We start from the raw sequence: 143,799 nt of genomic DNA, 5'->3' as shown, positions 1-143,799 counted from the left end.
TGATGATAGTTGACGTAACTTGTGAGCTAATAATTTACTGGCTTTATCTCCTTGTTCATAGTAAGTGCTCCTAGACTTGACAAGCATTTCAGTAACCTGGTCTGTTAATAGTGTGTCAAATTCTGCTTGCAGAGTTAAACGTTCCTTATAAATATCCGGGGATGGTGAAACGGCATAAATGTCATCTAATTGGGCAATACAGCGTGTTAACATAGATAACCTATTCCTTTTCAATTTGTTCTCATGTGCGGTGTAGGAGATAATTTCACCTCTGATATAAGCTTTCAAAGTTTCCCAGAGAGTAGACGCAGAGATGTTTGGGGTTCTATTTGTAATCATGAAAAAAGTCGATTTGACTCAAAACAAAATTGACAAAGTGTTCATTACTGAGCAGTTGAGTTTTTAGTCGCCAAGGCGGTCGCTGATTGTCTACATTTTGAAAAGCTACTTCCATAGTAACAGGGGCGTGGTCAGATACAACAATTGGGTTATATGAACATGAAGATATGGAGTGGAGGAGCCGGTCATCAACAAGGAAGTAGTCTATGCGCGTAAAAGTGTGGTGAACCGATGAGAAAAAAGAGTATGCTTTCCCAGCTGGATTAGCCATTCTCCAAGGATCTGAGATTGCGAATTCAGACATAAAGGTTCGAACAACTCTAGCTGAGGTTGATAAGGTGGTAGGTTTAGTGGAGGATCGATCCAATTGTGGGTCTAACCAACAGTTAAAGTCACCTCCTAAAATCAACATATGGGTGGACATATCTGGGAGTGTAGAGAAAACCGATTTGAAAAAATCACCATTGTCCCAGTTAGGAGCATAGATATTAACAAGAAGAACCTTTGTATTGAGCAGCCTACCACTGACAATTATATATCTACCATGGGGATCTGCGATCACCTTAGAACATGTAAAAGGTACCGATCTGTGAAGTAAAATAGCCACCCCTCTCGCCTTACTCTGAAATGAGGAATGGAACACCTGACCCACCCATCTGCACCTAAGACTTGAGTGTTGTGATACCTTCAGATGAGTTTCTTGAAGAAAGATGATGTGAGCTTTCAAATGATGAAGATGGTGTAGCACCTTACTACGTTTAACTGGGTTATTTATGCCCCTGCAGTTCCAAGTAAGAAAATTAAAGCCATTCCCTCCAGCAGTATGGGCTACACTAGGCTGAGTCATATCTTAAAGAGAGAGAGGATGTGTAAAGGACAAGGTACAATGTAAACTGAAGATCTTAGTTGAACCTAAAAGCGCAAATGTAAAAAAACAAAAACAAGCGAAGAGGCACAAAAAACATATACAAACTATATACAAATAGAGAGTGAACAAACCCTTCCCTCACACCCGCCCTTGCCGAAGCATCTCCCCAAATGAGATGCAAGCAAAACCCTAAATACAAAGAAAGTTTAGAGCTAAGCATGATAACTCTAACTCTGTGCTACCTAAGATTAGTGACCATTTAACTAGAGTAAGCCAAACATGGATAGAATGGTCCCCAACAGAGTTTAAGGAAAATTATCCTCGATTAAGAGAGGTTTAACCTCGACGCAGATGGTAAATTAACAAACTGAAACAGCCATGCAGACCCCCAGATATTGGCATTAGAGGCGGCAAACCTGGGCTGGAAATAAAGAGTTAAAAAAGAGAATGACATTCATATGTCGATGAACCCAGCAAAGATGGCTTCGTTAGTCACCCATTCGGCCTGCTAACTAGCCTGCTAGGAAGACCAGCCAGCCAACCATTTGTTACACACCATGCGGTACAACAGCCGCTTTCACGTTCTTGTTGATGAAATCTGCCGCTATAGCCGGGTCCTCGAATCTGTGCATGGAGCCGTCCGGTAAAGTCAGTCTCAAAACCGCAGGGTAGATGAGGCCGAACTTCACGCCCGGGCAGGCGTGTAGTTGGCGTTTCACAGCTCCAAAGCTAGCCCGCCTCTTAGCCACAGCTGTTGTGTAGTCCGCAAATATCGAGACTCTTTTACCCTTATGTAGAAGAGGGGATGCTTCTCCCGATCTTCTCAGTATGTCGTTGCGGACGTGAAAGAAATGCACCCTGATGACAAATGGTCGTGGGGGTTCTCCATCCCTGGGTCGGCTACGCAGAGTGCGGTGAGCCCGGTCTAGCAATGGCTTCTCCTCTAGCCCGAGTAGCTCCTGAAGTAGCTGGGCCATGTACTCCGTGGGCCTTGGGCCCTCCACTCCCTCCGGTATTCCCAGTAGACGAATGTTGTTCCTCCGCATTCTACTTTCCATATCTTCGCATCTATTATCGAGGAATGCCACCCTAGTTGTCAATGAGCCGACGTTAGCCTCTAGCTCGCTAATGCGAGTGCTGTGGTCTGTAGCACCTCGCTCCAAATCCGATAAAGTCACCCCATGTGCGTCGAGCTTATTCTGTATACTCTCGATAGATTTTTTAAGCTCGTCTTTGATCGTTGATATCTCTGACCTGAGATTGGTAGAGAGACAGTCAATTTTTCCGAAAATGTCGGTTTTGAGGGTGCCTATCACGGATTGCAGCATCTCCACAGTCAGTGTTTCCGTGGGGCCGGCATTGGCAGCGTTCGGTGGCGGGGGTGAGTCGGGAGAAGTTGCAGGCTTGTTGCGGCCTGCTCTTGCAGACTCTGTTTTTGGCCGGGTTGATGTCATTACGAATTTGAATTTATTAAACTTGAACTGAGTTGTTTATGGGTCTCTTCAGACGCCTGGGCAAACAGAAATGTATGCAATTTTGCAAAGTTAAATATATAAATTTGGTCACTAACTCAGGAGCGATAGGGAGACGCGTGCTACATCCTTGGCTTCCAACAGCGCCCGTATTTGACTATTATTATGATCAAACACTGTGATATGTGATATTTAGCCTTGTACCTTATACCGATATGCTGTATCTGTGACAGGAAGAAAGTTGAACATTGGGTTCACAACCAGTGCTAAATTTAACAGATTACTCGACGAGGGTGACATCACACCACAGCAGGTGGATTCATTCCATGAAGCTGTGTTGTGTTTCCTGACAAGTGCTGTGGACTATGCACTTAAGAAGCTGCCACTAGAAGAGCCACTGATCAGGCACGTACAATTTGTAGATGTATGACATCGAAGATGTCCTGTACTTTGTTGAAAGGTTAGTTTTTTTCTCTAATTATTGTCTATCATCTTAGCTAAAATACCCTGTGTTTTATGATGAGGTGTGTTCACTCCTAAACTGCACATGAGATATTCTTATGTGGCTTCTCCTCAAAGATGTGTATGAACTGCTGCTGGTTGATGACTATATACAGTGAGGGAAAAAAGTATTTTCCCCTGCTGATTTTGTTTGTTTGCCCACTGACAAAGAAAAGATCAGTCTATAATTTTAATGGTAGGTTTATTTGAACAGTGAGAGACAGAATAACAACAAAAAAATCCAGAAAAATGCATGTCAGAAATGTTACAAATTGATTTGCATTTTAATGAGGGAAATAAGTATTTGACCCCCTCTCAATCAGAAAGATTTCTGGCTCCCAGGTGTCTTTTATACAGGTAACGAGCTGAGATTAGGAGCACACTCTTAAAGGGAGTGGTCATAATCTCAGTTTGTTACCTGTATAAAAGACACCTGTCCACAGAAGCAATCAATCAATCAGATTCCAAACTCTCGACCATGGCCAAGACCAAAGAGCTCTCCAAGGATGTCAGGGACAAGATTGTAGACCTACACAAGGCTGGAATGGGCTACAAGACCATCGCCAAGCAGCTTGGTGAGAAGGTGACAACAGTTGGTGCAATTATTCGCAAATGGAAGAAACAAAATAACTGTCAATCTCCCTCGGTCTGGGGCTCCATGCAAGATCTCACCTTGTGGAGTTGCAATGACATTGAGAACGGTGAGGAATCAGCCCAGAACTACACGGGAGGATCTTGGCAATGATCTCAAGGCAGTTGGGACCATAGTCACCAAGAAAACAATTGGTTACACTCTACGCCGTGAAGGACTGAAATCCTGCAGCGCCCGCAAGGTCCCCCTGCTCAAGAAAGCACATATACAGGCCCGTCTGAAGTTTGCCAATAAACATCTGAATGATTCAGAGGAGAACTGGGTGAAAGTGTTGTGGTCAGATGAGACCAAAATCGAGCTCTTTGGTATCAACTCAACTCGCCGTGTTTGGAGGAGGAGGAATGCTGCCTAAGACCCCAAGAACACCATCCCCACCGTCAAACATGGAGGTGGAAACTATGTTATGCTTTGGGGGTGTTTTCCTGCTAAGGGGACAGGACAACTTCACCTTATCAAAGGGATGATGGACGGGGCCATGTACCGTCAAATCTTGGGTGAGAATCTCCTTCCCTCAGCCAGGGCATTGAAAATGGGTTGTGGATGGGTATTCCAGCATGATAATGACCCAAAACACATGGCCAAGGCAACAAAGGAGTGGCTCAATAAGAAGCACATTAAGGTCCTGGAGTGGCCTAGCCAGTCTCCAGACCTTAATCCCATAGAAACTCTGTGGAGTGAGCTGAAGGTTCGAGTTGCCAAACGTCAGCCTCGAAACCTTAATGACTTGGAGAAGATCTGCAAAGAGGAGTGGAACAAAATCCCTCCTGAGATGTGTGGAAACCTGGTGGCCAACTACAAGAAACATCTGACCTCTGTGATTGCCAACAAGGGTTTTGCCACCAAGTACTAAGTAATGTTTTGCAGAGGGGTCAAATACTTATTTCCCTCATTAAAATGCAAATCAATTGATAAAATGTTTACATGCGTTTTTCTGGATTATTTTGTTGCTATTCTGTCTCTCACTGTTCAAATAAACATACCATAAAAAGTATAGACTGATCATGTCTTTGTCAGTGGGCAAACGTACAAAATCAGCAGGGGATCAAATACTTTTTTCCCTCACTGTACCTAAAACGTAACAACTTGTAACTCTACTTTCATAAATACGTTTCCCCATCTCCTCCCATACCATGGGCCAGAGGAGCATGACCTTCTGGGTGAGGAGTTTCTAAATGATCAGACCATGCCAATGATATCCCTGCAGGACGAAACTGAAATGGAAAGCTTCTGGGCTGAAATGGCAACCCGGAAGCATAAGGTAAACATGTTTTCATTTTTTGTCTTTCCTTTTGGCAGGTGTGGCTTGGCTACATCTGTTGCTTAAAATTGTTGCATGCATATATGTGTCATGCATGTTGCAAATTATGCATGTTTTTATCTGAACTTTGTTAATGGATCAACCTACAGTATACTTACAGTGTCAAAAGGGTGATGTGTACGCGGCAGTGAAGTCAGGCGCAGGACACAGAGAATCAGGATGACTACTTTACTTAATGCAAAAACGCAAAAACAAAAGTCTCCACAACACTGGAGGAGAAAAACACTCTGTGCGTAAAGAGGCGAAATAGCTATGCCGAACATCAACGAGACAAATATACAATAACACACAAAGGCCAAACGTAAAACAAGGGAACTTATATGTTACACAATCAACACAAATAATATAGCAACAGGTGTAATAAACTAGACAACACAAGACAAACACCGAAAACATCGATCCGCAGTAGCTAGTACTCCGGGGACGACGAACGCCGAAGCCTGCCCGAGCAAGGAGGAGGAGCAGCCTCGGCAGAATCCGTGACAGTACCCCCCTTGATGCCTCGGGGACGGCCAGGAGGACGCGGAGCAGGGCGAGTGGGATGACTCCGGTGGAACTCCGTCAGGAGGGAGGGATCTAAGATGTCCCTCCTAGGCACCCAGCACCGTTCCTCCGGACCGTACCCCTCCCACTCCACGAGATACTGCAGACCCCCCATCCGACGTCTCGAATCCACGATGGACCGGACTGAGTACGCCGGAGCCCCCTCGATGTCCAGGGGGGGCGGGGGAGCCTCTCGTATCTCATTGTCCTGGAGTGGACCAGCTACCACTGGCCTGAGGAGAGACACATGGAACGAGGGGTTAATGCGATAATCATTTGGCAGTTGTAACCTGTAACATACCTCGTTCAATCTCCTCAGGACTTTAAATGGCCCCACAAACCGCCGACCCAGCTTCCGGCAGGGCAGGCGAAGGGGCAGGTTTCGAGTCGAGAGCCAGACTCGATCGCCAGGCGCATACGCTGGACCCTCACTGCGGTGGTGATCGGCGTTCGCCTTATGCCTACGGATAGCCCGCTGCAGATGGACATAAGCAGCGTTCCATGTTTCCTCCGAGCGCCGAAACCATTCATCCACTGCAGGAGCCTCGATCTGGCTCTGATGCCAGGGTGCCAGAACCGGCTGATACCCCAACACACACTGAAAAGGAGTCAGATTCGTAGAGGAGTGGCGAAGGGAGTTCTGGGCAATCTCTGCCCAGGGGATATACCCCGACCACTCCTCCTGCCGGTCCTGGCAATAGGACCTCAGAAACCTACCCACATCCTGGTTTACTCTCTCCACCTGCCCATTATTCTCAAGGTGGAAACCCGAGGTAAGGCTAACCGAGACCCCCAAGCGTTCCATAAACGCCCTCCAGACTCTAGAGGTGAACTGGGGACCCCGATCAGACACTATATCCTCAGGTACCCCGTAGTGCCGGAAGACGTGAGTAAACAGGGCCTCAGCAGTTTGTAGGGCAGTAGGGAGACCCGGCATTGGAATGAGACGACAGGCCTTAGAAAACCGATCCACAACGACCAAAATAGTGGTATTCCCCTGGGAGGGGGGAAGGTCCGTGACAAAGTCTACCGATAGGTGAGACCACGGCCGTTGTGGAACGGGTAGGGGTTGTAACTTCCCCCTGGGCAGGTGTCTAGGCGCCTTACACTGAGCGCACACCGAGCAGGAGGAGACATAAACCCTCACGTCCTTTGCCAAAGTTGGCCACCAGTACTTTTCACTAAGGCAGTGCACTGTCTGGCCAATACCAGGATGACCAGAGGAGGGTGACGTGTGAGCCCAATAAATTAGTCGATCACGAATCTCGAGCGGCACGTACTTCCGCCCCTCCGGACACTCTGGAGGAGTAGGGTCGGTACGTAACGCCCGCTCGATCTCCGCATCGACCTCCCACACCACCGGTGCCACCAGACAAGACTCCGGAAGTATGGGAGTGGGCTCAATGGACCTCTCCTCTGTGTCATATCGCCGGGACAGGGCGTCTGCCTTAACGTTCTGTGACCCTGGTATATAGGTGAGCTTAAAGACAAACCGGGCCAGAAACATGGCCCACCTAGCCTGACGAGGGTTCAGTCTCCTAGCTGCCCGGATGTACTCCAGGTTATGATGGTCAGTCAGAATGAGAAAAGGGTGTTGAGCCCCCTCAAGCCAATGCCTCCACACCTTTAGGGCTTGGACCACAGCTAGGAGCTCCCTGTCCCCCACGTCGTAATTACGTTCCGCCGGGCTGAGCTTCTTAGAGTAAAAAGCACAGGGCCGGAGTTTAGGAGGCGTGCCCGAGCGTTGAGACAGTACAGCCCCAATACCTGCCTCTGATGCGTCCACCTCCACTTGGAACGCCAAAGAGGGGTCCGGATGTGCCAGCACCGGAACCGAGGTGAACAGGTCCTTCAGTTGTCTAAACGCCCTGTCCGCCTCAGCCGACCACTGCAAACGCACCGGGCCCCCCTTTAGCAGGGAGGTGATGGGAGCTGCTACCTGTCCAAAACCCCGGATAAACCTCCGGTAGTAATTGGCAAAACCCAAAAACCGCTGCACCTCCTTAACCGTGGTAGGAGTCTGCCAATTACGCACGGCTGAAACGCGGTCAATCTCCATCTCCACCCCTGACGCGGACAACCGATGGCCCAGGAAGGAGATGGACTCCTGGAAAAACAGGCATTTCTCAGCCTTCACATACAAGTCATGCTCCAACAGCCTACCCAACACTCGACGCACCAGGGCCACATGCTCGGCTCGTGTAGCAGAGTATACTAGAATGTCGTCAATATACACCACTACAACCTGCCCATGCAAATCCCGGAAAATCTCGTCCACAAATGATTGGAAGACTGAAGGAGCATTCATTAACCCGTATGGCATGACGAGATACTCATAGTGACCCGAGGTGGTACTAAATGCTGTTTTCCATTCATCTCCCTCCCTAATGCGCACCAGGTTGTAGGAGCTCCTGAGATCCAATTTTGTGAAGAAGCGCGCTCCGTGTAATGACTCCGTCATACTCGCAATCAGAGGGAGAGGATAACTGTATTTAACAGTGATCTGATTGAGACTACGGTAATCAATACACGGGCGCAAACCTCCATCCTTCTTCTTCACAAAAAAGAAACTCGAGGACGCAGGAGAAGTGGAGGGCCATATGTATCCCTGTCCCAGAGACTCGGTGATGTATGTCTCCATAGCCGCCGTCTCCTCTTGAGACAAAGGATACACAAGACTACGCGGAAGTGCAGCACCTGCCTGGAGGTCTATCGCACAATCCCCCTGTCTATGAGGTGGTAATTGTGTCGCCCTCTTCTTACTGAAAACGAGTGCCAAATCATCATACTCAGGAGGAATGTGTAGTGCGGGCATTTGGTTCGGACTTTCCACCGTGGTCGCCCCTACGGAAACACCTATACACCGCCCGACACACTGATCAGACCACTCCCTGAGAGCCCTCTGTTGCCACGAAATGGTGGGGTCATGAGATATTAACCAAGGAAGCCCCAGCACCACGGGAAACGCAGGAGAGTCGATCAGATACAACTGTATGATTTCCTCATGACCCCCCTGCGTCTTCATCTTTAGTGGCGCCGTGACCTCCCTAATTAATCCTGACCCCAAAGGACGGCTGTCTAGGGCATGGATAGGGAAAGGCACATCTACTGGTAGGAGGGGAATCCCTAACTTAACACAGAAATTACGATCAATAAAATTCCCAGCTGCGCCTGAATCGACTAGCGCCTTATGCTGGGAATGAGATGAAACCTGGGGAAATTCAACTTGAATACACAAGTGGACAACAGAGAGCTCTGGGTGAGTTGGGTGCCTACTCACCTGAAATGACTCATGACCTGTTGCCTCGATCCCCAGGAGACCCTCCCCAGCACCGAGCCGCAGTGTGTCCTCTACGGCCACAGTTGGTGCAGGGGACGGCCTCTCTCCGGGTCTCTCTCCTCCTCTCTCTAGCACCAGCACCCCCGAGCTCCATCGGGCTCGGCTCGGAGGTGCTGGGGGATGGAATGGACGGCCCCAACTCCGAACGTCCGCGGGTAGCCAGCAGGGTATCCAGACGGATCGACATGTCCACCAACTGATCAAAGCTTAGGTTGGTGTCCCTGCAGGCCAACTCTCGGCGAACGTCCCCTCGTAGGCTGCACCGATAGTGGTCGATGAGGGCCCTCTCATTCCACCCCGCATTGGCCGCCAGAGTCCGGAAATCCAGGGCGAACTCTTGCGCGCTCCTCTTCCCCTGTCGGAGGTGGAACAGACGCTCCCCCGCCGCTTTCCCCTCTGGGGGATGATCGAAAACCGCCCTGAAGCGGCGGGAGAACTCAGCATAGCTGATGGTGGCGGCGTCTATTCCCCTCCATTCGGCATTGGCCCACTCCAATGCCTTGCCGGATAGACAGGAGATGAGGGCGGAAACGCTCTCGTATCCCGAGGGCGCCGGGTGAATGGTTGCCAGGTAGAGTTCTACTTGAAGTAGGAAACCCTGACACCCGGCTGCTGTGCCATCATATGCCCTCGGGAGCGAGAGCCGAATCCCACTGGACTCCGGAGATGGAACGATGGGTCTGGCCGATGGTGGTGGTATTGTAGGAGGAGGTGTGGGCAAGCCTCCTCTTTCCCATCGGCTCAGAGTGTCCATCACATCCTGCATGGCGGTGCTGAGTCTACGGATCATGGCGTCCTGGCTGCTGACACGATCCTCCAAAGACTCCGTTACCACCGCTGGTCCTGCTGACTCCATGGTGGTGTGTTATTCTGTCAAAAGGGTGATGTGTACGCGGCAGTGAAGTCAGGCGCAGGACACAGAGAATCAGGATGACTACTTTACTTAATGCAAAAACGCACAAACAAAAGTCTCCACAACACTGGAGGAGAAAAACACTCTGTGCGTAAAGAGGCGAAATAGCTATGCCGAACATCAACGAGACAAATATACAATAACACACAAAGGTCAAACATGAAACAAGGGAACTTATATGTTACACAATCAACACAAATAAGCAACAGGTGTAATAAACTAGACAACACAAGACAAACACCGAAAACATCGATCGGCAGTAGCTAGTACTCCGGGGACGACAAACGCCGAAGCCTGCCCGAGCAAGGAGGAGGAGCAGCCTTGGCAGAATCCGTGACATACAGTATTAATCAATCAAAAATCAAGGTATGTTTTTCCATTGTGCTTTGGTGCATTTTCCAAAGGTGACAGGAGCCAAAGAATTCGAGAGGCTTGCTGCCGTCGCCAAGCTTGTCCTGGTGTTGCCCCATGCAAACGCAGATGCTGAGAGGGTGTTTTCAGTTGTGGGACTGAACAAAACCAAGAGAAGAAACAGCCTAGCATTGGATGGCACCCTGTCCTCAATAATGACCATAAAGATGGCCAATCTGGAGCCCTGCTTCAAATGGGAGCCCCCCTCCGATATCATCAAGGCCTCCAAGAAGGCCACAGGCCAGTATAAACATGCCGACAGATCATAGACAAGAGGCTCATTTGAGATGAGCCAGGTCTGCGCAGAATCGATCACCGGCGATCACCGCCCAATGCATGCTGGTTAGATTTTTTGTCCGACTTGATCCCGATTTTCTCTGACGTCATGCACATGTGGGCAACGATAACCTCATGAGATCAAGGTGGCCGCAGTTCTGAGACGCAGGCAGTGCAATTGCTTTTCACAGACTGCAGGACCCAGGCGGACCCAGGACAAAATCTCACTCCAAGGTTTTTTGAAAAGTTGGCAGGTATGAATATGTTACTATTGCAATGATAACAAGAGCATTGAAATGATTGTGAATTTGTTTATTCTTGTAGGCAAATACTTTATACACAAACAAAAATTCCAGAATTCTATACCAAATGTACAAATATTTTTGATTTCATTTAATCATCTTGTTAAGACATTATCCACAGTGAATAACAAAAAAAATCTTCCTGAATCATTATAATCAGTGGCGGCTGGCCGATAGAGGGCGCTAGGGCGCCGCCCCCTTAAATACAATTATTTAAAAAAATAAAATAAAAAATAAATAAAAATAATAATAATAATAATAAAAACATCAGTATGTCAATATTTGTGTGTTTGAAATATGGAATGCACACAGTAATATGTGTAAGATATGATAGAAAATCATATTCGCAACCTTTCCTCTGCCTGTCAAACGCCTCGTCAGCTCTGGGCGATACAGAAAGTGCCCCGAGGAGGCGGGTCTACGTAGCAGTTAAGCCAATTGCTAATTTAAGATATGAATGTATGACATAAAATGTAGCTAATCAGCGATTTTAATTCGAATCCAAGGAGGGCGATTATTTTATCGCCCCAAGCTCGCCCCTGATAAAATAAGGACCGGGCTCCAGTGGCGCCATTTTTACTAGACGACAATGGCGAGCGCAAGCGTTACTCCTCCAAGACCCAACCCTAACTTCGGTGAAATCTCTCCTCCAAGATCCGTTTGAGAGGAGAACTTTGTCAGAGAAAGTTCGGGTGAAAGAGCTGGGCCCAGATCAACCTGACCTCTCAATCAGACAGCAGGCTAGCGAGAAAGGGAAGCAGTATATGCGCGGCTTCTCCCGTAGCTGGTACACCAGGAAGGCTTGGCTAGCTGGGTGCACTGATGCTAATGCTTTATTTTGCTTTCCGTGCTTGCTTTTAAAACGACGGGGTCAGATTCAGCATGGACAGGTACCGGAGTGAGGGATATGAAGCACCTGTCAGAGAAGGTAAAGAAACATGAGAACACCAGGGCACACATGGACAACTCTGTAAAGCTAGCTGTATTAGGAAGGGTGAACATTGCTACGCAGCTGGATGACGGCCACAGGATTGCGGTGAGGAAACACAATGAGGAGGTGGATAAAAACAGGCACATTCTATCCAAAATTATCGATTGTGTGAAGTTCTGTGGGGCTTTTGAGTTGGCCTTGCGTGGGCACGAGGAGACTGACTCCTCGGACAACCCCGGCATTTTCCGGGGCTTAGTGGATTTTGTTGCCTCCCTCGACAGTGTGCTGGAGGAGCACCTGAAGACAGCTACCGTTTTTAAGGGCACGTCAAAGACGATACAGAACGAGCTGTTGGACTGTATGCTGTCAGTGCTTAAGGATTACATCCTGGAGGAAGTAAAGAGTGCTGATTTTATCGCCATTCAAGCTGACGAGACGACTGACGTTTCCACCCACTGCCAGTTGGTGCTTGTGATACGCTACATCGATGCTAAAAGTAACGTCCAAGAGCGTTTTTGAGTTCATTTTGATCGAGAACGCAACCGCCGACACCATCGCTACAGCGCTGCTGGAGAGGCTCAGCACCATACTCTCACATGGACAAAAGGCCAAACTTATTGCCCAGGCTTACGACGGAGCAAGTGTGATGAGGGGAGCCACCGGCGGAGTGCAGCGTAAAATAGTGGATGTGTACGAAAATGCGCACTACGTCCACTGCTATGCACATCAGCTGAACCTCATCATGCAGCAGGCTACTTCACGCATCCCCAGGATCGGCACTTTCTTTTCCGACCTTGCAGGATTTTCTGCTTTCTTCTCCAGGTCTCCCAAGCGAACCACCGTGCTTGACGAAGTGGTTGCGCATAGACTCCCCAGAGCCTCTACAACACGGTGGAACTTCCACAGTCGCGCTGTAAACACTGTGTACGAGTACAGGGATGACCTCCTAACGTGTTTCCAGACCATCAGAGACTCTGGGAACTTTGATGCCCCGACTGTCAGAGAGGCGGGGGGCTTTGTGAGGATGCTCGAAGACGAGGCTTTCTGTTTTTTCCTGGCACTGTTCCACAAGATCATGCCAAATGTGGACATGCTTTTCAGCCAGCTGCAAAAGAGGAACATCGACCCTGTCTTCATTAAAGCACTTGTCCAGAGGTTCACAGACAGCATGCTAACAATCAGGTAAATAACTATATTTACTATTGGCTGATAAAGATGTTGTTAGAAAGATGAATAGTTCACTTACAACAGTTTAAAAGCCTAAATGTGTCTGGTCATCAAAGTGAGTGATTATCATAGAGCCGTCACAATTATATTTGTTTTAGTATTTTAAAAGGAAAGAGAAGACACAATCAGACGTTGATAATAATGCAGGAAAGTACTACACAGTTTGTAATAATTATTCAGGTGTCCACCAGGTCAATTTCTAGAAGAGGCCTAGTTGTTATTGAAGATTAACTTTATTGCTAAGTGCACAGCAGAACAAAATGATGTTGCATCCCTCTCACAAATGTAATAGAAAAAGGCTTTAAAACGTAATAACATCAGTTAATTATGTACATCACAGGTTAAAAGCAGTTACTAGACATAGTTTGTGTGTATATACACACTATCTGTCTGTCTGTCTGTCTGTCTGTCTGTCTATATATATATATATATAAAAGTCACTGGTTGTGTGTTGAGGGGGAATTACAGTGAGTTAAGAAGTCTGATTGCAAGTTATCAAATTAAACTTTATTTTTTGGACCCAGGGCCTCAATTCCCTCTTTGTGTGGGGACAGCGCATCTGACGAGCAGCAACAGCCCATCAAGCGACGGAGGATGCTGGGACCAGGAGAACAACAGAGGTTGGCTATAGAGGTAAGTTGTGATGTAATTGTCAGTGTTTCCCCCTATAACTTTTTTCAGGCCTGGTAGTATGTAGCCAAAACCCTGAACAATCAGCACCTTGGTAATCATATACTTGAGTTGGACATAGGCATGTGTCAGTCAGGATCACTTGCATCAAAATAGCTTAATTGCAAATTAAAGCTGATGATGTATCTTTTACAGGTATGTGATACCATCCTGAGTCATGCCAAAGAGAGGTTCTCCTTCACCCAGCACCTCATCAGCGCAACACTATTGCACGGAGAGTTGTTCCCACAACACAGTGTGAAGTTCCCGATACAGCGCTTGAAACAACCGTGGAGGCGTACCCCATGTTGAACAAGGCCAAGCTCAAAACCGAACTGTCCCTCATCTATGAGAACAGTGAGTTCAAGGCTTGTAGTGGTGCAGTGCCCCTGTACCAGTTCTTCATGGAGAACAACCTTCAGAGCACTTTCACAGAGACTGCCAGCCTCCTCAAGATCCTTATCACCACACCCATGACAACTGTTGAGTCAGAAAGGTGCTTCTCTACACTGAAAAGGATCAAGACCTTCCTGAGAAACAGCATGACACAGGATCGCCTGAACGCTCTGGCCATGCTCTCCATGGAGAAGAAACTTGTCAGGGACATTCCTGACTTTAATCAAAGGGTCATTGAGAGGTTTGCCACTCAGAAGGACAGACGGGCAAAATTCCTGTACAAATAAGATGACAGACACACACACACAGAGCAGCTCTGGCCGCATGTTTCTTTGTATATAGTTGACCTTAGCATAAAAAATCCAGTTATATATGGTACTCTAGAAAGTCTTAATAGTGTCTTTGCTAATATTACTGTATATATGTTGTTTTGTATCAATTAATTGTTGCAGTTCTGGAGCACATTAACAATTAGTCACATTTAGTATGATCATAAAATACTGTATGCTATTCTTCCAGTCAAAGGTTTGAGTTCATCCACTTGATATCCATTTCTATATTATACATCCTTTTATACAGTGTAAGATTTCCTATAAACTTTATAATAATTTCATGTTATTGTCCACTTTCCACTCTGTTCTGACAGCATGCCTGTTGCGTTGCCTGTTTACTACCAATGGTGAAAAGTTCATTTTAAATGCAAATGAAAGGCTTGGGTTTGTGTAATATGTTTTTGTGTAAGAATGCCTCAACTTTTTAATATTGGCATTAAATAATTACTGAATGTTTCACTGAGCACTGCTGTCCTGCAGTTTGTGTTAAAATATATCGCGATGGTTACAGGAAAAAAAAAGTATGGCACAGCCCCACCGAGAATATTTTTCACCAGCCGCCACTGATTATAATTAGATTTTTTTTCTGAGTGAATACAATTGCACTTACATTTTTTCATATTTAGTTTGTTTTAAAAAAAATACAGTATATTGTTTATACCTGTGTTTTGTTTTGTTAGACATGTTTGATGTAGGGATGTAAGTTGTTGATTGCTGATAATTTTGTATAATAATGAAAAATATATATATATATGTAAACAATTATATATAAATATATATATATTTTTAAATAAACAGTAGGAATACGTGGATAATGTCAGCACTATCACTGTGGAAAACAAAAAAATGTATGGCTTATTTGCTACGTGAGGGTTATTTGATTGAATAGAAGTTTCATAATGCTTAAGTTAGGAGTGTACTGACATAAGTAGGTCACGTGACATCCTGGCATCTTTGAGAGTTGTCTCGAGACGTATGACTGTTGTCGATGTGTGCAGAGGGTCCCTGGTTCAAGCCCAGGTAGGGGTGAGGAGAGGGACGGAAGCAACACTGTTACATATGCATATTCATGAATTGAGCCTAGTAGCATAGCATCTCTCTCCATTGAATAAATGCGGTTGACGTCAACAACCCTCATCGAATATTCAAAACAGTATTACAATAATGAGATATATCCACCAAATCAAAGAAAGGAAAGGCGGGAAATGTTTTAATAATTCACCTTGGTGATCGAACATGATCATAAAAAATTAAATAAAAATAGGCCTTTTAAAAATAAAATTGTTTGTCCGTTCTGCGATCGTAATTTACCTAGGCTTTCTAGGGCTTTTGGCACAGCTAGGTCAAACATTTTTTTAGAACTAACCCAAGATAGACCACAGCCCGTCCTTTACAACGGGATCAAATTAGTCATAGTAGGCAGAACAAGCAAGAAGGGGGGCAGAGGCAAGCACGAGCTAGCGAGATTATATATTATATATTTATATATTATATCCTATTGGCGCGGTCTAGCATGTATTTGCATATTTCCGTTAGGGAACGCCTACTCTGTGAAGTACGTGTGTGCAATAACTCAATTCGCCTTTGCACTCCTAAACAATGCCATTTTTTTTTACTTTGGCACAGGGTAAAATCTACAAAACATAGTCCACTCTGTTCATAAGCGATTCTAGTTTTGGGAACAGAAAACTTTGAGCTCAAATGATTCCTGTCGCTAAGACATTTTGCATAATGTCGGCCAAAATCCATCTCGCTCCGTCTTCTCCCACTGCCAGCCACTTGATTCCTCTCATCACCATATTTGGTAGTGAGTGGAAACGCCAAATGGATGCTTCACACTTATACATCCGGTAAAATATCTGGCTCATTGTTCTGTGGCTAAGATGTTCCGACCGGACCCTGGTGGCCTGGAAGACATCACGTAACTATAAAGCTCCACTCCACTTTTTTTTTACTATAAAAATTGTTTTTTGGCAGGACAAGGATTGTCCTGACTTTCAAGAATGCCTGAATTGCTTTGCCTTGCTTTTCTGGTTGGGTGAATGCAAGTTTCAACATCCAATTATTTCAGATCTACATGAGCGCAAGTTTCACCATGGAGATACATTGGCACATTAATTATTAGAATATGGCAAATTAGTAAATAAAATTGCATTCTATCCATGCTGGCTGTTGGAGACATGAAACAGATAGGTGGGAGGGAATACAGGCTGTCGCCAAATAATGTGCAATTTGCCCAAATGGGTACTGGAAACACTTCAACCACTTAATTTTTATTCAACACCGTGGTGTGACGTCATTACGTTCAGCAGTTTTTTAATCGACACAAGATACTTAAATTGAAATGCACCGTAGCAGGCAATAGTTGCATCCATTTTCTTTGTGAACTTTCTTAAATGTCGACCCCCCCCCAAAAAAAAAAATGAATATCTCTGGACAAGTTCATGGCAATATAGCTAATGTGATCTTGCAGACATTGATTCAGCTTTTATCTAACTTTATTAAACCAGGACAATTCGCTAGAGTAGCCTGTTCTCTAGGAGTAGAGCAGAGACTGTGCGTAAAGTAGAGAATACCGCACATGCGCAGAAGCCTTGGGATCTTTAGATGTTGGGAACAGGGGTCCAAAAAAGTTGTCTCCGCAGCCACTTACTTCAATACTCTGAATGTACATGTTTATTCATTATTCACATAACGTAGAAAACATGGTAAAATACACAAAAAAAGGTATTTATCGGTGAACTTTGTTCAGATCTTTGTTGAAATCAACATCACAGTAAACAGATTCATTTCAGTCCAGGTAATTGTATTTATCAGCAAGAGTAGTGCAGTGGTATAGGCCTAATGGCAGGCAGCAACCGTTACTGCCTGCAGCCAGACAGATGACAGTACATAATCATCATCATCTGAAAGCTTTGAGGCACTTGTTTAACTTATTCATTGTGAAGAGAAGTGAGATGGCGGTGCTACTTGGGTGGGAAACTTGAGTCGACATCGGTGTTATCCGACCTGGAATCTTCACTGTTGGTGTCATCAGTGTGTTGTTTCTTCTGAGAAAGACGGGACGGGAACATGGTGAGAATACAGTGTGATAATAGCTGCGTTTACACAGGCAGCCCAATTCTGATATTTTGCCTGTCTCTCTGTGTGTGTGTATTTACCACAGTGGTAGAGTTCGTTAAGGCGTGTTATGTCCAGGGAGCTCAGGTCAGTTCTGTCCTATATGGACTCCACCCTTCTTGGGGACAATGGTGTGGTTCCGGTCTGCTGAGAAGAAATACCTGCCAGGAGAGACGCAACAAGGGAGGGTTAGAGGACTTGCTACTTTAACACACGGCATGCGTCTCAAATGGCACCCTATATTCCCAATATAGCTCACCAAGTTTGACCAGAGCCCCATTGGCACTGGTCAAAATTAGTGCACTAAATAGGGAAGTCATTTAGGACACAAATGGAAATGTTACTGGAACTGCATACTGTACACACAGGCCCAGGAAAACTCATCTTTACTTACTGCTGGCAGTTTATAAAAACAAGGTGAGTAAAATGAGGACTTTAGTGGGAATAAGGAGAGGAATATAGGAGTGTGACTGACGGTCCGTATTGAATGATGGTATTGTAGTCATAGGGCAGGTTCTGAGTGTCTCCTTTTTTCACCTTGAAGTTCATCTCTTTTCCTGGAAGACAAAGCAAGAGTAACAGGAGGCAGATCTCAATAGTCTCCTATACGGTCTTCAATCTAGACAACAAAAAGCTGAATCAGGTGTGTTAGTTCCGGGCTGGTACAAAAGCCCACACACTGCAACGCTCCATGGGTATGCAGAAGCTCATGGCACAGGTTCCCCACCTTACAGGTGCTACCGAAGTACACAGGCTGGACCCCGCCCTGAAAACCTACATACGACGCAAAGCTAGAGGGGTAAGCAAAGGAAGACAAAAAGTTAGAAGGGGAAATTAGAGGGGAAGTAGAGAAATGAAAAGGAGGAAGGGGATAGAAGGACGGGAAGAGTGAAAAAAAGAAAGGATTTGAACACAGAGGAAAAGATCGGGGGAAGTTGTGGGTTAATTGTAAACTGCTGGGATGTAGAGAATTTGTTAACGATCCCATTTTGTTTCGTATCAGTCTTCTGGACTCATCCTCTCCCAGAGAGGATCTGTATGTAGTTCATCTCGTTGGTGTATTCGTGGATGCGGATACACGTCCGGTCTGAGATCATCTTGAATGCTGCTTGGATAGTTCTTTCTGCCTACTGTGTGGCTCACAGACAATCTACCATTAAACGGTGCATATCTTTCCCACTGTATTATGCAAATGTATTTTTATTTTTTTTACGGCGTTCATCTCTCCTACTGTATTAGACACTCAACCCAGACTGTCGCAGATCTCGTATAGGATAGAGATGATGCCATCCATCTTCGGCCAGTGTGACTGCACAGCTAATCTGTCTTCCTGTAAGACAAATCAACATCTCATCTTAAATCCAGCTGTCACTAGAGAATAGGCTTCAGAGACGCATTCAATTGTTATTCTACTCTATTTAATTCTATGATAGTCCTTCTCAGCTATGCTCATCATACAGCCTGAGGTGAGATCAGAGATGTAGTAGGGCAAGAGATAGCAGGAGAGACGACTTCAATTAATGGTGATTTATACCTTTAACTTGGCCAAACAGCTAGGCAGCAGAGAGCAGAGGCATCAAATTCTATGGTATTTCAAAACAAAGACGCAGTAGCACAGGACCTAGACAGCACGGATCATAGACTCACCAAAATCAGAATGTCTCCCTCCTGGATAGTCACAAAACTTGGCAATCCCTTCAATTGTGTAGGCAATGCCACGCACATTGCATAGAAAAAAAAAACGAACCTTCCCTCATCTGTCACAAATGTTGAATAAAATTATATTTGAATTTACTCTGCCAATTTTCTGTGCCATTGGTCCTTCAGCTGGTTGAAATTTGAGAAAATATCCACAGGAAAGTATCATTAAACAGACTTCAAAACATGGGTCTGTGTGTGTGGCAATCAAGATGTTTGCTCATGACCGAAGGCACATGCACGCATACCAACAGGGTAGAGTAAGTTCAAATGTAATTTCATTCAACATTCTGGCTTGTAAGGAAAATGTCCACAATTTTGCAGTGTTTTGTTTGAGACTGTATACCAAGAATTGGTATCAGTCTGATTTATTAGGTAACCTCTTGGACAGCATGGTCAAAATTCCTCTAACAGGAAGAGTAGGTCTATAACAACCAGACACTACGATGCGCACAGGCCAGTTTTTCTAAACTTTTGGGGATCATCATGATCCAATTTCTGTAATCCTCTTTTGCTATCCAGGATCAGCTCAATCTGGCTGTTTGAGCTGTTTTTTCAGAAAATAAATCAGATAGGATCATTCTGATCTAGTTACCGCAATGTCAAGATCACATAATCCAGATTTTGATGCTTTGGAAAGGTCTCTATTGCCATCTACTGGGTGAGTTATATTACAACATTTTGTTTAGCAAATAAGACAGCCTGGTTTTTCAAAACTTGATATCTGAAGCCGGATTCTGTAATCCTATTTTTTTGCCTTTTCCAGGATCAGATCAACCTGGCTGTTTTTGAGCTGTTTTTTCAGAAAATAATCGGGTAGGATCATTCTGATCCAGATACCACAATATCAAGATCACAATCGAGTTTCAGTGTATTGAACAGGCCTCCAACTTGCCATCTACTGGACAGGTTGTGGTACTACTTCTACAATGTCAGATTAACGGATAAATTACATTAATAAAAAGGTACCTTGGTTAAAAATAGAGACTGCATATCACCAATAAGCAGTGGCATCAGTTCAGCTAAACCTATGCATGCAATCCTTTATTATAAAGGTGAAATTTATGGTTATAAAAAAAGTGCTTCCACAAAACATGAAACTCACACCCTGCCTATGGATGTCGGGACTCCGGTGACTCAGACAGGTGAGTGTCTGTCATCATGACATGAGCCACTTTGGGGTGGACACCCACCTGTCTCAATGAGAGAAGGTTTGAAATAGACAAGATGGCGCCATTCACATTGTTGGATTACTTTATGGAGCAAAACATGTATTTAATTTAATAAAGGCGCATTTTATGAATTCAAACGAATTCCCTGTAACTAGACATTGGTTGTCTTCCAATTAGGTTTTGAGTTAGTATCGACAAGTTAAGGTTGGTCGAAAATTCCCTGTGTTATGTCAAACAGAACATATTTAACAACGCCCATCAGCCAGCTGGAACAGAGTAATGTCTGACTAGGCAATCTTTTTTTATAGCTAATTACAGGCCTACCTGTGGCAGAGAGTAGCGTTTGTCGAATTGTTGGGGTTTGTAGAATTGTCCACTGAAATACAGAAATAAATGTACAGTACAATAACATGGTTTTGCAGTGGGGTTGGCCACAAATTGGAAAACTGATAATAGACCTACCTATCACATAACGAAATGACTGGTCCCCAAAGGAGGCCTACCTGTGGCAGGGAAAGTATTTGTGGAATAGTCGATGGGAACACCACCCACTGAAATACAGAAGGGAAACACTACATAAAAAGGGACTGCACAATAACATGGTGAACCAGTGGGCGTTTGCAGGGCTGGCCTACATCAAATGGAAAACAGTCAAAAGAGAGAATGTAACAAATGAATCTGGTCCTACTTTGGACAATCCAGATACAAATCAGACGCCAAAGCATGGTGCAACAACGATTGCACACCAGGATTTGGGAGAAAAGAACCAAAGCAACTGAACAAACAAATTCGTGCACTTGCTCTACTTCCCGTCAAAGAGTGGGCGGGGCAGCAATCACGAAAGAATAGGTGCAGGTGTGATCACTTGCTATTATAAGTTCTCAACCTCAACAACAGATGGCGCTAAGCGTCTCTCGAGTTATTTTCCTGTCATTTCCACCCAAGGAAGAAGAAGAAGAATGTGGCTTCCGATTAAACAGTAAACACATGTCGCAGCGATAGCTTTGCGCTTTAGGTGAGTGTATAAGAGAGAAATATATTATGATCACATTATTTAACTGAATTAATCAGTTTCTGAATTTCTGCGAATATATTTCGCTACAGATTTTGTTCATAACTCCGCTAAAAAGGACTCTTAGAGCAATGCTAACCACTGTCAACTAGCCATGCTAGCAACTATTCACGTTATCTAGCTAGCAAATGTATTTGTAGCCTCAATCCTATCCAATATTTTTATAGCTGAGCAGTTAATGTGTATACATGAAACTGAAGTTAAAGGTATTAGATACATATTTATATTTACCAATCTGTATTTTGAGATGAATGACCACTGCTTTTGTTAGATCAGTCTAGGGGCAATTTCACCATACTCCCGAGTCCCTAATGGTTCTTTATCTCCTTCCATCTCTCTCATCTATCTCCCTCATATCTCTCAATATGTGTACCCCAGGTGTTCCAGCAATGACGCGATGGGCCAGAGCCAACAACATTCACAAACACAAACCTGCTGAGGCAACACCCTGGAGCCAGCTTAGAACAGGAGGGGGCAGAGGACGAGGGGGAGGTGGAGGAAGAGATGGAGGAGCAGGCAGAGGGAGTGGTCGTCCAGGCTCTTTTGGAGGTTCAGGAGGTGCTAGCCATGGTCCTGGGGGTTGGGGGAGAGGGAGGGGAGGAGGGGGAGACCCTCTGAGGCGAACGCAGCTTGGCGATGCTGGGATTAAGAAGCCCTGTCGGAAGAAGAAAGACTACGACAATGAGGATGTGAACGGCTTCATGGAGTACCTTCAGAGTGGCGGGGCGGGAACGTCCAGGCGAGGTGGCGGAGCAGGGATGGGGGGAGGAATGGAGGGACTCAGGGAAGAGGTAGAGACAGCCCTGAAGAAAGACAGAAGGAGAGAGGACAGGAGGATAAAGAGACAGGATGACAAGAAGAGCAACATGGTGAGTAAGATGGACAGAGATCAAGGGTAGAGTGACTAAGTTTCCAATGTTGCTAATAATAGTGACACTCAACCTTGTGATGTTGTCTTACTCTCATATCTCTTCCTTCTTTCCTATCCCTCTCTCTCCCCCTGTCTCTCCCCCTCACCAGGTGTGTTTTAACTGTAGGAAGCCTGGCCACGGGTTGGCTGACTGTCCGGAGGCGGACAGAGACGAGGAGATGGGGAGGGATATTTGCTACCGCTGTGGATCCACAGAACACGAGATCCAACGCTGCCGCGCTAAAATCGATCCTGCTCTAGGTGTGTGTGTGTGTGTTGTCTGGTGTCCTGACTCCTGGTTGTGTTCTCTAATTCGATTTAGATTCGTTCCGATTGTTTTTATTTCTGTACTGAACAAAAATATAAATGCAACATGGAACAATTTCAACGATTTTACTGAGTTTCAGTTCATATAAGGAAACCAGTCAATTGAAATGAATTAATTAGGCCCTAATCTATGGATTTCACATGACTGGGCAGGGGTGCTGCCATGGGTGGCCCTTGGAGGGCATAGGCCCACCCACTGGGGAGCCTGGCCCAGCAATCAGAATGAGATTTTCCTCACAAAATGGCTTTATCCGGGTGGCTGGTCTCAGACGATCCCGCAGGTGAAGAAGCCGGATGTGGAGGTCCTGGGCTGTGTGGTTACACGTGGTCTGGTGTTGTCAGGCCGGTTGGACGTATATTTGCCAAATTCTCTAAAACAACATTGGAAGAGAAATGAACATTCAATTCTCTGGCAACAGCTCTGGTGGACATTCCTGCAGTCAGCATGACAATTGTGCACTACCCCTCAACTTGAGACATCTGTGGCATTGGGTTGTGGGACAAAACTGCACATTTTAGTGGCCTTTTATTGTCCCCAGCACAAGGTGCAACTGTGTAATGATCATGCTGTTTAATCAGCTTCTTGATATGCCACACCGGTCAGGTATCCAGGCAAATGAGAAACGCTCACTAACAGGGATATAAACAAATTTGTGCACGAAATTTGAGATAAATAATATTTTTATACATATGGAACATTTCTGGGATCTTTTATTTCATCTCATGAAACATGGGACCAACACTTTACATGTTGCATTTATATTTTTGTTCAGTGTGTGTGTGTGTATATATATATATATTGATTATTTGTGTACCTGTTTGACATTATACTGCATTGTTAGGAGCTAGTAACATAAGCATTTCGCTGCACCCGCTATAACATCTGCTAAACTGTGTACACGACCAATACATTTTGATTTGATGTGTGTTTTTTTTCTCTCTCTCTCTCAGGTGAATACCCGTATGCAAAGTGTTTCATCTGTAGTAAGACTGGTCACCTGTCCAGGTCCTGCCCTGACAACCCCAAAGGACTGTACGCCGCAGGTACAACACACACATGCACGCTCACAATACTGAACTCTGCTAATAAATCAAACTGAGAATCCATAACATTGTCTCCTCCCTTTCTGTCTGTAGGAGGTTGTTGTCGTGTGTGTGGTTCAGTAGAACACTTCCAGAAGGATTGTCCTGAGCACCAGGCTGCATGTGAGTAACCAGGATCCATCTCTCGATTCTACATCAGGATTGTCTGTTCAACAGACCCATTTCCCTGCCGCGTCATGAAAAGTTGCGCACGCATTACAGATTCAGAAAAAGCTTTGTTTACCTAACAGTGGATTCGATCACATGCAACTTCAAATGCAGCTCATGCAAGTTAACAAATAAGTTAACAAATCAGATGATTTATTAACTAGCAAGCCAGTGAGGCATGGTAAAATATCACAAATAGAGCTAGATAAATACAGAAGAACAATAAACTTGAACATAGCTATAGCCATCAGTTTTATGTGTTTTCACGGTCATCATTCACTCACTGTTAAGTTTGTCAAGTTCCTGACTTTAGCGTTAGCTATCCTGCTACAGAGCTTTTTGGCCTGCATCACTCGAACGTGACGTCTGTTTGTAAACCAAAAATTGTTCAATACACTACATTTCTGTATGAACATCCCTCTTGTCATTTCCATTCAATATATTTATATCTGAACATCCTTGTATGTTCTATTTCTATCTGAACGCTCTGTACAGTTAGTCTTTTATGCGGTCCAAGATATTATGTGACTGACGTGTGTTTGTCCAATTCCCCCTGTAGCTAACCAAGTGACCTTGGGCTGGCTGTCCAATAACATGAGTGCTGACCACGAGGAAGTGCATGTGCCTGTGAAGAAAGCCCCGCCCAAACAGGCCAAGGTAGTGGTCTTCTGACCTGCCAATCCACTCAGAGGACTCACCAGATTGCTCTTTGGTTGTCAGTATTGTCCAAACTACACATCCCAAGACTTATATCCATGAAGGGCTTTCAATCTGTCATTGTTTTCTCTCAGAGCTATGAAAAACAACATCCATAGTCAGGGAAAATGGAGAGCTTCTCTTGACTGCCATATTGGAAAGCGCTCTCTGTGGTCTCACACCATGGACTCTGTGTATAGGACTGGAAATTATTCGTATGGATGGGACTAGAATGGACTGGAGCCTAAAGATGTGTGTTTATATCTCGGTAGCCCTGTATCCTGTGTGTTTAGTGGTGTACTCTATCCATCCAGCCATCCATCCTCAGGTGTCAAAGAGAAACAAAGGTAAAAAATATAGGTTTATTTGCTATTTACAGAATACGTTTTGTCATTGGGTATCGCTATTACTGCACATTCACTCACATCAACATCTGAAATATTTATAGCAACATTTAATAAATAAGACCTACATTACATACATGAGCTACATTTTGTTGTTACATAAACATCAGACATTTTGGGTTATTCGGTAACACCGTTGTAAATTTAACACCTGTATTAGCAGCCACTAGAGACATGTTTTGTCTCGTTAGAATCATGAGTCTCCAGACAGTATCAATTCATCCATCATAGGCTCAGGGTTAGTGTGTGTCAGAAGACGCTAGTGATGAGGTCTCTCTCAAGGAAGGTGGTACATGCACTAGCTGTCTCCTCCATAGACTTAGACCAGCCTGCCAGGTTACCTGCTACATACGGCAACACACCTGACGTCACCTGGTTGTAGTAACACACCTGGAACACATGTACACATGGTTAACACATTTTATATGAATTGTGAGGGCTAATGAAGACAATGAAAGCTAAAAAGTTATACTGTGCGTATTAATGGCCTCTGCAGTGTTTGTGTGTAAGCCTCACCCTGCAGCTGTTGAGTCCCAGGCTGTGGATAAGGAACCCGGCACACTTGGCCTCGCTACGTAGGAAACCCTCCACAGGGGGAACTGTTTTCACGGTTACAGACCTCAGGGCCACCACATAGGGGTCCCTGTAGAAGACAAAACACACACATATGGTTAACAGAAATCAGAAAGATCACAGAAATCTCCACTATAGAACAGGAACACACACATTCTTCTAAAGCAGTCGTGTCGAACTCATTCCACGGAGGGCCGAATGTCTGTGGGTCTTTGGTTTTTCCTTTCAATTAAGACCTAGAAAACCAGTTCCTTACTAATTAGTGACCTTAATTCATCGATCAAGTACAAGGGTGGAGTGAAAACCCACAGACACTTCGCCCTCCGTGGAATGAGTTTGACGTGTGTTCTGAAGGAAACCTTACCCATCTTTGCAGGGTTGTCTCTTTGACAATAGGAACACAAAGTCTCGGCTCTTGCCTCCATTGATGGGGGGGCATTTAATGTGGTACACTGTCTCCTCCTCATCGGCCCTCTCTACCTCCTCGCAGCTCCTACAGGGAGAAGGGGGTGTGAAAGGTTAAGTTAGTTTAATGAACATAAAGCTCTGTCACACATACATAATGTGGCTGGTGGCACCTTAATTGGGGAGGACGGGCTCATAGTAATGGCTGGAATGGAATGGTATTGAATTTACAGGTGACTTACAGGTAGTGTGTGTCCCAAAGAGGTCGCAGTGTGAGGTCAGCCAATAGGGTGAAGGCATGTAGGGCAGAGGTCATGACCTGCATCTGAACTTGGACACAAAGCAGCTCCTCCTCATGGACATACACACAGATCTGGGGACACCAACACAAAACAGGGTAAGGAAACTAAAAGCAAAAAAAGACAGAATGTCCTTTACAAAATTGCCATATAATGTCTCCATTCATGCATTAGTGTGTTTCTCACCCTGTCACAGATGCTGCTGGCTTCCCAGTCCTGTTTCCCAGCCAGTACAGTCAGAGCTGCTACATTGTTATAGCCCAGATACACCTGCAGGGGACGATAGGAGACAGACAGTAGTGATGTGTGGGTTGACTCATAACCCACAGTCCCTGTGGTTCTATCCGTGGGGCGGGTGGGTTTAGGGTCATGAAATATTGTGTGGATGAAGGGCGGGCGGGGTTGTATAAAGAGAAAACAATGAATATTAAAATCCATAGTTCTTGTGTTTTTCATATCTATAGGCTATATTGAGTTTTTTCTTCTAATTTTTTTAAAATCTGCCCATTAGCGCATAAGTCTAAGCTTTACGGCCTACTTTGGGCCAAATAGGCCTACACACCAATCACCAAATGCTTTTGGGAACTTGGCCAGAAAACATTAACGTCGATTCACCTAGGCAAAAAGGACAATGTCGGAGTTTAATTCAATAAGAGAAAAGCCGCAAAATAGAGAGTTGAAAATAAAGATAAAGGAGGGCCAGAAAAGCAATGTTTCAGAAAGATGTGGTGAACTGGTAAAAGAGGATGATAGCTGTGTGATGATTGTGAGGCGCTATACAAATTTGTCTGTCAGGAGACGGGGACTTCAAATATGGCAAGTCATAAAAGGGAACTGTACAGCACATTTTCTATATTTGCTGGTTAGGGTAGGGTGCGGGCCTCAGATTTTCACTTCAACACATATAGTCGGGCGGTTGCAGATGGGTTATTAGCAATAGCGAGTGGCTGCGGCTGAACAAATAGCTGACCCGCGCATCACTAGCAGACAGTCAGTGGGGAAATAATAACGATGAACTAAAAGTGTATCTCATCTTTAGCCAACTTGTCATCTGGCAAGGCAGCAATGTGGTTGAATGCAAAAACAGTCAGGTACAAGGCTAGCTTAGCTAGAATGATGAGTGCTCATAGTGTCATGTCCATTACATGGTTGTAGTACCTGGTTGCTTTTATCCCAGAGGACAGAGATAGGAGCCTCCTCCTTACAGGACAGGATGTGCTTTCCAGCCATACGTATTCTCTTCCTTACGATGGCAGACATGTATCTCCTCTCCCCGTCCTGGCTGGTGTATGTGACTTGGGGGAAGGCAGGTGCGTCTCCAGGTGTGTTAGCCAGCTGGTAGATGAGGAAGGCACTGTTGATGTGACGCGGTTTGTTCGCGGTCCACTCCTCACAGTTGTAGGCCTCCACTCGGACACCTACCTCGATACTACACACACAGGCACACACACATTTTAAATACTGTGCTAATAACATTTCCATAGGATTCCATTATCTGAAAGGGAATTCATATGACTAGACATGTTACCTGTTGTTAAATGTGTTGTTGACCACAGCCTTAAAGACCAGTCTGTCTCCTACAGAGGAGGGACCTCTGAAGCGGAACATGTCTACAGACCTCAGAGAGGGGAAGCAGCCACACAGACGACTGAAGAGAGAGACAGAGAGAGGGTTAGTAGGGTGTGTGTACCTACACTCTTAGAAAAAAGGGTTCCAAAAGGGTTCTTCGGCTGTCCCCATAGGACAGGGGTGGTCCTGGAGTGCCGCAGTGTTTTTGATTTAACCAACCTGGAAGACCAGGTGTGTTGAATTTAGGCAATCACTGAACTGATCAATTAGCTCAGTTGGTCAGGTGTGGTGCCTAGTTGGAACAAAATCCTGCAGTACCTGCGGCACTCCAGGAACAGGGTTGCCTCCCCCTACCATAGAATAACCCTTTTTGTTTCCAGGTAGCCTGGCGGGTAGGAGCGTTGGGCCAGTAACCAAAAGGTTGTTGATCGAATCCCCGAGCTGACAAGGTAAAGATCTGTCGTTCTGCCTCTGAGCAAGGCGCCAATGATGTCGATTAAGGCAGCCCCCCGCACCTCTCTGATTCAGAGGGGTTGGGTTAAATGCAGAAGGCACATTTCAGTTGAATGCATTTCCCTAGAACCCTTTTGGGTTTCATGTAGCACCCTCTGTAGAAAGGGGGACAGCCATAGGACCCTTTTAGGTTCTAGATAGAGGGTACCTGGCTGCCACTGTGGCTGCATTCTCCATCCAAGCCATGATCTGTCCTCCAAAGGTGTTGCCATGGTGATTAGCATGTGGAGGCAGGACCAGCTCGATGCTCTCTGCACGCGTTAACTCTGTGGACACGGCAGACAACTGGTCTCTCCTGCTACACACACCTGGGGCAGAACCGTTTCCTGGGGAGGAACAGGTACAGACATGGGGATTCAAAAAATATGCAATTACACATCTAGTACATCTAATCACCAACTCAGCTATAGCCCTCAGACAGAGATGTAAGTTGCCTCATCATGTGCATCTGACAAAGAGCATTACACGCCAGAGACCTGTACCAAACAGACTCTCTCGATCTCTCCTCTATATCAGCAAAAAATGTATTTATTTGTTTATAATTTCCCCTTGAACATGAGTCTCAATATGACAAAGATCCTTTCAGGACAAGATAAATCAAGTAAAGCTACAGATTAGGACACATAATCCTAGGCTGACACACACACACACACACACACACACACACACACACACACACACACACACACACACAAGATGAGAGTGAGAATGAGATAAGAGAGAGAGGGTTAGAGAGACAGAGAGACTGACCGTTGGCTAGTGCGTGGTAGTCTTGTAGCAGGGTACTGAACGTCTGTTCGTTGTAGAGGCGGAGTCTTCGTCTCTCTGTGGCCAGAGAATGCTGCAGCTGCTCCTCTGCAGAACACAGATTTTCCACTGGCTGCAACACCACCTTCTGTGGTCCCGCTGGCTTTCCAACAAAGGTGGAGTAGGCCACACATACCAACCTCTCCACACGTTCCCTCACATCCTGCACCGACACACGGATTCCCACCTACATACACACAAACACAATTTTTATATTGTACCTAAAAATGTAAAATAAACATTGTGTACAGGCATGCATGTGTAAATGCGTATGTGTAGTCTTACCTCCATGCTAGTGGTGAACGCTCTATTGACTTTGGACTTGATGGTGATCACCTGACCAACCCTGCAAACAACATTCTAAATATTTAAAACATTATATATGAATTTGATTGATTTATGTATTGATTGATTGATTGATGCGTACCTGCCAGTCTCCTCAAACTGGATGTCGTCCATGGAGAGTGTCACACACGCCATCCCAGCATGACGTTCAGCTAAGGGACAAACACATACACACTGTTTATCTATATATTTATCTATATTTAATCTCTCCAACTGGGGCAGTACCACGATTACAGCGACATGACAATCATTAACATCCTCCATGGGGGATAACACAAATCTCTTATTATGTGTTATTGTGCATAGACATACACACACACACCTCTAGGAGAATGCTAGTAGGTGAGGGGTCAGTGCACTGCTGTTACCCTGTCTGTCCAGTGATGGCCACTTAAGGTCAGCTCTGTCACACACACACCTTTGTGTAATGGAGTCGGTGTGTGTGTGTGAGGTGGCAGACACTACCCCTGACGTCTTTTCCGCTTCTATTCCTGTATGTTTGTCCTCTAACACTGTTCCCGGGCTCTGTCTTCTTACACATTCACATTTACTCAGCATTTACACCAGAGAAAAAACTCTCCACCAGATACATGTATTTAGCTAAAGATGGGAATAGCAGACCAAAAACTGTCTGAAACTTCAGACTCTCCATGCACTTTAGGTCTACTCGTCTATCTTTTTTGCAAGGCACCACAGACACACACACACACACACACACACACACACACACACACACACTGACCAGCGAGGCATGCGATGGTGTCCATCCATTTGAGTAGCTGCCCAGCACTCAGGTCTCCTTGGTGATCGGCATGGCATGGCTGGATAGACTGGCACATCTGGACGTCTATAGGAGCAGGGGTCTGCCCACGACATGAGCCCAGGAGAGAAGCACCCTGAGCAGGTACGGTGCCAGACCAATGCCTCTGGATCTCTTGGTCCTTATGGGGCTCCACAGGGCCTGACCCCCGGCGTACACCCAGGATCTGAGCACCCTGAGCAGGCAGAGGGACAAATAGAGGCCCCTTCAGATCCTGGAGGTAGTGGTTCTCCAGACTGAAGCCATTCTGGAGGCTTTGGGTCATCATTACCCTGTTGCTTCTGTGTGCAGAGAAAATGAGTAGCCTATGTACAAGCCTAATTGAGTCCCTGAGTGTGAGCAAGTGAGTGAAAGGGCAGTGACAATCACATACACTTTAAGTAAAAGTAACCCCACCTTGTCCCTCCCTCCCTCCTCCTCTCTATCTGTAAACCTTATCTGTGGCTTAGAGCCCTATAATGATGTAACACACACACTGGTTCACAGTGTGGCAATGAGTTCTGATAATAACCTCTGTCTGTTTGATGACACACACCCCGGCATTGCGGGGTCTGGCAAGGGGGATGGAAAACTGGACAGGACACTGTCAACAAACAATGGCAAACTCAGTCATATGATATGACACACAATCCTCTACATTCCTGACACTTGGCTGGTACACACACACACATACTGCAGGTGGACTCTGACTGGCCAGTGTGATGATAGTACTCGCGACCCCAGAATAGACCAATAATATCTATCTGCAGACTGCAGTAACTACAAGAGATTATTAAACAGTATCAAAGCGTTTTTGGAGTGATAGATAAAATGTTATCATAAAATGTTATCATACAGCTTCACAATTTTTTTAAATTTACATACAACTTTTGAAAGATAGCTAGCAAACAAATCTCCTTGAAGATAGGAGGATTTTGTAATAGGTTTGGAAAAAAAATGGAATCTGACTATCTGGTTTGTGAGTGGTGTTTTTCTGCATTCATATACTTTTTTTTATTAAGCCTAACCCAGCTACGGACAGAAGTGACTTTACATAGGAGGTTACTTAGGAGAACTAACGCAGCAGGTTAGGAGAATTATCATAGCAGGTTAAAAGAATGAGGTGAAGGTTAGGATCCAGGGTTAGGGTTATGCTTAGCTAAAATGCTACAGTTGTCAACTGTTATCACCCAATGCGACAACTAGATGGACATATACCGGTAGCCACAACCGTACAAACCATCAGTATAACCACTGAGGTATAATAAGAATTGTTTGAGCCCTGAATGCGTCTTTGCGTCGTGCCTAAGAACAGCCCTTATAGCATATACCACACCTCCTCGGGCCTTATTGCTTCATTATAAACCAGGTAGTTTGGCTCCTGGATGCTGATTGGCTGAAAGCCGTGGTATATTAGACATTATAAACTGGATGGTTCGAGTCCTGAATGCTGACTGGCTGAAAGCCATGGTATATCAGACCGTATACCACAGTATGACAAAACATTTATTTTTACTGCTCTAATTACGTTGGTAACTAGTTTATAATAGAAATAAGGCACCTCAGGGGTTTGTGGTATATAGCGTTGCATCGCGCTTAAGAACAGCTCTTACCCGTGGTATATTTGCCATATACCACACCCCCTCGGGCCTTATTGCTTAACTAGAGACTGCCTCCAAGATGGCCAACCTTTGTTTTCAACGTAATCTACTCACGTTCGCACACGCCATTTCTTACTGGGCTTGCTCCGGATGCGCTCAGTGCGCACTAGACACAGCCATATCGTGCAAACATGCTCCGGGAACTCTGTCAGAGCACGTGGACAGCTAAACAAGCCAACCCGCACTTCCCCTGGCTGGCTGGGGTCATGACCTCAGAGCATTAATATAAAAATGTTATATCTTCAGCTGTGAGTGATGAAAAAAACAAAAATCAGCCTCGGCGACAATAATTTCAATAATTCAATGGATGTTTTGTGGACAAAGGTGATGACTAAAGTGTCTTATTAGGAATTTTCACATTTGACTTCTCTATGGGGCCATCAAAAGGAATTGTCTTTCTCAGCCATTAATCAGTTAAACTGCAGTACCGAAGCAATACTGTAGGTGTAGTCAAAAGCGTGCTTCCAAACCGGAACCCTGTCCGGATGAAGGCGAAAGAACAGCGACCGAGAGCCCGAATAGTTGTCGGATTTGGAGATGGAGACAGAGGAACCAACAGAGATCGGTAAGAAGGTGGGCAGGGAAAAAAGGAAGAAAGGGGAACATATTAAGAGTAAATATGGAGTGCTGCAGAAGGAAAATTAACATGACGAGAGTGCGGATGAATTAACTGCGGTGGCAGGTGCGGTGAAGACAGCCGAGTTTGAGCCTCATCCCGATGGTGATAAATATGATTTTGGCCCAGTGGGAGAGGTTTTTGGAGAGAATGGATCCTTGCCTTCTGGCTAATCCATATGGGGTGTCAGTTTGGGTGGAGAGGAGGAGGTTGGGGAATATTAGGTTGGTGAAATTGACTCAAAGTGGAATCGTGTAGATTATTTTCGTTTCTGCCGTCCAGAGGGAGAGTGCGCTCCGCACGCACCACGTGACTGGAGATAAGAACTGTGACTTGCTTTCCTCTCCGGAACAGGGTGCCGTTGAAAGGAGTGATTACTGGAGTGGCATTAAGAGCCGTGAGAGATTTAGTCCCGAATCCATTACGGTGTCAAGCTTATGGTATTGTGGCAGCATTGTGTAGGGGGGAGATTCCTAGATGTGAAAAGTGTGCAGGAGGACATTAGACAAAGGAATGTGTAGTATCAGTGGGGAAATGTGTGTGTAAACTGTAGGGCACAGGAGGTTGATGGCACCTTAATTGGGGAGGACACGTTTGTGGTAATGGCTGGAGCGGAATTAGTGGAATGGTATCAAATACATCAAACACATTTTACATTTTTACATTTTAGTCATTTAGTAGACACTCTTATCCAGAGTGACTTACAGTTAGTGGGTGCATACATTTTCATACTGGCCCCCTGTGGGAAACGAACCCACAACCCTGGCGTTGCAAGCGCCATGATCTACCAACTGAGCTACAGGTGACTACATGGTTTCATGCCATTCCATTTGCTCCATTCCAGCCATTATTATGAGCCGTCCTCCCCTCAGCAGCCTCCACTGCTGTAGCTGTACCCATGGTGTTGGAGATCAGAGGTGTCCTGTGAGAGAAAAGCAGGTTGAGGTTGCCAGGATCAGAGTAGTGCAGAAGGTGTCATATGCTGAGGCAGTGAAGAGAGTAGTAGAGGAAGATGGGTCCAGGGTGAGGGATCCTAAGAGGATCCCTGCGAGTAAGCCGAGACCAATAGAGAGTGATAGGAATAACAGGAAGGTTGTTTTTTTGGGCGTTCATGGCCATGGTTGTCAATTGTACTGCAGGAATGGAACATAAATCACAAAGGATAGATGCTGTTGTGGCAGCTGCAGAAAAGTACTTGGGTGTACGAGATTTTACTGCAGAAGCGTTACAAGATGTTTTGAATGATAGTGTCCCTGGAGTAGGATCAGATAGGACCAAAGTAGTGGAATAGTGGTGAGGTTTTGGTAGCAGGGTTGGTTGGTCACAAAGTGTAACGAATTAATACTACAGAATAGTAGGCTGATACACAGCCAATGCAGTAGGTGGCAGCATGCACCAATAACATTTACTTGTGAACCGCCATAATACAGAACAAAAAGCAGAAGAAGAAGAAACCCTAGCCCCTTGAGTATAACACCAGCACCATATCAAGATGGTATAAAACGAACACAGCTGAACTGGAATCACAGCAAACTACGTGTGACATAATAATCATCAATTTTCATATAAATGAAATTATCCAGACAAATAAATACAATCAAGAATTCTATTAATTCACTTGAAACCACCTGTGAGGAACATACAATAACTCAATGGTAAGGGATATGTCGCAATGGTAAAGGATCGTGGAATTCCGTCAGTGTAGCAGAAGGGGTGGTTTATAAGCGCCAAATCTGATTGGCTCTTTCCTCATTCTCCCTCCGCAAACGAGATCCCGGAAGTTGCCCCGGTAAGAAACGTGTTTTGTTTTCAGAGTGCGCTTTTAGCTTGTTATACATTTCCTCGGGAACATTAAACATTGAAAACCTTGAACAGTATGGGCCTATTGTATTAATCGATAGCCACCAGATTATCGACCGCTGATCTCTCGTTTAATGCATCAATATGCACCAAAATCACCCACACATCTGATGTCAATTGCAACCATTGGCCATACTGCACCCTAAAGCTGATGTTAACTCTTAGTCCTGCTTTCAGCCAAAATCAAGGTGATAAAACATACTTGCAACGAAAAAAATACAAAATAAACCAGCAGATCCCTTGATCTCATGTTGTTACCGTGTCAAACGAGGCTATTACGTGACAGCTTTCATGTACAAATATCGCCATCTCACTTCCAGGAATGTTGATCAAACATTCGAAAGTTAAATGTTTAAAACTAGCTAGCTATCTACATCACTGTAGAACTGCAACATTGCGACCTGAATACGCAGACGTGTGTTAGTTAGCTAGTTTCAGTCAGCTACCAGCCAGTATATCTTTGTTCATTCAAACGACCTTGGTGCATTTAGACTGACTTATTTTCATGAATCTGGCTTAACATATGATGCTCTCTTGTCGTCTTCCTCATCTCCTCCTGTTCCCCATTTCCTTAATATCTCCTCCTCCAGAGATGAGTAGCTGTTTTCTGGATGAGGAGACTTTCACTCAGTGCAGTCAGCTGTTCCTCCAACACTCCCACTCCCTCTGTGATGGCTGGAGCTGGGAACAAGTGAAGGTATGGGGTGGAGGAGGGAGAGGGGCTGGTTTGGGTTACACAGAATTAGGGTTAAGGAAAGGTTAGAGGCCTTTTTTGAGGCTGCTTGACTACCCCAGCCACCTGAAGAAGCTCAGTGCTGAATGTTTGGCTGTCTGATTAGAATCGGATGTGTGTGAATCTGTAGAGCAGGGGTATGCAACTAGATTAAGTCATGGGGTGATTTTTGTCGGAGTGGATGTTCAGGGGGCCGGAACATAATCATTTACACTGTAAATTCACCAGAACTAACCCCAAAAGAGATTGTATTTGAACATAAAAATAATTTCATACCTTAGTTACATTGAGACACAAGCACATCTCTTTTTTTAAATTATTTGTGGGAATACTTGGGAACAGATTTGAGCTGAATTCCTGGTGAGTCGTTTTTGACCAAAAACTAAAATCCCAAAATCTTTAGGTGGGCAAAAAAAAGGATGGGCCACCACTAAGCCGGCTTCCTCTCTAGGTTTCTTCCTTCTGGCCACTGTGCTTTCACTTCTGCTTTATTTGCTCTTTGGGGTCAAGGCCGGGTAAATGTAAAGCACTTTGACTGCTAATATGAAAAGGTCTTTATAAAATGCGATTGATTGATAATGTTTCCATTCCAGGGTTCTGAAGAGGGCTACCTGAGGAAGACTGCACTGGGGACCGGCAGAACCAGATGTAACCGGGACCAGCAAGGCACCAGTTCAGACCAGCACCAGGAGAGGACCTCCTCCCTCTCTCTCCATAATGATGAAGAAGATGATGAAGGAGCAGTGTGTTGTAAACAGGAGGAGGGCAGTAGTAGTAGTAGTGTGGTTCAGTATGAATACCACATCCTCTACTCCTGCAGCTACCAGACTCCTGTCCTCTACTTCAGAGCCTCAACCCTGGGTATGTAGCCAGACAGTACTGGCTGAATGGTTATTTGAAGTAATATATTGCAAATACAGGACTCGCATCGTCTTCAGCAATCCACTTCATTATACACTTACTGGTCTCTCTCTTCCTCTCACTTGTTCTTTCTTTCTCTGTCAGAGGGTAGGAGTCTGTGTCTAGAGGAGGTATGGGACAGTGTTCATCCTAACTACAGACAGAGACTACAACACAGACCCTGGGACACCATCACACAACAGGTTGGTACCACTCCTCTCTCTCTTCCCTCTGTCACTCTCTTTATCTTTTCCCTTTAAGATTGTATCCCTCTCTTAATCTATTTTTCCTCCATAAATCTCCCACTTCCACTCTCCTACTCAACAGCACACTCAATCTTCTGTCCATATTTCTCTCTCTCTCTAGGAACACCCGTTGCTAGGCCAGTCGTTCTTTGTGCTCCACCCCTGCAGGACAGAGGAGTTTATGAGGCCTGTTCTAAAAGCTGCCCTGGAAGAACACAGGTGAGTTTGAGACTCAACACGTGTATTCTATCTGAAAGTATTACACCTGTGTTGTGTTTGTGTTCTCCTGTGTAACCTTTGCCCTCTGACCGCTGTGCAGACAGGTGAACTACATAGTGACCTGGCTCAGTGTGGTGGGTCCTGTTGTGGGACTGGATGTTCCTCTCAGCTACTGTACACAGGTACCTGAACCCTCCAGCTCTCCACAGCCCCCAGCCCTAGGGACAAAGCCAGGCTGAATGGATCTCACAGACAAGCATCACATCTAGCGTGGACAACACGTATTGCCAAAGCGAATTTGACATCAGCTTGAGATGTGTTGATGAGGTCTGTCCAGTGGGCATGAGATGGAGGAGAGGGCAGCTGTTTTTCACAGCAAGTCTGTAGAGAGAACTGGAACATGAAGCACTGCTGGCACCTAGTGGTGAAAAATACATTACTGCAACTTTACAGGCCTGTCAGAACTGCTAGGTTGAATCAGCCCAGGTGATGGATCTAAGAAGTGGGAGTGGGGTGACAAATAGATGTGGGACAGGGCCCACTATGAGTGCTGATATCTGTGAAAAGGAAACACACTTCTCCTTTTGTCAGAACAGACCTGGTCTTAGGAGACTAGACAACCATGGAGCAACCAGAGATATCTATTAATTTCTATGGGAGCAACTCTATCCTTGTCAAAGTTGTTTTGGAATAAGACCATGAAAGTCTATTTTATCCCTGGATGGGGGACTGAAGATGAAGTCAGACGTAACTGTTATGTTTCCCATGACCTCAAACTTTTAACTTGAAATACTCCTCTCATTATCACCTAACATGTCCAACAATCATGTTGTAACTTTTTGATTTCTTGGGCATAAAGTTGATGACAAACACACTGTTTTCGGCCTGCATTGTGAAGATGTTTAAACAGAAACTCCATGTGTTTTTCAGTTTCAGGTTTCGTAAGATTCCTGTTTATATCTCTAACAGACTGTTCATATCTGAAGGGGCCTCTTCTGTGTGAATGTCATTGTGATCCATGATAGTTTGTACTTTGGCCAGACTCTTGTCTGTTGGCAGAAGAATACTTAATTTATTGGTCAACTGGGAGAAAAGTTTGTGTGTCTATTCTTGCAGTAGAATAGATTAACTTTCCTAATTTGTCTAACATCTTGTCTCCATTGACTGAGAGCCTGTGAGAGTTTCATACCTCCTCCTCATAGGATTTAACATGGTCGATTTGCTTTAAATTAGAAACTGTTGCATGTTGAATGTATCGTAGGTTGTAACACCAATGTTGGCTGTTAATAATGGCAACTCTCCCACCTCAGTCCTGATATAACACAACACATGTATATGATTGTATCTATATTTAAGTTACATGCCAGTGAACACAGATACAGTATGACCATTATAGCTAATGTAAAGATGGTTAGGGGAAACACACAATTCTAGTGTATGATTAAGAAGGAGCAGAAGAAAGTAATCAGTTAAATACACATTGTATACATCAGCCACTCTTATGGTAATGACTACGGGGACCATACACACACACAATCTGTTCACACAAGCAACCCTAACACAGAAATACTGATATAAATGTCCCAAGGGAGTGCTGACAATGTCAGATTAAAGTGTGTGTAATCCGTTATCCCTGTTTTAAAAGAAAGCATTGTTAGCTGAAGTTGCTCAATGCCAACCCTGGATAAACAACAATTGGAAACACATGGCTGTTTGACACACAAACACACGCTGAATATGAACTTAGCGAGAGGCCCCCCCCCTCCTCAGTTGACCTTTAGGAAATAGCAAATAATCACACTCCTCAGTTTCCTGGTTCCACTCCAACCTCTACTGTGGGAAATAAACTACTGGGGCTGATAACACTGCTGCTGCTGCTCGCACACCGAGATACAGACTACACAGTGAGATCAGGTGTGTGTGTGTGTTACTCCCCTGGAGAGCCAGAAAATAGTCCCACGTAACTGATTATGTCAGAGCTTTTATACAGGACACTCACTGCCAGTGGAAGTCTCTCCATCTTTCTCTCCGCCTCTCTCTTTCGGTCCCTATTTTTCTTTCGATCCCCCTATTTCTTTGTCTTTCTCTCTTGGTCACAACATACACACAGTGGTTTACAGGAGGTTGGGAGTCATGCTGGTCGTGTTAACATGCCCCCCTCTGATCTAGACCCCAGCACCCCTGAAGAGACCGATCTGGAGAAAGTTACTGACACACATGCAAACACTGCTGGACTGACCACGTTATCCATGGATGGTACTTTCACAAGTTTATTGCACTTCATTCCACATGGCCATTGCCAAATCATCATCTCTCCCTTCCTTTGTCTCTCTCGTTCTCTGAGTCTCTCAGAAACACCAATGGCTTTGTACTAGAAGATAGATTTACTACAAACACAACAGATATATCATGCCAGACTGCACTGGGAGCGGGCTGGATGTCAGAGAGAGACGGATGGTATCTCAGTGTTTGTGAATGTCAAGCCAGAATGGTTTACCTGATGTAGCCATTCATACAGCTCTGCTTCCAGGCAACATTTCACTGTTTCACAAGGTCCAATATAGGATTCAGTCAGTGTGTGAGTGACCTAGTGGGTATTACAATTGAAAACCGAATTGACCCTCAACTCTGGAATACAGTAATGGCTTCAGATGACTTAAATAAGCAGTAAAGAGGTGTGAGCTGTTTAGTGTTGGCCAAATGACATCTTACCTCCCCCAGCAGCTGGCAGAATCACCCTTTGTGGGGAAAAGTGATTGGTGAAATCAAAGGCCAGGCAACCTGAGAATTCTTCAGACCCCTCAGTTTCAATTGTGCGTTTCTGTGTGTGCGTAAATACAAGAGACAGCTTAAAGCTCTTTTCCATTCCCATCTCTCTATCTGGTAGTCATTTTCTCCATCATCAAACAAACTATTGGTTCAGAGTCAAGATGGAGTCCTGGAGTGCACTCTCAATATGCACCACTGTTGAGTTTCATCAGGCCTGGAGCCAAGCCAGAGGTCCCTGCCAGCACAAATCTCTGATGTTGATTACGCAACTCACCCAAATGTTTTATCCAGGGGGTGGTGGGGTTGTTGGGGAGGGTCCAGAGGGGGTGAGGAGTTTGGGGGTGGGGGGCTCATAACAAAAGCACAGAGAGTCCATTCACTGAGGAAGAGGCCTTGTCAGGTCTCCTGGTTCCAATTTAAGAGAAGCTGCAGTACCCCCAGATGTCTCCCCAAAGCCATTGTCTTTCCCTCCTCTCAATCTCTCTTTCTTTCCCTCCATCCATCTCGCTGATTTATCTTTATCATGGTGAAAACGTACTAGATGTTTTTTTATTCCTAGAAACGAGGCCAGTCTTGACGAACTCCACCGCTTCAGTATATAGACTCTGGTTTAACTAGTTTCCCCCTGAGAGAGAGAAGACTTGCGAGTTTATGATGGAGATGATCATCTGCTGAGTAGGCCAAACTTCACAGCTTAGTCACCTTGACCCAGATTCCTCCTATAACATCAGCAGACTTTAGGGAAGCGTTAGGGGAGCATTAGCTAGCATTGTGTTTGTGTTTCAAGTTGTATTAGTCGTATGTACGGGATACACGGTATACAACAGGGGTATTCAACTCTTACACTACGAGGTCTGGAAACTGCTGGTTTTCTGTAATAATTAATTAATTATAACCACTTGGTGTCCCAGGTCTAAATCAGTTCCTGATTAGAGGGGAACAATAAATAAAAAAACACAGTGGAACTGGCTTCGAGGTCCAGAGTTGAGTTTGAAGGGTTTACACCATCCAACCAAATGCTTACTTGTAGGTTCCTTCTCGACAATGCAACAACAATAAGAAATAATAAAAGATAAGAATACAAACGTAAAGTAAATGGCTCAGTAGAATAAAATAAACATTTCAGCATAAGTATAATGCAGGAAGGCACAGTTGTGATGTGTGTGTTTGTGTGTGTGTGTGTGGATAGAAACAGTCTCTGAGCCCGACGGTAAGGGAGTGAAGAGCTCGTGGATGGGGTCTTTGATGCTGCTACAGGCCTTCCTCAGGCACCGTTTCTAGTAGATGTCCTGGTTGGGTGGGAGCACGGTCCCAGTGATGTACTGGGCTGTCTTCACCACCCACTGGAGGGCCTTGGGGTCGTGGACAGAGAAATCCCCGTACCAGGCCATGATACAACCGGTCAGGATGCTCTCAATGGTGCAGCGGTAGTATTTGGAGAGGACTCGGGGTGGCATGCCAAATTTCTTCAGCCGCCTTAGGAAGTAGAGACGATATTGCTCCCTCTTGACAAGAGTGGTGGTGTTGTTGGTCCATGTCAAGTCCTTAGTGATGTGGACACCGAGGAACTTAAAACTGCTGACTCTCTCTACTGCAGTCTTGTTGATGTGGATAGGGGCATGTTCCCTCCTCTGCTTCCTGAATTCAACAATCAACTCCTTTATTTTACTGACGTTGAGGGAGAGGTTGTTGTCCTGTCATCACAATGCCAGTTCACTTACCTCCTCCCTATAGGCTGACTCATCGTTGTTGGTTATCAGACCTACAACCGTGGTGTCGTCAGCAATCTTGATGATGGAGGAGTTAATGTCGTGCAAAGCCACGTAGTCGTGGGTGAACAGGGGAGTACAGCAGAGGGCTGAGGACACACCCCTGGGGGGTCCCTGTTTTAAAGGTCAGTGTACAGAAGGTGTTGTTGCCAATCCTCACAGCCTGTGGTCTGCCCGTCAGGAAGTCCAGGATTCAGTTGCAGAGGGTGGTGTCCAGACCCAGGGCTCTGAGCTTGGTGTCAAGCTTGGAGGGAACAATAGTGTTGAATGCTGAACTGTAGTCAATGAACACAATTCTCACATAGATGTTCTTCTTGTCCAGATGTGTTTAGGCCGTGTGAATAGCGATGGAAATGGCATCTTCCGTGGATCTGTGGAGCGGTAGGCAAATTACTGTTGGTCCAGTGTGCCTGGTATACTGGCCTTGATGTGGGCCATGACCAGTCTCTTGAAGTACTTCATGATGACCGGGGTGAGGGAGACAGGGAGATAGTCATTTGGGCATGTCACCTTGTTGTTCTTGGGCACTGTGAGGATGGTGGTCTCCTTAAAGCAGGTGGGGACTACAGCCTGGAACAGGGACATGTTGAAGATGTCAGAGAAGACGCCCGCCAGCTGGTCAGCACACACTCGGAGGACGCGGCAAGGGATGCCATCTAGGCCAGCGGGTTTGTGAGTATTCACTCTTTTGATAGTTTTCCTCACGTCAGCCTAGGAAAGCGAAAGCACCTGGTCGTCCGGAGCAGACAGTCTTCCTGGATGGCTCGGTATTGTCTGCCTCGAAGCAAGCATAGAATGTGTTAAGCTCGTCTGGGAGGGAGGCTTCGGTGGGCACGACACAGCTGGATTTTCCTTTGTAGTCCGTGCTAGTCTGTAGTCCTTGCCACGTGTCTGAGTTATCGAACATCAATTGAAGTTTGAGTATGTATTGTCTTTTTGCGTTGCTAATGGATTCGCGGAGCTTGTACCTGCTTGTCTTGTACACATCGCACGCCACCACGTCATCAGGGTTCGTTCTGCTGACATTGAATGCTGCAGTACGGGCTCTCAGCATGGTACGGATATATCCGTTCATCCAGGGTTTTTGGTTGGGGTATGTCCGGATTGTTATTGTGGGTACAACATCATCAACATAATGAAGCCTTTGACTGACAACGTATATTCCTCAATGTTGATGGATGAATCCTGGGTGGACGATTTTTGAACATATTCCAATCAGTACTCTCAAAATAATCCTGCAGCATTGAGTGAATTTTACAACAACTTAATATGTTATCACTGTGCTTCATCTAATCGCACAACGAAATTACCTGGATTGTGGTTAAGATTACATTAAAAGTACAGTGCTTTCAGAAAGTATTCACACCCCTAGACTTTTTCCACATTTTGTTGTGTTACAGCCTGAATTTAAAATTGATTAAATTGAGTTTTTTTTTGTCACTGGCCGACAGACAATACCCCATAACGTCAAAGTGGAATTATGTTGTTAGAAAGTTTTACAAATTAATTAAAAATAATAAGCTGAAATGTCTTGAGTCAATAAGTATTCAACCCCTTTGTTATGGCAAGCCTAAATAAGTTCAGGAGTAAAAAAATAAAATAAAGGTGCTTACTCAAGTCACATAATACGTTGCATGGACTCACTCTGTGTGCAATAATAGTGTTTAACATGATTTTTGAATGACTACCTCATCTCTGTACCCCACACATACAGATAATTGTAAGGTCCATCAGTCGAGCAGTGAATTTCAAACACAGATTCAACCACAAAGACCAGGGAGGCTTTCCAATGTCTCGCAAAGAAGGGAACCTATTGGTAGATGGGGGGGAAAAAGCTGACATTGAGTAACCCTTTGAGCATGGTGAAGTTATTAATTACACTTTGGATGATGTAGCAATACCCCCAGTCACTACAAAGACACAGGCATCCTTTCTAACTCATTTGCCAGAGAGGAAGGAATCCACTCAGGGATTTCACCATGAGGCCAATGGGGACTTTAAAACTGTGATAGGAGAAAACTGAGGAAGGATCAACAACATTGTAGTTACTCCACAATACTAACCTAATTGACAGATTGAAAAGAAGGAAGCCTGTACAGAATACAAATATTCCAAAACATGCATCCTGTCTGCAACAAGGCACTAAAGTAATACTGCAAAATAATTTGGCAAACCAATTAACTTTTTGTCCTGAATGTAAAGTGTTATGTTTGGGGTAAATCCAATACAACACATTACATTTACATCATTTAGCAGACGCTCTTATACATTACTGACTACCACTCCATATTTTCAAGCATAGTGGTGGCTGCATCATGTTATGGGTGTGCTTGCAATCATTAAGGACTGGGGAGTTTTTCAGGATAAAAAAGAAATGGAATGGAGCTAAGCACAGGCATAATCTTAGAGGAAAACCTGGTTCAGCCTGCTTTCTACCAGACACTGGGAGATGAATTCACCTTTCAGCAGGACAAAAACATCTAACAAGGCCAAGAAGACAGTGCATGTTCCTGAGTGGCCGAGTTACAGTTTTGACTTAAATCTACTTGAAAATCAAGACCTGAAAATGTCTAGCAATGAACAACAACCAATTTGACAGAGCTTGAAGAATTTTGAAAATAATAATGGGCAAATGTTGTAGAATCCAGGTGTGGAAAGCTCTTAGAGACTTACCCAGAAAGACGCACAGCTGTAATCACTGCCAAAGGTGCTTACATTTTAGTCATTTAGCAGACGCTCTTATTCAGAGCGACTTACAGTTAGAGAGTGCATACATTTTCATACTGGCCCCCCGTGGGAAACGAACCCACAACCCTGGCGTTGCAAGCGCCATGCTCTACCAACTGAGCTACAGGGACCTACAAAGTATTGACTCAGGGGTGTGAATACTTATGTAAATGAGATTTCATTTTCAATACATTTGGGGAAAAATATCTAAAAACACCTTTTCACTTTGTCATTATGGGGTATTCTGTGTAGATGGGTGAGAGAAAAACATCTATTAAATAAATTTTTAATTCAGGCTGTAACACAACAAAATGTGGAATAAGTCAATGGGTAGGAGTACTTTATGAAGGCACTGTATACAGTCGTGGTCAAAAGTTTTGAGAATGACACAAGTATTGGTCTTCACAAAGTTTGCTGCTTTAGTGTTTTTAGATATTTTTGTCAGATGTTACTATGGTATACTGAAGTATAATTACAAGCATTCCATAAGTGTCAAAGGCTTTTATTCACAATTACATTAAGTTTATGCAAAGAGTCAATATTTGCAGTGTTGACCCTTCTTTTTCAAGACCTCTGCAATCCACCCTGGCATGCTGTCAATTAACTTCTGGGCCACATCCTGACTGATGGCAGCCCATTCTTGCATAATCAATGCTTGGAGTTTGGAGAATTTGTGGGTTTTTGTTTGTCCACCCGCCTCTTGAGCAACCCCACACATGAATGGTCTCAGGATGCTTTACTGTTGGCATGACACAGGACTGATGGTAGCGCTCACCTTGTCTTCTCCGGACAAGCTTTTTTCCGGATGCCCCAAACAATCGGAAAGGGGATTCATCAGAGAAAATGACTTTACCCCAGTCCTCAGCAGTCCAATCCCTGTACCTTTTGCAGAATATCAGTCTGTCACTGATGTTTTTCCTGGAGAGAAGTGGCTTCCTCGCTGCCCTTCTTGACACTAGGCCATCCTCCAAAAGTCTTCGCCTAACTGTGCGTGCAGATGCACTCACACCTGCCTGCTGCCATTCCTGAGCAAGCTCTGCACTGATGGTGCCCCGATCCCGCAGCTGAATCAACTTTAGGAGATGGTCCTGGCGCTTGCTGGACTTTCTTGGGTGCCCTGAAGCCTTCTTCACAACAATTGAACCTCTCTCCTTGAAGTTCTTGATGATCCGATAAATGGTTGATTTAGGTGCAATCTTACTAGCAGCAATATCCTTGCCTGTGAAGCCCTTTTTGTGCAAAGCAATGATGACGGCACGTGTTTCCTTGCAGGTAACCATGGTTAACAGAGGAAGAACAATGATTTCAAGCACCACCCTCCTTTTAAAGCTTCCAGTCTGTTATTCTAACGCAATCAGCATGACAGAGTGATCTCCAGCCTTGTTATCGTTATCTGGATGGGAGACCAAATCAATAGTTGTAAACTGTCCAGACATTTTTTTTCTGATAGTGGACGTTACAGATGGGAGACCATTGATTTGGTCTCCCATCCAGGGTTTTAACCAAGCCCAGCCCTGCTTGGCTTTTATATTTGTCACTGAAGGTCTGACGTTGTTGAAGGTTGAAGGTCTGACGTTGTTTTAAAGGTACAAATTCAACATATTTTATACAAGGTTTGTCTATGTTGAAAATTGGTTATAATTATGACATAATCCTGTGGATAATAATTCATACGGAAAATGGAAAAGCAGTCTGGTTGTACACTAGAGTCGAGTGTAACGTCCGTAAGCCATGTCTCTGTAAAAACAAAGACACAGCATTCCCTGAAGTCCCTCTGTGATTGAAGCCTTGCTCTGAGTTCAAGGTTTATTTTCCAGGGATTGGACATGGATAGTAGGAACAGGCTGTGTAGCCTAGTTTGGAGTCCCGCTTTCCATCCTCTTCTTCGTCGCCGGCGTTGCCTTTGGTCATTATGGTCAGCAGCAACAGGCAATCCCGCTGTGCGGAGGAGTGGATGTAGTGGATGTAGTATTCCAGATCTGGGAGGCTGAGAGAGATACAGGAAGTGTGTAGCTTCTGTTTTACATTTGTCATTTAGCATACGCTCTTATCCAGAGCAACTTATTTGTCATACGTAGGAAATTATTGTGGCAAAATTCGGAGCAAACAAAGTAATAACGCAAAAATAGCCATAACAAAAAGCAAAGTCGAGCAGGAACCGGCAAGACGCACACCCTCCTCAGCGCTGCCATCCTCTACTGTGTGTGTGTGTGTGTGTTAGCCAGCAGAGACCACTGGGGCTGGGGCAGAGAAGGCCTCTGGGGCTCCATCCCAGGCCTGTCTATGTGTTAAAGCAGGATTAATAAGGAAGTGGACAGAGACCCGCTTAGAGAAACTCACTGGGCAGATAAAACCCAGTGACTGGCTTCTCATAAAGGAAGGTTTTTATAGCGTTCCATAGAGTCTCTGTGAAACCTTTAGTAGCAGTCTGTTAGAGACTAGAGGGGGGACAGAGCCAGAGGTGCTAGGTCAGCTTCATTCCTCCCAGCTGTTTAGCTAGCTGCCTAAAACCCTGCCTGGCCTGGTGTTCGGAGGATATATTGGCATGGGTGTTGTTTGGCCCGAGATGAAGTCGAGGACCGGCAAACCGTGCCAATATATCCTCCAAACACCTGCTTCGAGGGCATTATCACTTTTATACAACAGGTTACCAACATATTCAAATAATGATTGACATATTTTCATTAAAAACATTATTTGGATGTATTTATTCATCCCATTTCATCCTTCCACAAGATATAGTCCCGACACAGATGATCTAGGGTTGCTTGCTACCCAAGCCGGCTGGTCGTTCGTTCTATTGGTTCGGTTGCCAGAGACGCGACCCAGTCGTTCAGTCTTTCTGTTCTGTATCTATGGACGCGACCCATTTGTTACAGTGAGGGAAAAAAGTATTTGAACCCCTGCTGATTTTGTACGTTTGCCCACTAACAAAGAAATGATCAGTCTATAATTTTATGGTAGGTTTATTTAAACAATGAGAGACAGAATAACAACCAAAAAAAACAGAAAAACGCATGTCAAATATCTTATAAATTGATTTGCATTTTAATGAGGGAAATAAGTATTTGACCCCCTCTCAATCAGAAAGATTTCTGGCTCCCAGGTGTCTTTTATACAGGTAACGAGCTGAGATTAGGAGCACACTCTTAAAGGGAGTGCTTCTAATCTCATTTTGTTACCTGTATAAAAGACACCTGTCCACAGAAGCAATCAATCAGATTCCAAACTCTCCACCATGGCCAAGACCAAAGAGCTCTCAAAGGATGTCAGGAACAAGATTGTAGACCTAAAAAAGGCTGGAATGGGCTACAAGACCATCGGCAAGCAGCTTGGTGAAAAGGTGACAACAGTTGGTGCGATTATTCGCAAATGGAAGAAACACAAAATAACTGTCAATCTCCCTCGGCCTGGGGCTCCGTGCAAGATCTCACCTCATGGAGTTGCAATGATCATGAGAACGATGAGGAATCAGCCCAGAACTACACGGGACGATCTTGTCAATGATCTCAAGGCAGCTGGGACCATAGTCACCAAGAAAACAATTGGTAACACACTACGCCGTGAAGGACTGAAATCCTGCAGCGCCCGCAAGGTCCCCCTGCTCAAGAAAGCACATATACAGGCCCGTCTGAAGTTTGCCAATGAACATCTGAATGATTCAGAGGAGAACTGGGTGAAAGTGTTGTGGTCAGATGAGACCAAAATGGAGCTCTTTGGCATCAACTCAACTCGCCGTGTTTGGAGGAGGAGGAATGCTGCCTATGACCCCAAGAACACCATCCCCACCGTCAAACATGGAGGTGGAAACATTATGCTTTGGGGGTGTTTTTCTGCTAAGGGGACAGGACAACTTCACCGCATCAAAGGGACGATGGACGGGGCCATGTACCGTCAAATCTTGGGTGAGAACCTCCTTCCCTCAGCCAGGGCATTGAAAATGGGTCGTGGATGGGTATTCCAGCATGACAATGACCCAAAACACACGGCCAAGGCAACAAAGGAGTGGCTCAAGAAGAAGCACATTAAGGTCCTGGAGTGGCCTAGCCAGTCTCCAGACCTTAATCCCATAGAAAATCTGTGGAGGGAGCTGAAGGTTCGAGTTGCCAAACGTCAGCCTCGAAACCTTAATGACTTGGAGAAGATCTGCAAAGAGGAGTGGAACAAAATCCCTCCTGAGATGTGTGCAAACCTGGTGGCCAACTACAAGAAACGTCTGACCTCTGTGATTGCCAACAAGGGTTTTGCCACCAAGTACTAAGTCATGTTTTGCAGAGGGGTCAAATACTTATTTCCCTCATAAAAATTATAGACTGATCATGTCTTTGTCAGTCGGCAAACGTACAAAATCAGCAGGGGATCAAATACTTTTTTCCCCTCACTGTAGTTCTAAGTGTTCCATTGCCATACTGGCTGGCAATGTTCTTATCCCTTGCTTGCTAGCTAGCCAACTAGGCTAGCTTACAGTCACGTCTAACAGTGCAGACAGAATAACAACAGTAGCTGCATTTGCATAAGCTGTTTTCTAGTGACATTTATTTGGATACACGTAATCCAAATACACGACACGTTCATTACTATGGGACAGCTGGAGATCGATTTTGAATACTGAAACAATGTTGCAAATGTCGGAGAGACAGACAGCAAGGTTTATACAAATCTCCGCTGTTGAAAACGAAATGTTAGTCTAAAAGAAATTTGAGGTAATGTCTAAATGCTTTTGATAGTGGAGATCAATTTGATAAATTGCCTGGCTGGGCTGATGAGACAGTGGATTGCGCAGTCAGATGGAACAGAGTAAATAGGCATTTTAACGTCATAGATTTAGCCGGTTGTAACTTGTGGAATAGACACCAGTTGGAATGCGGTTTTAACCAATCAGCATTCAGGATTAGAACCACCCGTTGTATAATTTTGACTAGAGCCCTATGGGCCTGGTCAAAAGTAGTGCACTACATAGGGAATAAGATGCCATTTGGGACGGAGCCCCATTTCTCTTTACAGATCCCTCTATGTGGTGTCTGAGGGCTTGAGATACCAGATCTGCTGAGCCAAGGGCTCAGTCTGACTCCAGTTCTGTCACCATAAGAGACCATCACTAACCCTTAACAGTAGGAACACACACACAAACACAGAGCTGACTCTAGTGCTGTTTGTGCCCATCACTCTACCCCCACACAGCACAGTAGGGCTAACGACACTGGACAAACAAGGCCGTTAATGCCAGCAGAATGTATCCTCACAGCGTAGCGGTAGCCATGGTGGTGTGTCGTGTTCTGGCCCACTAATGCTGTCCTGTTGTTTTTGATCACAGTAACAAGTAGCTGTGTTCTAACTCTAGCTCCAGAAATGGTCCTGTTTCACCACAGGGAACTCTTAAATAAACTTAAACCAGTATAGCCAAAACAGAAACATTAGACCTGGCCCCTGGAATTAACAATGTGGAAAAGTACATTATAAGTCAGTCCTATTCACCATCAGTGTAAATAGTCATGGAAGTGTATGTTTCCTCTGAGTCAAAGGAATAAAGGACCAGTGTGCCACCAGGTGGACCAGAACCAGCGAGTCAGTTCTAATAAAAGGGTTGGCAATGCATCAAAAAGTAGGCCACTGTACAGAATTATCGCTGCTGCTGCTTCTAACCACAAATGCAATTACATTGAGAACAGATAGCTCTTACCACACTTGTTTATCAGCTCTGATGATATGGCCCGTTTGGCCATGTTTATGCTTTCTAGAATGGCTTGATAGTGACTGTCCATTCCAGCTAGTCATAGTGAAAACTACAGGAGGGACCAGTTGCCTGGGCAGACGTCTGGAAGTCCTCATTACCTCCAGCTCGACCTGGAAGCCATTAGGACCAGTCAGGGTTTAGGTCCTGGGTGACTCAGTGCGGTGTATCCAGTGGTGATTTTAGCATGAAAATCTTGGTCGGGCAAACCAAAAAAAACAATTGGGGAATGCATGCCAGCAAAGCCACTACACAACACAACACTAAACAATACATGAATTGCACTATAACGGTGACAAACAGTGCCCACAAACGGTTAGGGCCTACATAAAGCTGTCCCAACAGCAGAGTCCCAACAGCAGTCCCAACACCTTACCACTGCTACACCTGGCTATCAGCAGAGCTTTGTCTGCCAGCGAAACAGTTCATTCAGCCTCATTTACTGCATAAAAAAAAAAACATACACTACCGGTCCAAAGTTTTAGAACACTTACTCATTCAAGGGGTTTTCTTTATTTTTACTATTTTCTCCATTGTAGAATAATAGTGAAGACATCAAAACTATGAAATAACACATATGGAATCATGTAGTAACCAAGAAAGTGTTAAACAAATCAAAATATATTTTATATTTGAGATTCTTCAAATAGCCACCCTTTGCCTTGATGACAGCTTTGCACAATCTTGGCATTCTCTCAACCAGCTTCATTAAGGTAGTCATGAAGAATCTAAAAAAAATAACATATTTAGATTTGTTTAAAAAAGTGTTGGTTACTACATGATTACATATGTGTTATTTCATAGTTTTGACGTTTTCACTATTATTCTACAATGGAGAAAATAGTAAAAATAAAGAAAAACCCTTGAATGAGTAGGTGTTCTAAAACCTTTGACCGGTAGTGTAGCTGATATGGCTGACTTCCTTAAACAAATGTGGTGTCAACTGACAATTGAGATGTACAAACTATGGCATAGGGGGACGACAAGCGGATAAGAGGCAATCCGTAATTTCGATTAAGACATTAATGAGTGAGCTAGGACGGACGTAGTCCATATAACTATTTGTTCAGCACTTTTGAAATGTACAGCAACAGAATTCAGAACATGGGCCGTTCTTACAGTATTCTCCCTGTACATCAAATCAAAACCGTAGGATAAATAAAGAGGGCATATAAGCAGACAATGAAAGCTCTTACAATATTCGATGATTACATTTCTCTAAAACGGGTTATAGGCTACATGTGCACCACCAAGTCAGAACAGTAGGTGAAATTAAGAGGGGAAAATAGACCAAATTATTAGGGTGAGGCACATGGGCTACTAACAGCTTACTACACAAAATACACTTAGTATTACTTTCTTAGCTACAGTATACATACAGTGAGGGAAAAAAGTATTTGATCCCCTGCTGATTTTGTACATTTGCCCACTGACAAAGAAATTATCAGTCTATCACTTTAATGGTAGGTTTATTTGAACATTGAGAGACAGAATAACAACAAAAAAATCCAGAAAAACGCATGTCAAAAATGTTATAAATTGATTTGCACTTTAATGAGGGAAATAAGTATTTGACCCCCTCTCAATCAGAAAGATTTCTGGCTCCCAGGTGTCTTTTATACAGGTAACGAGTTGAGATTAGGAGCACACTCTTAAAGGGAGTGCTTCTAATCTCAGTTTGTTACCTGTATAAAAGACACCTGTCCACAGAAGCAATCAATCAATCAGATTCCAAACTCTCCACCATGGCCAAGACCAAAGAGCTCTCCAAGGATGTCAAGGACAAGATTGTAGACCTACACAAGGCTGGAATGGGCTACAAGACCATCGCCAAGCAGATTGGTGAGAAGGTGAGAACAGTTGGTGCGATTATTCGCAAATGGAAGAAACACAAAAGAACTGTCTTGCAGGAGGAGAAAATGTCCTCCTTGAAGAAGATTTTTTACCTCCCCATCTCTCCCTCCTCTCTCTCGCTCTCTCTGCTGTTGGGCCAGGCATCAATGGGAGTCCAATCTATAACCTGCCAATTTCAAAGATCCAGACCTTGGCTGGAGAGAGTTCATTTGTTGACCCACTCCAACGCAACACAGTCTAGTGCCAATCCCTCCACACCAGTCTCCCTGACACCAATTCCTCTTACACCAGTCTCCCTGACACCAATTCCTCTTACACCAGTCTCCCTGACACCAATTCCTCTTACACCAGTCTCCCTGACACCAATTCCTCTTACACCAGTCTCCCTGACACCAATTCCTCTTACACCAGTCCCTCTAATGCCAATCCCCCCTCAGCCTTCCCCAGGTAGAAAAAACCCCTCAAGATCTGTAAATACAACCATTATTCTAGGCTACCGGGCTTTGGATAAGGGTGGGGCTCCAGTGTGTGTGTGTGTGTGGCCATTATGTAGTAATGGGGATTTGGCCTGATCTCCTAACACAATCTCTGTGTTAGGAGATTTCCCGACTGCTGTACGTACAGCCAACAAGTCAAACAGTAAGAGAATCCCTCAGGAGATGAGAACAGTTGTCTTCACTTCAGATTTAATGACAGTTTGGCTGCAGTGGTGTCATTAGAGATAATGGGCGTTTCAAGTCGCACTGATTGCAGTCACGTTGCACAGATCATCAGATCTCTCATATCACGACTGCAATAAAGACAACCTGTAACGCAACCACAGGGTCGTGTTTCACCAAGCAGGATCAATCAGCTAGCTAGCTAACACTAATCAAATACTTATTTTCTGAATGAGAAAGAGAACATTAGTTGAATACGGGGTTAATATTTCAATAATATTTTGGAAGGTTAGCTGGCTAGGCTAACTCATTAATCCTGCTTTGTGACATACACCCTGTGAACAATGATAAAAAAACAGACTCCTGTGCTACAGAAAGGCACAAGTGGGACCGTCAACAGCGGTTCAACAGTCTCATCCATGGGGTCTTTTATGTACAGAAAAACACAAAACACTCAACTATCAAACACTACTCTCCAACCTCTGTCCATCTACCACATGGCCCTCATTACAGATCAGAGTGGAGGGAAAGACATGGGGCGATCCCTACGGGATAATATCACATAGGACACGACAACAGCAGAAAATATAAACAACAACTGTCTGTTTACAGAGGTCCAGGAGGCCATTTTAACAACTGATTGAGGCTGAATTGTGAAATGGCCACCCGGAGAAGAGAACGATAAAAGGAGAGATGGAAGGAGGGATGGAGAAGGAGGGATGGAAGAGGGAGGCTTGTGTTGTTCTCCAGAGAGGGTCCCTATGTGTTACTACTGTCCGTTATCTGCACCCCACACGACACCCTACCAAAGACAAACTGGTGGAAACAGCTGTGTCCCATACAGGCCTCCTCTGTGATCGTGGTCTCATACTGCTGGATGACTCCATCTTCTTTAGACCTCCACTAGAAATCCCACAGTGCTTAGTGTGCGGGGCAGGGCAGGCTGTTAGTCGGAGAAGAGGATGGAGAGGGCCATGATGACACAACAAACCGCCACGTATGGGCTCTTCCTCTCACCTGGGGGGGAGGGGATGATGGGAGACTTCAGAAGTTAACATGGAAATACTCAATGCTTTCACCACACTAAACCAACACTGACTACTAAAAGAGCAAGCACCTTATACATGGGCATCATCACAAGTCTTCGGTGTTCTAGATGATAAAACTATTGATTATATAACAAACACCAAACAGCGTACCTATTCTGGCACATTTCCAGAAGATACCCAAGAACCTGAAAAGAGGGGATAGATATGTTAATTAGCTACATACTGTTTTAAGTACTGTTTTTACATAACCATCAATGTTTTAAAGAAGCAATCATCAGTTTAAACAATAACGTGTTTTAGCCGCCCGTTTCGGTAAAAAGCTGAGGAATGGGGCTGGAGAAATGTAACCACTCAAATTCATAGAGGTATGGATGCAAGGACTGACCATCCATTATATCAAAAGTATAGTTTTAACCATGTTTTGACGCTAAACAATGTTTGTTTAGATTTGCTTTGGGGTTCTGATGGGGTGCGACAGTTGAACTAAGCTGATGAGATGGGGCGGCAGGTAGCTTAGTGGTTAAGAGCGTTGTGCCAGTAACCGAAAGGTCGCTGGTTCAATTCCCCGAGCCGACTAGGTGAAAAATCTGTCGATGTGTCCTTGAGCAAGGCACTTAACCCCAATTGCTCCTGTAAGTCGCTGTGGATAAGAGTGCCTGCTAAATGACTAAAAAAAAGAATCAATGGGTACATATAATTAATTTATATGTCCAAAAATGTATGTAGCAACTGCAGATTGCCCCTTTAATGAGCAAACTTGCAAAGAGTAGCTCAAGAGAGAGAGATTGAGAGGCACAGATCTACACAGTGTACAAAACATTAAGAACATCTTCTCTTTCTATGACAGACTGACCAGGTAAATACAGGTGAAAGCCATGATCCCTTATTGATGTCACTTGTTAAAGGAAAGGTCGACCCATTTTGAATGTTATATTGTTTTTGTGCATCTCTGAGTGATGTTCTATCGATTCCCTGGGTCAGTTCATGTTTTCATGTGTATTTGAGTTATTAGAGTTCAAGCAGGCAGAAATCCGGCCGGTATTACGTAGCACCATGAGAAAGTCGCTCTCACTACACTGGAAGTTAATAGGAATACGACTTTTAGATCACAAAAATGTCTATCATACATGTCAGATTTCAATACTGGCCGATGTCATAACTCGGGATGATGTCTTCTTATTTTTGTGATGTTCCTACCTCGAGAAATGTGTAATTTAACAGAGGGTCTTGCACATTTTTCCTATTTGTCTGCCTCTTTAGTCCAGGGTGCATTGCATGGTGCAGTTGCCAGAGATATTATAGAAATGAGATAGGAATCCAATGAATAAAGGAACGTGTAACGCCCCACCCAGCAGACTGTCGACCAATCGCGTTCACGTTATGCTGCGTCACGCGGTTGCTAAGCTAATCGTCATGCGGTTGCTAAACTAATCGTCACGCGATCCCTTCTCAAAGTCAGTGTAGATGTCGAGAAACATGCTTATTTTCCTTGAAAGTACGTAATGTCCAAATTCCAAAACTATACGATACTACAGACGGCAAGTTAATTATCTCACATCTCAGAAAATATTTGTAATGTTGTACTTCTTGTTCACGAAATTCATGCTAATGTTTGGTTTTTGAGCTAGCGCCCAATAGACTCCCAATTAGGGCTGGGCAATGTATCAAATTCATTTGATGAATTCAAATGTATGTTTTTGCAAGATATTCCAAATGCCTGTATCGCAAGAATCAAGGTTTCGTTATTTTTCGTTTTTATGAGCATTTATGACCGCTTGTTCTCATGTTGTATTTTTGGTCTCGTCTCCTTCGCTCCTCTGTGCACCTTCCCATTTACACCAAAGATCTGTATATAATGACAAGATGCACGTCTCCGCCCTAACAATGGGAGTCTTTGTCCCAAAGGCGGGAAGGACCAAAATAAGCCCATAGAAACGCATTGGCCTTATTTTTGACAGATTTTAGCGGGAGTGAAACCTTCCTCTATGGTTTACACACACACACACACACACACACACACACACACACACCAAGCCCCACCCCCTGCCTCTCTCGCCAACAAAGTTGAGAGAGATCACATCTTTCTCTCTGACAAGCGGTTTCAACTCGCTATTTGCATTTAAGGTTTGGTTCAACAGAATCGCTCATATGGACACCAAAACACATTGAGACATTATTTTACTATAGAGGAGAAGTTAACTTTTCTAACGATACCATTTTTATGTCAGACCAGACACTACTAAAACGAGAGTATCAATGAACATTGATTCTGGACAATGAATGCTCAGTTTGTCGCGCGCGGGATTGGGGTACTGCTAGCAGCATGTTATACTCGCTGTCTAGTCTGTTTTATAAATGTCCAATAAGCATAACACAATTATATAAGGAATTGGCAACTCAATCTCATTCTGAGAAATAAGGTAGGCCACTTGACAAAGCGGACAGGCTAACATGCTTTTCAAACAGTTGGAGACAAGACAGTGGCGTGTATTCATGGATGCCAAGGGAAGCCAGGCTTCCCCAGAAAAAAATATGAGACAAATGATCTTTCGTCTCTGTGCATTTCATAATTTTCCTTCAATTCGCGTAGAGGCTGAATGAACAGTATCTCACCGGAGAAAGCATCCGAGCAAGCGAAACAGCGCCCCTCTGTCTCTGTATGCCATCTATCTGATGCTGTCTGGTCCAAAAGAGTATGACATTGTTGTCGCTTGTAGCATTGAATGCAAGGGAAACCAGCAAGCATTTGGCCTCCCTTGATAAAAAAAAGTATAAAATAATGGCCAATCAACATTGAGCTAAACTGAGTGAGCTCAACTGTGAATGGTCCTGGCACACCAAAATAAAAGTGTCAAGGGAAGCCAGTTTGGATTTGGCATCACGCCTATCTAATCGCATTGAGAGCATAAGTTATTGACAGAAACAACTTCAATTGTTGCATCTTGTTGCGTTGTTGTCCTCCGGTGGCTAGCTAGCTAAAATCGGCCCTTTCCTAAATTACCCATGGATGGAGATAGGGATTTGGACTTGTGGTTTTATTTAATTCTCGGTCCTGGCCAATGATTATAATGGCGATTCTGATCCAACCATTATTTCTTACATTTTCGTGCCCCTGGCCTGAGAGGATGGAAGTTCAATATATAGCTAGATGTAGGTTTTCATCAAGGATCTCTCTGTACTTTGCTCCATTCATCTTTCCCTCGATTCTGACTAGTCTCCCAGTCCCTGCCGCTGAAAAACATCCCCACAGCATGATGTTGCCACCACCATTCTTCACCGTAGGGATGGTGCCAGGTTTCCTCCAGACATGACGCTTGGCATTCAGGCCAAAGAGTTCAATCTTGGTTTCATCAGACCAGAGAATCTTGTTTCTTATGGTCTGAGAGTCCATTAGGTGCCTTTTGGCAAACTCCAAGCGGGCTGTCATGTGCCTTTTACTGAGGAGTGGTTTCCGTCTGGCCACTCTACCATAAAGGCCTGATTGGTGGAGTGCTGCAGAGATGGTTGTCCTTCTGGAAGGTTCTCCCATCTCCACAGAAGAACTCTGAAGCGCTGTCAGAGTGACCATCAGGTTCTTGGTCACCTCTCTGATCAAGGCCCTTCTCCCCCAATTGCTCAGTTTGGCCGAGCGGCCAGCTCTAGGAAGAGTCTTGGTGGTTCCAAACTTCTTCCTTTTAAGAATGATGGAGGCCACTGTGTTCTTGGGGACCTTCAATGATGCAGAAATGTTTTGGTACCCTTCCCCAGATCTGTGCCTCGACACAATCCTGTCTCGGAGCTCTACGGACAATTCCTTCGACCTCATGGCTTGGTTTTTGCTCTGACATACACTGTCAACTGTGGGACCTTATATAGACAGGTATGTGCCTTTCCAAATCATGTCCAATCAATTGAATTTAACACAGGTGGACTCCAATCAAGTTGTAGACACATCTCAAGGATGATCAATGGAAACAGGATGCGTCTGAGCTCAATTTTGAGTCTCATAGCAAAGGGTCTGAATACATTTACATAATTAAGGTATTTCTGTTTATTTGTAATACATTTGCTAAAATTTCAAAAAACCTGTTTTCGCTTTGTCATTATGGGGTATTGTGTGTTGATTGATGAGGAAAATGTTTTATTGAATCCATTTTAGAATAAGGCTGTAACATAACAAAATGTGGGAAAGTCAAGGGGCCTGAATACTTTCCGAATACACTGTATAATCGTGAATCATTGTCGTAGCATGGGCAACTTTTCCATCTCCTCAAAAGTATATCTGCCGATGCGAAAGTTAGACTCCACTCTGTGAGGCACATCGATCTGCAGGTTGAACATGGTGAGATTGTAGACACCTAAATTGATAGTGCAGTTTGTTTAGGCAATCTTTTTCAGCTAACTAACTACGTTACATGCTGATATTGTTTTTGGTATTATTGTGTGTAGCTACTTTTGCTAGCCAGCCAGCCCATAGAGAGAGCATTGCATTGGGGATTTTGTAGTCGACTTGAACTGCAACAGATTTCCACAATGATTTTCCATGTTGCTACCAACCTTATTATAACACCAAAATGAAACACATGTTCACAAAAAATATTGTTCTCATATATTAGTGTTATTTAACATGGACTCCCGAGTGGCGCAGTGGTCTAAGGCTGTGCCACTAGAGATCCTGGTTCGAATCCAGGCTCTGTCGTAGCCGGCCACAACCGGTAGACCCATGGGGCGGCGCACAATTGGCCCAGTGTCGTCCAGGGTAGGGGAGGGAATGGCCGGCAGGGATGTAGCTCAGTTGGTAGAGCATGGCGTTTGCAACGCCAGGGTTGTGGGTTCGATTCCCACGGGGAGTATGAAAAAATAATAAAAATAATGTATGCACTAACTTTAAGTCGCTCTGGATAAGAGCGTCTGCTAAATGACTAAAATGTAAATGTAAAATGTAAATTACAGGAATGAGTGGTTTTGGGTGGATTTTTCCTTTAAATCCACTTCAATCAGTGTAGATGAAGAGGAGACAGGTTAAAGGATTTAAGCCTTTTTACAATTGAGACATGGATTGTGTATGTGTGCCATTCATAGGGTGAATGGGCAAGACAAAAGATTTAAGTGCCTTTGAACGGAGTATGGTAGTAGGTGCCAGGCGCACCTGTTTGTGTCAAGAACTGCAACGCTGCTTGGTTTTTCATGCTCAACAGTTTCTCGTGTGTATCAAGAATGGTCCACCACCCAAAAGACATCCAGCCAACTTGACACAACTGTGGGAAGCAATGGAGTCAACATGGGCCAGCATCCCTGTGGAACACTTTCGACACCTTGTAGAGTCCATGTCCCGACGAATTGAAGCTGTTCTGAGGGCACTGTACACAGTGTATAGGTCCATATACTGTAAGGAAGGGGACAGTCAGTGAACTGACATATAATGGGGTCCTGAGTTTATTACACACACACGTGGCCTGAGTGAGTGAGAGGTGCAGTAAGGTGATGCTAGAGGCTCCTAATTACCCACTAGCCCTCAACTGAACCGGCAGAAGGAAATTGGGTTTGTATGTGTGTGTGTGTGTGTGTGCGCGTGTCCATATCTTGATGGGGATGATTAGGGGGATCAGACAGTTGAATTCACTTCCTTCCCCCTCAGTACCAGCCACAGAGGAGGAGGGAGAAGGGGGAGTCAGAGTTAACTATTGGTCGTAGAAGACAGAGCGCCAACCAAGTCTCAAGTGGCCCTGACAGGCTTGATGGCTCCTCCAGACTACGCACCCACTGTCTCCAAGGTCAAGCCCCAACCACCTCAAACAGCTTCCTTTCTTTTCTTGTCTCATTTCCTTCTTAACATCTGATCTAAAAGCAGTTGATATGTGAAAGCAGGGCAGTTTAATAAATCCATCCAGGCAGTCCCACGTATCTATGAGGGAGAGGAGATGATAACAGGAAGCCATGTAAAAGAATTAGGACAGAGCCCCCACTCTGTGAATGAGACAACACAGAGAGGTCAGGGGTTAGAGCAGGGTTTCCCAAACTTGGTCCTGGGACCCCGGGTGCACATTTTGTTTTTTTGCCCTAGCACTACACAGCTGATTCAAATAACCAACTAATCACCAAGCTTTGATTATTTGAAATCAGCTGTGCAGTGTTAGGGCAAAAACCAAAACGTGCACCCAGGGGCATCCCCATGACCGAGTTTGGGAAACCCTGGGTGAGAAGTCAGAGTGTAGACGGCATGTAAGCGCTCCTCATGGAGTCTGTCTGCACTGGAGAGGCTTAAACCCACAACAAACACACTATCCCTCTCTATTTATCCCTCATCGCTGTCTGTCTGTCTGTCTGTCGAAAGGGTTTAGCTTCCGCAGAACAGCTACTGGAGACAGAGCGTCACAATGGTTCAGCCAGCACTCATCCCCCCGATCCTTTCTTCCCTTCTCTTCCTTTAGCCAACAGAGGATCACTGGCTTGTCTAAACACACACTCAGCACCAGATCACTGCTGATACCAGTCCCCGTGGAAAATAGGTATTCATTAAAAAAAACGATATCCAACGTTTGGGTTAGTAGAACACATTTAGAAAGCGGGACAGATTGGCTTTTTGTCTTTGACATAATGACGGATAGCATATCATGGTGCTTTTCCCTAGGTTTCAAAGTACTTACATTCCATGGGGGCATTCCATCCACCACCAGTGTATAACAACATCCAATTTCCCAACATGAGAAATGAGACCAATGGGAAATGAATAATTACCGCTAGTGGCCACAAACAATTCCTGTCGTCTTTATTGGAAAACATAACACACAAAGTTCCATTCTCCTTCCCAGAGCATTACATGAATGAAGTGGAATACAGTCAACAAAGCCAGAGGATCTGAGTAGAGAGCTACAAATCTGAAGAGTAGTCTCTTGAGGTAGTTAGCTGGCTACCTAGTGTGAGATTTGGTTATGGGTTCCGAGAATAGCGAGAGTGCTTGGACAGGCATGATGGGTTGAGCAATGATGTTAGTGTATCAGAGTTGGATTGCTGCTGGGGTTGAAGTTGTCAGTTGGGGTAACATCGCTTTCCTTGAATGTTGTCTTTCAGAGCTAACAAATCTAGGCTATAGCTCAGTGGATGAACAACACTGTCTGTGTAGGGGTTTTAGTGTGTGATACAGCCAGTGTACCCAGTTTTTTCTTCTCTAGCAGGCTAAGAGTCCAGAGCCCTATGCTGCAAATCAGGTTTGAGGAGTTACCGAGGTAACTTTGGTCAACTCGGGATAACCAGTACCGCAAAAGTGGCTCACCTTTTAGCCAGGTACATTTCTATGGCAACGAATCCTTCAGATCTAACCTGCTCCGGGGCAGGCTAACTTGGGGCTAACTCCATTTATCCTGAATGAAGTGTCTGAGCCACAAGTTGAGGACCATCATCCCCTTAATTTGAGGAAAACGACTGATTAAATATTTTATTAATCAAAGTTGTTTTGCGTGTTAAAAATAGTAATGTTCTGATGACGGCCTTGAGGCCAATACGTAAAGCTTAATAAAGAGCAGTGATACTAGCAAGAGCAGTGTGCGGGTTTCTTATTTTTTTCTCAAAAATAGTCATGTTAAAATACCTGTCACATTACACATTCTGTAATGACACAATACATTTGACACTTCATGCACAGTAAAACGTTTGTATGACTTAATACAATTATTTTATTGATAGGAGTGGGGGGAAAATGCTTGTGCATTTATTTCGGCACATGAAAATGTGGCACTGACTCGCTCATGGATTGATGTTTCAGCATTGTCTGAATGAAGAGTTCAGCTTTCGACTAGCCATGTGCAACATGCACGCGCGGTTACAAGCCTGCTAGAGTTAGCGGCAGGCGGACAAGCAGTGTCCACCGTCTCGGTACGGATGAAGCCTGAGTTGGAATGTGAAGCTAACTGAAGCTGGCTAGCTTTAGAAAACCCTGAGTAGATCTAGCTTCCTTCGCAGTATACCCCTCTGGGCTGTGGAAGGGTAGCTACCAACTAGGACCTTAACTCTGTGGGATAATCCTGTCAGTCATATTCTTCTCTGGCAGGCTAGGGGCCAGCTAAGGTTCTGAGGTAAGACCTAGAGCTTTAGCTCAGTGTGATAACACTGTCAGTACATACCCGGTCTTGTTCTTGTCCAGGAGACTGGGGGCCATGGCTCTGAGGTAGGCACAGGTACATATGAGCAGTAGGATCACTGTTAACAGGCTCTGGAAGTTAAATATGGCAGACTAGAGAGGGAATGACAGAGGTTATTACTGGTTCAACATCCATCGTCTCTCTAGGATGCATCTATGACTCCACATAACCAGGGTAGCTAAATCATACTGTATGTAATGTAATAGCTATTGCAAAGTCATCAAATACGTTTCAATCACAGCTAAATACAAATAGGCTTCTTCACGACTGTTAGTTGAAGGCTTTTTAGATTGTCAACACAAGTTTCCAGGTTTATTAGGCTCTATATCTTTCAGTTGGACATGTTCCTGACTGAATTTGAGGGAAACCTTGTCTTATCAAGACCTGTAAAAGACAACAGAATGAACTATTCTGGATGAATCAAGCTAGCTAGCTCTGCTGGCTACAACTAACTTTGCTATCTACAGTAGCTTGCAATAAAAACGTCTAAAACAGGGATACCACTTCCATTTTAGACACAAAACATGCATTTATTTGGAGGGTGAAGTTAGTTAACCTACTTCTTCTTCGATGAGGTTTGATGGCGGTTGGCATCCAATAAATGTTGCATCACCGCCACCAAGTTATTTAATCAAATGTTATGTTTAAGACTTGAATAAACAACTTACCATGTCGGAGCTAGGTCTGCTAGCTAACTAGCTGCTACCGTGCCACCTCACACTTCTGTAGCGTCGCAGACAGATGACGTATGTGGAACAAGGAAGAGACTGAACCGCGGGGTCTGGCGATTTAAACTAGATTTAACACAGGTTGTAGGTTTAAATATCAGATGTCGACCATCGGATATTAAAAGACATACCCAACTATCTAACGACGAAGGCTGGTGCAGTTTGAGGTAGGTCGGACTCTGACGTACTTGATACATGTTGATATGGCCACACGTGTGCTGTGCTACATTGCTCGAGCTTTGTTTACAAACAAGCCTGATGCATGCAAACACAACACTCTAACAATCAACTGAGAACTGGGGTGTAATCATTCATCTAAACAACGTTTTGCCACTAAAACGAGAGTTTCTATTGAACAAATGCAGGTATACCCCCCCACCCCCCCTTCCATTAAGAAAAGTTTAGCAACAGAATGAATATACCCATGGCATTCAGCAATAATGGCAAATGAAGTAGGCTACTATGATAATCTCATGTCAGTGGATCTTTGTCATGCATTCTGCTCGCACCATGTAACATTGCCCAGTCCCAAATCAACCCCTACCTCACCTCAGACATTTACTGTAGGCTACATGCTGGTGTCAATGCCTGTCTGTCAAAACAAAATAGAACCTAATAGACAAGATAATTCCTGAAGCCAAGATCGGTGCATCTACATTCTCCATCTCTATTTTAATGGTGTTGTTTTAGTGACTGAATCCATGACTAAGAAGAGAGGAATTGAGGAAATTCTGAGAACGAGGTTTCAGCACCAGTGTGGACAGGAAAGAGAAGTGACAGATGAGTGTGAGTGTGGAGTTTTCAGTTTGTGGCACTCAGTGGTGAGATTTTGTTACTTAACTAGGGGGGTAGGAGAACTACATGGGTGTGCTGGGTATATCCAGTTATTACATAGAGTTTTACATAGCTGTGGTGTGTGTTGTGGCTGGAATGAAAGCACCCGTGTTTAGTGTTTTCACCATCTTTCTGGTGGAATTTCTCCTGTTCTTTTGAAGTTCCTGTGCTCTCCCTGAGTCTGACCTTGTGTCTATCATTACTCTAAGGTTGTGCACACAGGTGAGTGTGAGTGAGTGTGTCCGTGTGTGTCATTACGGATCTTCTCTATGTGTGTGTGTGTCATTGCTGGCCAGCTGGTGTGTAGGTGCAGATGGTACAGGTGTTACTAGGGGTTAATGAATGACTATCCAACAGGGTGTCAGATGGGTGGGTTAAGCTCCATGGTTCTCCTCATTTAGAGTGCTGCACATCTGAACTCGCATCACGGTCACTGAGCTCTAATGTGTGCAACTTCTTGGTGTTACTGACTGTCACTGTGTATGAGTATAGTGAGAGTCTGAGTGGAACCGTTAATTACATAAGTCTATGTCATAAGTGGAACAGGTGTGAAAAGGATGTTGTGAAGGCAAGGCATTCCACTCTGACTATAGTCATTAGTTTAACTGAGGTAGGCCTAAATAGCGGATAGGTAGAATTTTCTCTCTTCTCAACTTTGTAGTTCGGAAGGAAACATAGGGCCTGTTACAGTTCCTAAAGCTGTGATGACAAGTCCTGTGGGGGTTGGCTGGTTCCCCATTCTTCCAAACCCAGTGGGACAGCCATCACTGCCTGATGCTTTACAGACCCAAACCCACTCGATTCCCCCGCAACACCCCATTACAGGACTGCACTGTCATTTTTACATCCACCCACTGTGGCAGGTAGCCTAGCGGTTAAGAGCGTTGGGCCAGTAACCGAAAGGTCACTGGTTCGAATCCCGAGCCGACTAGGTGAAGAATAAAAAAATCTGTCTGTGCCCTTGAGCAAGGCACTTAACCCTATTTGCTCCTGTAAGTCGCTCTGGATAAGAGCGTCTGCTAAATGTAAATGTAAACAATGATCACAATTGTCACAAATATCCCAACTTTGTTTTATTTCCAATACATCGTTTAGATACAAACAGAATTACGGACGGAAAGACCTCACGTGCGTGTGCAGGTGTGAGATGCATGTGACGGTGCGTGAGGTCCGTATCTCCTCGGAGTCAGAGACTTCCTACTTCCTGCGAGTGGAGTGGAGGGGGCGGGACTTAGGCTCTGGCTTCCTGTTACTGCTGACTGACGGACTGAACGCATGGAGAGGAGAAGGTAAACACACACACACCTGACGAACACGCACACACAAACATGACCACACACCTGTCTAAACTCTCACCTGAATCTTCCCTCCTTTCCCTCCCTGTAGTATCAGAGGATGGAGTGAGGGAGGAGGCTGAGGAGTTGGAGATGCAGACAGATCGTTACATCCAGGATCTCCAGCAGGCCCTGACTGGGACTGAACCCTCCTCTACTGACTACAGCTTCACCTTGACCTATAACCCCGGCCCAGTGACCAATATGACCCTGGCCTACGAGAAGGTGCAGAGGGACATCTCGGTGAGTGGCGTGGCGTGTCATAACATAGGCTGTGTTTTTTGGCCCCAACAAGTTTAACGACTATCCCTAACCTTTACCATAGCCCTAACCCTATCAAATATTTTACTTGTAGTGTTTATTTGAGTAAGTTAGCCATCCATCATGTGATATCTGATCTGTGTACAGTGTCACATACACTTTGAGGTTCATGTGAGGACGTCATTAGAATTAACAATGATGATGTTTGTATATGATGTCATCCTTAAGAGTTCATGGAAGTGAGAGTGAACTGTGTCTCCAACAGTGGCGGCTCCTGAAAAAATTCTCAGGAGGGGCAATTTTTCTGATGATTTAGGTGACCTACACACATTTAAAAAAAGATATGTCCAGCAACAACATGAAGACAGGGGCAGCATATAAGTCAATACCAGAAGCATTTATTGACTGATCTCAAAAGTGTTGGCTTACCAGGGTTGGTGGAGCCCTCAGTTTCATCTTTGCCTCGCAAAGCTAACTCAAACACTCCGCAAAAACTTCACACACTGGATTAGCCGGCTGAGGATGTGGCGGTTCTTGCTAATGTCGTAGTAAATATATTTGTTATAGTGAATATGGAATATGATATGTTGAGTAAAATGTTGTGCTAAGATCTATTTAGGTCAGGAGCTGGTTATAAGTTATGTTCCTATCCAATAACAATGGACAAAAGGGTCCTATCTTGTCAGCCTTGTCAGCAGGTGGCCAAGGACAACACCCACGCCATAGGCCTCTCAGTTCTTCCAACTCACGAGTTCTTGCTCTGAGGACACACACACACACAAACACACACACATCATCACTGTTAAACACACACACACACACACATCATCACTGTTAAACACACACACACACACACACAAAAATCCCCTCTCTTAGGCTGAACATTTGAAGACAGAGAACCCGACTCAGAGCCAATGCAACAGTGACAGTAGCCTGGAGGGGACCTCGCCCAACTCATCAGGACCAATCAGAAGATCAGAACTACTAGATTGAACCTACTTCATTTATTGCATAAAATGTCTGCACACAATGTTTCGGGGCTCTCTTCAGATAATAATAATAATAATATGCCATTTAGCAGACGCTTTTATCCAAAGCGACTTACAGTCATGCGTGCATACATTTTTGTGTATGGGTGGTCCCGGGGATCGAACCCACTACCTTGGCGTTACAAGCACCATGCTCTACCAGCTGAGCTACAGAAAGTGGATACTCATGGATGCGCATTGCAATTGTAAAATGTCAACACAATTGGAGACACCACGTCATTTTTGGAGACATGTTATTGACAGTAAACTATTGTAGATGCGACTGCTAACTAAATAAAACATTTTAGCTGGCTAGCTAATCATCTTAGCTAAATGTGGGGCAAACAATTCAGTTATTTACCGTTAATTTGAGGGATTGGGGTGAAAGAAATCGAGTTACATAGTGATACTTTACGATATACTGTATTGACAATATCGCAATATTTTAGCGCTAGTTGGCTGTACCTGCACCAAAAACACCATTATTGTTCCTTCATAGCTTGTTCTCAATCTTTTCACATTGGGAGCCAATTTGTTTTCAGCACTTTTATTTCCATGACTGATCAAAACTCGTTCTCATGGCTTTCTGATCCCTCTGCAACAGACATATGGTGCGCAATAAAATCACAGTATCGAATCGCAATACGTATAGAATCATGAGACTCGCAATGCTGATGCATATATCTTATCGTGAGGTTCCTGGCAATTCCCAGCCCAAGTTCATTTGCCACAACAAATCTCTTCGCTAGCAAACGCAATGTGTCTCCAGCAATGTTTACTTTTTTGACGTTCTATGGCATCTCCACTTTCCAAGCATATATGACCACATGTAATATTTTGGTAAGTGATGCAAATAGTGAACTATGTAGGGCCAGGATGTAAAATATATGTAGCTGCAGCAATTTCTCTTATCTGATATGGTAAGTAATGGGGCTTGATTTATAGCTCCCTAAGAGTTTGACGAACGGGTCCGTGAACGCGATTGCAGATATCTTTACCTCTGAATAAACTGCCTTATATTATACAATTATCCACCTTGTCCAAAAGTCTCTACTTTTTCTCCGTTCTCCAGTAAACTTGTTTTATCAACAATAGTAAGGTTCAATGACACAGAAAGCAGTTCAATGTCGGGGTACAGTCGCTCTCTTACCAGGATCGCGGTCCGCTCTGACCAGGGTGAAGGTGGCGGCTCCACCTCTCTGCCAGCAGCGTTTTCATTATTTAGTCCGTTCGTAGCGGGTATGTACACGATCAACAAGATCAGTCCAAAACCGAAGATCAGTCCAAAGCAGAATGTTTGCAGAATGTTTGTAAACTAAGTCTACAAATTAAAAACATAAAATAACGCCACACTGCAGGTCGCAACATAGACGCTGATAGCCGCCATTGTCTTAGTTACGTTCAACGTTACGTCACGTATGACGAAAGCGCGTAAGTGCATGCACACAGACACCCATAGAGAATGTATTGAAAGCTTTGAAATGTGAAAAAAATAGATTTTACATGACAGGCTATGAGAGACTTCTGGGCGATTTTCAACCTGACTGAAATCGCCCAAAAAACGGGCGGGGCCATTTGAAGCACTACTTTAGCCTGATTTGACATTTAGTGGCTGGCAGATCAGACGTGAACACTGATAACTGCTGTTGCCGTGATATAATTTTTTATAAATTTATAAAAAAAAAAATATATATATATTTTTTTTTTTTTTTTTTTTTATTGATTAGAAAAAAAATCCCTTCCTTTTCCCGTTTGGCAGTGCGTCGCCCATATCGCCCTATTGAACAAGCCGTCCCTGGTCTCCAATAACCTCATGTCGTATCTCATATCATATCTCATGTCCCCATTTCCTCTCAGGACCCTCTCACTAGCACTAATTGAGCTAATGAACCCAGGAAGACATTAATGTAGTGAAGCGCCGCTCTAGGAGGTTACCATGCCTTAGAAGTGTTGTTGTTATGTTAGTAACTGTAATCTTCTCTTCCCATAGCTGTTATAGGCTAGTAGTATTAAGCCCTCTATAGGATTAGTGTCATATAACTGTAAAAACAAACAAAATGGAGGCCAGTGGTGTGATGAAATACAGGTAGTTATTATTATCCCAACAGTGGGATATTCGTCTTTCAGCTTCACAGTATATTAAAACACACAAGTCAGTCAGGCAGTCATATCAACAGCAGGGTTATATTGGATAGTTCAGGAGTGCGTTGTTGTTTCCCAGTGGTAACGTCATCCTAATATTAGCTGTGTTCGAATACTCATACTAACCTTACTATTTGTGACGTAAATTGATTATGTAGTATGCTTATTGGTCATAGTATGGATATAGTTAGTATGCCAAAAGTTCCCAGATGTCTACTAAATTCGTATACAAGCAGTGGACACTATTTCCGTGCTATTAGGGCCCATAATGCAATTCTTCAGAAAATGGGCGTGGCTTCACAACGTTTTCAGATTTGAAGAAAATTGTGGAAATATGCAGCAGAAGAGCAGATACAAATTCGTTGCTTTAACTAATTATGACAAATGTTAAGAAAATGTCGAGCAATGTAATAAAGTAATTACTTTTCAAATAAGTTACCTTACACGTTATGTTGGCTGACAATTTGTTAGCTACACTATCCTTACGAACCGCATAGCATTACAGTATGTACCAGTATGTTAGCTAGTTACCATCCTAAAGTTAGTTGGCTACTAATACATCGAACTTGCCAGGCAGTATATTAACTATATGCTATCTAACTAACTACCCAACGTTTATTTATTTGATTATTCAAGTCATTCTTAGCTAAGTGGTATAGTCGTTGAGAGTTCTCAATGGACATTGTTAATTCTGGCTATCTACTCCGACTTCAGAGCACTCTCGTCTGAGTGTGCCAGAGCGCAGAATAACTGATGGATTTACTAACGCTCAACACCCGTTGAATATGGCCGGTGTCAGTAAACGTCGGCAAAAACAAGCGTAATTCAATTGTTGCCAGCAGCACAGTTACAGTCACCAACTCTCTGGATAACATGAAAACAGCCTAACCAGCTCTGCTAGGGCGAGTAAAATGGTCAGAGTGAGGTGTTCTCTCATTTGTTTTCTGGAAGTAGCTAGCAAGCTAGCCAACGTTAGCCAGTTAGCTTGGGTGCTTGACTGCCGTTGTGAGGTCCAGTGTACGCTCCGAGAGCGAAACGCTTTGAATTTACGAACGGACAATCTGACAACGCTCTGGATTTGCGCACTCTGGCACTCCAGATTGAATTTACGAACACACCCGAAATCGTAAAACATCTAGCTAGTCATTTGTTATGCTAACAAGCTAGCAAGAGGTTGCATAGCAACAGCATCAACTTCCGGTAGACAGGCTAGTACGCTCAACTGAAAAGATACTGTTCGTTTACAGTACACTAAAATGAACTAATAGTATGTAGTATATACTCATTAAGTATGTAGTATACATTATGTTAATATGGGTATTCGAAAACAACTATTGTCTTCCTCCGACTCCCTGCTTTGACAGGAAAATTATCCTCATGTTGTACTGTAGAATACTATCACTATGGAGTTTAAACACACACATAGCCAGCTTAGTGACAGTCAGTGTGCACAGAGGTCAACCACACACACACAAGTCTACTTTGTGCTTTGTTGCCATAGTAATAGGGTAATGACAGAATGGAAATCATAGTGCATGTGTTTCAGGAGAAAAGGGAAATGAATAGAATTGACTTCTTCAGAAACGAGAGTTTTGGACCAGGCCGTTTACAGAAGTTTCTGTGGTGCATCATCCAAGAGGAAGAAGTGCCTAGCATTTTCTGTTGCTCAACAGTTTATAAAAATATGAAATTATTCATCATAGAAATATGACTCATTATCAAATGATCCAAGTCTGATGTCTGGTCATGCAACAGCAGTGTGTGTATGCATGTGTGTGTGTTTGTGCATGTCTGTTGTGTAATTTCTGCCGAGAGTGAGGTTTTATTGACACCAGCTGTAAGGAAAGGAAGAACCTTACAATAACCTTGTAGAACCGTATACTGTAGAACCATATAGAACTCTGTAAAACAGACCTGGACAGGGAGAATTAGGAACACCTGGGTGGATGTTGTTTGGTAAATGTAAAGATGGGAATGAGATCTTCCTGTTTTTACTGCACGTCACTGGCCCATAGCATCAGCCCCAGGAAGGCTCCCACATAGCTGCGAGGGTATTATCACCATTACCATACCAGCAGTGATCAGTGTATCATCAAACAGCAACATGTATTTGACAATAAACAGTCATAGTATGGCCCACGGGGCAGCCATTTTCCACTAGTCAGTGGGTTTCCTCAGATCAGTGATATTGTGCAACTTTACATTTGATTTTAATTTGGGAGAACCATTCCAGTATTTTTATAGTATGTGAATAACTGAGTATTGTTGACTTGTCATCCTTTCCCTCTCTGATTTAGCTTTTCCTCTGTCGTTCTTCTCTCTTCTTTATCCTCTTTTTTTCATGGTGTTGATTTTATGCAGTCTAATGTCTCTCAGATCTTGTTGAGTAGCTTTGTGTGTGTGAGGATGTGTGGTCTCTATTCTCTTACTGTGTGCAGGTGGGTGTGTGTGTGTGTAGAGTCACAGGTCTAAACTACCCCCTGAACCCACTGATCATTCCCTCTGAGACCTGCTTTGAAAACCAACTCCAGAACCAGCATGTGGATCCATTTACACCAGGACTGTGTGTGAATGTGTGTGTGGCTGGGCTATGTGTGTGTAAATGTGCGGAGGTTAATGGTTTTCATCACTAGTAGATGGACCAGTGTAAAGAGAGTCCCTGTATGGCCAACGTGGGGCACAAACCAAGGTTCACAACAACACCATTATCTGGTTGCCGGTGAACTCACCACCAATACACTACCACTGAATCCCTCACAGCAGAAGCAGCAGTAGTTGTGGTTACTTTAGGAGCGATCCAGTACTTTAGGAGTGATCCAGACACCACAGTGATGTAGTAGCGACAGTTTCTACCCAAATAGATTCTAATTCTCTCCATTAGTTAATAATTGAGTCTGAGTCACAGGGAGAGAGAGGCAAATCCAGAGAGAGTCTGAAACAGTAACGTTTCTATGACGACTAATGGAAGCTCTGCCCGAGTCAACATTTCATAGCCAACCTGGTGGCGATCGATCATGATACCGGCCAATAGTGTTCGGGGCCAAATCATTATTGACCAATCGTTTTACTGCCCGTGTCTTTACCGGCCAATCAAGTAACTGTCCAACTCGTTAAGGTGGGCACAAGTATATGTGTGTTACAGGTGCATAGATGAACTCTCTCCCTTCCCTAATCCCACCCCTGTCTCTCCCCTCCAGTTCCGCCTGGGTTCTGTGTTGCTGTGTAAGATTCCAGAGCCAGTGGAGGAGGTCAGAGCATTACTGACTCACGGTCTAGAACGTGGAACCGCACTGCAGAACCACAACCACTTACTAAAGGAGGAGAACCACCGACTCAAACAGGAGCTACAACACATCAATGCAGAGTAAGACTTTGTGTCTGTGTGTGGGTGTGTGGCTGCTGAGAATGGAAAATAGTGCTGAAAGGGGGCCTTAATGACGCACAGACCTGAGAACTCAACACAGAGGCCAAGATCAAACACACACACACAAAGGATGAGGGAATCCCTCGCAAGTGAGTTTTGAGGGCAGCTCCCATCACCTAGACTGAATCCATGTGTTTCTGATCATCTCATTGCTGTAGTTTCTCTGATTCTGAAATAGAATATAGAGGTATTATGTTGCGGAGGGGGGGGGGGGGGATGTGTCAATGTTCCCTGGCAACCAACACCAGACACAACAAACCTAAACACTGACTGGATTCAGAGGGAAAGGCTGTGTCAGGGCTGGAGAATTAGACTGTCCCCTTAAGTTATCTTATGACATAAATAAATGGCACAGTCCCATTTCTATCCATACCAAGGGAGGGATTGTTGGTGTAAATGCATTTTCTTCCATCCCCTTGTAACTAACTCTAACCCTGATTTCCTGCTCTGTTTCGGATAAATCCGAGCAGTATGTTGGGGGTTTGGAGAATCTCGAGATTCTCTAAACTCTAACACGACCTGTGTGTGTGTGTACGCGTACGCATCTGTGTGTGTGTAGGTTGCAGCGGTATGTCAGTGGCAAGGAGACACTTGAGTCAGAGCTGTACTCTCGCTTCATCCTGGTGCTGAATGAGAAGAAGGCCAAGATACGCAGTCTACAGGAGAACCTCACACACCTGCAGGAGACCAGGTACATAGTACACACACATCCCCCATCGTTGACCTAACCTAACGTTACCCCACAGGGGGATGTCTGACCATGAGGAACCCCCTCAAGGTCACAGGATATCACTCATATTATTTCCACACCCCTCTGTAATGAAGGGATATGATCTGATTGACCAAGAGGGTTTGACTTATCAAGGTAACTTCCTGTGATATGTTCATCATCTATGTGGTAACCCCTTGTGATATATCCTGATGGTTTGGTGTTGGTGATTTGGCCATCTGGTGGCACATGCCAGTATGTAAGTGATGAAAGGTGTTATTAAGGTGATGAGGAAATATACAACCTGCCGGTACCACATTTAATCCCATACTGTTCAATATAAACAAATTACCAGGCAAATATACAGGTAACTGCCAAAATAAAGGAAACACCAACATAAAGCGTCTTAATAGGGCGTTGGGCCACAACGAGCCAGAACAGCTTCAATGTACCTTGGCATAGATTCTACAAGTGTCTGGAACTTTATTGGAGGGTTGCGACACCATTCTTCCACGAGAAATTCCATAATTTGGTGTTTTGTTGACTGTGGTGGAAAACGCTAACTCAGGCGCTGCTCCAGAATCTCCCATAAGTGTTCATCTGGGTTGAGATCTGGTGACTGAGGCGGCCGTGGCATGTGGTCCTCTGTAGCTCAGCTGGTAGAGCACGGCGCTTGTAACGCCAAGGTAGTGGGTTCGATCCCCGGGACCACCCATACACAAAAATTTATGCACGCATGACTGTAAGTCGCTTTGGATAAAAGCGTCTGCTAAATGGCATATTATTATTATTATTATTATTATTATATGGTTTACATCGTTTTCATGCTCCTCAAACCATTCAGTGACCACTTGTGCCCTGTGGATGGGGGCATAGCCATGGTAGCCAGAATAATGGCCAAAATAATGGCCTGCACAGCATTTTTATACATACATGAACATTAGCATAATGGGGTGTTAATTGCTTAATTAACTCAGGAACCACACCTGTGTGGAAGCACCTGCTTTCAATATACTCTGTATCCCTCATTTACTCAAGGGTTTCCATTATTTTGGCAGTTACATGTGCGCACAGTATACAAAACCTCCCCAAGTTTTGATCTTTAACACGTGCACGTGTGTGTGTGTGTTTCAAGCGTCTGTATATCTCTGGTCTCTCTAACAGGGAAGAGGGAGAGAGCAGCAGTCCAGGGAAGAGAACGAAAAAGACGACAGGACAGACCAGAGAGGAGGAAGATGAATATGAAGCGAGCACTGATGAAGACCAGTCCCAGCCTGCCTCTTTAGAACCCACCCAGGGTAGGGTATACAGATGTAAACTCATATAAAGAAGAAGCACACGTTCAAGTGTCCTTAAAGCTTGTTAAAAGTAATCTTGTCACTGGCAGTGTGTTTGCGTAGTGGTCTCGTAGTGATGACAGAGCATGTGTGATCTCCATCCTGGAGAGAGTGTTTAGAGCAGATTTACTCTGGGTTACATTAGAGCTGTGTGTGTGTGCATGTGTGCGTGTGTGTGTGAGGGATAGAGAAAATAGTGTGTGAGAGCTGTGTGTGTGTTTGTGGTCCCCCTGATTGTAGTCTCTAAGCACTGTCACAGAGGAGGTGGCTCTGAGGGAAGAGTTGGAGGGTGTAAGGGGTGGTTGACTAGGAATGATAATAGCCCCCGCTACACTACAATCATGGAGCTCAGAAGATCCCCCCCCCTGTTTGTGTCCAGTCCAGTATATGAAAGCATTTATCCTGTACAGTCTCATCATGAACCCTAACCCATAAATGTGAACTTAACCTACTGCAGTTTGTCTATCTAAATTCAAAATGTGAGGTGAAGCCCCCAAATAATTATAATAGCCCCCCCAGGTACCATCATGGAGCTCAGAAGATCCCCCTGTGTATGTCCAGTGTATGAAAGCATTTATCCTGTACAGACTCATTATTAACCCTAAATTAACCCACTACACTCTGTCTCTGTCTAAATGTAAGGTAACACGGGACTTAATGTAGCATAAGTTTACATTATCTTACCTTATGGTTAAGCTGTTTATTATCTATGCATAGTCACTTTACCCCTACCTACATGTACATATTACCTAAATTACCTCAACTAGCCTGTACCACAGCATATTGACTCGGCACCGGTACCCCCTGTACTGTATATAGCCTTGTTATTGTTATTTCTATTGTGTTACTTATTTTTTTACATTAGTTTATTTAGCAAATATTTTCTTAACTTTTATTTTCTTAAAACTGTATTGTTGTTTAAGGGCTTGTCAGTAAGTTTTTCACGGTAAGGTCTACACCTGTTGTATTCAGCGCATGTGACAAATACAATTTAATTTGATTTGAAGTGTGTGCTCAAAGAGGGAAAAACCAGCCGTATTCCAAGAATCATGTAAGCGTACATTACACATAGCATGACGGGCAGTCATGGTAGCGCGATGTGTGGTGTGTGTGCACTCGTGCCTGTGTGTGTGTACGGAATCTGTCTGATTCTGTCTATATGACTGGTGTTATTCCAGCCCAGCCAGGCACCAGCGACGACGTTAGTGAGTGATGATTGCATAACCCTCTGTGAGTGATTAGTGCAGCGGGCCTCTCTGACCTGCCTGGAGCACCTACCGGGTCAGACACCACTTATAGAGTAGACTGTGCTGGTATAGTGGGTATGGGGCCCTTTGGGGAGGTGGGTATAGGGCCCCTAGGCCCCCTTTCTCTCCCAGCTGTGTGTTGTGATTGAGGTGGTAAATAAGGGTTATTGTTGGGGTAAATGGTAGGTATAAAGGTTTATTTACTTTACGTACAGTACTAGTCAAAAGTTTGGACACCAACTCATTCCAGGGTTTTTCTTTATTTTTACTATTTTCTACATTGTAGAATAATAGTGAAGATGTCTATGAAATAACACATGGAATCATGTAGTAACCCCAAAAAGTGTTAAACAAAATATATTTTATATTTGAGATACTTCAAAGTAGCCACCCTTTGCCTTGATGACAGCTTTGCACACTCTTGGCATTCTCTCAACCAGCTTCAGGAGTTAGTCACCTGGAATGCATTTCAATTAACAGGTGTGCCTTGTTAAAAGTTTTTTTTTTTTGTTGAGCCAATCAGTTGTGTTGTGACAATTTAGGGGTGGTATACTGAAAATAGCCCTTTTTGGTAAAATACCAAGTCCATATTATGGCAAGAACAGCTCAAATAAGCAAAGAGAAACGACATTACATCATTACATCAAGACATGAAGGTCAGTCAATCCGGAAATGTCAAGAACTTTGAAAGTTTCTTCAAGTGCAGTCGCAAAAACCATCAAGCGCTATGATGAACTGGCTCTCATGAGGACCGCCACAGGAAAATAAGACCCAGAGTTACCTCTGCTGCAGAGGATAAGTTCATTAGAGTTAACTGCACCTCAGATTGCAGCCCAAATAAATGCTTCACAGAGTTCAAGTAACAGACACATCTCAACATCAACTGTTCAGAGGAGACTGTGTGAATCAGGCCTCCACTACTAAAGGACACCAATAATAAGAAGAGACTTGTTTGGGCCAAGAAACACGAGCAATGGACATTAGACCGGTGGAAATCTGTCCTTTGGTCTGATGAGTCCAAATTTGAGATTTTTGTAGGTGAATGGATGATCTCCGCATGTGTGGTTCCCACCGTGAAGCATGGAGGAGGTGGTGTGAAGGTGTGGGGGTGCTTTGCTGGTGACACTGTCTGTGATTTATTTAGAATTCAAGGCACACTTAACCAGCATGGCTACCACAGCATTCTGCAGAGATACGCCATCCCATCTGGTTTGCGCTTAGTGGGACTATCATTGGTTTTTCAACAGGACAATGACCCAACACACCTCCAGACTGTGTAAGGGCTATTTGACCAAGAAGGAGAGTGATGGAGTGCTGCATCAGATGACCTGGCATCCACAATCACCTGACCTCAACCCAATTGAGATGGTTTGGGATGAGTTGGACCGTAGATAGTAAAAATAAAGACAAACCCTTGAATATGTGTAGGTGTGTCCAAACTTTTGACTGGTACTGTGAATGGGAGGTAGGTAAGATCCCTAGAAGTCTCTCCGTATCTCCCAGATGTGTGCTGTATTGAGATGGTGGATTAGGGTTATAGCAGGGGTATTTGGTAGGTAGGTAATGGTTGTGTCCCTCCCTCTAACAGCTGTATTTTGTAAACTGATGGGCAAATATTCACAGGTTCCTGTGTTGCTTTGGTTGCCATGACAATGAATCCGTTTATTAGTGTGTTGCCAGGAAGGGCAGAGAAAATGGGGAAGGGGCAAAGTGGTTATGTTTTCAGTAATGAGTTTGAGATAAACTGTGTGTGTGTGTGTGTGTTATAACACACTTGACAAGTTTATTTTCTCTCTGCCAGTCTGGTCTTGGCTAGCCCCATACCAAGCTGTGTGGCTTGTAGCCTATATGTCGTTAAATGTGTGTGTGTGCGTGTGTGTGTGTGTGTGTGTGTGTGGCTGTGTCGTTAACTGTGTGACGGCGGTTTATAACGACCCAGGTGTCACATTATGGCTACAGGCACCATGGATTGACCCCCATTTACCCAATGTCTCACCCACTCCAGTTGCTTTTTATTGTATTTTATTTACCGGCCTGCCTGCCTGCCTAATGTGATGAATGAGGCTATTCATTTTAACACAGTGTTTTTACAGACTGCCAGCCTGAGTGACCAGAGACTCATGTTACTGTTACACACTGAATAGAACTCTATTAGTCTATGAGTAATAATGCTGAAGCAAGAATATGACCTCCCCTGTACTTGGTTTAATGGAATAATAAGCAAGCAGTTTTGATGCTGGTGATGCTGATGTATCCCCCATCCATGTGTCTATTTCCTCCTCCCTCCTCCACTTGTCTACTCTGGGCACGTTTCTCTGTCCTCCCATCAGTCAAATGGGCTGATCTGTGGAAGGAAGGGGACACCTGTGAGAGGGGGAGAAAGGGGGAACCGGGAAAGGAGGGAGAGAGGGAGGGAGGGAAGGAGAAGCACACAACTCATTCCTTCCTGGACAGACCAGATGTGGGTGGCTGCAGACCCAAACTCTGCTTGTGTTCACTGTGTTTCAGAAGCTGAGAAACATGTAGCTATGTAGCTAGCAATGTAGTAGATGTTTCTAACATCTTTCATTGTAGAGTCAACTAAATTCAGTTTACGACCAAATCTTACAATTGGACTCCGTATTGACTCTGCGTGACTCAGTAGCACAAAGGTTAAATTAATATACCTTCAGAAAGTAGGCTGTTGTGTAACAGCCTAAATTCAAAATTGATTAAATCGTTTTTTTTCACACCCATCTACAAACAATAGTGAAACAATAGTGAAAACATGTTTTTAGAAATGTTTGCAAATGTATTGAAAATATCTAATTTACTTAAGTATTCACACCCCTTTGGCAGTGATTTGAGTCATCTGTATCAGCTTTGCACACCTGGATTGGGAATTTTCTCCCATTCTTCCTTGCAAATTTTCTTAAGCTCTGTTAAGTTAGATGGGGAGCGGCGGTGTACAGCAATCTTCAAGTCTTTCCAAAGATTTTGTCTGGGTTTTGGCTGGGCCACTCAAGGACTTTCACATTATTGTTCTGAAGCCATTCCAGCGTTGCTTAGGCTGTATACTTTCTGAAGGCACTGTATTTTGACTCTGTACTGACTCTTGTGTGTTCGCTCCTCAGGGACGTCACGTAGCCGCAGCCCATTGGACGACAGTCTGAATGACATCACAGATGTGGCACCCTGCCGTAAACGCCGCTTCCGCCACCTGCAACCTCCTGACACCGTTGCTAAGAGACCGACCCTGGAGCCAGCGCAGAAACAGAGGTACGGATACAACACACACCACACACACTCCACATTTCCTTCTCAGATGTCTCTACTGCCAGACTCTAAATCATTAGGTAATCCTCATATATGTGTCTGTGACGCCTCTGACCGAAACTAGCAGCTTTACACACTCACACACAAATAGTGGCAAAGGTGGCTGAGAAACACACAGGGCTATGACGTGATGATGAGTTTCCCAACATGGTCTCCTGTGTAGATATGTGTTGTAGATCTGTTGTCCTGACTCCTGAGTGCTGGTTTCTGTCTGCCAAACACACGTCCACTGAGCTTTGGTCTTTCTCTGTATTTCTCTTCTCTGAAATGGGAATGTCACTTCGTTCTTCCCCCCAGCTCTCTCCATCTCTCTTTCTTGCCGTCTCTCTTTCTTCCTCGCTCCCTCCCTCCCTCCCTCCCACCCCAGCCACTCTCACGATGTCTGAGACTTTGTCATAGATATGTAAAAGGCACTTGCCTTTCCACTGATAGTCTGTCTCTGTCTGTGTTTATGAATGGGAAAATAACTTCATGTTATGTAGCGCTGCTACAGCTTTACACTCCTAGCAACAGGTGAGCTCTCAAACAAGACTGGATCACAACATAGGGAAATACTGTAGCTTTGAAAACCAAAGTATTTTAGCCAAATTACGTACGTGATTGTGCGATTTACATGGAAGCTGTCATAAACTGGTCCACTCTGGCCACCTCACAATGGTGACAACATGTCTATTAACACGTGACACCATCTCTCAGAGCGTGTGTATGTGTTCTTGCATGCGCACTTGCGCGTATGTGCGACTGCGTGTATGAACATGTGACAGAGCCTCTCTCCCTGCTCTAGTCCATGAGTCACACATGACAGGCATAGAAAACATTTAATCACTAGACCAACAGTGGACCGACCAGAGAGGGTTGGAAGAGCCTGGGCTTTTAAAATTCCCTTGAGTAATCCCTATAAATAAAATAATCACCCTAAAATACAGATAGTAGCTTGGCGTGGTTAAACGAACCTGGTGTTTGAAGAGGGGAGGAAAGGAGGATAGATGTGAGGAGGAGACAGGAAATGAAATGAGTGGAGGGGAGAGAGGAAAGCAGGAGACAGGAGAGAAGGAGATGGGGACAAAAAGAGGATCATGATGTTAAAGAAGCTAGCTCGTAAGGACACTTAACTGTGTGACATTGTTCCTGGTGTCATGGATCTGCTTGTGGCTGCCATGCAGTGACAGAGGAAGACATAATGACACTACCTCCTAGTCCTGAGGAGAGGAAAGGAGAGGAGAGGAGAGGAGAGGAGAGGAGAGGAGAGGAGAGGAGAGGAGAGGAGAGGAGAGGAGAGGAGAGGAGAGGAGAGGAGAGGAGAAACGGGTCGGTCCGCCTCGAGGAAGAGGGGTCATTCCACCTCAAAAAGCACAAGAAAGAGGATTGACGTCCACCATCTCAGATTGTTCTGATATTGTTTCTGTTGTTAGAAACAGATAAGATTAGCATTCCTGCAACATTATTTTGTTGAAATATAATTTGATCTCTGAGAAATTAAGCTAATTGATTGCACCAAAATTGGCAATTTTAATTATTCAATAAATATAGTACCTAACGTCCAATTTGGACCAAACTTTTTTTCTAACAGTAACCAGGTTTCCATCCAACCTTGTTTTGCGAGTAAAGTCCATAACAATAATCTCATTTAGGCTATATGTGTGCTCTCGCTAATAGCGCTGTTGGCTAGAGCGCACAAGCCAGTTTGCACACTCGCTATATAACACCATTTTGTTGGTGAGAAAACCATCAGTAGGGTTAAAAATGCTATGGAAACCCATTTGACTTGTATTTTTTATTCGGTACAAGGGAATTTAACCGCAAAAGGTATTTTATGTGCACTACGTCATCACGCACAGCCTTTTAACTGCAACAGGTACATTTGATGGAAACACATATCTGGTGGGAAAATTGACTTTTTTTTAAAATGCAGATTTGAGAATATTCACATGAAAATCTGTCGCCAATTGGATGGAAACCTAGCTATTGAGTTAGACATGAGGAATCCAAAGGAATTGTCAAAAAGTTAGCATTTGAAACAGTGGCCAGGTAAACAAAACCAAAGCATGGGTTGCTGTCATACCTGGTCCATAGACTGCATACAGGGTAAGAAAAGCAGTATGTACTTTTATAATTTGGGTGAACTATCCCATTAACAATGGGATTCTTTAAAAAAGTATCACCTAATAGCAGGAACAGCACCATCTAGTGGTCAGAACCTGGTAATATCAGGATGCAGGATGGGACATAAACCCAACAACTTAAATTACTAATTTCTGTGAACAGGGGGAAAAAACATGGGTGTCATGGCTTGCTGAAATGACATGGAACAACCAGGAGAGGACAAGAGAAGGGAGGAGAAAGAGAGGAGATTCAACAGAACGGAACAGTGTATTTGGTGGCCCATAGTGTCTCGATGTTGTAGCTGCCCACTCGGACGTTCCTGAACTTACCCAACCAGCTGACCTCACACTTTCCACTCCTGCGGTGTGCTAGAGGACAACCTGTGGAAAACACCACAGCTGGCCACCCGAAGGCCCTATCACGTCTACACTGAAGCTCACTTTATTGGTGTTAAAATGCCACTGCTCTCCTGCAGTCTCTCTGGCTTTATGGTGCTGCTGATTGTGTTTTAGACTACAACGCACACACATACTGGCACATACTGGCACACACACACAACAGGTTGCTGCAGGCGGTCCAGCTGGTCATGGGAAGATTGGTACTGTTACTGTACATCAGCCGCAGGAGAAATAACTCTTGACACGATAAGACCCGAAGACATGTTTTAGCTGCTGCTCTTTGTTCTGAAAGCTGTTGTTTATTTCTCAGCGTTCTTGTTGGATGTTGATATAAAAGCACAGTGTGGTCTAAATATCCGATCATATGTCTGTTGATTAATAATGTCTTGTGGGGACATTGGATATTAAGAGAGGATTCTGGGTAAAGCTAAGGAGATCAGGCACAGACTGACAGTCCAGTAGGGGATCTGATTAGAGAAAGTCTTATACTGAACAAAAATATAAACGCAACATGAGCTGAAATAAAAGATCCCAGAAATCTTCCATATGCACAAAAAGCATATTTCTCTACATTTTTTTGCACAAATTGGTTTACATCCCTGTTAGTGAGCATTTCTCCTTTGCCAAGATAACCCATCTACCTGACAGGTGTGGCATATCAAGAAGCTGATTAAACAGTATGATTATTACACAGGTGCACCTTGTGCTAAGGACAATAAAAGGCCACTCTAAAATGTGCAGTTTTGTCCCACAACACAATGCCACAGATGTCTCAAGTTTTGAAGAAACATGCAATTGGCATGCTGACTGCAGGAATGTCCACCAGAGGTGTTGCCAGAGAATTGAATGTTAATTTCTCTACCATAAGCCGCCTCCAACATCGTTTTAGAGAATTTGGCTGTACGTCCAACCGGCCTCACAACCGCAGACCACGTGTAACCACGCCAGCCCAGGACCACCACATCCGGCTTCTTCACCTGCCTGAGACGAGCCACCCGGTGAGCTGATGAAACTGTGGGTTTGAACAACCAAAGAATTTCTGCACAAACTGTCAGAAACCGTCTCAGGGAAGCTCATCTGCGTGCTCGTTGTCCTCACCAGGTTCTTGACCTGACTGCAGTTTCAACTGTACTGGGCAGATGGCAGACAGTGTGTGTGGTGTCATGTGGGCAAGCGGTTTGCTGATGTCAACATTGTGGACAGAGTGCCCCATGGTGTCGGTGGCGTTTAGTTATGGGCAGGCATAAGCTACAGACAACGGAACACAATTGCATTTTATCGATGGCAATTTGAATGCACAGAGATATCGTGACGAGATCCTGAGGCCCATTGTCGTGCCATTCATCCACCGCCATCACCTCATGTTTTAGCATGATAATGCACAGCCCCATGTCGCAAGGATCTATACACAATTCCTGGAAGCTGAAAATGGCCCAGTTCTTCCATGGCCTGCATTCTCACCAGACATGTCACCCATTAAGCATGTTTGGGATGTTCTGGATCGACGTGTACGAGAGTGTGTTCCAGTTCCCGCCAAAACCCAGCAACTTCGCACAGCTATATAAGAGGAGTGGGACAACATTTCGCAGGCCACAGTCAACAGCCTGATCAACTCTATGTGAAGGAGATGCATGAGTCAAATGGTGGTCACACCAGATACTGACTGGTTTTCTGATCCACGCCACCTACCTTTTTTTTAAGGTATCTGTGAACAACAGATGCGTATCTGTATTCCCAGTCATGGGAAATCCATAGATTAAATGCTTTATTTATTTATTTCAATTGACTGATTTCCTTAAATGAACTGTACCTCAGTACAATCTTTGAAATTGTTGCATGTTGTGTCATTTCTTTATGTAAAAGGCATTATACTCAGTGGGACTTGAGTTGTAGAGATTGTAGATCTGTCCGTTTACTGTTCTGCTGTGCATCGGCTGATTTTCCCAAATGGACCCTTTCTGATCTAGATCATACTGCAGTTCACACACACACACACACATACACAAACGCATACAAGACAAGGTATTGACACAGCGCTGTATGTGTACTTGTGTGTGTGTACTCGTGTGTTTCCGCATGTATGTGTGGTTGCATGGTGCTGGTTTGCGTAGGTTTATAAACAATACTTGGCACAAACTATTAAAGACTGGCACATCCATACTCCCACACACACTAACCTTCTCCATCTGAGGCTCAGAAACAGGGATCTGTGTTTACATCAGTCAGCTCTACCTTCTGCTTCATACAGAAACATTACCCTTGGGGGGTTGCTGGTATGTCACAGGACCACATGTGTGTGCGTGCGAGTGTGTGCGCTTCCAGGAGTGTAACTGTTTTCTCATATTGGTGATAACGATTGAAAACAAGTTGGATGGCTTTGCTCTCTACATACACCACACCACACACACACACACCACACTGTGGCCTGTCAGTCAGAGGCCAAAGGTCAGAGGTGAGCCTTGTTAATGAGATGATTTACTTGGAGCAAGTGGGTGAGGTCAAATAGAGCTCCTCAAAACGAATACACCTGAGGAAAGAGAGCTAACCACCCACCTACTTTATTCTTTCTCTTCCTCTCCATTTCTCAACTTTCTCTCTCTGTTTTACCGGATAATTTGTGACTTCAGTTTTCCGTCTGCATAGCGAAGTACTGACAACGCAGTAACCATGGTCATATTTCCCTCCTTCCTTCTGTACTTTCAGTAGGGAAGAAATCAAGAGTGCTGATTTCATCTACACACACACATTTACGACATTGCCAGTTCTGTCTAGATTGTTAGCCCTCATTAATATTGCGGCTGTGTTTAACGAGGGGACTGCTGGATGGTGGAAGGACGTGAGGAGTTGATTGTGTTAAAGGGATACTTCGAGATTTTGGCAATTAAGCCCTTTATCTACTTCCCCAGAGTCAGATGAAACCGTGGATACCATTTTTATGTCTGCGTGTGCGGTTTGAAGGCAATTGCTAACTAGTGTTAACGCAATGACTGGAAGTCTATGCTTATCTGCTAGTATGCTAGCAGATTCCCATAGACTTCCAGCATGGTAGCAGATTCCCATAGACTTCCAGTCGTTGCGCTAATGCTAGTTAGCATTGGCTCGCAAAACTACCTCTAACTTCCTTCGTACTGGACACAGAGACATAGAAATGGTATCCACAAGTTCATCTGAATCCTCATTGTCAAATGTATCCCTTTAATGTGTTTCAAGGTTCTTCTGTCAGTTCAGTATATGACTAATAGCTCTGTTAAAGTGGTGTGTATCAAACCTGTTTACTCATTAGCAGTTACTGTAGTATGTTACAGTGGAGTATCTCAGCTCAAAGATGCACACATACACACACACACACACACACACACACACAGTGCCACAAACCTGCTCCCAACTATTGACACACTGTTTCCACAAAGGAGAGAGCTTGGAGTGTGTGTGAATGGTTTATATGTGTTGTTTGAACTTTTTGGGGGGAGTGGTAATGGGGGGTGGGGGGGTGGTGGGGGGGGTTGTGCACTTTATAATGGAGTCCATATCTCCCTGTGTGTGTTGCCTCTAGGTAGGGTTGCAACTTGCAAAACTACCGATTAATATATCAAAGTTACCGGAACTTTCGGTAGTTTTGGTAATAACAGGTAATCTATGGCAATCTATGGTAACTTTGGTAATTTATACTTAAATAACTTTAGAAAAATGTATTAATATACAGTATATAGTATAAATGTTTTATATCTGTCCATATTGTCCATTTGTTTATAGTAGAAAGACCATATGGTTCAAGAGAAAACAGCCAAATTATTGATAAAAGTATATAATCAATAATGGCATTATTTTCAATTAACTCTGCAACTCTTCCAACTATAGATTTTTTTCACAGCTGCCACCATTTTGACGCCGAAACAACATTTACAACAAAAACATATTGACATAGTAAAATCAATAAGTGTGTCAAAAAATATACAGTATATTTCATGTTAAAAGCGTCATAATAAACACCAATGGTATTCACTAAGTTGATGGTTTATATTTAGGATAATGTTTTACAGCTTTGCCAATCTATTTTTTTATTTTAATATCGTTTTATGATTATTTTATATATTTTACATGTGATAAGGCCACACAGATTGCCCATGGGGGGCAAGTATATAAAAAATTAAATACATGTATGCACTCATTAACTGTAAGTCGCTCTGGATAAGAGCGTCTGCTAAATGACTAAAATGTAAAAGAAATTGCCAGAGATAATTAGACAGCTGTGATCATCTGAAATACCCCAAAAGGCCACTAGATGTCATGTGATAAAATTCCAAAAGATAACTAGGAAGTTACCTAAATGCTGATAGTTTACTGGTAAACTTTTTACAAATGTCCAGTAATATACCCTCCCTTTGCAACCCTACTTCCAGGTTTGTTATGAGGAGTGTTTGAGAATGAAAGCAACACTATGCTGGAAACTGTCAACCCTAATCAGGATAATAGGTAATTTATTGATTTGTAGAAACTACAGTACTTTGGATTGAATAAAGAAACACACCTTTTTAAACGTAGTGAAAACCTGATATAAATGTGTAAAAACATATAAACGTTTTAACCCTTTAACAAACCAACCTGCAGTGTCAGGCTGATTGTAGTCAATCACTCTTCTGTTTGCTGTAGGTCATTCAGCAGGTGAGTGGAGCAGACCTAGGCAGAAAATAGTTGTTTTTTTGTAGTTTATTTGAAAATACGAATTCAAATACTCAAGGTAGTTGAATATAGTTTACTGTAATCCATAGAAGGGTTTTGGAACCTCTAACCTTGGCAATTGGACTGTTAAACTCATGTACACTAGCAATGGCTACCAGTCTTGACTTGAGTGGGAACTGCCATCTATGGATTATATGTCTATGGTTGGTTACGGCTGTCAATTTGCCTTTTGCAAATTTCAAAATACAATCGCGCGAAAAACGTACAGTTTGGAAAGCAAATGCTGTCATTACTAAATGTGTAATGTGATAGACATTACTATTTTCTTATACACAAAACATTTGATTAATAAAATATTGAATCAGTCTCTTCAAATGAAGGGGATGATGAGAGGGAGGGTATCGGATTTCATTGGTCCTCAACTCGCAGCTCAGACACTTCATTCAGGATAAATGGAGTTAGCTTGCCCCGGAGCAGGTAAGTTCTGAAGGATTTGTTGCCAAAGAAATGTAACTGGCTGAAAAGTGAGCCACTTTCGTGGTACCGGTTATCCCGAGTTGAACTCAGACTTGACCAAAGTTACCTCGCTAACTCCTCAAACCTGATTCGTAGTATAGGGCTCTTCTCTCCTCTGTGTTTGTGTGCGTGTGCGTGCATGTATGTGTGCGTGCGTGTCGAAAAGTGCAGACAGCCCTAGGTTTGAATATCAGTGGTATGCATTCAGTGTGGTTTTCCATACAGGAAGACAGCCATTGGTTAGAAAACAAAAGAAAAACCCTGCACACTCCGATGGCTCCGACGCAATACATGTAATAATCAATTCAATCAACAACAGTCATTGCTTTACTGCTTGGGTTAGACTGACATTTTTGTGTGTGTATTGGCAGGAGGGATCCCCTGCCATCGTCCAGAGCAGCAGCCAATCAGGACCAGGCTCCCCAGCTCCCTGATGTCAGTCCTGATGCTGAGGACCTGTTTGAGGACATCTGAGTTCTAACCACTCACTCCTCAATCAAATTATTTCTATCCCTCACTCCTTTTATCTCTCTCTCCTCCATCACTTACGTCTGTCACTCTATCAGCCGGTCCCAACTCTCTTAGAACCCCTTCCCCTAACTAACCCCTTTCATGTTTGTAAATCTGAAAGATCAGGATAGGTATAAACAGTGTGGTGATGGAGCTTCCACCCTATTCCTTACAGATCCAAACTTAAAAGTGTATTATTGATATCATGAATTTGGCATCCTATTTTGTGCTCCTTGTCCCAGTCTATAGGGCTAATGGTAACTACTTCTAAACTTACAAAAATCCAATCAACCATGGATGAATGATAGTATACCTAGTTTCACGCTGAAATTATGGTGTCCTTTGGGCAAATCAGATGTCAATGTAGCCTACATAAACCTAACCTCAGTCGGAATTTACTTTCACATACACTTTAAAAAATAAAATACAAATTATTCAGCGTACAACTGTAAAGCAACTAGCCAGGCACGGCTCAAGGATGACATGCCTCCACCAGTAGTCTGAAGCTACTGATCTGCACCCCGGTGTCAAACTTGTCCGCAGTACGTATAGGTGCGTTGAAAAACTGCAATGTGATGCTAATTTGGAAAGCTTTGGGAGGCATGCCAGGAGGGCACGAGCACACCAGCTCCAAGGAAACGATGGAGACAACTCTGCAAGAGTATGTAGTTGAAAGCACGGTTTGCTCAACAAACATTTTGTTAAGAAACTCACAAAAAATGTCTGTCCGAAAATGTTGTTTTGGCAAACTCACAATCCTATTGCAGCTGGTTGCCTTACAATTGTACATTTAATCAACATCTTTTTTTTAGTTGCAGTGTACAGCTAGTGTAAGAAAAGTTAGAGGAGTTACTTTCAACTAGTCAATGGTAGTCTATGCAAATGAGTATAGAAGTTGATCAATGTCTAAATGTGTTGACATGATAGCTCAGCATAAACAAACATAAACGAGCTTGTTTCCGATGCTAAGCGGGATACATAGCGGGAGGCATCTGGATGGTAGACTCGTTCTCACTGAAGTGCATTACCCCTCATATACCAGTAGGAGTCACTGTTCAGGCAGGAATCTTTGGACTGTGGCTTCACATTTTATTTCAATATACACTATACATACAAAAGTATGTGGACACCCCTTCAAATTAGTGGATTTGGCTATTTCAGCCACACCCGTAGCTGACAGGTGTATAAATCGAGCACACAGCCATGCAATCTCCATAGACAAACATTGACAGTAGAATGGCCTTACTGCAGAGCTCAGTGACTTTCATCGTGACACTGTCATAGGATGCCACTTTTCCAACAAGCCAGTTTGTAAAATGTCTGCTAGAGCTGCCCCGGTCAACTGTAAGTGCTGTTATTGTGAAGTGGAAACGTCCAGGAACAAGAATGGCTTAGCCACGAAATGGTAGGCCACACAAGCTCACAGAATGGGACTACCAAGTGCTGAAGCGCATAGCGCGTAAAAATTGTCTGTCCCTGGTTGAAACACTCACTACCGAGTTCCAAACTGCTTCTGGAAGCAACGTCAACACAAGAACTGTTCGTCGGGAGCTTCATGAAATCTGTTTTCATGGCCGAGCAGCCACACACAAGCCTAAGATCACCATGCGCAATGCCAAGCGTATGCTGGAGTGGTGTAAAGCTCGCCGCCATTGGACTCTGGAGCAGTGGAAACTCGTTCTCTGGAGTGATGAATCACGCTTTACCATCTGGCAGTCCGACAGACGAATCTGGGTTTGGCGGATGCCAGGAGAACGCAACCTGCCCCAATGCATAGTGCCAACTGTAAAGTTTGTTGGAGGAGGAATAATGGTCTGGGGCTGTTTTTCATGGTTCGGGATAGGCCCCTTAGTTCCAGTGAAGGGAAATCTTAACGCTACAGCATACAATGACATTCTAGACGATTCTGTGCTTCCAACTTTGTGGCAACAGTTTGGGGAAGGCCCTTTCCTGTTTCAGCATGACAATGCCCCTGTGCACAAAGCGAGGTCCATACAGAAATGGTTTGTCAAGATGAGTGTGGAAGAACTTGACTGGCCTGCACAGAGCGTTGACCCTCAACCCCATCGAATGCCTTTGGGATGAATTGGAACGCTGACTGCGAGCCAGGCCTAATCGCCCAACATCAGTGCGCGACCTCACTAATGCTCTTGTGGCTGAATGGAAGCAAGTCCCTGCAACAATGTTCCAACATCTAGTGGAAAGCATTCCCAGAAGAGTGGAGGCTGTTATAGCAGCAAATGGGGTACTAACTCCATATTAATGCACATGATTTTGGATTGAGATGTTCGACGAGGAGGTGTCCACATACTTTTGGTCATGTAGTGTACCTCTTTATTTAGGTTGATTGCATGACGTTGAAACGATGACGTTGATTCAAACATACCATTTTACTATCAACATTGAAACAAGGTCAAATAAAATATGTCTAATCAAATATGAAATTCAACATCATTTCAACCACCCATATAGGATGAAAAATATTTTTACAGTTTCTACGTGGAATTTTCAACATAATTTCAACATATACATAGTTCTTATGATGATGTTGAAATTAGATTGATGTATCAACCTGTTAGTCATGTTAAGTCATTGTATTTAAGTTGAAGTTTTACCCTAATTTAAATGTTTACAACGTTTGTTGAAATTAGATGAAAACCATACTAGTTTACTTTTTGCAAATCCAAATGTGTTTTCCACATAGATTCCACATCACAATAGGTTGACAAATGACGTTGAAACGTTGGTTCTACCAGTGTGTGCCCGGTGAGTTGCTTGTCTGTCTTTCTAGCCCTCTACACAGGGGTGGTCAACACTTTGTTCTACTAATCAGCCTTGTCAAGGTCCTGACTCGCTTCCTACCCCTTCCCCTAATTAACCTAAGGACCATCAGGACCTTGACATGTTGAATCAGGTTATAGCAAGGCTGGAACAAAAGCCTGAATACCTAGCTCTACAGCTCTGTACAGCCACCCTTTCTCTGCCATCATTACTTCCCTCTCTGCTCTACCCTCTATCTCTCAACCTATAAATCCTCCACCACTGCTCCTGTATCCTGCTCTATCACTGACAATACTATACAGAGGATGTCAAGGAGAGCATTATATAGAAAGAAGGGAAGTATAAGTATTTTCTATATACTGTACCATTGTTTACAAGGGGATCATTTATAAAACTGTAACAAGGGGATCTTTTTATACTCAACATGGACAAACATTAACTGTGTAAAGCTCAGTCTTTGTGCTGTTTTTAATATGATGAAGAGAAGTGTTGGTTCTTTATGTAATGTTTAAACAGTAGGCCTATATTGTATGTGTATGAAACCCTAATAAAGTATAATAAAATAAAGTGTAGGTTAAAAACAAAGTATAACAAACGTATGTTAACTGTAGTTTGATACTGATCGGTTCTGGCTATGCACAGAAAATGTATGTTATAACTACAATTGTCTTTTATCGCATCCCGGAGGACACTGAAAACATTGTGAAATGATTACCGGAGCATGGGATTCCCGCCGGCGAGCTACTGAGTCATTGAAAGTTATAGTGCATAAATTGGGTTGGGCAACCCCATCTCTCTGTGTGTGTGTGTGTGTGTGTGTTTTATCATACGGGGCGGTATGAACATTGGGGTGTAGGACATGTGCGCCCCTCCTCTTGCTTGTGACAGATAATAGTAGCGGGTGTGAGAGAAGGATTTGAACTTGCAGCCGGGGCAGAGTGGAGGAGACACCTAGCTGATGTCCGAGCAGACTGCGCTCTGAGGAGAGAGAGAAAGAGAGCTCTATAAAGCTGTGACCAAAACATCTGTGCTGTAATCTACTCTTCTGGACCTGCGTCTGGTTCTGGGACTAGAGCCCGGGCTCTTTGGAAACTAGATCGAAAACTTACTTGGTGGATATCAGGACCCAAGGTATGATATTATAATTTTGTTTTTTAAATGTATTTTATAATATACTAAGGTTTGTCTTATTATGACTTTACAACAAACTGCGGTTTGTTGTACGAGTCGATTTGCAGTTTCACATCGATCTCTGCTCATTGACATGTTTTGACGCGTTGCTTGCTGTGATTTACCACCAGAGAGATGTCAGTCAGTCAGTGTTATGGTGGTCAGGTTGAGTAATGTTCTCACACTATCCATGGCCTACAACAGCTCCATTATCAGACCTCACACCAGGGGTTATAGCGCCTTTTATGGCCAGGCCATTTACAGTCGACAGCTGATCACAGTTATCCTTATCAGCACAGCTGCTGAGGCTGAGCGCGAGGCGAGCGAGTTTATCAGTTCAACTTCGGCGACACCTCCGAGTGGTAAGCGTCACTGACACATTTCGCGCGGGAACATCTGTAGTAAAATTGTCCAAAGCTTCAGCCAGGTGTGTGTGTCTTAATCCAGTCTCCACGGAGCTGCTGGACTGATGTTGTCCCTGCTTGTCAATGCGGTTGTCACAGTGTATAATTTCACTGATTGTTCCAATACTACACTCTTAATCAAAGCAGTGCCCCACCATTTATTCTTTATAACACATTTCATGCAATTCTACTTATTTTGTAATAGGGCACATATTGCGTTTTAAAGCAAATTTCCAGCCATTATACCCATTTCCCATGGGGTGGAGATACATTTTTGCAGTTTTAAAGTTAATTACCTGCAATTCTACACATTCCCATGACTTATGCCATGTTAATTTTATTTGAGTGAGAGTGACTAACAAAATCAATGGGGGCCCCCTGGAGGTCAGGGCCCCTGGGCACCTGCCCTGCCTGGTCAGTATTCGGCAATGATTACTACATGTTTAGATAACTGCCTAGACTAACTTACCAAGCAAAAAATTGTTAGCTGACATGGCAAATTGATTGACTGTCAGTGACTGACAAAACAAGAAAAAAACTCCTAATGCACAACCAAATTTCGAACTTGCACCTTGTGTATTCTACTATTCTAACTCTCAACAGTAAGTTGAGATCATTCAAGGGTTTTTCTTTATTTTTACTATTTTCAAAATTGTAGAATAATAGTGAAACCATCAAAACTATGAAATAACACGTATGGAATCATGTAGTAACCAAGAAAATGTTAAACAAATGAAAATATATTTTATATTTGAGATTCTTCAAATAGCCACCCTTTGCCTTGATGACAGCTTTGCACACTCTTGGCATTCTCTCAACCAGCTTCACGAGGTAGTCACCTGGAATGCATTTCAATTAACAGGTGTGCCTTCTTAAAAGTTAATTTGTGGAATTTCTTTCCTTCTTAATGCGTTTGAGCCAATCAGTTGTGTTGTGACAAGCTAGGGGGGGTATACAGAAGATAGCCATACTATGGCAAGAACAGCTCAAATAAGCAAAGAGAAACAACAGTCCATCATTACTTTAAGACATGAAGGTCAGTCAATATGGAAAATGTCAAGAACTTTGAAAGTTTCTTCAAGTGCAGTCGCAAAAACCATCAAGCACTATGATGAAACTGGCTCTCATGAGGACCGCCACAGGAAAGGAAGACCCAGAGTTACCTCTGCTGCAGAGGATAAGTTCATTAGTGTTACCAGCCTCAGAAATTGCAGCCCAAATAAATGCTTCACAGAGTTCAAGTAACAGACACATCTCAACATCAACTGTTCAGAGGAGACTGTGTGAATCAGGCCATGGTTGAATTGCTGCAAAGAAACCACCACTAAAGGACACCAATAAGAAGAAGAGACTTGCTTAGGCCAAGAAACATGAGCAATGGACATTAGACCGGTGGAAATTTGTCCTTTGGTTTGGAGTCCAAATTCGAGATTTCTGGTTCCAACCGCCGTGTCTTTGTGAGACGCGGTGTGGGTGAACAGATGATCTCTGCATGTGTATTTCCCACCATAAAGCATGGAGGAGGAGGTGTTATCGTGTGGGGTGCTTTGCTGGTGACACTGTCTGTGATTTAGTTAGAATTCAAGGCACACTTAACCAGCATGGCTACCACAGCATTGTGCAGCGATACGCCATCCCATCTGGTTTGGGCTTAGTGGGACTATCATTTGTTTTTCAACAGGACAATGACCCAACACACATCCAGGCTGTGTAAGGGCTATTTACCAAGAAGGAGAGTGATGGAGTGCTGCATGCGATGACCTGGCCTCCACAATCTCCCGACCTAAACCAAATTGAGATGGTTTGGGATGAGTCGGACCACCGAGTCAAGCAAAAGCAGCCAACAAGTGCTAAGCATATGTGGGAACTCCTTCAAGACTGTTGGAAAAGCATTCCAGGTGAAGCTGGTTGAGAGAATGCCAAGAGTGTGCAAAGCTGTCATCAAGGCAAAGGGTGGCTATTTGAAGAATCTCAAATGTAAAATATTTTTGATTTGTTTAACACTTTTTTGGTTGCTACATGATTCCATATGTGTTATTTCATACATTTGATGTCTTCACTATTATTCTACAATGTAGAAAATAGTACAAATAAATAAAAACCCTTGAATGAGTAGGTGTTCTAAAACTTTTGACCGGTAGTGTATATATATATTTTGTTTTGGGTCGGGGGCCCCCTAGCGGCCAGGGGCCCGAAGCGAACACTTATGTCGCTTATGCCTGGAGCCTGCCCTGACTAGGGCTCCCTAGCTCTGTGTTTGTGTTTTACTTAACCATTTAATTGCTGTATTGAAGTGAAGTAGGTTGAAGCAAGTTTAGAATGTAGGCATTTCAACACTGAAAGCCTAAACAAAAATAATGCCACGTCTCCTCCCGTTGCTCCCATCCGGCGCTCTGATTCGCCGGTCTACTGAGCCACCGGTCTGAGCGCACCACCTCGGCAACACCGGAATGGAAACCCAACGCACCCTAATCACCTCCAGCGCACCTGCACCTCATCAATCATCATCACCACCTCTATTTAGCCCTGGACTGTTCTGGATGATGTTGTGTGTGATTGTTAAGTTTTGTGTCATTTACTCTATCTTTGTTATTTCTCTTGCTCATTGTTAAGTAAACCTTGACCTTGTTCATTCCTGCGTCTGTGTCCTGCCTCTTCGTATACTCAGTACGCGTCACAGTATCACACACCAAACAAAAATGGAGTCAGCATGAGTGTCCCAGTGCCTCGACCTGCAGCAGCTTGCCCAGTTGAACGTCGCCATGCAGGAAGTGCTCCAAACTCTGCATAATCTGCCCAGCGCTCCGGTTCCACCTCAGGGAGCAGCGAGTGCCCCCAATCCACCTATTCCCGTGCTATCACCCGCTCCTGCGGGAACCCTCGCCCTACCGGAGCGCTATGACGGTAAAACTACTAAATGTAGTGGCTTCCTGCTACAGGTTTCCTTTTATCTGGCGCGTCAGCCTGGGGCATATCCATCTGACCAAGCCAGGATAGCGCTGGTGATTCCGCTTCTTAATGGAAAGGCGCTGTATTGGGCCACTGCTGTCTGGGAGGCAGAGGAGGCAGTGGCACTTCCCTACCCCACCTTCCTCGCTAAGTTCAGGGCGGTGTTCGATCATCCCACGGAGGGAAAGGACGGGGGTGAGCGTCTCCTACAACAGAGAGAGGTGGCCCGCATCCGAGTACGCTCTGAGCTTCCGGCTGAAATGAGCGTGCTCTGCGAACGGCCTTCAGGAGAGGCTTACGGGAGGACATCAAGACGGAACCCATGGAGGTGGGCAGCACCCCCTTCATCACCACGGACCACAGATCTCCTGGCGGCCCCCTATCTAGGCGGTATGACTCCCGTCGCCGCTTCTTGAGTGTTACGTCAGCTCCTATCACAAAACCATTGTTTTTAGTTCCCATAACGGTGACTGGTTATTCCTTCTCTTCCATTTCTACCGCAATGACCGGATCAGCAGGGAACCTGATAGATAGGGAGCTGGTCTCTGAATGGGAGTTGCCCACCGTGTCACTGCCATTTCCGCTACACGTCACCTCACTGGGCAATAAACCCCATGGATCAGGCACCATTACGTACGTCTCTCCCCATCACCATCACCATTCCCACACTACCGGAGCACCACGAGGAGCTGTCCTTCCACATCGTCACGTCACCCCTTCACCGGATCGTCTTGGGATTGCCCTGGCTCAGACTGCACAACCCCACCATCAATTAAAGCACCAAGAGGATCACAGCCTGGTCCACCTCATGCCAGAAGACCTGCCTGCCGGTGGTTTGTTGTTCCACGTCAGTGGAGAGTCCGGAGTCTGCCCTCCAGCCCAACATTCCACGTGAGTACGCAGATCTCTTAGATGTCTTCTCTTCATTAAAGGCTACGTGTCTCCCTCCTCACTGGCCCTGGGACTGCGCCATTGACCTGCTGGAGGGACCCCCCCAAAGAGTCGCATTTACTCCCTTTCCATGGCGGAGACTGAGGCCATGGAGAAGTATGTGGCGGAGACCCTGAGACAGGGGTTCATCAGACGCTCTACCTCTCCTGCCTCCGCCAGCTTCTTCTTTGTGGCCAAAAAAGACGGAGGACTGAGACCATGCATTGACTACAGGAGGCTGAATGCAGTCACCACCAAGTACCTTTACCCCCTCCCTCTGGTTCCGTCGGCCATCGAGCAGCTACGAGGGGCCCGGTACTTTACCAAGTTGGACCTGAGGAGTGCCTACAACCTGATCCGAATCCTGGAAGGAGACGAGTGGAAGACAGCATTCAGCACTACCTCAGGCCACTATGAATACTGAGTCATGCCCTACGGCCTCGCCAACGCACCTTCTGTGTTCCAGTCCTTCTTCAATGACGTGTTCCGGGACATGCTGAGTAGACAGGTGGTGGTGTATATCGACAATATCCTGATCTACTCGGCTACGTTCGAGGAGCACGTCAGGGATGTCCGAGGTATCCTGCTCCACCTCCGGGAACACAGCCTGTTGGTGAAGGGGTAGAAATGCGAATTCCACCAACAGGCCATCTCCTTCCTGGGATACCGGATCAGTCCTCAGGGGGTGTTCATGGAAGGAGTGAAGACGGACGCTGTCAGGTCATGGCCAGTTCCCACCACCATCAAGGGCCTACAGAGCTTCCTGGGCTTCGCTAATTTCTACCGGCGTTTCATCAGGTCCTTCAGCTCCATAGCCGCCCCGCTCACCTCTCTCCTTAAGGGTGGGCCTCAGAAGCTGGCCTGGAACCCTGAGGATGACGCTGCCTTCAAGAGGCTGAAGGAGAGGTTCACCACAGCGCCCATCCTAAAACACCCACATCCATATGTCACGTCTCCTCCCGTTGCTCCCCTCCAGCGCTCTGATTCGCCTTGTGTACTGAGCCACCGGTGTGAGCGCACCACCTCGGCAACACCGGAATGGAAACCCAACGCACCCTAATCACCTCCAGCGCACCTGCACCTCATCATCTCATCACCACCCCTATTTAGCCCTGGACTGTTCTGGATGATGTTGTGTGTGATTGTTAAGCTTTGTGTCGTTTACTCTATCTTTGTTATTTCTCTTGCTCATTGTTAAGTAAACCTTGACCTTGTTAATTCCTGCGCCTGCATCCTGCCTCTTTGTACACTCAGTACGCGTCACAGTCTACTGTTGTGGAAGAATTAGGGTGAGCTGTTGTAACTTCTCAAGGGTTATGCTCTGTTCTGATCTGTGATGTTATGCCACTCATAGACTCCCGGTATGTCTGCACCCTAATACAAGGTCATTGTGTTCTGGAACTGTTGCTTGTATAAATAACTGTTGTGTAACAATATGATTGTATTATTACCTCCCACTATATAAGGGTCATGTGACCATTTACTCTTGGAGCTCCTTCCATGACTGTGATCAGAGGGGGATCTACCTTGCAGCTGCTTCATTAAAAGATTCACTATTATACAATTACATTATTCTCTACCTTAATCTTTGGGTCAACACCACATAGGCCTACAGTATTTCATTTCCTCAGACTTGGTAAATACTTGTAAAAATGGATTGCATAGCTTTCCCAATAGGGTCATGCAAGGTGAGGCCCCTGGAGTCATACTAGGGGTTTATGCGAGTGTGTGTGTGTACAGATAGAGCTTTCTCTATTCTCTGGGAATGTCTCTCCACTTCCATGAGGCTGAATTTGGCCCTGTGACCACAGAGTCGCTGGTTCAGGCCCCACTCTGGCTTCTCCCCCTTAATCGCTACAGTTTATGCTCAAATAATATATACACTTTATACCGGTATATAATTCATGATCATTTGGATGTAATGAACTCTGTGTGTGTTTGTTCCACAGGTTCTGTCGAGATGTTACATCTCAGGCACCTGCTCTGGCTTGTGCTTCTTTGTTGTGCTTTCGCTGAACAAGGTGAGTCTTGCTGTGTGTGTGTGTGTGTGTGTTTCACTCTGGATAAGAGTCTAACAAACTGGAAACAGGTCATTAGTTTTACACAGGAAACGGAGAGAGGCATTCACTCAGCTCCATTCATTTTTCTCAATCCTCTAGAAAAGGGTTTCCCAAACTCGGTCCTGCACGTTTTGGTTTTTGCCCCAGCACTACACAGCTGATTCAAATAATAAACTTATCATCAAGCTTTAATTACTTGAATCAGATATGTAGTGCTAGGGCAAAAACCAAAAAACATGCACCCCTGGGAGGCTCCAGGACTGAGTTTGAGAAAGCCCTGCTCTAGACATGCGCGCACACACACACACACTTCCAGTTACCTACATCAGGGGTCAAGTTAATCACACCGTAAGCCATCCGGACCACATACAGCCCTCCACTAAACCCATCCACAAATTAAACCCATGCTCTGTGTATCTGTTTGTTCTGTCATTTGGTGTCCTGAATTAAACCCATCCCCCCTCTGGTGCCTTCTGTCCTGATTTAACTTCCCATGCCCACTCTGTAGTTTACACTATTAACCCCTCACCTTGACCCTCACTCAACCTTACCCCTAGCCCTGACCCCAAAGCTCATGTACTTGCTTTTGATAATATAGGCACTTTTGTCCTTACTAGCATGGCTAGATAGTAACACCCTCTATTTCTCTCTAGATCCATCATGGAGAATGAAGGTAGAGAAGGCTGCCCCCACTAGTGGCTCTCTGGCGGGCAGGGTGGTGCTACCATGCCACTTCTCCATCACCCCCACCTCCTCAAACACCCCCACCACACACACCCCAACACCCAGCCACATCCCCACACTCACCCGTAGCACACAGGGCCCAGAGGACCAGCTGAGGATTAAGTGGACAAAGCTGGAGGGAGATGGGGAGCGTGTGGTGCTGGTGTCCCAGGGAGGAGGGATCAAGGTGGAGCAGGGGTACAAGGGCAGGGTGTCGGTGCCCAACCACCCCCAGGAAGAAGGTGACGCCTCGCTGATCGTTGTGCACCTGAGGGCTAGCGACGCTGGGCTGTACCGCTGCGAGGTCATGCATGGCATGGAGGACACCCAGGATACTGTTCATCTCAATGTCAGCGGTGAGTGGACACACGCATGGTAGCAGACACACAGTAACACAGAAACGCACACAATTTCACCCATTGGAATGTGCCCATCGGTCCATGCCCTATTGTCATCAGTTACAGGAGTTGTTGGGTAATATAAATATTGTGAAACTCTCTAATGCTACCTGTTTCGTGTCATTCCCACTCAGACATGCTATTCCATAGGGAGCCTTTAGTTCAGGATTCCCCAACTGGCGGCCCGCGGGCCAAATGCTTTTATTTGGCCCCCCAAGTTTTTTGTGCAAATTCATTGTTGGACATGAAAGACTTTAATATGATCCGTTTGGGCTTCTACAAATGATTTGCAATTATGGTCCGGCCCCCCGACCATCCGCACAATAAAAGATCGGCCCTTGGCCATTGATGATCCCTGCTTTAGTTACTATCTGTAGAGGTGCCATGATGTGGTCATGTATCTATGTTATTATGATGTAATAGTGCAGTTAGCTTTCCTGGACAGCAGAGCTGAGCAGCAGGCCAAGTCATCATCACTAGACTGAGGCACTAACTGGCAGACGGTGGTGTTGTAGGTTTCCAGGAGCTGGACTGTTATGTACATCTTGAGACTGACGTTAGTGACTCACCTGCATATATCATTACCTTCAGGGCATTACCTGCTCAGATGGCAGGAGATTCAGTCTGGGACTGAGACTGGGATGTGTGAGGCAGAGTAGATGTCTGGCTGGAACTTTTACCAGGTCTGCATACGTAGCTAGCTGATGGAGAAACATTCAGTATACCTGGCGGTGCTGTGTTTCTCTGGTTGTAACACACTACCTCATGCTGGACCTGTGCAGACCTACAGGGCTGGTGTAGGTCATCTGAGGATAAGGTAGAGGTGGACTGCTCTTTGCTCTGCTCTGCCCAGAGACACTCAGAGAGACTTAGACACATTAAAGTACTCCTGAGAGATGAACTTAGATCTCCTGGCGGCCCCCTATCTAGGCGGCCCCCTATCTCCTGAGAGATGAACTTAGAAATGTAGCCCTCATCTGACCAAGTCATCAGTAGATTCTACAGGGTAATGTATAGAATACACATGGTATACACCGTCCAAAGAACCTGCAAGTAAGCATTTCGTTGGATGGTGTATACCATGTGTATCCTGTACACATGACTAATAAAACTTAAAACAGTAGCTAGTTAAATCACCATATGTCACAGCATGACAGTCTAGTCACCAATAGCTGTGTCGGAGTAAACAAAACCATAGATTGTGTCCAGGTCTCGCTCTCTCTTTGAGTCTCTCTGGCTTGCATGCCGAGGAAGACCTGGCTCTATATCTGTAGTATATAGTTAACTAAGCATACATTCCTGAGTTCCAAATTTGTCCTACCAAACTTTTACAATACATTGCCTTATGTAGCTCATGTTGGGGGGTGGGGGGTTACAGTATACTACTGTGTGACATCCAAGCTGGGTATCTTTCATAAGGAGAAACCCCCTAAATAGCCCAGATTATCACAGAGTCCACATTAGAGATGAACAACGGTCTGTTGATACAATAGTCTCTGTGTGTAGATACAACCACTGTTCACTAGGCTACAAATAGAAACAGACAGCGACAGCTCTATCAGACTATCAACTCTTTTAACGTTTTACTGCATGCCAGTCTATTCAGTGAACTCTACAACTGGAAACAGCCCGTTTCCTAGAGGGAAAAACAATTAACTCTCTTATGAACTTGGAAAATAGGGGTCTGATTGCCCAAGACAAACATTCTCAGATAGTTTCAGGATGTCAGCGAGCTAAAGTATCGTAGCGCAGTCTTCTTATCTGTCCTCTCTGCAGTACGATGCTCGTGTTACTAGGTTGTCTCAGTTTTCTTATTGGATCTGGATTACAGTTTTTTCTAAATCGCTTGTAAAAGTGGGCTCGCTGGTTGTGTTCTTTCTGTAACCCTCTCAGTACTAAACACAGGCACTCACCACACAAACACACACACACTGACCTCCTGTCTCTGTCTCTCTCCAGGTGTGGTGTTCCACTATAGGTCTGGTTCCAGCCGCTACACCTTTTCCTTTCCTGGGGCCATTGACGCGTGTCGCGCTAACGGGGCAACCATCGCTACGGCTGAACAGCTGACTGCCGCCTTCGAGGACGGACTGGACCAGTGTGACGCCGGCTGGATAGCCGACCAGACCGTCAGGTGTGTGTTTGTTTGTGTGTGTGTGCGTGTTACCTAAGCATCACAGCTCTCAACTGATGTGGCTGGTGATGACCAGGGCTGAAACAAAATATGTTTAATACCCATCTCAAGGATACCACTGTCCCTATCAGAGTTTGTAAGGAAGACTACATTTCCCATGCTCCCTCTCTCGTCCCTGTAGATACCCAATCACGAAGCCCCGTCCTGGTTGCATGGGCGATTTGAATCACAGGCCTGGGATCAGGACGTATGGGCTCAGAGACCCTAAAGAGACCTACGACGTCTACTGCTATGTAGACAAACTGCACGGTGAGTGAGTGTGTGTGTGCGCATGAGTGAGTTTGAGTATTTGTGTTTCCTGATGGTGAGTTAAAGCGTGTGACTATTTGGGTAAAGTGTGTGTATATCTCCCCCTGTAGGTGAGGTGTTCTATGCTCCTATCCGTTACAAGCTGACCCTTCGCCAGGCTAAGCGTGTGTGTGAGAGGCAGGGGGCAGTGCTCGCCTCCCCTGGTAACCTGTTCGCCGCGTGGCATGGAGGCCTGAATCGCTGTGACTACGGCTGGCTGTCAGACGGGAGCGCCCGCTACCCCATATCCGTCCCCAGGCCCCAGTGTGGAGGAGGACTGCTGGGGGTCCGGACTCTGTACCAATTCCCCGACCAGACTGGCTTCCCCAACCCTATTAACAGACATGGAGCTTTCTGTTTCAAGGGTAAGACTACTGTAATACTATTACCACCACTGTTACTAAAGCTGCTGTCGCTGCTACTATGAAGGCGATGACAATGATCACAATGATGATGATGGGGAGGAAGAGGAAGAGGAGGGGGAGGTGGAGCCAGACATTGAGAAATGGGAGAGAAAAGTAGTGAGAAGGGGGGAGAGAGTAGACATGTTCTTAAGGAGGGAGGGGGTCGAAGGGTAGAGAGGAGCTGTTCCTTTATTGTACTAACAGACATTCAGACTTGGCAGGCCGGAGTATCATCAGGGATATTTCTGCACTTTCTCTCAGGCTCAATAAGTTAAGCCCCGTCCTGTGTGAGGATGAACTCTCACCCTGTTTTCACTTCCTGCTGAGGGTTGTCTAAACGGCCAAGCCTGGGGGGACAGATCACATCTAGGAGACAAAGAAAGGGTTGGAGGGTAGAGGGGGGAGTTAGAGAGAGGAGAGGATGAAGAGGATGGTTTACGTGAAACTGTTATTTTACAGTAAAAGGCTGAATGCTAACTGGAGCAACATACATAAACTCACAATTATACGTTCATCTTCCGTTGACATGATTTATGTAATAGTTCAAGTTACGGGCGTGTTAGGATCTGGCCCACACAGTGTTTAAAGCTTTTAAAATGACTTTTATTGTGATACTATGTTTGACACGTCTGTTTGCACAGTGAGCATTTACTTTATATCACATCTGGAAAGACAATGGCCCACTCGCTTCCACTTCTTGCATTACTGTATCACCCCATAATCCCTGCCTTATGCCTAACTGCAATCTCTAACCCATACATCAATTTCCTTTCCCTGCATTACTGCAGTATGCAGTATCCCCTTCCTCTCCCTGCATTACTGCAGTATGCAGTATCCCCTTCCTCTACCTGCCTTACTGCAGTCTTGAAGAGTGCAACATCCCTTACTTCTCTCTACCTTACTGCAGTCTGCAACCTCTCCTTCCTCTCTACCTTACTGCAGTCTGCAACCTCTCCTTCCTCTCTCTACCTTACTGCAGTCTGCAACCTCTCCTTCCTCTCTACCTTACTGCAGTCTCCAACCTCTCCAACCTCCCATTCCTCTCTACCTTACTGCAGTCTGCAACCTCTCCAACCTCCCATTTCTCTTTACCTTACTGCAGTCTGCAACCTCTCCAACCTCCCATTCCTCTCTACCTTACTGCAGTCTCCAACCTCTCCAACCTCCCATTCCTCTCTACCTTACTGCAGTCTGCAACCTCTCCAACCTCCCATTTCTCTTTACCTTACTGCAGTCTGCAACCTCTCCAACCTCCCATTTCTCTTTACCTTACTGCAGTCTCCAACCTCTCCAACCTCCCATTCCTCTCTACCTTACTGCAGTCTGCAACCTCTCCTTCCTCTCTCTGCCTTCCAGTTTCCAACTTCTACTGACATAACCCAATGTCTCCCACATGGTTGGTTAAGGCCTATTCTTTCAGGGTCAGGGCTTAAGACTGCATCCTGACTCGAAACATGGCTCTGATTTGGTGGGTCATTAGAAAACTATATCTCTAGGGGGGTCACAGCAGAGACCCAGTTAGGAAACCAAAGCAGTTTATAGTGTGGTGTTGCAAGGGGAATGAGAATGAGTTCTGCAGAGAAACAGCACTCTGTTCAACTCTACCATGCTGAAGAATATCCTCCTGCAACCTCCTCTCTCTCCTGTCTCTCCCGTTTATGGGCCTGTGTGTGTTTTTTACTAGGGGAAAACCCAACTCACGCTCTCTACACAGCAAGAAACACAGACAGAAACAGGACAGGTCCCTAATGCACTACAGCTGGCCCCTTCCCAGAAAGAGAGTGGAACAAGAGAGAAAGAGGACGGAGAGTAAGAGAGAGTCTGAGAAAGAGAGAGGGAAAGTCTTCGTAGAATAGATTTACACATTTGCGACCCTCTTTTTGCAGACACTAAATAATCTGTTGCAATATAGTGGTGGTCTACGACCATGTGTAGCTGATTTATACAGCTCCGAGCGTATATGTGAGCTGCGTCTTGCATTTAGCCTATAGCGCATGCAGGCTAATGCATAGTGGAGGTGACATGGCTATAGGGACTTGGCCTGGCCCAGCCAAACACATGACATCAAACCTGGGCTGGAGATGGAGCTAGTTTGGCTGGGCTGTCCAGGTCCCCTCAGAGTTTGAGTGAGCAGGCTAACTCCCCTGAGTGTCTTTGCTCAGAGTCCTGCCAGGTATACACGCCTCCAACACACAGAGAGAGAGGGAGGGATGGAGGGGGATGGAGAGAGAGGGAGAGAAAGAGGTGAAGAGAGAGAGAGAGAGAGAGAGAGAGAGAGAGAGAGAGAGAGAGAGAGAGAGAGAGAGAGAGAGAGAGAGAGAGAGAGAGAGAGAGAGAGAGAGAGAGAGAGAGAGAGAGAGAGAGAGAGAGAGAGAGAGAGAGAGAGAGAGAGAGAGAGAGAGAGAGAGAGAGAGAGAGAGAGAGAGAGAGAGAGAGAGAGAGAGAGAGAGAGAGAGAGAGAGAGAGAGAGAGAGAGAGAGACCAAAGAAAGGGAGGAAACAAGAGAGAGGGAGGGGGGGATCCCAGCTCCTTCTATATATGCATCCAACATTTTGAGAGGGGGAGGGGGGCTGAAATTGAATATATACAGTGCATTCGGAAAGTAGTCAGACCCCTTGACCACATTTTGTTACATTACAGCCTTATTCTAAAATGTATTAAATTGTTTTTTCCTCATCAATCTACACACAATACCCCATAATGACAAAGCAAAAACTGTTTTTTAGTAATTCTTGCAAATGTATAAAAAAAAACAACTGAAATATTACATTTACATAAGTATTCAGACCCTTTACTCAGTACTTTGTTGAAGCACCTTTGGCAGCGATTACAGCCTCGAGTCTTCTTGGGTATGACGCTACAAGCTTGGCACACCTGTATTTGGGAAAGTTTCTCCCATTCTTCTCTGCAGATCATCTCCCGTGTAGCTCAGTTGGTAGAGCATGGCGTTTGCAACGCCAGGGTTGTGAGTTTCCCACGGGGGACCAGTATGAAAAAAATAAAAAATAATAATAATAATAATTATGCACTCACTTAACTGTAAGTCGCTCTGGATAAGAGTGTCTGCTAAATGACTAAAATGTAAATGTAAATCTCAAGCTCTGACAGGTTGGATGGGGAGCGTCGCTCACGGCTGTTTTCAGGTCTCTCCAGAGATGTTCGATCGGGTTCAAGTCCGGGCTCTGGCTGGGCCACTCACGGACATTCAGAGACTTGTCCCGAAGCCACTCCTGTGTTGTCTTGGCTGTGTGCTTAGGGTCGTTGTCCTGTTGGAAGGTGAAGCTTCGCCCCAGTCTGAGGCCTTGAGCGCTCTGGAGCAGGTTTTCATCAAGGATCTTCCTATACTTTGCTCCCAGTCCCTGCCACTGAAAAACATCCCCACAGCATGATGCTGCCACCACAATGCTTCACCGTACGGATGACGGCAGGTTTCCTCCTGACGGGACGCTTGGTATTCAGGCCAAAGAGTTCAATCTTGGTTTCATTAGACCAGAGAATCGTGTTTCTCATGGTCTGTCCTTTAGGTGCATTTTGGCAAACTCCAAGCGGGCTGTCATGTGCCTGCTGAGGAGTGGCTTCTGTCTGGCCACTCTACCATAAAAGCCTGATTGGTGGAGTGCTGCAGAGATGGTTGTCCTTCTGTAAGGTTCTCCCATCTCCACAGAGGATCTCTGGAGCTCTGTCAGAGTGTACATCGGGTTCTTGGTCACCTCCCTGACCAAGGCCCTTCTCCCCCGATTGCTCAGTTTGGCCGGGCGGCAAGCTCTAGGAAGAGTCTTGGTGGTTCTAAACTTCTTCCATTTAAGAATGATGGAGGCCACTGTGTTCTTGGGGACCCTCAACGCTGTAGACATTTTTTTTGTACCCTTCCCCAGATCTGTGCCTCGACCACAATCCTGTCTCGGAGCTCTACGGACAATTCCTTTGACCTCATGGCTTGGTTTTTGCTCTGGCATGCACTGTCAACTGTGGGACCTTTATATAGACAGGTGTGTGCCTTTCCAAATCATGTCCAATCAATTGAATTTACCACAGGTGGACTCCAATCAAGTTGTAGAAACATCTCAAGGATGATCAATGGAAACAATTTCGATTCTCAAAGCAAAGGGTCTGAATACTTATGTAAATAAGGTATTTCTGTTTGTTATTTGTTTATACATTTCCTAAAATTTATAAAAGATTGATGAGGAAAATGTTTATTTAATCAATTTTAGAATAAGGCTGTAACGTAACAAAATGTGGAAAAAGTCAAGGGGTCTGAATACTTTCCGAATGCATTGTACATTATACATAATTATGACATTACAGTGTGTCAGTAAGGTTAACGTGCATGCGTCAGCTGTCCATGAGACAAGCAGCGAGCACGTTACACAGGAGTATGGTGGTTGTGTGCGTGTGTGTGTGTGCGATACAGAGAGTAATGTTATGGGTTTGCGTGTATGTAGGCCTTCCCTTCCCTTTTCCTCTTATAGTAAAGATTTACTAGAGTTTTACAAATGTTGTTTGATGCCAAACTCATGTTTCTCTGTGGTTTACACATACTATTATATTATTATAATTATTATATGGGCAGAAGACAATGTAATGAGTTTGGGTTAGGATTATAGGCTATTGTATACAGGAGGAAAAGAGAGGGCTAACATGTTGCCTAAAGATGTGCTCCAGTGTTGAAACATAGCAGGTTATGTGTAGCCAAAAGAAACGCTTCAGCACATCTAGGTGTGTGTTTGCGTGTGTGTGTCTGCCTGCATGTGTGTATGTATGCATACACGCTTATGCCAAAGAATCTTGGAGGTTGGAGGTTTACAGTTGGCCTAAAACAGCAATTTTTAACACAGTTCACACACCATGCAGTCTAAAAATACAGACATCCTGGCAGAGAGAGAGACATTCTGACAAACTGACACCACTGGCACTGACACTTCCACGGGTTTATTCTTAACGGCTGACGTCTCTCTTTAGAAATGTAACTCTCTGGGTTTGATGTCCTTTTACAGCTTGCTGCTGTGAGTTGATACCATTCTGATTCTGACAACACCATGTTTAGCATTCTCCATTAGCATTCTGTTTCTTCTTTGTCTTTTATTTACTATGGCACACCATGTTCCTTAGTCTTTCTCTTTACCTTTGAGTACATGACTGTACCTTGCCTGTTATCTCAGGTGATATAATCTGAGAGACTACTGTATATCAGCAATGTTACAAGTTTTGTGATGTCACCAGAGCTAAACCCCTCCTCTCTGTCTCTGCAGGTAAGGAACCAGAGATCACCACTCCTGGACCTGTGACGACCACAGCTACAGACAGACCTCACACTACCTACCACACAGGCAGACCAAACCTTCCAGGCACAACTCCCACAGACAGAACTGACCACACAGCAACAGACAGAACTCACACAGCTGTAGACAATCCTCACCACACAGACCGACCACACCAAACAACTGCAGACCAAGACAGAAGTCAACATACAGGTGGACCACACGACACAGCTTATACAGGCACAGACAGACGTTACACTGCTACTGACAGAACACACACCACCAAAGACAAGTATCACTCCACTGACCACAAGACAACAGACAAAGACAGAACTACCCAGATAGGAGACAGAACAACAGACAGAACGACAGACCAAAATACAGACTTCTCTGTTGGTACCACTCAGTTCCCTGAGTATGATGGGGATGCCTTTGTCCTAGACCTAACCAAGGTAGAGTCACTGCCCTCCGTGGGTGATAGCCTGTTACCTCTGCAGCTGCCCCCTCTCCCCACCATCCGCTCCAAGCCCACCCACCCCCACCTAGACATCATCCAGGGGGGAGACCTGGAGGGAGACAAGGAAGAGGGGGAGGTTCAGACAGGCTCAGGCAGGGGGGAGAGCAGTGGGAGTGGGGAGGGGAGCAGTAGTGATGGGGAAAGTGAGGGGAAGGACCAGGGAGTAGTGACTCCCACACATGGCTTCATGGTAGGCACAGGACTGGGTTCGGACCCCTCACGCCCAGGACAACCAGGGTACCCAGGGCGTCCAAGGGGGTATCCAGGGTCGGTCACCCCAGAGCATGGCCACCCAGGTGGGGACAGAGTGACAGAACAGCAGCCTGCTGTGGTCTACAAGGAGGAGGAGGGCAAGAGCTATAGAACAACAACCCACAGCCAACCAGGAGCCACGGAATCATACGGCATGGACCAATCGGTGGCCATCCATAAGAAGGCCTCGCCCACCAAACCACCATTCCACCTCATCATCGTCAATGTGCACGACAGGAACCAATCAGGTGAGAGTTTACTGTTGACTCTGATGACAAGGTGATGTTCAGTTTAATGCACAACCAAACAAACTCTTATCTCAACACTGCTAACTCCGTGTATGTGGACGTAACACCTCTGTTTCGAGGTATTTTCTCATAATTGTAGTGCCAAACTATGCACTGTCTCAGCCACCTTGTGAAAGGACTGTAATAAGTCCTGTTTTATAAACTGGATGGTTCGAGCCCTGAATGCTGATTGGCTGACAGCCATGGTATATCAGACCCTATACCATGGGTGTGACAAAACATTTATTTTTACTGCTCTAATTACGTTGGTATCCAGTTTCTAATAGCAATAAGGCACCTCGGGGGTTTGTGATATATTGCCAATATACCACACCTCCTCGGCCCTTATTGCTTAAGTAAACTCTTACATTATGAGTCTCTGTGAGTGACTGCGTGTGCTGAATGACTCTGTACTCTCTGTGCTTCAGAGTGAGCAGCTTGTGTTGATGCTCTGTTGGATCTAGACAGATGTCCAGTGTAGGCAGACAGAATGGTCAGTCAGAGAGAGATAGTAGCATGGAAAGAGAGTATACAGTACACATTGTTAAAGTGTGTGTGGCATGGACAGGAAGGATACAGTGACCACTCTTAAACCAGGCAACTGCTGGACAACTGTGTCCTAAACTGATGTGATGCATCTCCATAATATATTAATATCTCCATTAAAACAGATTCCCAGCTGTCATGTCAGTAAGCATTCGCTACTGTAGGAGTTCAGGATCTGTGGGAACATTTTAGATTTAGGGATTACCTTATTTAGCTGTGTGTGTGTGCGTGCTTCCAGTGATGCATTATTGAAATGTGTGTGTGTAGTTGTGTTTGTGTGTGTGTTAGGGCAGGCATATGGGCTGGCCTTAGGGGATCTGGTCTGCCCTACTGTACCTCCTTACCCTTATTTGACCAAGACACGGCCAACAGAAAAATGCATCAATCTCAGTTAAAGCATCCGAGCGAAACAGCACCCCTCTGTCTCAGTATATGTAGACCATGTATCTGATCATGTCTGGACCAAAAGAGGATGGATTGTCATACTATTTCTGGCAAGACAGCATCAGATACATGGGCTACATATAGAGGGGCGTTGTTTCGCTCGCTCAGATGCTTTCTCCTGTGATATGCTTAGTTTCAGCAGAGAGGAAGAGGTGACGCAAGAGAGCTCAATCTCGCCAGATTCCATCCAGTATAAGCCCAATGCGTTTCTATGGAAATAATATGCAGACCTAAGCTTGTCCCCTGCCTTCCCGCCTTTGGGATAAAGACTCCCATTGTTAGGGCGGAGAAAGAGCTGCAAAAAACACTCACGCTGGACAGTTTTATCTCCATCTCTTCATTCAAAGACTCAATCATGGACACTCTTACTGACAGTTGTGGCTGCTTCCTGTGATGTATTGTTGTCTCTACCTTCTTGCCCTTTGTGCTGTTGTCTGTGCCCAATAATGTTTGTACCATGTTTTGTGTTGCTACCATGTTGTGCTGCTGCCATGTTGTGTTGCTACCATGTTGTTGTCATGTTGTGTTGCTACCATGCTGTGTTGTCATGTGTTGCTGCCATGCTATGTTGTTGTCTTAGGCCTCTCTTTATGTAGTGTTGTGGTGTCTCTCTTGTCTTGATGTGTGTTTTGTCCTATATTTTTATTTTGAATCCCAGCCCCCGTCCCCGCAGGAGGCCTTTTGCCTTTTGGTAGGCCATCATTGTAAATACGAATTTGTTCTTAACTGACTTGCCTAGTTAAATAAAGGTAAAAAATAAATAAACATGAGCATCTCGTCATTATATACAGATCTCTGGTTTCAGCCTCTTGCGAATTGGAAAGGAAAGTTGGCGGGTACACATTGCAATGTTAGGATGCTGGATTGCCCTAAAGTAAATTGATGTTTAACCAAAATTATATAATTACTCCTGTGTAAATGAAATCATTCAAAATACTTCACCAGGGAGCATTACTTAGCCACAGAGCATCATTAGTTTATTCATTTTTTAAATAGCTGTGGATTGTTTCAAATTACCAGTGTGTGTGGGTACTGGCCCCCGGTGGGAATCGAACCCACAATCCTGGCGTTGCAAGCGCCATGCTCTACCAACTGAGCTACACGGGGACTAAGTTTGTAAACGTAACTTAGTTGTAAAATACAATTTTAGTTTATAGAAGCTAGATAAACTTTCAACAACATGTAGGTTATACTGAAGACGTACAACGTCAGGCCGGACCAAGTGATGATTTGATACAATGTTGCACGTCACTAGGAATAGCTCAAGTCAAGACAGATAGAAAGGGAGGCAGACAGGCGCAGTAGATAGATTCATGTGATTTAAAGAACCAGAATTTTCATCAGGATATTTTCTACTGCTTTTATTTGTCTGCTTTAGGCCTATGTATTTTACTTAGTTGACGATGGAAGTTATAGGCCTACTGCTGCATCTCTGAGTTCTATGTTCGCATTTCTTTAGCCGCCAATGGATCACAATGTATCAACGGTCCATATGATAGTGCTCTCGGCAAAGTTGAATTTTAACTTTTAGATGTTCATCATTTTACTTCAGCTTTTTATGATTAACCATGTGACAATGATTTTGAGAAATGAAAACATTATTATTGAAATGAAACTGCTCCAAGAAAATGCCCATATCAAAAATAATCAGAACTGGCACGCAGATCGTGTCACGATCTTCATTCATAGAGGAGGACCAAGGCGCAGCGTTGAATGCAAACATTTTATTCATTAGAATGATCACACGATCAAAACAACAAAACGAAACGTGACGTTCCTGGTTACATAAACAAACCAACTAAGAACAAGAAACCACAAATAATGAATGCCTAACGGCTACCTAAGTATGACTCCCAATCAGAGACAACGAGCTACAGCCGTCTCTGATTGGGAGCCACCCTGGCCAACATAGATATACAACAACTAGAACATAAACAAATGAAAACTCACACCCTGGCTCAACATACTAGAGTCCCCAGAGCCAGGGCGTGACAGTACCCCCCCCCTAAAGGCGCAGACTCCGACCGCGCCAACCAAATACAACAGGGGAGGGACCGGGTGGGCACTCCGCCTCGGCGGCGGATCCGGCTCCGGACATGACCCCCACTCCTTCTCTAACCCCCCAAAGTACCCCTGGTCCGGTCTGGCCCTGCTGACCAGAGCTGAACTGAACACTGGTGGAGCGGATTGCTCTAGCTCCGGCGTGACGCAGCACCTGACCGGTGCCGGACCCGCCACCGGTGGAACAGGCACGGGCCATGCCGGACTGACGACGCACACCACTGGCTTGGTGTGGGGAGCAGGAGCGGGCCGAGCCGGGCTGACGAAACGCACCACTGACTTGGTGCGGGGAGCAGGAGCGGGCCGGACCGGGCTGACGAAGCACACCACTGACTTGGTGCGGGGAGCAGGAACGGGCCGTGCCGGGCTGACGACGCGCACCACTGACTTGGTGCGGGGAGCAGGAACGGGCCGGACAGGGCTGACGAAACGCACCACTGACTTGGTGCGGGGAGCAGGAATGGGCCGGACTGGGCTGGCGACGCGCACCACAGACTTGGTGCGGAGAGCAGGAACGGGCCGGACAGGGCTGACGAAACGCACCACAGACTTGGTGCGGGGAGCAGGAATGGGCCGGACTGGGCTGGCGACGCGCACCACAGACTTGGTGCGGAGAGCAGGAACGGGCCGGGCCGAGCTGGCGATGCGCACCGTAGACTTGGTGCGAGTGGCAGGAACAGGCCGGACCGTACTGGGAACACACACCACTGGCCCTACGTGGGGATCAGGAACAGGCCGGACCGGACTGGCAACACACGCCAGTACCTCTCGCCGTGCCTCTACATCTTCCACCCCCTCTTCGACCAGTGGCCCCCGTAACCTGGCGGCCTCCTCTGCCAATCCGCTGGGCCGCTCTGCCGCGGTCTCCTGCTGGCCCGTCGTCCACGGCGTTAGCCCCCCCCCTAAAAAATTTCTGGGCGTCTCCCCTACCCGTGGACCAGGTCTCCATGTCCCTCGCCAGCCTTTCGCCCTTCTGCCACAATGTCAAGCCCTTCTCTTCCTCACTCGGCTTGACCCAGTCGAGGAGGCGAAGGAGATCTGTTAGGGATCTCCCTGGCGATGGCTCCTGGACACGCTGCTTGGTCACATCTTGGTGGTTTCTTCTGTCACGATCTTCATTCATAGAGGAGGACCAAGGCGCAGCGTTGAATGCAAACATTTTATTCATTAGAATGATCACACGATCAAAACAACAAAACGAAACGTGACGTCCCTGGTTACATAAACAAACCAACTAAGAACAAGAAACCACAAATAATGAATGCCTAACGGCTACCTAAGTATGACTCCCAATCAGAGACAACGAGCTACAGCCGTCTCTGATTGGGAGCCACCCTGGCCAACATAGATATACAACAACTAGAACATAAACAAATGAAAACTCACACCCTGGCTCAACATACTAGAGTCCCCGGAGCCAGGGCGTGACAGATCGGTAGAAATGGTAGGATAAATTGTAAGCTTCCCCAAACTTGAAACTCACGAGCTGCCTATGGTCTTTACTATTACAGCCATTAAAAAAACATAGGAGGTCCCGTGAAAAAATTTGCCCCCCTATGGAAATCAAAGGCCCGTCCAACTGATTATTTCTGCCTCCGGGTCAAGTGTGTGTGTTTGTGCATGTGTGTGTCTGCTTGCGTGCTTCCAGTGATGCCTTAAGGAAATCTCTGGCTTGACGAGGATCAGCTCTGGATGCTTTCTAGCTGTTTGTTTTCTTGTTTTAATAGAGAAGTTGTATCGTTATCATCTCTGTCCATTTACAACCAGTTTACATGCAAACACATCTGCAGATTCTGCACAAACAAATGTTTGAAACACATTAACTCATTTTTCAGTTTTTAGCTTGGCAGTTGCATTTCAGAGAGAGAGAGAAGCACACACAACCCTGAGGTCAAATGGCAGAGCCTCTTTTAGATCAATCAGCATTGTAATCACGCTCAACTAATTACCCCCTCTAATTACTCCCTCGGTCTCCCTTTATCTGCCTAACTTTCCCATCTCTCCCTTAATTCCTTCCCAACATACACCCCACCCCATGCCTCTCCTCCTTTCTCCTTTAATGTGTGTGAGTCTACCTGCTCCCCTACCACCATCCACGCCATAACATTTATGAATGGCTATTGTTTATTATTAAAGGGAGATATTGTATATTGGATCCTGTATTAGGTAATATTTCACCCAGTAACTCAATAAGAATTCACTTCCTCAGTGGGTTATAGTCCCACTATTTCTACACAACTAAAGGGAATTGAGAAATTGAAATATTGAGGATTACAGATGGATCTTAATTTGATCACCCTTTTGTTGCTGAGAATTTTCCTGTCTTTTAAAGTCTTCTAAAGTTTGTAATTTTGACTTTGACATTTCAGACTTAATTTGCCCTAACGAAAAATGTGTCAACCCCTACTAAAATGTCCATTAATTTTCATCCACATAATAATTAACATTTCCTATTGCCGCTGGATTATTTTCCTGCTGTGGCAAACTGGCTCAAATCAAGATCCTACATCTGTATGGTTAAATCTTCCTGTTTCGAATATAGTAGATGTATCTGATTCAGGGTCACAAAGGGACGGACACCTCTTTAGGTTGGGAGTGGGTTTTATTAACATGGTTAAGTCTGACGCGTGCATGAAAGCACACACACACACACACACACACACTTATTCAACGGCAGATTAAAAGTCTTTATTTCTACCATCCGCACGGTTTTATTTGTCCCCAGAGACATAACTAACCTCAGATTTAGTGCTGCCCCGTCCAAATGTGCTTCCCCTTGCACTCGTTCCCACGATATAGGTTCCATGTGTACCATAAAGACCTAATGAAGACACAAAAACCTGCATTGTTCAAGTAATACTTCTGGCTCTCATTGAGCCAGTCATAGCCAACACACAGCAGACATTATTAAGTCTTTGTGGATAGTATAACAGCATATTGGCATTTTGCAATGCTGAAACAATTATTATTTATCAACAATGTGCATTAGGGTTTCACTGTGGTGTGTTTCTGGTAGACCTTAATCTGTAGGATCTGCAGGTCCTGATGCACATGCGCGCACACACACACACACACAGACAGACAGACAGACAGATGCACACACACCCTCACTCTTTCTCTGACCCCCTCCTCTCCCTGTATTGTTCCTGTGTTTCCAGTGGAACACATCCTGCAGATTCTGGGACAGCCTTTAGGGGGTAATGGAGATTTCCAGTCCCCTCTCATCCCAGCCTTCCCAGTTACCCAGAGTGAGGCCATTCACGGCAGCGAGGACTCTGACGGCATCCATCCCATCCCTCTCCCCCCAACGCTCAGCATTATCAACGGGAAACACCAGGTCAGATTTACTGAGGCTGTCTTAATGTGTGAGAAATATTCAGCGTCTCTTTCAAGGACAATGGAAGTAGAAAAGCATAATTGGGATGGGTTGCAAAAGTGATATGACACAACAATAAATATTAATTCATTCATTTACTCCTTCATTAATCCATTCATTCAGCAGGAGGCTAGAGGAGACCAGTTTGAGACGGCCACACCAGTCCATGGTGAACTGGGAGGAGAGATGGAGCAAGAAGAGGAGGAGAAGAGCCCCACTCCCTTTGACTATGACGCCATCCATACTGGAGAGACCAGCGAGTCCACTGCTATAGACACAGACAGAGATACAAAAAGACACACAGCTAAAGACACAGGCAGAGACAGGACAGGAAAGACAGAGAGCTCCAAAGGAACAACCACTACTTCCCGCGACACATCCCCAGTCTCTTCCCCAGTCTTAGCCTCATCCCCTAGTTCCCCCCATACTTCCCCAGATGGCATCGCCCCCTATGAGGACATGGAGGGGTCAGGCGGCCGTACCCAGGAGGGCTCAGCAGAAGACACCCGACCCACCCCTGCCTCAGACAGCCAATCAGGCGTGGTCACAGATGAGACGGAGATTGGAGGGGCGGAGAGTGTCACACGCACCCCATCTCACCCACTCTCCGCTCACACTAAGGACACAAACACTATTGACACTTACACCAAGGACACACACACTCCCTCACAGACAGAGGCGGGAGACTTCGAGGGGTCTACATCGGCAGAAGAGGAAGGCTCAGCACAGGAGGTGTACCCACCTGAAGACCCCAGATACACTAGCCCTGGCAGTCCTGGAGCCATCGAGGCTCCCCTGGTGGGGCCTGGGGTGGACGGACAGGTGACTGTTACACCCAAACTAGGAACCAGGCCAGGAGCCAGACCAGGAACCAGGCCAACCCAGGCAGGAGTGACTGTAGGAGACCACACTGGACATCACACAGACTCTTCTACACAGCACAGAGACCACTCCCACCAACCTGCCACACAAGATAAAGATCTCTCCACTCATACTAAAGATCAAACCAGATACCCTTCTACAGATTGGATGGACCAAACCACTCAGCAAACCAAACAGGATAGGAATCACTCCACAGACACTAAGGATCATTCCAAATACCCTGCTACACAAACCACCCAGCGTCCAACACACGATAGGGATCCCACCAAGAACCAAACCACACACGATAGAGATCACTCCACACACACTAAGGACCAAACCAAACAACCCTCTGACCCTAGATTCCCCACCACCCACCATAAGGACCAAACCAGTCACTCTACCACAGATCAGAAGACCCCACAGCACCTGAACCAAATGCATACACCCCCTGCACACCCCTCCACTTCACTTCCCGCCCACCCCTCCCACCCCATCCCCGACTGGGCCCTGACCCCCCAGGACCCCCTACCTGAGGGGGAGGAGTTTGTGGATTATGACCGTGTGATTGGTCCTCCTCTGCCGGAGGCCGGCCCCCCTGTTCCTGATGAACGTCAGTCCACATACCAGCCTGAAACAGAAACTGACTACTACATCGAGGCTCAGTTCGTCGATGTCAGGGGTAGGTGTAAATATCAGAGCCTATTCAAAGTGTTTAACAAGGGGTGCATGACGTCATCATGGCCGCTGTCTTCTCTGCTCTCAGGGTTGTAGTTGAATGTTGATGATGATAATAATGTTCTTGATGCTGATGTTTCTGATGATGACGATGAAAGCGATGACGATGTTGATCATGCTATTGATGGCTTTGCTATGATGATGATGATGATGATGATGATGATGATGATTATATATATGTGTGTGTCTCAGGACTGCAGCAGTGCACAGTGAATGTGTGTCTGAACGAAGCATCCTGCTACCAGAGAGGCAGCGCCAGCATCTGTGTGTGTGAACCTGGATACATCGGAGAGCACTGTGAGACAGGTACACACACACACACACACACACACACACACACACACACACACACACACACACACACAGAGATATCATATTGTCTCTGTTATTTGTGTAGATGTTGATGAGTGCCAGTCCAACCCATGTCATAATGGAGCCACCTGTATAGACGGAGTCAACTCCTTCACCTGTGTGTGTCTGCCCAGCTACACAGGACAGCTCTGTGAACAAGGTAACACACATACACATGCGCACACACACAAACACACCTGTGCAGCTGCTTTAAAACCCTAATCAAGGCTTTTACAAAATAGAGACAGCCTTTCAAGCCTGACTGTTACACCCAAACCAGGAACCAGACCAGGAGCCAGACCAGGAACCAGACCAGGAGCCAGACCAGGAACCAGGCCAACCCAGGCAGGAGTGACTGTAGGAGACCACACTGGACATCACACAGACTCTTCTACACAGCCCAGAGACCACTCCCACCAACCTGCCACACAAGATAAAGATCTCTCCACTCATACTAAAGATCAAACCAGATACCCTTCTACAGATTGGATGGACCAAACCACTCAGCAAACCATTCAGGATAGGAATCACTCCACAGACACTAAGGATCATTCCAAATACCCTGCTACACAAACCACCCAGCGTCCAACACACGATAGGGATCCCACCAAGAACCAAACCACACACGATAGAGATCACTCCACACACACTAAGGACCAAACCAAACAACCCTCTGACCCTAGATTCCCCACCACCCACCATAAGGACCAAACCAGTCACTCTACCACAGATCAGAAGACCCCACAGCACCTGAACCAAACGCATACACCCCCTGCACACCCCTCCACTTCACCTCCCGCCCACCCCTCCCACCCCATCCCCGACTGGACCCAGACCCCCCTACCTGAGGGGGAGGAGTTTGTGGATTATGACCGCGTGATTGGTCCTCCTCTGCCGGAGGCCGGCCCCCCTGTTCCTGATGAACGTCAGTCCACATACCAGCCTGAAACAGGAACTGACTACTACATCGAGGCTCAGTTCGTCGATGTCAGGGGTAGGTGTAAATATCAGAGCCTATTCAAAGTGTTTAACAAGGGGTGCATGACGTCATCATGGCCGCTGTCTTCTCTGCTCTCAGGGTTGTAGTTGAATGTTGATGATGATAATAATGTTCTTGATGCTGATGTTTCTGATGATGACGATGACAGCGATGACGATGTTGATCATGCTATTGATGGCTTTGCTATGATGATGATGATGATGATGATTATGATTATATATATGTGTGTGTCTCAGGACTGCAGCAGTGCACAGTGAATGTGTGTCTGAACGAAGCATCCTGCTACCAGAGAGGCAGCGCCAGCATCTGTGTGTGTGAACCTGGATACATCGGACAGCACTGTGAGACAGGTACACACACACACACACACACACACATACACACACACACACACACACACACACACACACACACACACACACACACAGAGATATCATATTGTCTCTGTTATTTGTGTAGATGTTGATGAGTGCCAGTCCAACCCATGTCGTAATGGAGCCACCTGTATAGACGGAGTCAACTCCTTCACCTGTGTGTGTCTGCCCAGCTACACAGGACAGCTCTGTGAACAAGGTAACACACATACACATGCGCACACACACAAACACACCTGTGCAGCTGCTTTAAAACCCTAATCAAGGCTTTTACAAAATAGAGACAGCCTTTCAAGCCTGACTGTTACACCCAAACCAGGAACCAGACCAGGAGCCAGACCAGGAACCAGACCAGGAGCCAGACCAACCCAGGCAGGAGTGACTGTAGGAGACCACACTGGACATCACACAGACTCTTCTACACAGCCCAGAGACCACTCCCACCAACCTGCCACACAAGATAAAGATCTCTCCACTCATACTAAAGATCAAACCAGATACCCTTCTACAGATTGGATGGACCAAACCACTCAGCAAACCAAACAGGATAGGAATCACTCCACAGACACTAAGGATCATTCCAAATACCCTGCTACACAAACCACCCAGCGTCCAACACACGATAGGGATCCCACCAAGAACCAAACCACACACGATAGAGATCACTCCACACACACTAAGGACCAAACCAAACAACCCTCTGACCCTAGATTCCCCACCACCCACCATAAGGACCAAACCAGTCACTCTACCACAGATCAGAAGACCCCACAGCACCTGAACCAAACGCATACACCCCCTGCACACCCCTCCACTTCACCTCCCGCCCACCCCTCCCACCCCATCCCCGACTGGACCCAGACCCCCCTACCTGAGGGGGAGGAGTTTGTGGATTATGACCGCGTGATTGGTCCTCCTCTGCCGGAGGCCGGCCCCCCTGTTCCTGATGAACGTCAGTCCACATACCAGCCTGAAACAGGAACTGACTACTACATCGAGGCTCAGTTCGTCGATGTCAGGGGTAGGTGTAAATATCAGAGCCTATTCAAAGTGTTTAACAAGGGGTGCATGACGTCATCATGGCCGCTGTCTTCTCTGCTCTCAGGGTTGTTGTTGAATGTTGATGATGATAATAATGTTCTTGATGCTGATGTTTCTGATGATGACGATGACAGCGATGACGATGTTGATCATGCTATTGATGGCTTTGCTATGATGATGATGATGATGATGATGATGATGATGATGATTATATATATGTGTGTGTCTCAGGACTGCAGCAGTGCACAGTGAATGTGTGTCTGAACGAAGCATCCTGCTACCAGAGAGGCAGCGCCAGCATCTGTGTGTGTGAACCTGGATACATCGGACAGCACTGTGAGACAGGTACACACACACGCACACACACACACACACACACACACACACACACACACACACACACAGAGATATCATATTGTCTCTGTTATTTGTGTAGATGTTGATGAGTGCCAGTCCAACCCATGTCGTAATGGAGCCACCTGTATAGACGGAGTCAACTCCTTCACCTGTGTGTGTCTGCCCAGCTACACAGGACAGCTCTGTGAACAAGGTAACACACATACACATACGCACACACACAAACACACCTGTGCAGCTGCTTTAAAACCCTAATCAAGGCTTTTACAAAATAGAGACAGCCTTTCAAGCCTGACTGTTACACCCAAACCAGGAACCAGACCAGGAGCCAGACCAGGAGCCAGACCAGGAGCCAGACCAGGAGCCAGACCAGGAGCCAGACCAGGAACCAGACCAGGAGCCAGACCAGGAACCAGACCAACCCAGGCAGGAGTGACTGTAGGAGACCACACTGGACATCACACAGACTCTTCTACACAGCCCAGAGACCACTCCCACCAACCTGCCACACAAGATAAAGATCTCTCCACTCATACTAAAGATCAAACCAGAGACCCTTCTACAGATTGGATGGACCAAACCACTCAGCAAACCATTCAGGATAGGAATCACTCCACAGACACTAAGGATCATTCCAAATACCCTGCTACACAAACCACCCAGCGTCCAACACACGACAGGGATCCCACCAAGAACCAAACCACACACGATAGAGATCACTCCACACACACTAAGGACCAAACCAAACAACCCTCTGACCCTAGATTCCCCACCACCCACCATAAGGACCAAACCAGTCACTCTACCACAGATCAGAAGACCCCACAGCACCTGAACCAAACGCATACACCCCCTGCACACCCCTCCACTTCACCTCCCGCCCACCCCTCCCACCCCATCCCCGACTGGACCCAGACCCCCCTACCTGAGGGGGAGGAGTTTGTGGATAATGACGGTGCGATTGGTCCTCCTCTGCCGGAGGCCGGCCCTCCTGTTCCTGATGAACCTCAGTCCACATACCAGCCTGAAACAGGAACTGACTACTACATCGAGGCTCAGTTCGTCGATGTCAGGGGTAGGTGTAAATATCAGAGCCTATTCAAAGTGTTTAACAAGGGGTGCATGACGTCATCATGGCCGCTGTCTTCTCTGCTCTCAGGGTTGTAGTTGAATGTTGATGATGATAATAATGTTCTTGACGCTGATGACGATGTTGATCATGCTATTGATGGCTTTGCTATGATGATGATGATGATGATGATGATGATGATGATGATGATTATATATATGTGTGTGTCTCAGGTCTGCAGCACTGCACAGTGAATGTGTGTCTGAACGAAGCATCCTGCTATCAGAGAGGCAGCTCCAGCATCTGTGTGTGTGAACCTGGATACACCGGACAGCGCTGTGAGACAGGTACACACACATACACACGTGCGCACACACACACACACACACACACACACACACACACACACACACACACACACACACACACACACACACACACACACACACAGAGATATCATATTGTCTCTGTTATTTGTTTAGATGTTGATGAGTGCCAGTCCAACCCATGTCGTAATGGAGCCACCTGTATGGACGGAGTCAACTCCTTCACCTGTGTGTGTCTACCCAGCTACACAGGACAGCTCTGTGAACAAGGTAACACACACACACAAACATGTGCAGCTGCTTTAATACCCTAATTAAGGCTTTTACAAATCAGAGACAGGCTTTCAAGCCAACTCACAGTTCTGTCCAAATGTGGTAAATCATTATAGTGGATCTGCCAGCTCTTGGTCATATTTAGTCAGTAGACAGACTACATTCTCTGGATCAGGCTGGGAAAGCCAATGTCTAAGGGTGGCTACGGCTGTGTCTGAGGGGAACACACACACACCACGCCACACACACACACACACACACACACACACGCACACACACACAGTGAGTCATGTCTCTGCTCCCTGGATATCCCCTGACACTGGGCGTTAGATCCACAGTCCACACTTGATTAGAACCAGCTCCATTGCCATTATTTCTACTATTACTCAGTGACTAACCCACCCACACACATTGGCTCACGTGCACACACACATACTGTGCATACGTGCATTGTGTACATTCACACTCTTACTGTCTGCACAGTGCATACACAAATATCATGCAAAACAAATAAACACACTGACACCCAAACCTGGAGAGCCACAGCTGTTTTCTCATGCTAGTGTGTCAGGGGAGAGAGAGAAAGGAGAGAATTAGTCCATTATTGTGTTAGAAAGATGTTGCAGCTGTGAGGAACTGGATCAATGCAGGCTGTACTAACCACTGGCATGGACCAAACCAACTCTTTATCCAATACAGAGCTGCTCATTGACAGTGTGTGTGTGGGTGTGTGTGTGTGTGGGTGGGTGGACATGTTTAACTATTTTTGTGGGGACCAAACATTTTACCAACTGGGGACATTTTGATAGTCCCCACGAAGTCAGATGCTATTTCTAGGGGGTTTAGGATTAAGGTTAGAATTACGTTTAGGGTTAGGAGCTAGGGTTAGGTTTAGGGTTAAGGTTAGGTTTTTGGGTTAAGGTTAGGGTAAGAGTACGGGTAGGGTTAGCTTTAGGGGTTAGGGAAAATAGGATTTTGAATGGGACTGAATTGGAAAGGTTAGCTATACAAGACTTGTGTGTGTGTGTGCTTAGCGAGAGTGTATATTAAGTTAATAAAGTTGATCTGAAGTTTGCTGATGATAGACACAGCCTGAGGCCCTGGGTAAAGAGTTCATAACCCCCCACCTAACATACACACACACACACACAGAGACACAAACACACACACACAGAGAGACACACACACACACACAGAGAGACATACACAGAGACTGCCAGTCTTGGTTTAGCCCTTTATAAGGTTAAATACAGTAAAAGGGTTGTATGTTTCTCTAGACATTCTAACCCATTATAATCAATAACATCACAAAGACCTGCTTATTCAGCCCGTATGGTATGAATGGGACTGGTCATTCCCTAGCAACGAACATAGCAACAATACTTGTGTGAAACAAGCAAAACATACCAGAGAAATTAACATTGTTTTTTTACAGATTGGCATTCGCCGTATCATTTGTCTCATCATTAAATTATGTAAACACATGAAGTGTTGTTTTTCGTAACCTATTGAACTTCAACATTCAAGAGTAGAACACTCAGAATAAACTTCTAGAATGATAGAACTACTCTAAACAACTATTCAGAATTATTGTTCTATGAGAACAGCTCACCAGAGAATCATGTTGTGAATGGTTATCTCATCCAAGCCAGCAGCGCGCCGGATCATGGTGTTCTGACATACACTACATGTACAGTGGGGAGAACAAGTATTTGATACACTGCCGATTTTGCAGGTTTTCCTACTTACAAAGCATGTAGAGGTCTGTAATTTTTATCATAGGTACACTTCAACTGTGAGAGACAGAATCTAAAACAAAAATCCAGAAAATCACATTGTATGATTTTTAAGTAATTAATTAGCATTTTATTGCATGACATAAGTATTTGATACATCAGAAAAGCAGAACTTAATATTTGGTACAGAAACCTCTGTTTGCAATTACAGAGATCATACGTTTCCTGTAGGTCTTGACCAGGTTTGCACACACTGCAGCAGGGATTTTGGCCCACTCCTCCATACAGACCTTCTCCAGATCCTTCAGGTTTCGGGGCTGTCACTGGGCAATACAGACTTTCAGCTCCCTCCATAGATTTTCTATTGGGTTCAGGTCTGGAGACTGGCTAGGCCACTCCAGGACCTTGAGATGCTTCTTACGGAGCCACTCCTTAGTTGCCCTGGCTGTGTGTTTCGGGTCGTTGTCATGCTGGAAGACCCAGCCACGACCCATCTTTAATGCTCTTACTGAGGGAAGGAGGTTGTTGGCCAAGATCTTGCGATACATGGCCCCATCCATCCTCCCCTCAATACGGTGCAGTCGTCCTGTCCCCTTTGCAGAAAAGCATCCCCAAAGAATGATGTTTCCACCTCCATGCTTCACGGTTGGGATGGTGTTCTTGGGTTTGTACTCATCCTTCTTCTTCCTCCAAACACGGCGAGTGGAGTTTAGACCAAAAAGCTATATTTTTGTCTCATCAGACCACATGACCTTCTCCCATTCCTCCTCTGGATCATCCAGATGGTCATTGGCAAACTTCAGACGGGCCTGGACATGCGCTGGCTTGAGCAGGGGGATTTTAATCCATGACGGCGTAGTGTGTTACTAATAGTTTTCTTTGAGACTGTGGTCCCAGCTCTCTTCAGGTCATTGACCAGGTCCTGCCGTGTAGTTCTGGGCTGATCCCTCACCTTCCTCATTGATGCCCCACGAGGTGAGATCTTGCATGGAGCCCCAGACCGAGGGTGATTGACCGTCATCTTGAACTTCTTCCATTTTCTAATAATTGCGCCAACAGTTGTTGCCTTCTCACCAAGCTGCTTGCCTTTTGTCCTGTAGCCCATCCCAGCCTTGTGCAGGTCTACAATTTTATCCCTGATGTCCTTACACAGCTCTCTGGTCTTGGCCATTGTGGAGAGGTTGGAGTCTGTTTGATTGAGTGTGTGGACAGGTTTCTTTTATACAGGTAATGAGTTCAAACAGGTGCAGTTAATACAGGTAATGAGTGGAGAACAGGAGGGCTTCTTAAAGAAAAACTAACAGGTCTGTGAGAGCCGGAATTCTTACTGGTTGGTAGGTGATCAAATACGTATGTCATGCAATAAAATGCAAATTAATTACTTAAAAATCATACAATGTGATTTTCTGGATTTTTGTTTTAGATTCCGTCTCTCACAGTTGAAGTATACATATGATAAAAATGACAGACCTCTACATGCTTTGTAAGTAGGAAAACCTGCAAAATCGGCAGTGTATCAAATACTTGTTCTCCCCACTGTATGTGGACACCTGCTCAGCGAACATCTCATTCCAAAATCATAGCCATTAATATGGAGTTGGTCCCCCTTTGCTGCTATAACAGCCTCCACTCTTCTGGGAAGGCTTTCCACTAGATGTTGGAATATTGCTGCGGGGACTTGCTTCTATTCAGCCACAAGAGCATTAGTGAGGTCAGGCACTGATGTTAGGCGATTAGGCCTGGCTCGCAGTCAGCATTCCAATTCATCCAAAAGGTGTTCGATGGGGTTGAGGTCAGGACTCTGTGCAGGCCAGTCAAGTTCTTCCACACTGATCTCGACAGACCATTTCTGTATGGACCTCGCTTTGTGCACGCGGGGGCATTGTCAGGCTGAAACAGGAAAGGGCCTTCACCAAACTGTTGCCACAAAGTTGGAAGCACAGAATCGTCTAGAATGTCATTTTATGCTGTAGCGTTAAGATTTCCCTTCACTGGAACTAAGGGGCCTAGCCCAAACCATGAAAAATAGACCCAGACCATTATTCCTCCTCCACCAAACTTTACAGTTGGCACTATGCATTGGGGCAGGTAGCGTTCTCCTGGCATCCACCAAACCCAGATCGTCCGTCGGACTGCCAGAGGGTGAAGCGTGATTAATCACTCCAGAGAACGCGTTTCCACTGCTCCAGTGTCCAATGGCGGCAAACTTTACACCACTCCAGCCGACGCTTGGCATTGCGCATGGTGATCTTAGGCTTGTGTGCGGCTGCTCGGCCATAGAAGCCCATTTCATGAAGCTCCCGACAGTTCTTGCGCTGACGTTGCTTCCAGAGGCAGCTTGGAACTCGGTAGTGAGTGTTGCAACCGAGGACAGACGACTTTTACATGCTACGCGGTTCAGCACTCGGCGGTCCTGTTCTGTGAGCTTGTGTGGCCTAGACATTTCCACTTCACAATAACAGCACTTACAGTTGACCGGGGCAGCTCTAGCAGGGCTGACTTGTTGGAAAGGTGGCATCCTATGACAGTGCCACGTTGAAAGTCACTTCAGTACGGGCCATTCTACTGCCAATGTTTGTCTATGGAGATTGCATGGCGGTGTGCTCGATTTTATACACCTGTCAGCAACGGGTGTGGCTGAAATAGCCGAATCCACTAAATGGGTGTCCACATACTTTTGCACACCAGCATGCGTTTCATGACCAAATCTAACAAAGTCCAACATCAACAAAGAGGGTTCACTATGGAGCTACAGTCCCTTTTTTGTCATTTTAGCAGACGCTCTTATCCAGAGCGACTTACAGTTAGTACTCATCTATTGACTGGGCTTATGCAGGCGGATTCAATGTGTGTGCGGGCATGACAGCGAGCAAGCTTGCGTGTTTGGCCTAGAGAATAGGGGAATTTGTGAGGGTTTCCAAACAGGCTAATGAGTTTCAATTGTGAGCCTATGAGTTTGTAAGCTCATTCAGCCAGCTGGAGCGCTCTCTCCCTCTTACAGTCCACCCTTCGTTTTAGTTTCTCTCTCTTTCACTCTCTCACTCTGTTTTACTCTCTTTCGCTCTCTGTTTCTCTCTCTCTCTTCACCTCCAGGTTTGTGCAATTTGTTTAATCTCTGTAGATATTGTTAGTCATTGATTTATTCTCTTCGTCATTGATTCCTCTCGCTCTCCCTGTCTCTCCCCCAGACACGGAGGTGTGTGAGTATGGCTGGCAGAAGTTCCAGAGCCAGTGTTATAAGTACATCACCCACCGTCGCACCTGGGATGCTGCCGAGAGGGAGTGTCGTCTCCAAGGAGCCCACCTCGTCAGTGTCCTGTCACAGGAGGAGCAGCTGTATGTCAACGGTAAGTCCGCCTCCTTTAGGTTATCATAGGTCACGGGTCACAGGTCACAGGCCCAGGTTAGGGTCAGAGGGTAGAGATTATGGGCTATAGAGATCATGTGTGTCGCATGTAGCACTCAATTGTCCATATGAAACTGTTTTTATGAGTCTGTACACCAACACAGAAAACAAACTGTAAAAGACTGGTGTTTGTGCAACAAGCAGCTCAGAAGGCTGGCTGGGGTAATAACATGACCCAGTTTCTGACTTGTTTATGGGGGACAGTTGATGGTGCAAGGGGGGTGGGGGGTTTTGTATACAAGATGGACTCATTTCATGCTCTAGGGATGATTACCTACTCTACAGTAAGTATCCCCTCTGCTTTTGTCTGTATTGTTTCTCTCTCACACACACACACACACACACACTGCAATCTGTAATCTAGTCTGTAAACATGCAAGCTTTATTGTGTTAGACAGATAAGATGGGAACAGGGAAAGGGAGAGGAGAGAAATAGGGAGAGGAGAAGGGAGGTACAGGGTTTAGGAAAGTGGGAGAGAGAGGGAGAGGTTGGCAGTGTTTCGGGGCTCAGAAAGCAGGCTTTGGGAACAGGAAACTGGTTATTTCCTGTTGTAGAGCTAAAGAGAATCAGGCTAATCTAACTGTTGTTTCTAACCCCTAGGTCTGGGCCATGACTACCAGTGGATCGGTCTAAACGACAAGATGTTTGAGAGAGACTTCCGCTGGACTGACGGCAACATCATGGTAAGACAGGAGAAAATCACCCTGATAAGATATTATATGATATGGGTGTTACTACTTATTATATATATACACACACACACACACACACACACACACACACACACACACGCACGCACACACTGTCCAGCTGTTTTCTCTGTATGACGTCTGGGGAGTTATCGCTCAGTACAACAAGACACACCCTTGTTCACTTCTAAGTGTTCCAGTGTGCGTTTGGGTGTGTATTCAAGTTAACATGCATCACTGCATGGTTGAAGCCGTTTGGACCAGGGACACTGCGACAAAAAGAACCCAGGGAAGAGAGAGGTCATCGGCGGGTAGAGTTGGGGAGAACTCTCCCTGTCCCCATGTCCATCTGCCTGTTGGTGGTGGTGGTGGGAGGTTGGCTAAACAGTTGGGTCAGCTACAGATCGAGATTATGGGGCTGGCTCACTTAGATGGAGCCATCGCGCCCCATATAGCCTCTCTGTATATTACAGCCACAGACTAAGATCTCTTCAGCAAAAAACATCAAAATTAATGACAGATTTCTTAAATGATCTTAGATTAATTCTGACTATTTTGAGGAAGTGCATACGGGCTACGGCGTCCCAAAATGGACAAACAGTACTATTGCCGTTTTTTTCTATTTTAAGGGAGTATGCGCAAGCACACTCTTTCGGCCAGCTGAAGCATGCTGGCGCCTTTACTCCACCTCAGCACCATTCAAATCCAATCCAATTTCATTTGTCACATGATTTGTAAACAACAGGTGTAGACTAACAGTGAAATGCTTACTTACGGGCCCTTCCCAACAATGCAGAGAGAAAGAAAAGTAAAACACGTAATAATAGATACACAATGAGTAACGATAACTTGGCTATATACAAGGGGTACCAATACCAAGTTGAAGTGCAGGGGTACGAGGTAATTGAGGTAGATACACTGCATTCGGAAAGTATTCAGACTCCTTCCCTTTTTCCACATTTTGTTATGTTACAACTTTATTCTAAAATTGATACAATTATATTTTTTTCCTCATCAATCCACACACAATACCCCATAATGACAGAGCGAAAACACGTTTTTAGAAACTTTTGCAAATTTAGTAAAAATAAAAAACAGAAATACCTTATTTACATATGTATTCAGACCCTTTGCTATGAGACTCGAAATTGAGCTCAGGTGCATCCTGTTTCCATTGATCATCCTTGAGATGTTTCTACAACTTGATTGGAGTCCACCTGTGGTAAATTCAATTGATTGGACATGGTTTGGAAAGGCACACACCTGTCTATATAAGGTCCCACAGTTGACAGTGCATGTCAGAGCAAAAAGCAAGCCATGGGGTCAAAGGAATTGTCCGTAGAGCTCCGAGACAGGATTGTGTCAAGGCACAGATCTGGGGAAGGGTACCAAAAAATGTCTGCAGCATTGAAGGTCCCCAAGAACACAGTGGCCTCCATCATTCTTAAATGGAAGAAGTTTGGAACCACCAAGACTCTTCCTAGAGCTTGCCGCCTGGCCAAACTGAGCAATCGGGGGAGAAGGGCCTTGATCAGGGAGATGACCACGAACCCGATGGTCACTCTGACAGAGCTCCAGCGGTCCTCTGTGGAGATGGGAGAACCTTCCAGAAGGACAACCATCACTGTAGCACTCCACCAATCAGGCCTTTATGATAGTAAAGTAAAAGGTACATGACAGCCTGCTTGGAATTTGCCAAAAGGCACCTAAAGGACTCTCAGACCATGAGAAACAAGATTATCTGGTCTGATGAAACCAAGATTGAACTCTTTGGCCTGAATGCCAAACTTTACGTCTGGAGGAAATCTGACACCATCCCTACGGTGATGCATGGTGGTGGCAGCATCATGGTGTGGGGATGTTTTTCAGAGGCAGGGACTGGGAGAGTAGTCAGGATTGAGGGAAACATGAATGGAGCAAAGTACAGAGAGATCCTTGATGAAAACCTGCTCCAGAGCACTCAGGACCTCAGACTGGGGCGAAGGTTCACCTTCCAACAGGACAACGACCCTAAGCACACAGCCAAGACAACGCAGGAGTGGCTTCGGGACAAGTCTCTGCATGTCCTTGAGTGGCCCAGCCAGAGCCCGGACTTGAACCCGATCTCTGGAGAGACCTGAAAATAGCTGTGCAGCGACACTCCCCATCCAACCTGACAGAGATTGAGAGGATCTGAAGAACGGGAGAAACTCCCCAAATATAGGTGTGCCAAGCTTGTAGCATCATACCCAAGAAGACTCAAGGCTGTAATCGCCGCCAAAGGTGCTTCAACAAAGTACTGAGTGCATGGTCTGAATACTTATGTAAATGTGATATTTCTGGGTTTTTGTGTGGGATTTTTTTGTAAAAAAATAAATAAAAACCTGTTTTTGCTTTTTCATTATGGGGTATTGTGTGTAGATTGATGAGGGGAAAAAAACAATTTAATCAATTTTAGAATAAGGATGTAACATAACAAAATGTGGAAAAAGTCAAGGGGTCTGAATACTTTCTGAATGCACTGTACATACAGTGGGGAAAAAAAGTATTTAGTCAGCCACCAATTGTGCAAGTTCTCCCACTTAAAAAGATGAGAGAGGCCTGTAATTTTCATCATAGGTACACGTCAACTATGACAAACAAAATGAGAAGAAAAAAATCCAGAAAATCACATTGTAGGATTTTTTATGAATTTATTTGCTAATTATGGTGGAAAATAAGTATTTGGTCACCTACAAACAAGCAAGATTTCTGGCTCTCACAGACCTGTAACTTCTTCTTTAAGAGGCTCCTCTGTCCTCCACTCATTACCTGTATTACTGGCACCTGTTTGAACCTCAAACAGTCACACTCCAAACTCCACTATGGCCAAGACCAAAGAGCTGTCAAAGGACACCAGAAACAAAATTGTAGACCTGCACCAGGCTGGGAAGACTGAATCTGCAATAGGTAAGCAGCTTGGTTTGAAGAAATCAACTGTGGGAGCAATTATTAGGAAATGGAAGACATACAAGACCCCTGATAATCTCCCTCGATCTGGGGCTCCACGCAAGATCTCACCCCGTGGGGTCAAAATGATCACAAGAACGGTGAGCAAAAATCCCAGAACCACACGGGGGGACCTAGTGAATGACCTGCAGAGAGCTGGGACCAAAGTAACAAAGCCTACCATCAGTAACACACTACGCCGCCAGGGACTCAAATCCTGCAGTGCCAGACGTGTCCCCTGCTTAAGCCAGTACATGTCCAGGCCCGTCTGAAGTTTGCTAGAGTGCATTTGGATGATCCAGAAGAGGATTGGGAGAATGTCATATGGTCAGATGAAACCAAAATATAACTTTTTGGTAAAAACTCAACTCAAGTCGTGTTTGGAGGACAAAGAATGCTGAGTTGCATCCAAAGAACACCATACCTACTGTGAAGCATGGGGTGGAAACATCATGCTTTGGGGCTGTTTTTCTGCAAAGGGACCAGGACGACTGATCCGTGTAAAGGAAATAATGAATGGGGCCATGTATCGTGAGATTTTGAGTGAAAACCTCCTTCCATCAGCAAGGGCATTGAAGATGAAACGTGGCTGGGTCTTTCAGCATGACAATGATCCCAAACACACCGCCCGGGCAACGAAGGAGTGGCTTCGTAAGAAGCATTTCAAGGTCCTGGAGTGGCCTAGCCAGTCTCCAGATCTCAACCCCATAGAAAATCTTTGGAGGGAGTTGAAAGTCTGTGTTGCCCAGCGACAGCCCCAAAACATCACTGCTCTAGAGGAGATCTGCATGGAGGAATGGGCCAAAATACCAGCAACAGTGTGGGAAAACCTTGTGAAGACTTACAGAAAACGTTTGACCTGTTTCATTGCCAACAAAGGGTATATAACAAAGTATTTAAATGTTTTTGTTATTGACCAAATACTTATTTTCCACCATAATTTGCAAATAAATTCATAAAAAATCCTACAATGTGATTTTCTGGATTTTTTTTCTCATTTTGTCTGTCATAGTTGACGTGTACCTATGATGAAAATTACAGGCCTCTCTCATCTTTTTAAGTGGGAGAACTTGCATAATTGGTGGCTGACTAAATACTTTTTTTCCCCACTGTATAACTTGTAATAAAGTGACAGATAGTAAGTAGCAACAGCATATGTTATGAGTAAAAAAAGTTAGTTCATAAAGGGTCAATGCAGATAATCTGGGTATTATTTGGTTAACTATTTAACTAACTATTTAGCAGTCTTATGGCTTGGGGGTAGAAGCTGTTCAGTGTCCTGTAGGTTTCAGACTTGGTGTATCGTTACCGCTTGCCATGCGGTAGCAGAGCGAACAGTCTATGACTTGGGTGGCTGGAGTCTTTGACAATTTTTTGGGCCTTCCTCTGACCGCCTGGTATAGAGTTCCTGGATGGCAGGGAGCTTGCCCCCAGTGATGTACTTGGCCCTACGCAGTACCCTCTGTAGCGCCTTGCGGTCGGATGCCAAGCGGTTGCCATTCCAGGCGGTGATGCAGCCAGTCAGGATGCTCTCAATGGTGCAGCTGTAGATCTTTTTCAGGATCTATAGGGCCCATGTACCAGCAACCCTTGGGGCACTTGGCATACCCACAGGGGGTACTTGAGAAGACTCATGAGACCATAGGCTTACTGGTAAAATCCACATTAGGGGGTACTTCAGGGGTACCCCGGGCAGAGCAAAGTTCAGTTGGTGGTACAGTAATAGAAAAAGATTGGGAACCACTGCAGTAGGAGTCTCCATCAGTGGAGGCTCCTCAGAGGAGGAAGGAGAGAACCATCATCCTCAGTGAATTACATAAAAATAAAAATAGTGAAACATGAGGAGCAGAGTTAACAAAGGAACTGTGTGTAATATCCCAATAAGCTTGTTAAAAGGTATTGTCATCTGGTGCCTATAGTAGCTAGTGATTAATGAGATTTGTAAAGAAGTTACATTAAGATTCCTCCACTGTGTTGTACGGTGACTAGCTTATAGGCCAGGTGTAGTCTGGGGATCCTATACTGTATAAGGGCTGTGTGAGCTATCAGAGTAGCTGTGATGCAGTAAAGGTGTTAGTGAATGTGACTAAACTTTGGTGATGATGACAGTGTGTGATTGTATTTGTAGCAATATGAGCACTGGCGTCCCAACCAGCCAGACAGTTTCTTCCAGTCTGGAGAGGACTGTGTGGTGATGATCTGGCACGAGGGAGGACAGTGGAATGACATACCCTGCAACTACCACCTCACCTTCACCTGCAAGAAGGGCACAGGTAACTCACGCACACACACACACACACACACACACACATAAACACATACATAGATACCTAACCCCTGTCCTCTCTCCTCCCTCCAGTCTCTTGCAGCCAGCCCCCAGTAGTGGAGGATGCTTGTGTGTTTGGTTCTATGAAGCCTCGTTATGAGATCAACACTCTGGTTCGTTACCACTGTAAAAACGGCTTCATACAGAGACACCCCCCCACCATCCGCTGCCGTGACAACGGCCAATGGGACAGCCCCAAGATCACCTGCATGAGCCGTGAGTACTGCCCACTTCTTCTGTCTCTGACTACCAGAACTAACTACACCCACCCAACTAATCAGGGCCTAGATCCAACGACATTAACAATCTCTCTTTTTGTTTTTTTCAGCCGCTACCTACCAGAAGTCTTTCGCTTCTAGGAAACGCACCGATAATCACAATCATAACCAGAATCAGTACAATCACAATACTCACAACCAAAACCATGACCAGTACAACTATCAAAACCAACAATACAACAGCCAAAACAATCAAGACCAACAGAAGAACTACAACCAGAAACTTTAGGGCAGCTGTAACCAAAAGCAAAAACAGCAGAGCGAGAGGAGTCATCAACACTAATCTGATCTCTGGTCAGTTCTTAAAAGCGCAGCTAAGGTTGCAACATTTCTGGGAAACGTGTACAGTTATTCTACATCCCTAATCCCAGACCAACTCTGATCAGATCTCATCCAACAGGCTTGATAGGACCCATAGATATACATATATATCTATTTATAAATATGTATAGCTATGGCTCTGAATACAGCCATGGGGGTATTTCACAAGGCACAGTCATAATCAGCAAGCTAACTCTGATAAACTCTGATAAAACACTTTTCTAGTTTAGAACCAGGTTTTATAAACAATGTTACATAGAGTATTGAGTCCATTTCAAATTCAGCAAGGACAAATTAATTTTCAGAATATTTATTTAAGTTAGCTGGCTAACTTGATTTTGATCTTGCTTAGTGAAATCCACCCCAGATCATGTCTAATTCTTCCTACAAACGTGACACACAGTGCCTTAATGGTTAATACAGCAACAATGTCCATCTCTAGAACAGGAGAGCTTGACCACTCCTGCTCTAGAGGGACACATCTCAATCCAGTGCCTTCTGAACGTTTCCACTTTACCCTGTTTCTTTACCCCATAGAAATAATCCACTGAAAATAACAGATACAGTGGGGAAAAAAAGTATTTAGTCAGCCACCAATTGTGCAAGTTCTCCCACTTAAAAAGATGAGAGAGGCCTGTAATTTTCATCATAGGTACACGTCAACTATGACAGACAAAATGAGGAAAAAAAATCCAGAAAATCACATTGTAGGATTTTTAATGAATTTATTTGCAAATTATGGTGGAAAATAAGTATTTGGTCAATAACAAAAGTTTCTCAATACTTTGTTATATACCCTTTGTTGGCAATGACACAGGTCAAACGTTTTCTGTAAGTCTTCACAAGGTTTTCACACACTGTTGCTGGTATTTTGGCCCATTCCTCCATGCAGATCTCCTCTAGAGCAGTGATGTTTTGGGGCTGTCGCTGGGCAACACGGACTTTCAACTCCCTCCAAAGATTTTCTATGGGGTTGAGATCTGGAGACTCCAGGACCTTGAAATGCTTCTTACGAAGCCACTCCTTCGTTGCCCGGGCGGTATGTTTGGGATCATTGTCATGCTGAAAGACCCAGCCACGTTTCATCTTCAATGCCCTTGCTGATGGAAGGAGGTTTTCACTCAAAATCTCACGATACATGGCCCCATTCATTCTTTCCTTTACACGGATCAGTCGTCCTGGTCCCTTTGCAGAAAAAACAGCCCCAAAGTATGATGTTTTCACTCCCATGCTTCACAGTAGGTATGGTGTTCTTTGGATGCAACTCAGCATTCTTTGTCCTCCAAACACAACGAGTTGAGTTTTTACCAAAAAGTTATATTTTGGTTTCATCTGACCATATGACATTCTCCCAATCCTCTTCTGGATGCACTCTAGCAAACTTCAGACGGGCCTGGACATGTACTGGCTTAAGCAGGGGGACACGTCTAGCACTGCAGGATTTGAGTCCCTGGCGGCGTACTGTGTTACTGATGGTAGGCTTTGTACTTTGGTCCCAGCTCTCTGCAGGTCATTCACTAGGTCCCCCCGTGTGGTTCTGGGATTTTTGCTCACCGTTCTTGTGATCATTTTGACCCCACGGGGTGAGATCTTGCGTGGAGCCCCAGATCGAGGGAGATTATCAGTGGTCTTGTATGTCTTCCATTTCCTAATAATTGCTCCCACAGTTGATTTCTTCAAACCAAGTTGCTTACCTATTGCAGATTCAGTCTTCCCAGCCTGGTGCAGGTCTACACTTTTGTTTCTGGTGTCCTTTGACAGCTCTTTGGTATTGGCCATAGTGGAGTTTGGAGTGTGACTGTTTGAGGTTGTGGACAGGTGTCTTTTATACTGATAACAAGTTCAAACAGGTGCCATTAATACAGGTAACGAGTGGAGGACAGAGGAGCCTCTTAAAGAAGAAGTTACAGGTCTGTGAGAGCCAGAAATCTTGCTTGTTTGTAGGTGACCAAATACTTATTTTCCACCATAATTTGCAAATAAATTCATTAAAAATCCTACAATGTGATTTTCTGGATTTTCTTTTCTCAATTTGTCTGTCATAGTTGACGTGTACCTATGATGAAAATTACAGGCCTCTCTCATCTTTTTAAGTGGGAGAACTTGCACAATTGGTGGCTGACTAAATACTTTTTTGCCCCACTGTATATTTGGCTTACCACCAAAATGTTTGCCTGTGTGTTGGTCACAAGTTTGTAATTATTGCTGTGAAAGAGCCCACTAAGTTAAATTAACATGAATTATTACAATGTTTCCAGTATTTGCAATGTTTTTGTGTGAGACGAAGAGTCACTCGTTTATCACAATCTTTGGTCAATCAATTTATTTAAAAGTCACTATGAAGTTAAATTTGTCTTATTAATGACTGTTACCATATGGTGCATAGAACTGATATGAGGAAAGAGCTATATCAGTTCCTTATAGGAGAGGAGATGAGGAGAGGTATACGTCAAACAATATCTGTGATAGTCACCTCCTTCAGTGGCTCTCCAGCATATTCAGAAATGTCAGTGATATCTTAATCTTAAAGACAATGGTTTTAAAAGGGATTGGGGTTCTTACGTTTAACCAATTTGTTATTGTTATGTATGCAATGATAAATAGGAAAAGAGAGAGTATAATGAATGTCCGGTGCGTAGGTGGGAAAAGTTATATAAGAAGCCGTAGCCGTTTAATTTATTGCATATGTTACACCTATAAATGGACTGTGATACTGTTTAAGGTAATTAGAACTGAAGTGATTGTTATAACGATGACTTATTTTGCTGTTTACAGAAATCTGCCTTGTTGTACCTTGCAGAGAAAGTACCTTATCTTACATTATGTTGCCTTTGTGTACTTTATGTTGCACAGAGTCTGTTTAGTAAAGTTCTACAATCCAGATATCTGAGCTGTTATCGCGCTGTTCAGGGGGATGACTTGTACCTGAGAGTCACCACAAACTGCTCTCAACAGAACCGACTTTGAGAAACATTCAAAGACACTTGACCATTTCTTCAGAAATACTACAAATAATTATTTTCCCCTAAGGACAGAAATGACTGGGTGAAGAAACAGCATTGAAAGTTTGTAGCCTTTGTCTTCTTGGTTTTCTGCTTTCATCCATTCTGTTTGCTCTCCATGTATGTGTTTTATCATAGTGTTTTATCATAGTGTTTTATCATCCAAATATGTGTGTTTCTAACCCAGAGAGTGTGGGGTATGCTGTATTGGGGAAGGCAAAGCGAATGTGAATACTTTGTCTGTTTTTATGTTCTTGTATCTGTTGTGTATGTCACCAAAAACTCACTAATACTGTACCTATACACCATCCTGTGCTCCATCTCACCTTCCGCTGACTGTGCAATAAAAATTAATACGATAACAGATTTGATCCAGTGTGTATCAATATTCTCACACTTCACATCTCAATGCAGAAGATTATTCAATAAAATCACTTGAGTTTATTGAACAATTATATGATTTTCTTTACCTGTCAGAGGTACTGACTACCAACAGAGGGAGCCACTGTACTTACTTTGCAAAGTCTGGTGACGCAGTCAAAAGTTTAATGGTGTGAGTGATGACTGATGGTGCATACTCTCCCCCAGTGAATAAACAAATGAATGAATGAATGAATGGATGGATGAATGAATGAAATGATTGAAGTGAATAAATGACTCTTTCCTGTCTGTCAGTCAGTGCAGCCCTGCTGTGTGTCCAGGCAACAGATGCCTGCAGGCTAGGTGGGGGATCCTAAAATAGTGCTCTGCTCTGGAAACCAGCATGAATATATGAACCACTACCAGTAAACCAACATCTCAACCTCATGCCGTCATCCAGCTCCTAAAACAATCTGCTGCTTTGACAGACATTTTTCACTTACAAGATCAACGAACAGAACAGGAATACCATGAAAAGACCTCTGTGTACTTCTGTAATTCCCCAAACTGGCAGGAAAACCCTTATGCAAACGTCCCCACCCTTTGGAAACATGTACATTACAGAGGGCCTGTGTGTGTGTGCATCCGTGAATTACTGAAGGCCTGTGTCTTTACACCTGGCAGTCACAGCGTGCTTCAGTCCCAAATCAGCCCCTATCCTCTACCAATAGATACTGCACCTTGGCTCCTACTAAAGCCCTTATTCCTACATCACTCAGCAGTGATATACACACAGCTGCAAGTCCAGGTATTTTGGTTGTTTCCATTGGAACAATAAGAAGCAAAGTCAGGTGTAATTATTTTAATTGTTTTATTTTCCTCTTGACTTTGGGTCCAAAAAGTTCCTAACATAGTTACAAACAATACTGCAACTGAGTAATGTTGTACATACACAAAACAGTGTAGGGATAGAAATGACTGCCTGGTTGTAGTTTTTTTCTTAAACTTTTGAATTAATTGATACATTACGTAGTTAATTCTTAAAATAAATCATGGACAGTTCTTGAACCAGCCAAAAGGGTTTTGTTAGTAAAGGTTCACAATGGGCATGTTACTACAGTTGAAGAAAAGCATTGGTGATGCTTTCTGACAGATTTGTAAAGTTCTCTGACAGAAGCGCTCGTGTGTTCATCATCATCGTTGTGGCTCATGATTCCTGTTTCAACATTGTTAATCACTGTGCTTTGCTGACTGGGGAAACAAGTAAGATACATATTTTTCTTACTAACATAATTTCTGAGGCTAATTTCAATATAAATATGTGTCTGTCCAGCAGGTCTTTGTGATAACGGTCAATGTTTTTTGCTCCTTCCACTGGCGTTCCTGTACTCACCTCTGAGTACGGTTGTGATAGGACACGGTAGAGCCAAGTCTAGCTAACTCAACAATAAGCTAACTATGTAAGGTTGAGCCAAGTATAGCTAACCTAACACTCCAGGAATGACCTAACATTCTCTTGGAGCCAGCTAGCGTTGAGTGCTGTAAGCTCTTGTGCTAGTGTATGTCAGCCCTTCACAGTGTGTTGTTCTTACATGGGAGTCTCTTATAACCTACTGTACCTGCAGGAACCAATGGTGTTTTTAAATGGGATGATTATCTGGCCAATTCGCTGGGCTAGTCTAGAGTCGGCTGCACTGCTAGTGGTGTGCGAGGGTATTGCAGGCTCTGTGTTCATGCAGATAAATATATATGCCTGAGCTGTTGGCCTGAGCTTAGCTTAGCCATGCAGACTAACGTGGCATCGTTAGATAGCTAACAGCCTGTCACTGCTCAAACAACCAGTTTCACAGATATCACTGGGTCTACTCGTTCACTCTAAGAAACTATTTGTGTCAAAAATAGCACACCAAAAAATATTTAGAAGAAATTGGGATTTACACTGCAAGTGTTGCTTTTGGCTTTCTGCTGTGTATAAAAGCTCAGAGGCATGCCTTGTGTTTCTACACTAAAGGCTAAGCTGTACATAGAGGCACAGCAACTAGTGTCTAACGTACATATTATACTGCAGGTCTGCATGTCACAATACTACTCAGTAAGACAACTATTGCCAGGCATTTTGTGTTGCTGCTGAGGACTAAATGCTGTTAACCTTGTCCCTTCTAGGCCACTGTAAGTCTTCTGACATAAACACAGTGTTTAGTGCAACATTTTGTATTTTGGTTTCCTTATTTGTATGTTTCTGGGGTTAGTTTCAACACTTTAGCCCTGTGACTGAACACAGAACTCTGGGATAGCGTAGCGCAGAAAATTAAACAATATTTCTATATCAAAAGACATCCATAAACAGAAATACAATTCTAGATACTCACATTCTACATATTCATAGTAAAAAAAGAAAACTAAACAATGCTAATGGTTGGCTTCTCCTTTTTTATCCGTTTCTATGTTGAGACTGATGTTTGGTCCACACACAATATTAAATAAACTACTCAAAAATATGATGAAGTACATGACACTGTCGTAGCACCCTGCAAAGATGGACAGCAGACAGGATTTTAATTGTGCTATAGTTGCATTCTATAATATCATAATAATAGCTTGATCTATGCCATCTTTGCTTTTTGTGTTTGTGTAAATATTGTTGCTCTTTTGTTGTCCTAGGTTTAATTGAACAGAAAAGGTAAGTGCCCAAAGGTATCAGTCCAGTTATCAGAAGCTTTACTGTGTTGTTCTCAGTCCAAGCACGTCCTTCAAGCTATGGCATGCCTCGTCCACTTACAATGTCACTTTTGGACAATGTGACATCATCTTTATCTCCACCCCCACTCCCTCCCATTCCCTCCCTCCCACCACCCCCTTTCCCAAATCCATCCTCCCTTTCTGTTCCTGTGTAGAAATAACAGATTAAATAACATGAACCTTAAATATGCGTAAACTATCCCCAGTACAATATCAGGTCCCAGATTACAAAAAAAACATGAATTGTTAAAATGACTCACACCTCTCGTTTTACTGTATCTGAAAAGAAAAAATCACAGTTTGAACGTTTTTTTAATTATTTTTTTTATATCAGTAATTTCCCCTATATGACCTCCCTCTCTCGTAACTCCTCTTCCCATCCTCCTCTCCCTCCTACTCTGTAAATGTATTAGCTTCTCTAGTATGTGTGTGTGTGAGCGTATTGGGGTTCTCAGTTGTGGCCCTTGAAGCAGTAGACTCCGTACAGCTTGTGTTTCTTGTCAGGGTAGCCGTTGAACCTCACGGCAGCTTCCGTTGGGCTGCATCGCCTACGGGGGCGGGTGATGGGGTAACGGACGCTCCCGTCAGCCAACCAGCCGGCGTCACAGCGGTCGTAGCCCAATAGCTTCCAGGCGGCATACATCTGGCCCACCTTGGCGATCTGAGCTCCGTCCTTCTGACACGCACGCACAGCCTCGTCATATGTCAGCTTGGAGGGGTGGATCAGGTAGTAGAACCGCCCTAAGAGAGGGAGGGAGCGGGTTAGATACACATGTACACACACACGCAAACACACACACACACACCCCCACACATACTCTCACCTTTGTAGTTGGAGGTGAAACAGAACACGTCGTATCTGTTCTTCTCCTTGTCTCTGAGGCCGTAGTTGCGTACCCCGGGGACAGTGTTCTTGCCCCCACAGGGTTCCCTGGGGGTGGTGATGGGATACTGGACAGATCCATCACTCAGCCACCCCGCGTTGCACCAGTCCAAACCCCCACGCCATGCCTCATACAGCTGGTCAAATGACGCCACGATGGAGTCCTGCTCGCGACACGCCCGCTCAGCATCAAAGAAGTTCAGGTTGTAACGACCCAGCCGAGGGAAGTATGGGTAGACGATACCTGGGAGAGTGGGGGAGAGAGAGAGAGGAGAGAGTCAACACCTTAACAGCAATTCATAAAACATCCATTTGCTTTGGGTTTTATATACTCACTTAATCTTAAACAGGTGGAAAACAAAACATAAGTTGTAAAAAATATATATACAGTGGGGAGAACAAGTATTTGATACACTGCCAATTTTGCAGGTTTTCCTACTTACAAAGCATGTAGTGGTCTGTAAAATGTATCATAGGTACACTTCAACTGTGAGAGACAGAATCTAAAACAAAAATCCAGAAAATCACATCGTATGATTTTTAAGTAATTAATTTGTATTTTATTGCATGACATAAGTATTTGATCACCTACCAACCAGTAAGAATTTCGGTTCTCACAGACCTGTTAGTTTTTCTTTAAGAAGCCCTCCTGTTTGAACTCGTTACCTGTATAAAAGACACCTGTCCACACACTCAATCAAACAGACTCCAACCTCTCCACAATGGTCAAGACCAGAGAGCTGTGTAAAGACATCAGGGATAAAATTGTAGACCTGCACAAGGCTAGGATGGGCTACAGGACAATAGGCAAGCAGCTTGGTGAGAAGGCAACAACTGTTGGCGCAATTATTAGAAAATGGAAGAAGTTCAAGATGACGGTCAATCAACCTCGGTCTGGGGCTCCATGCAAGATCTCACCTCGTGGGGCATCAATGATCATGAGGAAGGTGAGGGATCAGCCCAGAACTACACGGCAGGACCTGGTCAATGACCTGAAGAGAGCTGGGACCACAGTCTCAAAGAAAACCATTAGTAACACACTACGCCGTCATGGATTAAAATCCTGCAGCGCACGCAAGGTCCCCCTGCTCAAGCCAGTGCATGTCCAGGCCCGTCTGAAGTTTGCCAATGACCATCTGGATGATCCAGAGGAGGAATGGGAGAAGGTCATGTGGTCTGATGAGACAGAAATATAGCTTTTTGGTCTAAACTCCTCTCGCCGTGTTTGGAGGAAGAAGAAGGATGAGTACAACCCCAAGAACACCATCCCAACCGTGAAGCATGGCGGTGGAAACATCATTCTTTGGGGATGCTTTTCTGCAAAGGGGACAGGACGACTGCACCGTATTGAGGGGAGGATGGATGGGGCCATGTATCGCAAGATCTTGGCCAACAACCTCCTTCCCTCAGTAAGAGCATTAAAGATGGGTCGTGGCTGGGTCTTCCAGCATGACAATGACCCGAAACACACAGCCAGGGCAACTAAGGAGTGGCTCCGTAAGAAGCATCTCAAGGTCCTGGAGTGGCCTAGCCAGTCTCCAGACCTGAACCCAATAGAAAATCTTTGGAGGGAGCTGAAAGTCCGTATTGCCCAGCGACAGCCCCGAAACCTGAAGGATCTGGAGAAGGTCTGTATGGAGGAGTGGGCCAAAATCCCTGCTGCAGTGTGTGCAAACCTGGTCAAGACCTACAGGAAACGTACATGATCTCTGTAATTGCAACAAAGGTTTCTGTACCAAATATTAAGTTCTGCTTTTCTGATGTATCAAATACTTATGTCATGCAATAAAATGCAAATTAATTACTTAAAAATCATACAATGTGATTTTCTGGATTTTTGTTTTAGATTCCGTCTCTCACAGTTGAAGTGTACCTATGATAAAAATTACAGACCTCTACATGCTTTGTAAGTAGGAAAACCTGCAAAATCAGCAGTGTATCAAATACTTGTTCTCCCCACTGTATATAATAATAGCTAAACCCCATTAGCTTATAGCATTTGATCAAATCCTACAATTTTTATTCCATTGTTATGTGCTGTAGCTCTGATGATGGCAGTAATAGTTGATCATTCTCATATTTAATGGAGCAGGTCTAGCTGGGTGATGCATGGAGTTATACCCTGTTCCTTGGAGGAGTGCCAGGAATGGAAACCTAAATGATGAACTCCATTACTCCGGCCTGACTGTGTGTGTGTGTGCCCCTGAAAGTCCTCCTGGGTAGTCTCAGCTAGCGGTGCTATATATAGCCAGAACCATGGGCCATTTAGACAAGGACAGGCTGCTACGGAGTTTACACAGTAAATAGACTTTACCAAAGGACGGTTCTCTCAAAAACTTTGTCAAACAGAGTCCATATTGAATACTAGCTGTTGTGTAGTCAGACTGCAGTGAGGAAACACTGTGAAATTGTGTGTTTGTGTGTGTTGAAATGTGTGTGTTACCTTGCAGGTCCAGAGACACCACGGCCGTTCCATCTTCCAACCCGTCGATGACCTCACACTTATATCTCCCATAATCCTCCAGTGTGAGTTCTGTGATGACCAACGACGCATCCGCGGGGGCCGAGTCCAGTAGGTAGACACGTCCATGGAAATGTCCATAGCTCCGCTTGTGGAAACCCATGGCAACGAAGACATCCACCTGGAACAAGAAGAAGAAGGATTTGTAAGTGACGGCATCAGTTAGATCCTGGGTCATTCCACGAAATGAGTGCCTTTTGCATCTCTTTGATATTTTAAGTAGAAATTGTGCACCAATATTGAATTGTAAAAGCCTGTTACATTAAATTAAGTCCCTCTTAATATAGACCACATGGGGAATTCAATAAATCAGATTTTCAATATGAATAATTCAGCATTTTGACATCCCTCCTTGCACCCTGTGTGACTTCTAGAAAGATTTTAACCCACTTAACTTTAACATTTCTCCAAGTTTTCACCATAATTGTAAAGCCCTAGTTATTTTGTCGCTTTGACAAGTCCATTTTGAAGATTATTATTTAATGTGATTATTCTACATTTACGTCTGTCCCTCATTTTAAGGTCAACCCTGTTACGTGAACTGAACTGTCATTTTAATATGGTAAAAATATTCCTTTTTAAATATTTTTGTTCAAAATTAATATTGAACATCTAATAGTCAAATCATAGTGTAAAAGCAGGTGAGCTGGTTCTACTCTTTTTGGCCATTTTCTGGTGTTGTGTTGTGGAAAATTGAGTGGACCAAGCATAACACTTCAACCCTGTTACCCATAGATAGACAGGCTAGAAATGTTTAAATATATATATATATATATATATATATATTTTTTTTTTGTGAAGCTTCCATTCAATTGCCCCTTCCTTTTGCACACAACAAGCTTCCATTCCCCCTGTCACATGGGGATTTACGGCTGATTTAAAATGAAATCGTCAACCCTGTTACAGTCAACCTGTTACGGTCAACCCTGTTACTTTATTTGGCACTTAATAGGTACTTACTATAGTAATGTTTTTTATTTAACCTCTTGAGATGGAAAAATGAAGTGTTTTATGAAGTTGAACATTTGTGCTCTTTATGATAGAATGTAAACATTTGGTGAAATCTTTTTTTGGGGCCAAGTTACACTTGCCAAAATGCACCGAATTGGTGGAATGACACTCCTATTGATACTTTGGCCCCACAAAGTTTTAGTAAAAAAACAACGTTTCTATGATTTATAGTAAAAAAGATAGAGGAAGATAAGTGTCTCCAATGACATCATCAACCAATTAGTAGACATTTAGTATTCAATTAGTAGGCAATGCCTACTCATAATTGGTTAAAATCACACGATACACACCGATGATGTCATTGGAAACTTATCTTCATCTGTCTTTTTTACTACAAAACATAGAAAAGCTCAATTTTCACATACAGTGGGGAGAACAAGTATTTGATACACTGCCGATTTTGCAGGTTTCCCTACTTACAAAGCATGTAGAGGTCTGTAATTTTTATCATAGGTACACTTCAACTGTGAGAGACGGAATCTAAAACAAAAATCCAGAAAATCACATTGTATGATTTTTAAGTAATTAATTTGCATTTTATTGCATGACATAAGTATTTGATACATCAGAAAAGCAGAACTTAATATTTGGTACAGAAACCTTTGTTTGCAATTACAGAGATCATACGTTTCCTGTAGGTCTTGACCAGGTTTGCACACACTGCAGCAGGGATTTTGGCCCACTCCTCCATACAGACCTTCTCCAGATCCTTCAGGTTTCGGGGCTGTCGCTGGGAAATACAGACTTTCAGCTCCCTCCAAAGATGTTCTATTGGGTTCAGGTCTGGAGACTGGCTAGGCCACTCCAGGACATTGAGATGCTTTTTACGGAGCCACTCCTTAGTTGCCCTGGCTGTGTGTTTCGGGTCGTTGTCATGCTGGAAGACCCAGCCACGACCCATCTTCAATGCTCTTACTGAGGGAAGGAGGTTGTTGGCCAAGATCTCGCGATACATGGCCCCATCCATCCTCCCCTCAATACGGTGCAGTCGTCCTGTTCCTTTGCAGAAAAGCATCCCCAAAGAATGATGTTTCCACCTCCATGCTTCATGGTTGGGATGGTGTTCTTGGGGTTGTACTCATCCTTCTTCTTCCTCCAAACACGGCGAGTGGAGTTTAGACCAAAAAGCTCTATTTATGTCTCATCAGAACACATGACCTTCTCCCATTCCTCCTCTGGATCATCCAGATGGTCATTGGCAAACTTCAGATGGGCCTGGACATGCGCTGGCTTGAGCAGGGGGACCTTGCGTGCGCTGCAGGATTTTAATCCATGACGGCGTAGTGTGTTAGTAATGGTTTTCTTTGAGACTGTGGTCCCAGCTCTCTTCAGGTCATTGACCAGGTCCTGCCGTGTAGTTCTGGGCTGATCCCTCACCTTCCTCATGATCATTGATGTCACACGAGGTGAGATCATGCATGGAGCCCCAGACCGAGGGTGATTGACCGTCATCTTGAATTTCTTCCATTTTCTAATAATTGCACCAACAGTTGTTGCCTTCTCACCAAGCTGCTTGCCTATTGTCCTGTAGCCCATCCCAGCCTTGTGCAGGTCTACAATTTTATCCCTGATGTCCTTACACAGCTCTCTGGTCTTGGCCATTGTGGAGAGGTTGGAGTCTGTTTGATTGAGTGTGTGGACAGGTGTCTTTTATACAGGTAACGAGTTCAAACAGGTGCAGTTAATACAGGCAATGAGTGGAGAACAGGAGGGCTTCTTCAAGAAAAACTAACAGGTTTGTGAGAGCCGGAATTCTTACTGGTTGGTAGGTGATCAAATACTTATGTCATGCAATAAAATGCAAATTAATTACTTAAAAATCATACAATCTGATTTTCTGGATTTTTGTTTTAGATTCCGTCTCTCACAGTTGAAGTGTACCTATGATAAAAATACAGACCTCTACATGCTTTGTAAGTAGGAAAACCTGCAAAATCGGCAGTGTATCAAATACTTGTTCTCCCCACTGTATGTTGATGTTGGAGTGGTGCTGAAGATGTACAGTATATATATTTTTGGGGGGAATTACATTTTCTGGGCAAAGAAAACTGTAAAATCACCAGGAATTCAGCAAAAATGTGTTTAATTCAGGAAATCTGTTCACAAGTACACCCACGAATAAAAAAATAGTTTGTCTCTCAATGTAATCAAGGTATGAAATTATTGTTATTTTCAAATACAATCTCTATTTGGGCTTAG

General features: G+C 44.7%; 7 protein-coding genes and 1 long non-coding RNA gene across 14 annotated transcripts in view; 4 read left to right on the top strand and 4 right to left on the bottom strand.

Annotated features, from left to right (window-relative positions):
• Positions 1-17,194: 17,194 nt before the first annotated feature.
• LOC121541535 lies at positions 17,195-21,235 on the bottom strand. Of its 3 annotated transcripts, XR_005995766.1 has the most exons (6): positions 21,169-21,235; positions 20,943-21,031; positions 20,805-20,856; positions 18,086-18,167; positions 17,652-17,771; positions 17,195-17,540 (listed from the first exon to the last, which is right to left on the bottom strand). It is a non-coding gene; the product is annotated as an uncharacterized LOC121541535 (long non-coding RNA). The 3 variants fall into 3 exon arrangements; XR_005995765.1 differs by having other exon boundaries at positions 20,943-21,217; XR_005995767.1 differs by having other exon boundaries at positions 20,984-21,217.
• Positions 21,236-21,409: 174 nt separating this feature from the next.
• zcchc9 (zinc finger, CCHC domain containing 9) lies at positions 21,410-25,214 on the top strand. Its single transcript, XM_041850603.2, has 6 exons — positions 21,410-21,495; positions 21,931-22,421; positions 22,573-22,723; positions 23,741-23,833; positions 23,927-23,995; positions 24,600-25,214. The coding sequence occupies exons 2-6, from the start codon at positions 21,942-21,944 to the stop codon at positions 24,710-24,712; spliced, it is 906 nt and encodes a 301-aa protein (XP_041706537.2). The 5' UTR covers positions 21,410-21,495; positions 21,931-21,941; the 3' UTR covers positions 24,713-25,214.
• Positions 25,085-32,245, bottom strand: LOC121541525 (acetyl-coenzyme A thioesterase). Of its 2 annotated transcripts, XM_041850597.2 has the most exons (13): positions 32,166-32,245; positions 30,394-30,646; positions 29,734-29,803; positions 29,592-29,652; positions 29,250-29,493; positions 28,648-28,825; positions 27,946-28,065; positions 27,576-27,846; positions 26,604-26,687; positions 26,361-26,491; positions 26,078-26,206; positions 25,657-25,783; positions 25,085-25,530 (listed from the first exon to the last, which is right to left on the bottom strand). In XM_041850597.2, the coding sequence occupies exons 1-13, from the start codon at positions 32,178-32,180 to the stop codon at positions 25,390-25,392; spliced, it is 1,824 nt and encodes a 607-aa protein (XP_041706531.1). In that variant the 5' UTR covers positions 32,181-32,245; the 3' UTR covers positions 25,085-25,389. The 2 variants fall into 2 exon arrangements, with proteins under 2 accessions (XP_041706531.1, XP_041706529.1); XM_041850595.2 differs by lacking the exon at positions 32,166-32,245 and having other exon boundaries at positions 30,394-30,797.
• Positions 32,246-32,574: 329 nt separating this feature from the next.
• atg10 (ATG10 autophagy related 10 homolog (S. cerevisiae)) lies at positions 32,575-37,563 on the top strand. Of its 4 annotated transcripts, none has more exons than XM_041850605.2 (6): positions 32,575-32,676; positions 35,178-35,284; positions 35,914-36,181; positions 36,326-36,423; positions 36,587-36,684; positions 36,785-37,563. In XM_041850605.2, exons 1-6 carry the CDS (start codon positions 32,649-32,651, stop codon positions 36,921-36,923), a joined length of 738 nt encoding a protein of 245 aa, XP_041706539.1. In that variant the 5' UTR covers positions 32,575-32,648; the 3' UTR covers positions 36,924-37,563. The 4 variants fall into 4 exon arrangements, with proteins under 4 accessions (XP_041706539.1, XP_041706541.1, XP_041706540.1 ...); XM_041850607.2 differs by having other exon boundaries at positions 32,661-32,684; XM_041850606.2 differs by lacking the exon at positions 32,575-32,676 and adding an exon at positions 33,608-34,516.
• A 14,640-nt stretch (positions 37,564-52,203) lies between these two features.
• tmem167a (transmembrane protein 167A) lies at positions 52,204-62,106 on the bottom strand. The gene is made up of 4 exons (XM_041850609.2): positions 62,028-62,106; positions 61,342-61,451; positions 53,393-53,427; positions 52,204-53,210 (listed from the first exon to the last, which is right to left on the bottom strand). Exons 1-4 carry the CDS (start codon positions 62,028-62,030, stop codon positions 53,140-53,142), a joined length of 219 nt encoding a protein of 72 aa, XP_041706543.1. The 5' UTR covers positions 62,031-62,106; the 3' UTR covers positions 52,204-53,139.
• Positions 62,107-62,174: 68 nt separating this feature from the next.
• Positions 62,175-86,135, top strand: xrcc4 (X-ray repair complementing defective repair in Chinese hamster cells 4). Its single transcript, XM_041850602.2, has 8 exons — positions 62,175-62,254; positions 64,017-64,210; positions 64,308-64,498; positions 70,884-71,050; positions 71,670-71,801; positions 72,984-73,117; positions 77,517-77,661; positions 85,787-86,135. The coding sequence occupies exons 2-8, from the start codon at positions 64,069-64,071 to the stop codon at positions 85,887-85,889; spliced, it is 1,014 nt and encodes a 337-aa protein (XP_041706536.2). The 5' UTR covers positions 62,175-62,254; positions 64,017-64,068; the 3' UTR covers positions 85,890-86,135.
• A 2,060-nt stretch (positions 86,136-88,195) lies between these two features.
• On the top strand, positions 88,196-131,641 carry vcanb (versican b). Its single transcript, XM_045208266.1, has 25 exons — positions 88,196-89,837; positions 96,109-96,180; positions 96,873-97,298; positions 99,300-99,474; positions 99,656-99,783; positions 99,894-100,187; positions 105,479-106,504; positions 112,753-112,931; positions 113,097-114,513; positions 114,762-114,875; positions 114,967-115,080; positions 115,201-115,914; positions 116,157-116,270; positions 116,380-116,493; positions 116,614-117,315; positions 117,567-117,680; positions 117,772-117,885; positions 118,078-118,767; positions 118,995-119,108; positions 119,244-119,357; positions 124,285-124,443; positions 125,104-125,186; positions 130,288-130,432; positions 130,519-130,701; positions 130,814-131,641. Exons 2-25 carry the CDS (start codon positions 96,120-96,122, stop codon positions 130,990-130,992), a joined length of 7,473 nt encoding a protein of 2,490 aa, XP_045064201.1. The 5' UTR covers positions 88,196-89,837; positions 96,109-96,119; the 3' UTR covers positions 130,993-131,641.
• Positions 131,642-135,303: 3,662 nt separating this feature from the next.
• hapln1b (hyaluronan and proteoglycan link protein 1b) overlaps positions 135,304-143,799 on the bottom strand; it is a 29,416-nt gene continuing 20,920 nt past the window's right edge. Inside the window, exons 4-6 of the mRNA XM_041850601.2 lie at positions 140,512-140,710; positions 138,010-138,312; positions 135,304-137,926 (exon numbers count right to left, since the gene is read on the bottom strand). Of these exons, the coding sequence (XP_041706535.1) occupies positions 137,637-137,926; positions 138,010-138,312; positions 140,512-140,710 (792 nt within the window). The 3' untranslated portion in view covers positions 135,304-137,636. The remainder of the gene's footprint in view (positions 137,927-138,009; positions 138,313-140,511; positions 140,711-143,799) is intronic.

This window comes from Coregonus clupeaformis, chromosome 27 (genome assembly GCF_020615455.1).
Source record: "Coregonus clupeaformis isolate EN_2021a chromosome 27, ASM2061545v1, whole genome shotgun sequence".
Lineage (NCBI taxonomy): Eukaryota > Metazoa > Chordata > Actinopteri > Salmoniformes > Salmonidae > Coregonus > Coregonus clupeaformis.
Note: the sequence above shows the minus strand (reverse complement) of the source record. Positions and strands in the feature narration are given on the sequence as shown.

Excerpts from the sequence above, each read along its gene's own strand:
- LOC121541525 (XM_041850595.2), bottom strand. The coding sequence starts at position 30,739 with ATGATGACCCAAAGCCTCCAGAATGGCTTCAGTCTGGAGAACCACTAC. Across the intron at positions 26,688-27,575 it reads TCTGGGATAAAAGCAACCAG|GTGTATCTGGGCTATAACAA; the intron begins GTACTACAACCA and ends CGTCCCCTGCAG. Across the intron at positions 25,531-25,656 it reads TGGGACTCAACAGCTGCAGG|GTGTGTTACTACAACCAGGT; the intron begins GTGAGGCTTACA and ends CATGTGTTCCAG.
- atg10 (XM_041850604.2), top strand. The coding sequence starts at position 34,739 with ATGTTAACTCTTAGTCCTGCTTTCAGCCAAAATCAAG. Across the intron at positions 36,424-36,586 it reads GGGACACCATCACACAACAG|GAACACCCGTTGCTAGGCCA; the intron begins GTTGGTACCACT and ends CTCTCTCTCTAG. Across the intron at positions 36,685-36,784 it reads GCTGCCCTGGAAGAACACAG|ACAGGTGAACTACATAGTGA; the intron begins GTGAGTTTGAGA and ends ACCGCTGTGCAG.
- vcanb (XM_045208266.1), top strand. The coding sequence starts at position 96,120 with ATGTTACATCTCAGGCACCTGCTCTGGCTTGTGCTTCTTTGTTGTGCT. Across the intron at positions 97,299-99,299 it reads TGTTCATCTCAATGTCAGCG|GTGTGGTGTTCCACTATAGG; the intron begins GTGAGTGGACAC and ends GTCTCTCTCCAG. Across the intron at positions 125,187-130,287 it reads GGACTGACGGCAACATCATG|CAATATGAGCACTGGCGTCC; the intron begins GTAAGACAGGAG and ends TTGTATTTGTAG.
- xrcc4 (XM_041850602.2), top strand. The coding sequence starts at position 64,069 with ATGCATGTGACGGTGCGTGAGGTCCGTATCTCCTCGGAGTCAGAGACT. Across the intron at positions 71,051-71,669 it reads CTACAACACATCAATGCAGA|GTTGCAGCGGTATGTCAGTG; the intron begins GTAAGACTTTGT and ends GTGTGTGTGTAG. Across the intron at positions 71,802-72,983 it reads ACACACCTGCAGGAGACCAG|GGAAGAGGGAGAGAGCAGCA; the intron begins GTACATAGTACA and ends TCTCTCTAACAG.
- tmem167a (XM_041850609.2), bottom strand. Across the intron at positions 53,428-61,341 it reads CTGGACAAGAACAAGACCGG|GTTCTTGGGTATCTTCTGGA; the intron begins GTATGTACTGAC and ends CCCTCTTTTCAG. Across the intron at positions 53,211-53,392 it reads CTGGAAATGTGCCAGAATAG|GTGAGAGGAAGAGCCCATAC; the intron begins GTACGCTGTTTG and ends CCTCCCCCCCAG.
- zcchc9 (XM_041850603.2), top strand. The coding sequence starts at position 21,942 with ATGACGCGATGGGCCAGAGCCAACAACATTCACAAACACAAACCTGCT. Across the intron at positions 22,422-22,572 it reads ATGACAAGAAGAGCAACATG|GTGTGTTTTAACTGTAGGAA; the intron begins GTGAGTAAGATG and ends CCCCCTCACCAG. Across the intron at positions 23,996-24,599 it reads TCCTGAGCACCAGGCTGCAT|CTAACCAAGTGACCTTGGGC; the intron begins GTGAGTAACCAG and ends TTCCCCCTGTAG.